This window comes from Pinus tabuliformis, chromosome 1_2 (assembly GCF_031772625.1).
Source record: "Pinus tabuliformis cultivar Carrire ecotype Pingquan chromosome 1_2, CPIR1, whole genome shotgun sequence".
Taxonomy (NCBI): Eukaryota; Viridiplantae; Streptophyta; class Pinopsida; order Pinales; family Pinaceae; genus Pinus; species Pinus tabuliformis.
In genome coordinates this window covers 747,137,102-747,281,280 of record NC_142298.1, presented here as the reverse complement: position 1 = coordinate 747,281,280, position 144,179 = coordinate 747,137,102, and the positions used below count along the sequence as shown (strand labels likewise).

General features: G+C 38.2%; 1 protein-coding gene and 1 pseudogene across 2 annotated transcripts in view; both read right to left on the bottom strand.

The window, feature by feature from the left end:
- Positions 1 to 9,772, bottom strand: part of LOC149207923 (putative boron transporter 2) — an 11,818-nt gene extending 2,046 nt beyond the window's left edge. The window contains exon 1 of one of the 2 annotated variants that reach the window (XR_016252052.1): positions 9,227 to 9,771. The gene's annotated coding sequence lies outside the window, so the exon portion shown is untranslated. Of the gene's footprint in view, positions 1 to 9,226 lie in introns of both variants that reach the window. The other variant, XM_089393964.1, reaches the window with a different exon arrangement.
- Positions 9,773 to 35,465: 25,693 nt separating this feature from the next.
- LOC149207922 (protein ASPARTIC PROTEASE IN GUARD CELL 2-like) lies at positions 35,466 to 130,712 on the bottom strand (annotated as a pseudogene).
- Between the last annotated feature and the right edge of the window lie 13,467 nt (positions 130,713 to 144,179).

Genomic DNA, 144,179 nt, shown 5'->3' with positions numbered 1-144,179 from the left:
GTAGCCAGTGACAGTTGAACCTAAACATGAACCCTGACAAAAATTACAACATGGTTCTAAATAATATATATTTACTGAGGTAATTTGCATACCAAAAATCCTAAGAGAAGTCATAATGGTATGAAGAAGGTTTTCTTAAGTTGAACTCATTTTTTTGGGCAAGTTGGGATGCAACGCTGTGACCAGAGACATTTATGCCTTCAGGATGAAATAGGGATGGAGACTTCAAGAATGTTCTCCAGCTTCTTCACAAAACAAATTGGCTGAGACTTTAAAGATTTCCCTAATGCAGACACCAAACTTCGAAACACAGACACTTCAGGGCCTGGAGGGGGAGGCAAAGCTACTCTCAAAGCAGGATCCATGATTGTGGCCAAGATGAATCTAGGGTTATCTCAAATGCACGCATGGGCTATAACAAATTTATATCTATACATCTACCGAAGATTACTTTTGCATTTTCAAGTTTTTGTAGCTTTGAGAATATATGGTAAGAGAATCCTATTTCTCTAACTCAAAATGCTTGTTTGCTGTATTTGGTGCATACATGTACAAATACCATAAATATCCATATTTGAGGAAAAAACAAATATGACCGAAATAAGAGTCTAGTCCAAAATTTATATTTGGAAAAACCAAATACAGCTGAATACGATAAAATACAACCAAATACAATACAGTCAATATATAACAAAAATAAGGTCCATGACATATTGACAGTATTATTCATATATATGGCCAGATATGACCATATCAGTACTTTGGCCATATTTCTGTATCTGAAGGCCAGCTACAGCTGTGTGTTGTAAGTGTGATTTGCTGAACATTTTTTTGCTTACCAAACTCAAAAGTAGACTCAAACCTAGGAAATGCAGAATCATATAGATTTTCTATAACTCAATTCTATCAATATAGTTCTTCAGAATAAGACAAATATTATTACCTACCAAGTCTTTGTAAGGTTGCTGAAAACTCCTGCAACCTAACCACCTGTTTATGTAGCAGAACCATTTTGAGGTACAAAACATCCTAGAAATGCCCCTGACAATTTTCTGAGGTGTTGCCAAAACAGAAATGTGCCAACTGCCAACATAACGTTGTTCTCTGCATTTCTTCAGAATCTTGTTTCATAAATTGCAGGTTTGAGGAACCCAAACCTTGTGGTACCCACTCAGAACAACAAAACTAAAAAAAAATAGCAGAATCTTTCTAAATGAAACATAAAAATTTGCAAAAAAGGAACAATATTCAACATATAAAAAGAGTGTTTCCATGTTTACACGTAACTGCTGCATTTGGATTTATGACCCAGGTAACCATATCCTTGCGTGTTTTGGAAACCATTTCAAAGTTTCGGGTAAATTCAAGGGAAATTCTACTGTAAGAGAGCCTCAGCCTCATAATTTGATAGTATAATGTAAGGCATAATTTTATGGGTAATTGACTCAGCTATGCAAATGTAGATTTACTAAAATCCTCTAAAATGATATTTATCCTTTAACATATTTTTTAAACAACATTGGCTAACATGTGTAATGAGTAGCATTATGGTGTTTTTATAGTGAAATGCAACTGGAGTTTCTTCAAGATATATTTGTTACTGTATCATCAGTTTAAAATAAAGTTTGCCTAACAATTCCATCATTACAAGTGGTCAAAAGCCTAAAACAACAAACAAATGCATATTAACTTCAAAAATTTAATTTCCATATGCAACAACAAGTGTCATACATTTCTCCCTGTTATTTTCTTTAATATTTAAGAAAATAAATATTATCATCCACACTGATAATTCTTATAATATGTTCTTTCGTATCTTGGTCAGACGCTCAAGGACAGGTCTAATATCTCACTAAGTATTTTATAATATTTTAAGTTCTGTAATATACCTGGTGGATTGGTAATGTGACACGCACTGCTTGTCTCCATTTCGAAGCTTAAGGATATGGTTGAGAGATAGAGGTTGTCCTTTCAACTTTTTCTGGAAGCAAAAGAACATGGATAGAGAACATGAACTAAATATGACATCAAAAAAGTGGAAAGAGGATAGAGTGCAAGAGATTAACTAGAGTTACAAAAGAAAGGATGAAGAGGAAAAGGGTAAATAGAAGAATCTACCATGGAATCAATCACTAAGAATGATCCAATACACTGTCTAACGATATTGCCTGGGCCCTGAAAAGTACCCATGCTTGAGAGGACCTAGCTAGATGATCCTGGGAGGCATCTGCCAAACATGAGCAGACCACCTCTGCACATTCAAGGGCAGTGAAGTCATGGCTTAAAGTGTGTGCATCATTGAACCTTTTGATGAAAGAAATTCGTAACCAAGCAAGCCACTAATTCTAACTTGTATAAGAAAGAATTTGCATTGAAATATTCTGGCAATTGGAGAGCAAAACCTTGGGATTGGCAGGGTATTGTTCAAAAACACCAATACAAATTGAGAGAAGCCTTACGGCAGTGTTTTCAGAGATGCCATTAACATCAACCGTAGGGATATTTAAAATTTCTGAGATGAGAAATCCACTGCTGCTAAATATCTTGGATCATTCCTCAAATGGTTCAACAATGTAGGCCACTTTGCTTGTTAAAAACATGTTGTCAGTGGTTTATCAAAGTCCAAATGACCGGGGTAAATGGCAAGATAATGTTAAATATGAAAAATCCATTGCATGCTCTGAAAAACATAGCAGAATAAGTGGAATCAGAGATTCAGCCATGGGTAAAATTAAGAGAAAAGCAAATTTTTGCAATGCTCGACATGGTCTAGTCAAATATTATGCATACTACGAGCAGCTCCAGTGTTGTATATAAAAACAGTCACCGTGGATAAACTTGGCAGCAAAATAAAGAAACATTCAATACAGTTGAGCATACTTTATATGAACCCTTAAAAATGTCATTCATGCCATTGCTCAGTTGGCTTGGCATCCTCTGTTTTATAAATCAAACAGTGTGAGCGGAACTATTTTGAGGAGTGTGGAAGGTTTAAGCATGTCTAGTTCCCATTTTGGGCAAAGTGGTGAACATTGAACCTTAGCAAATAACACAGATCCAGAATTGTAGATAAGGCAAGATAAATTTATTCCACAAGATTTCTTAGTAAGCATTTTTCACCAACCCATTATGTCATGACAACAACACTTTCACGGTTGACATTTGACATTTGATCACTCTGATGGGCTTTGTAAAAATTGCAAATACTTCTTCACATTAAACAAATTAATCCAAGCCACCGTTTGTGTCTGACTTTTCCTTTGAGAATATTCTTGTTTCCAAACTTAGAACATCCCCCAGATTGAGTTAGTTAGGTAGAGACTAATCCTAAACGAGATTTCTCTGCTATATCAACAATAGTCTTAGGGTTAGTGTAGGGATTTCCCCCCTTGGTACGGAATTTTCTTAGCCTAAAGAGCGGAGTGAGTTAATAAGTGATAGCTAGTGACCCACTTGATTGTGACCTCCAACTCCCCCTTTGAGTGAGGTTAGGGATTTTATTCTAGGAGAGTCTGAGAGAAAACACTTCCCACTCACCATGAAATGCAAATTGATGACCATGAATGGTCTTGATCTCCACATGATCAAGCACAACAAATTCATTGCTGCCATTTCCTTCTCCAATACAGATCAATCCTTCAAATCTCTGAAACAAGAAGAGTTTTGCTCATTGCCATTTGTGCACCCTTACTCCAGCAGAGTACGATAGATTCCAAATGATGCAGCTCATAACAATTTTGTGGGATCTATTAAAGCATGTATTCCTGAGGGTTAGAACCATTTTCTTCACGTTATGCTTTCCTGTCAAATTGAAAAACTCCTTCAGTTTTAACCAACATTGAGTTTAAATCCAAAATGACAATAGTCAATATTTGAATCTACACAACGTCTAAACATAAAGATTCAAGATCCCTCAGGTAACATGTGGACATGGAAATTTTAAGGATTAGCAGCATCTAAAGTTCACTCGTTCAATTACCTAGAGCCTTTGCATCTCCTCATCACAAGATTAAATAATGTTACAGACATTGATCAGAGCTGTTTTGCTTTCCAATGGAATATTTAAAAAATATAAAATTTTGATGCTGCCCAAAAAAATGATAAATAAAAGAATATGACCTTTTGACTGCTTGGACGCCTGCAACATTGTTGATGGACCAAATACAGGCATTTGAATGCATTTAACTACGTAAAATGTACTAACTTGGATGTGAGCTCTTTTGACTAACAATTAGTCAAAATCTGGTGTGATGATATTATTTCAGAATACTGTCCCTTAGAAACATCACAGAATCAGTTATAAGAGACTGCTTGAATATGCCTGTATATATGCTCTTTGTAAACAATTGAATAAAATGAGATAAAAACAAACTGCAAATGTCCATAGTAACATTTTCCAGAATTGGCTACACAAGGCAACTGAACGGTAAATTACTAATAAGTGGCAAAAATTTTGTCTTTGAAGAAGGCAATAAATATAGGAGCTCTTTGTTACCATAATGACATAGGGTGAACTTACAATGAATTACTGGAAAGAAAGTATCGATGAGAATACAATTTATCCTTTTAGAATCATTCCCCTTATGTACAGAACCAAAGAAATCAAATGATTTCCATACAACTTTTAGCTTGAGATGTTTTAGGAGTCAGACTTGTCTTAAAATACAATGATTACTCACAATGCACAAGGTTGGCGCATAGGTGTTAGCTGTCTGGTAGTTCCCGTTTAAGCATGTGTCGTCCTAGGAAAGGAGTGTGGAAGGTTTAAGCATGTCTAGTTCCCGTTTTGGGCAAAATGGTGAACATTGAACCTTAGCAAATAACACAGATCCAGAATTGTAGATAAGGCAAGATAATTTTATTCCACAAGATTTCTTAGTAAGCATTTTTCACCAACCCATTATGTCATGACAACAACACTTTCACGGTTGACATTTGACATTTGATCACTCTGATGGGCTTTGTAAAAATTGCAAATACTTCTTCACATTAAACAAATTAATCCAAGCCACCATTTGTGTCTGACTTTTCCTTTGAGAATTTTCTTGTTTCCAAACTTAGAACATCCCCCAGATTGAGTTAGTTAGGTAGAGACTAATCCTAAACCAGATTTCTCTGCTATATCAACAATAGTCTTAGGGTTAGTGTAGGGATTTCCCCCCTTGGTACGGAATTTTCTTAGCCTAAAGAGCGGAGTGAGTTAATAAGTGATAGCTAGTGACCCACTTGATTGTGTCCTCCAACTCCCCCTTTGAGTGAGGTTAGGGATTTTATTCTAGGAGGGTCTGAGAGAAAACACTTCCCACTCACCATGAAATGCAAATTGATGACCATGAATGGTCTTGATCTCCACATGATCAAACACAGCAAATTCATTGCTGTCATTTCCTTCTCCAATACAGATCAATCCTTCAAATCTCTGAAACAAGAAGAGTTTTGCTCATTGCCATTTGTGCATCCTTACTCCATCAGAGTTCGATAGATTCCAAATGATGCAGCTCATAACAATTTTGTGTGGGATCTATTAAAGCATGTCTTCCTGAGGGTTAGAACCATTTTCTTCAAGTTATGCTTTCCTGTCAAATTGAAAAACTCCTTCAGTTTTAACCAACATTGAGTTTAAATCCCAAATGACAATAGTCAATATTTGAATCTGCACAACGTCTAAACATAAAGATTCAAGATCCCTCAGGTAACATGTGGACATGGAAATTGTAAGGATTAGCAGCATCTAAAGTTCACTCGTTCAATTACCTAGAGCCTTTGCATCTCCACATCACAAGATTAAATAATGTTACAGACATTGATCAGAGTTGTTTTGCTTTCCAATGGAATATTTAAAAAATATAAAATTTTGATGCTGCCCAAAAAAATGATAAATAAAAGAACATGACCTTTTGACTGCTTGGACGCCTGCAACATTGTTGATGGACCAAATACAGGCATTTGAATGCATTTAACTATGTAAAATGTACTAACTTGGATGTGAGCTCTTTTGACTAGCAATTAGTCAAAATCTGGTGTGATGATATTATTTCAGAATACTGTCCCTTAGAAACATCACAGAATCAGTTATAAGAGACTGCTTGAATATGCCTGTATATATGCTCTTTGTAAACAATTGAATAAAATGAGATGAAAACAAACTGCAAATTTCCATAGTAACATTTTCCAGAATTGGCTACACAAGGCAACTGAATGGTAAATTACTAATAAGTGGCAGACATTTTGTCTTTGAAGAAAGCAATAAATATAGGAGCTCTTTGTTACCATAATGACATAGGGTGAACTTACAATGAATTACTGGAAAGAATGTATCGATGAGAATACAATTTATCCTTTTAGAATCATTCCCCTTATGTACAGAACCAAAGAAATCAAATGATTTCCATACAACTTTTAGCTTGAGATGTTTTAGGAGTCAGACTTGTCTTAAAATACAATGATTACTCACAATGCACAAGGTTGGCGCATAGGTGTTAGCTGTCTGGTAGTTCACGTTTAAGCATGTGTCATCCTAGGAAAGGAGTGTGGAAGGTTTAAGCATGTCTAGTTCCCGTTTTGGGCAAAATGGTGAACATTGAACCTTAGCAAATAACACAGATCCAGAATTGTAGATAAGGCAAGATAATTTTATTTTAAGTCTAAATAAAGCCTGACAGATAGGCAAACAGGACTAAGAAGTACAACCAGTGATGCCAATATGTAGGGGCACCCTATGCTACCCCAAAAGCATAAAACAAAATATAACAGGATCAAACAAGAGAACATGAACTAAATATGAGATCAAAAAAGTGGAAAGAGGATAGAGTGCAAGAGATTAACTAGAGTTACAAAAGACAGGATGAAGAGGAAAAGGGTAAAAAGAAGAATCTACCATGGAATCAATCACTAAGAATGATCCAATACACTGTCTAACGATATTGCCTGGGCCCTGAAAAGTAGCCATGCCTGAGAGGACCTAGCTAGATGATCCTGGGAGGCATCTGCCAAACATGAGCAGACCACCTTTGCACATTCAAGGGCAGTGAAGTCATGGCTTAAAGTGTGTGCATCATTGAACATTTTGATGAAAGAAATTCATAACCAAGCAAGCCACTAATTCTAACTTGTATAAGAAAGAATTTGCATTGAAATATTCTGGCAATTGGAGAGCGAAACCTTGGGATTGGCAGGGTATTGTTCAAAAACACCAATACAAATTGAGAGAAGCCTTACAACAGTGTTTTCAGAGATGCCATTAACATCAACCGTAGGGATATTTAAAATTTCTGAGGTGAGAAATCCACTGCTGCTAAATATCTTGGATCATTCCTCAAATGGTTCAACAATGTAGGCCACTTTGCTTGTTAAAAACGTGTTGTCAATGGTTTATCAAAGTCCAAATGACCGGGGTAAATGGCAAGATAATGTTAAATATGAAAAATCCATTGCATGCTCTGAAAAACATAGCAGAATAAGTGGAAGCAGAGATTCAGCCATGCGTAAAATTAAGAGAAAAGCAAATTTTTGCAATGCTCGACATGGTCTAGTCAAATATTATGCATACTACGAGCAACTCCAGTGTTGTATATAAAAACAGTCACCGTGGATAAACTTGGCAGCAAAATAAAGAAACATTTAATACAGTTGAGCATACTTTATATGAACCCTTAAAAATGTCATTCATGCCATTGCTCAGTTGGCTTGGCATTCTCTGTTTTATAAATCAAACAGTGTAAGCGAAACTATTTTGAGGAGTGTGGAAGGTTTAAGCATGTCTAGTTCCCGTTTTGGGAAAAATGGTGAACATTGAACCTTAGCAAATAACACAGATCCAGAATTGTAGATAAGGCAAGATAATTTTATTCCACAAGATTTCTTAGTAAGCATTTTTCACCAACCCATTATGTCATGACAACAACACTTTCACGGTTGACATTTGACATTTGATCACTCTGATGGGCTTTGTAAAAATTGCAAATACTTCTTCACATTAAACAAATTAATCCAAGCCACCGTTTGTGTCTGACTTTTCCTTTGATAATTTTCTTGTTTCCAAACTTAGAACATCCCCCAGATTGAGTTAGTTAGGTAGAGACTAATCCTAAACAAGATTTCTCTGCTATATCAACAATAGTCTTAGGGTTAGTGTAGGGACTTCCCCCCTTGGTACGGAATTTTCTTAGCCTAAAGAGCGGAGTGAGTTAATAAGTGATAGCTAGTGACCCACTTGATTGTGTCCTCCAACTCCCCCTTTGAGTGAGGTTAGGGATTTTATTCTAGGAGGGTCTGAGAGAAAACACTTCCCACTCACCATGAAATGCAAATTGATGACCATGAATGGTCTTGATCTCCACATGATCAAGCACAACAAATTCATTGCTGTCGTTTCCTTCTCCAATACAGATCAATCCTTCAAATCTCTGAAACAAGAAGAGTTTTGCTCATTGCCATTTGTGCACCCTTACTCCATCAGAGTTCGATAGATTCCAAATGATGCAGCTCATAACAATTTTGTGTGGGATCTATTAAAGCATGTCTTCCTGAGGGTTAGAACCATTTTCTTCACGTTATGCTTTCCTGTCAAATTGAAAAACTCCTTCAATTTTAACCAACATTGAGTTTAAATCCCAAATGACAATAGTCAATATTTGAATCTGCACAACGTCTAAACATAAAGATTCAAGATCCCTCAGGTAACATGTGGACATGGAAATTGTAAGGATTAGCAGCATCTAAATTTCACTCGTTCAATTACCTAGAGCCTTTGCATCTCCACATCGAAAGATTAAATAATGTTATAGACATTGATCAGAGCCGTTTTGCTTTACAATGGAATATTTAAAAAATATAAAATTTTGATGCTGCCCAAATAATTGATAAATAAAATAACATGACCTTTTGACTGCTTGGACGCCTGCAACATTGTTGATGGACCAAATACAGGCATTTGAATGCATTTAACTACGTAAAATGTACTACTTGGATGTGAGCTCTTTTGACTAGCAATTAGTCAAAATCTGGTGTGATGATATTATTTCAGAATACTGTCCCTTAGAAACATCACAGAATCAGTTATAAGAGACTGCTTGAACATGCCTGTATATATGCTCTTTGTAAACAATTGAATAAAATGAGATAAAAACAAACTGCAAATGTCCATAGTAACATTTTCCAGAATTGGCTACACAAGGCAACTGAATCGTAAATTACTAATAAGTGGAAGACATATGAAGCCACTTACCCTGATTCAAAAGCCGGCCACAGATGGGCAGGACCTGCATAAAGGGGCTAATTTCTCGCGCTCAGCCAACAATTCTGTCAAATACCGAGACTGTTGTTTTTGCTGCTGCAATGGCATGAGCCGTTCAAATCCAAGAAACCAAGGATACGAAAACAAGAGAAGAATAAGCTGATTGAAAATGCAAAAATATCGCACCGGCACCGAAACTGTTGCTGGTAACTAGAACAATTAGATCTGAGTGAAAAAACTTATTTCAAAACCATTTTTATACAGGGACCAGGGAGCCATATACACCATAAATCCGGAATTCATGCAAACAGCGGGCTGAATCCGTGAAAACAACATGCAAACAGCGGGCTGAATCTGTGAAAACAGGGAGCGCCCTCCATTTGAAAACAAATCAAATCTAACCTCCCAGGACCAAATCGACCCTCACAAATCACTCCCAAACCAGAAAACCCTACTCCCAAATCATAAAACCCAAACTGTAAATCAGAAATGGCGATTTTGCTATCCCAAACCGGGAGCAAATATCAAAATGGGGCGATTTTAAGAAAAATACCATTCGGTTAGTTTACCCGCCCTGGGCTAAAATTAAAAAATAAGTTAATTTTTAAATAAAATGAGGGCTAATTATATAAAAAAGTTTTTATTATTTTAATTAAAAATTCGCCCCATTAAAATATAAAAAGTCTTAAATTTCGCCTTTGGGCGATTATTCGCCCCTAAAATTAACCTTGCAAGCCACTTCCTAACTAGATCAAGATATTCCTGAATTACCTCTTATAAGGAACCAAAGATAACCTCACCTGCCTATAGAGTCTACCTATGCATGGTATCAATGAAAACATTGTCAAAAGCAACATCTACAACAACGTTGGTCAATCTCTTCTTCTAGTCAAGGGCATGCCCAAATTTTGAAAATTATCCAGAAAGTAAGGGCCCACCTCATCCAACCTCCTCCTCTTCTTCTACTCTCTTTGTTTAGGTTCAGAGTAATAGAAAAGGTCTTGGAAATTGATGGGTGGGTAAAAGTTATCAAACCATTTGGGTTCTTTCATTTTTAATTATTGCCTATAAGCATTGAGTCTAAATTGCAAAATCCATTCAAGTTCCTTCTTTTTAGCTGAAATTAACCTAAGATTTGAAGAGTTGTAAGGTTTAATGGATCTAAGTATATTCTACTTAAAATATAGTAACATGGTTTAAAATTGTAGGCATTGAGACCAGAATCTAAGGATGAAACAAAAAATATTTTATGTTCATGATTACAAGAAATTTTAATTTCATGTAGCAAAGTTTGAGGAAAGTCTAGTATTTGCATCCTACCAAAAAATTTGATTGCATCACTCGAGCCCTTTGAATTTGAGCATGGTAGAGTCCATTACATAAAAAATCAACCCCTATAAAAAAAGGTGAAAATAAAAAATAAAATTTCATGCATTTTGACCCTAGCAAAGTGAGGGAGGAGCGAACTGATCTGTACAATAAGGACATGCAAAATGCTTACTTGTGCATGTACATAATCATAATTATTAAACCATTTGTAGAATAAGGACATACAAAATTCTTACTTGTGCATTGTCTTTTGATGAATTGTTGGTCGCAAGCAAGATCTACATTACCATAATCATTGAACCCTCAACTCTGGGTGAAATTTATGCTTTGATCATATAAACCCTCGAAATTGTTTCCCCATAAGAACAAAAATCATCTTTAGTAAAAAGGAAGAACTATCCACATTCCAAATTCATTCCCATGTACAAATGGCCAAAATCTCCACGCCCAATGACCTTTCCCTTCCTCCTCCATCTAATTTTTGATGCTCTCCTAAGGTGTTTCCCATGAAAAATCCATCTAGGGTTCAAATACCATGAAATCCATAGACCACGTTCATGGTCTTCGTTCTTCTGGCTTTTCCATGTAGATATCAACAAGGCATAGAAAAATAGTGCTACAATGTGATGTTGCAATTTGTGAATATTTTATTTGAACCCAGGGCTAAAGTGAAAATGAAAAAGAAAAGAAATATTTATAATGGAAAAAATAAAAGAAATATTTATAAGATAAAATAAAATATATAAATTGCAATTAGGTTAAATGATTTATTTTTAATAAGAATTTGTTATTTTTGGGTAAGATGCTAAATTGAAAAGAAGAAGTAGAAGTTAAAATTGATATTGGGATGAGTGTAAACATTTAAATATGGTCTCAATTAATAATAAAAAGTTAAATTAATAAAAATAATAAAATTCAATTTGTTATATTTTGATTTTGTTATTAACTCGTGAATGAGATTTCACCCCCACTCCCACATTATGGTAGATATTATTAACTTGTAAAAAATAAGCTTTGGTCAATACCATGGATTATCAATACCACATGCCCAAAAAACATAAATTATTTCACAACCAAAATATTTTATAACAATATGACAAGATTGTTAACCATGGATATTAACTTGTAAATCGGATTTGTTACAATACCATGGGCCAATACCATGACTTATCACTACCACATGCCCAAAAACCCTAACTTATTTCATAGTAAAATTGTTTTATTTTAATTTAATTTTACAACATTTTTTTAATTGAATCTAAAAAGGAAAATGTTACAATTTGAGATATATCTAAACCCTCTATCCTCACGACTACTAAAGTATTCCCATAGAAATTAAATTAAGGTTTTAATAAAATTAAGCTAAGATGGATCTATGCCGGTTCTATATATATATATATATATATATATATATATATATATATATATAGAACCGGCATAGATCCATCTTAGCTAAGGATCCAAGGGATGAGAGCAAGAAAATTGACTAATTATAATAGATTAAATATAGTACATGATCTTTTAAAGTTTTTCATTGTTTTATTTTCTTTGACATGATTGATCCAAAATATAGGTTGAATATTTTACAACCAATTAAGTTTTTTTAATTTAGATAATTTCTTAAACACAATACAATGTGATGAAATTTAAGAGATAGTTGGGGAGGGAGTGAAGAAAGGGAGGGAGATATTGAAAAGGTTGGAGGGAAGAGAGAGAGAGAAAAACAGTGATGGGGGGGAGAGAGAGTGAGGTTGGAGAGAGGGAGTGAGAAGAAGGAAGAGAGGGGAGAGAGAGAGAGAGAGATGGAGTTGGAGTGGGAGAGAGAGGAAAGAATGAACAAAGACATAGAGAGATAGAGGTGGAGAGAGAGAGAGAGGAGAGAGAAGGGATAGGTGAAGAGAGAGTGAGGGAGAGAGGAGAGGAGGGAAGAGAAAGAAGAGGAGAGGATATAGAGAGGGAGAGAAGGGTAAGGGAGAGATATGGATAAATAGAGATGGAGAAGGATAGGGAGGGGGGAAGATAATGATAGAGTTGGATGGAAGAGAGAGAGAGAGAGAGGGAGAGTGTTTTGGGGGGGAGATAAGGGATAGAGAGGAAAGAAGATAGAGATGAGGAGAGAGAGATGGAATTGGAGGGGGCAGGAGAGGGAGGGAACAAGAAAAACATAGAGGGAGAAAGGTGGAGAGAGAGGGGGTGACAAGGGAGTCATGGAGAGAGAGTGAGGGAGAGAGGAGATCAGGAGGGAATAGAGAGAAGGATATAGATATAGAGGGAGAGAAGGGGAAGAGAGAGATAGACAGAAGGGGAAGAGAGGGAGAGAGAGAGTGTGTATGCTTTGGGTGTGAGATAGAGAGAGGGAGTAAAAAAGAGACACAAATAAAAATATAGATATTATATAGTATTATATAACCAACCTAGATGCATATTAACCCTATAACTATCAAGTGCCTAGAGGGATCCAATCTCTCAAGGTGCAAACATTTCCTCAAGTTTTGCACTAGAAAAAAAAGTTTGCACCTTGAGGGATTGGATCCCTCTCAACACTTGATAGATGCAGGGTAAAGATTAAAATTAAAATTTATTTTCAAATTGGAACTAGATCCAATTAGATTCAATGAATAGATTTCTTAAAAGTACATCAAACAATTTTTTTATTAGAAAATATATTTTTAAAATCAAAATTATTAGAGATAAATAATGCAAAGTTGGCTCACCTATATACAATGTGAAGATGAAGAAGTGTTTAAGGAAGGATAACCTTTCAACCAATCTTTAAAAGCCTTTCAATCCCCTATCACTTGTAAGTTTAGATTGCTTGACATAATTAAGATGACTAACATAAAAAATTGATCCATATTATTGTATTACTTGTTAGGTAGTTGTATTTTTGTTCTTAGACTAAATTAGTCATTTTTAGATGTATTACTTATTAGCTAGTCACATATTTTAACCCGCAGTTAAATTAGTGATTTATGTTAGTCATTTTTAGTTCGGTCACTTAAGATTGCTCATTTTTGGTAGTATTTCACTTGGAAAAGCTGTGGTGGCTAACTTTTTTAGTCACCTAGTCACTAATTTATCATTTTATACTAGTGCACCAAGTTTTGAAAAGGAGAATCCCAAGAAGGATTATCAAATCCATAAGGTTCCCTAATTCAGTTTCATAGGGAGAAACCATGTTTTGGTATTTATCTAACTTTTTCTACATCAAGAGACCCAAAATAGAGTTGTAGCTCAACCACTCTATTAAGAGATAGTCATAGCTCGATCCCATCGTCAAGAGAAAGAATAGTCACCATATATGGAAAAAAAAACTACCTATACACCAAACCCATAAAGTTTCCATCTTTTTTCTTCGTAGAGGACCTGTCATCAAACTAGGATCCCTATACATCAAAGATAAGAAAATATTTCTTTGTGGAGTTGTGCCTCCATCATAAGTTCAAGATATTTTGTGGAACCACCAATAGATTTTCTCACACATATGTTTTATTGTGGATCCATCACTGTAAATCTCATTTAGAGTCTTACATGGAGAAACCCTAATCATGCCAAGGTATCTTTATATTTCTCAAGGTCATCATCGTAAGTCAGATCCACTCGTGTTAAGGTTTTACAACCTCCACTAGGGTTTTAGTGAGTTGAAAATTAGGTAGAAGTCCCCTAATCCGCAATAAGGGATAGTTGTTACATAAGTCAGTCATAGCTTCCATCAACAATCACAACACAAAAAGTCCCATACCGGCTAGTACAAATTACACAATGTGGGAAATTAAGGTGCAAAGATTTTTGAAGAATTTACACTTTTGGGAAGTAGTTGTCACAAAATATGAAGAAATTGAAGTTGCAGAATTAGCAGCAATGACAAATATTTAAATAAATGCTTCAATAAAGAGGAAAAGAAAGTATTCATGAGCATTATGGAATTCTCACAATAGAGTTGCATACTCCATATTCCCTAAGATTGTAGCAACAATGAATGTGCATTAAACTTGGGAAATTTTGAAAAAAACATAACAAGGTACATACAAGGTCAATAATATAAAGCTTCAAATCCTCAAAAAAAGGTTTGAAACTTTGCAAATTAAAGATATTGAAACTGTAGATCAGTTTTTGACTCACCTCATTGAGGTAGTATATCAACTTTGAACTCATGGAGATTATGTCACCAATCAAAAGGTGCTTGAGAAAATTCCTAGAAGCACCCCTTTATTTGACATGCTTGTGATAGTCAAAGAAGAAAGTAAATATATATCCCAAATTCCAATTGAAGAATTAACAGGATCAATGTTAAATCATGAGTCAATAATTCAAGATAAAAATAATTCATTACAAAATTTCTTTCAAACTCAAATCATAATTACTAGAAGAAGAGAGACAAGTAATATAAATAGAGGTGGAAGGGGAAGAGGATATTCTAGCAACATAAACAATGCATCAAGTCAACCTGAATAGTCACATGATTAGGCTTGGAATTAAAGAGGAAGAGACAAAAACATCAAAGGAAGAGGAAGGATGGACACGTCAAATATACAATGGTATTGCAGAAGAAGTATGGCCATTTTGAAAGTAAATGTGGGAATTTACAAATTTTTACTCTCCACAACAAAATGGAGAAGAAAAAAGGAAAAAATAGATCATCATGAATATGGCAAGAATCATGTTAAAGGAAAATAATTTATGAATGGGTATTGGGTAGAAGTAGTAGCAACAAAGTGACTGAATTAATGAGAAATTCAATCTCAAAATAATAAATCTATCCAAAAAACCATAGAAACATGAAAAAACGGCCCAAAAACAAAAATTATTGATCCTAGATCAGTAGTAATATTTATTTTTCTTTCTTTTTTCGGGGTAAATTTTCAACATTTTTAAAAAAATGGAAATAAAAACAATTTATTTTTGTGCAAAAAACATGAAGAAACACCCTGAAAACGAAAAGTGTTGATGTTGGAACAACGTTTTTTTAGGGGGGGATAAATATTCAACATTTTTTTACCAATAATGTTAAAGATAATATATCATTATTTCGAAAAAAACTTAAAATTTCAACTATTTTCAGGCATGATGTTAAAGATAAAAAATCACGTCTCTGAAAATCCTTAAAATTCCAACAATTTTTAGCCATGGCATTAAAGATAAAGTATTATGAGTAAAAAACAACCTAAAATTTTAACTATTTTCAACCATAGAATTAATGATAAAATATCATGACTAAGAAAAACCTTAAAATTTTGACAAATTTTCAACCATGGAATTATATTCAAATATCTTGACTACAAAAAACCATCAAAATGAAGTATTCGCTTTTATTGGGTTATTTAAATTGCAACATCTTTTTAAACTATGGTATATCAAATGATAACAATAAATAATATCATGGCAATATCACCATATAATTTTAAAATTAAACATTTATTTCTAATATTTGTTTACTTTTAATCAAAATATCAATACTAGTAGAATGAATGAAACATAAATTATTTCATAAAGTTATTGTTGCATTGTAGATATTCTAAACAAATGAATTCTTCATAATTAAAACATATAATCGAACAAATATAGAAATGAATCATAATTTCATGTAAGATCATATGGAAGTTAAAATATTTATTTCAAGTTACCATACAAACATCATTTACATAAAATGTCTTAGACAATTATTCAAAAACACTCATAGGTTCTGGCACACCATCGTAATCTACAACATCTTTAGATCAATGACTAGATTTAGATGAAGATGACTCATATTATTCTCTTTCATCAAACAATGCCCCATATGAGTCAACATGCATGCCCACCATTTTAGATTTCAAAAGTCTTCTAGATCTATGAATGGGTTCAACACTATCTCATATTAACATTGTTTCTTATGGTAGCAACATATTCATAATCTCTATGGTCCTTAAGCGAGGAGTTCCTCTATTTGTTAAATTGAATTCATAAACAAATATTGTTGAAATGTGGCAACAAGAATATTCCAATTTTAATTTGTCCTTGAATTAAAATCGAGAATTAAAATTTGAATTTAGTCTCACAAGCTATTTGAAAAACAATTAATTAATTCATCTTGAGTTAATTAGTTGGAGAAATTCAAACATGAAGTCTTTGTGAAGTCATGCAACGGTTATCCTTTTGATTGAGGAAGTTATCCCTTAATTAAGGAGATAAGGATGAGTTGTAATTAGTTAGCTCAGTTAACTGAGTTAAGTCCAGTTAAATTAGTTCCAAACTGTTGGAGGAACTAATTGTGAGTTCAATCAGTTAATGCATGCATGCATGAAACTAGTGTACTCCAGATAACTGAATATTCTCTCATAAATAACTCATGCATGTTAGTTTAGACAAAGACCCAGTTGAGATTAAAGGCAGGGAGAGTGTACTATCAGTTGCAAGAACTTTCCTATAGGAAAATCTCTTGCATGCAGAAGGAATTCATTCCTTGAGATTTGCGCATTTTTACAGTGTGTTGGACCAGTGTGTGAGATCAGTGTCACACAAGGTTACAATAGGAACACCCAGGGAAAACTGCGCAAGGAAATAGGAGGCTTGGAGGGCAAAGGAAAGGCATATGAGTTGTCTATTCTGTCTATGAGTAGTAGTGAGGGATTGTACTAAGAACTGGATAGCTGTGAGAGCTAAAGATTTGTGTAATCCTGAGATATTTCCACTTGTATGCTAATACAGATAGTGGGGTTTTTAGCTAAGGCTTTCCCCAGAGTATTCTTTTGTGTTTCGTGTATATTCATTCTTCTTCTCTGTTATATGTGTTCTGTTTGATCTTGCTCAAATTGATTAAGCTTCTGCAAGTTTGATTGTAGAAGTAGATTAAGTATTTTCCTTTAGTATATTGCATTATCAAGTAATATACAGTGAGAATTTCTACAAGTATGCCAACATCCTCCAATTTTAAGAGGTTAGTGCGGTGACGAATATTTGTACCCTTTGTTTTTCTCTTTCTACCAAATTATTTATCAACTACCATATATGGCTTGTACACACCATTGAATGGGTGTGTATATGTGGCATACCAATGTACTTAATCTATTGTATGATCCAAAATCTTTTGCTTATAGACGTGTTAAAGAATTACATGCATAAATTGTAGCTTAATAGAGAAACTTAATGTGCACATCAGACAAGAGGATAAACACATAAAGCATGAAAGAAGACAACAAGACTTGATAACGGAGTTCGTCCGACTTGGACTACATCTCTGGGCCCTGCTCGATCAATGGGGAGGCCTTCATTCATTAAGTGGCATGAAAAAGAAGAGTACAAGCGTCAGTTACAAAAAGGAGTCTTATACCTCCATACTGAAAAATGGCTGAAAAATGCAGAACTCTGATGGAGAAATGGACAGCGCCATTGTGTTCATGGTGTTGAGAAGTGTTGAAACCATATAAAATTTTTCAAATTCTGACAAAGTGAAATTTCACCCCTCCTGCAAAATTTTGCCTCAAATCTCGTTCACTGCCTCCTTTCCCTGAGTGCACTGAAAACTGCGTTTTAAATTAAAAATTGCTAACGGATTTCTCAAGAATTTTGTTGCGGCGCGTTGGTTGAGGATTCGGTTAATAGGGAGGAGGTCGGGAGGTCAAACCCCGCCTCCTCCCTTTTTATACATTACAACGACAAAAAAAATTAATTCAAAATTTTCGGTTAGGTCGGGCGCGCCTTGGGTGGCCCGCCCACTACACCCTCCTCCGCCTTTGCATTTTGGTAATGGAATTTGCAATTTTGGGTTGGGTTGTTGGTTTTGGGTTGGGTCCGCGCACCAAGGGCTGACCCACCCACTCCGCTCCCATTAAAGTGTGGTTTCAACAGTTCGTGGGAGGGGTTGGGTGTCGTGGCCCGCCCCTCCACTAATTTTAATATATCATGTGGATAGAGTTGGGGTGGCGGGGTTCGTGGCCCGCCACCCCCCCCCCCCTTTTTATATTTTTTTTATTATATATAAAACAAATTGCATTTTTTTGGAAATTCAGTTTTGGACCGAAGGAGTCTTTTTAACTAGGCCATGATTTCGCCAGGAATCTGGCTGGATTCCATCTGCCGGAAAAGTGCAAATCATGTCCTCATTAAACCTACCGAGTCATCAAAAGTCAACCCAACTTTGACTGCCTCTATCTCCTTCATCCAGACTCAGATTGGAGTGTCATTCACACCATTGGAATCAGGGCGATGAGCACTTCGATCTGATGTCAAGTTAATCACCTTTCCACCACTTTGAATTTTGAGCTTTTTCCATGCCACTATGTCTAAAGATCCACCTGGATCAATCCTCCCCATTGAGGAGCTTTTGGACCGCCAAAAGCTTTATCAGTCAATTAGAAAGTGAGGGAATTGTTCCCTCACTCTTTCCTTCTCCAGCCATTTTTCCTTGCTAGGGTGCATCCCCTTGAAACCAACTCGAAGGTATTTCACATCTCCCCATCGTGACTTGGTTAAGAGGAACCTGAGTATATCCCTTTTTCTTTCATTCTAAGAGCCTGAACTGAGATCTTCCATCTGAGTGAGTTGCCATCAAGGACAACACCTGTGCCATAGTGCCAAACCTTTGTCATAATGCCAACAATCTCCCCCTTTGGACTTGATGGCAACCCCAAGTCACTCAACGTCATTCTCCCCCCTTGTCATCAAGGGCAAAGGGTTATGCTCTCCCTGAGTACATGCTGAAATCTCTGCTCTGCTGTGCTGTCCATTCTCCCCCTGACTGTAGACAAGGTTTGCAAGAAGATGTTATACAAGAAGAAACATGACTTTATACATCATAAATGACCTTCCTATCATCAAAGACTCATACATACATCCATCTCCCAACCAAGTGGGGATATACCAATATTGACTCATCCACCCAACTAAGTGGGGATGCACCAACAGTTTGCACATGATAAAACAAGAACATTACATCATCCATCCCAGGCATAGTAGGGAAACCAACATAGGCCATTACATGACCTTGATAATACAAGAGATACGTGACATAGAGACTAAATATCTTAGACAAGACTATGATAGTCATCAGCAACTAATCATCAAGAGCATCTGTCAATCATCATTCAGACCGGCAACCATGATCCCCCTCTGCACCTGTTCCACCTGAACAAAAACAGCTGTGAAATTGAACCAAGATCTTCTAAAATAATGCCAACAATGCATTATTAGAAGCATATGCTCCTCCTGAACTTGTGCCAGATGGTCTCTGTCATAACCATATCAGACTCTTTTCATCCTAAGTCTGGCCCCACTAATTTTCTTCAAACCAACATATACGCGACTGTACCCACAGAAACCGGCATATGTATGTGGATACGCTTCATTAAACTCGCGTACAACCATTGTTCTCTGAAACAGATAATTTTAACAACAAGATGATGCATCAACTACTCCCAGCTTTTATCTGAGGTATTCAAATGTCTCCCTAGACAGTGGTTTGGTGAATATATCAGCAACCTGTTCCTTGGAGGGAGCATACTACAATTTGACCTTTTGTTCAAGCACTTGTTCCCAGAGAAAATGATATTTGATAGGTATGTGCTTGGTCTTCGAATGCATGACTGGATTCTTTGAAATACTGATTGAACTTGTATTGTCACAAAAAATGGAGATAGGTGGAGTACAAGTGATTTGAATATTTTGCAATGTTTACATCATCTAAAGGAGTTGTGTGCAGCAAGATGCAGCAGCCACATATTCTGCTTCAACTGTAGATAATGCAATTGAGCTTTGTTTCTTGCTGAACAAAGATACTAATCTAAAACCCATAAAGAATGCACCACCACTAGTGCTTTTTCTGTCATCCATGCTTCCTGCCCAATCTGCATCTGTATATGCATGAAGTGTGAGATTTGTATCTCTAGGATACCATAAGCCATAATTTTGTGTTCCTTGAAGATATTTGAAAATCCTCTTAACTGCCTGAAGGTGTGCTTCCTTCGGATTTGCTTGGAATCTTCCAACTATTCCTACTGCATGCATGATGTTTGGTCGGGTACCTATTAGATAGAGTAGGCTACCAATCATGGATCTATAGGTTGGTTGATGCACTGTTGCCGATTCATCATTTGCGCTGAGGCTGTACCCTGTTACCATAGGGGTACATACTGGTTTCGAATCCTCCATCCCATATTTCTTCAAGATCTGCTTGAGGTACTTGTTTTGTGATAGAAAGATACCATCATTGTTTTGTTGGACTTGTAAACCAAGAAAATATGTGAGCTCACCAATTAAGGACATTTCAAATTCTTTCTGCATCACCAAACTGAAGTTTTGACTCATGGCTTTTTCATTGCTACCAAAGATGATATCATCAACATACACAACAAGTATTAGCAATTTATCATTATCAATTTTTATATATAGATTGCTATCTGTTGATCCTTTTGAAAAACCTTGTTGATGGAGGTATTTGTCCAACCGAAAATACCAAGCCCTTGGAGCCTGTTTAAGGCCATAGAGAGCCTTTTTGAGTCTGCATACAAGTTTTGGATCATTTCCAAGGATGAATCCATTTGGTTACTCAATGTACACTTCTTCTTCTAAGCCTCCATTTAGAAAAGCATATTTCAGATCCATTTGATATACTTTGAACTCCTGAAAGCTAGAAAGAGCAAGGAACATTCATATGGCATCAAGTCTAGCAACTGGTGCAAAAGTTTCTTCAAAGTCTATGCCTTCTTGTTGAGCATACCCTTTACAAACAAGTCTGGCCTTGTTTCTAATAACATCTCCATTCTCATTCAGCTTTTTTTTGAATATCCATTTTGTCCCTATGACATTCTTATCATTTGGTCTAGGAACCAACTCCCAAGTGTTATTCTTTTCAATCTGCTCAAGTTCTTCTTTCATGGCCTTGACCCAGCATTCATCTTTGCATGCTTCACTTACATTTCGTGGTTCAGTGGAGGAGAGCAATTCTAGATAGCTTGAAGCTTTTGAAATAGTTCTTCTTTTTTGTACACCTGCCTCTTTCTGCCCCAAAATTTGATTCTCTGGATGATTCTTCTGGACATACCTGGATGGAGTATTTTCTTCTACCCTTATCTGTTCTTCTGGTGCCTCATAGGTTTCTTCTTCATCATAAGTCTGATTTGATGTTGAAGGATAGTCCTCATCAACTTCGAAATCGTCGAATTTTACCTGCCTTGGATTGTTTCCTTCTTTATCAACCACTACATCAATACTTTCAACAATTTTTCCAAGTCTTTTATTGTAACACTTATATCCTTTGACTTGGGGAGAGTAACCAAGGAGAATGCCTTCATCTTCTCTAGGTTCAAACTTGCCAAGGTTTTCATCAGTCCTTTTGATGTAATATTTACGTCCAAAAATTTTGAAGTATTTTACCATAGGAGTCTTACCATACCAAAGTTCATGAGGAGTTTGAGTGTTGTTCACCTGGACATTTGTCTTGTTGAGAATAGTAACAGCGGCAAATGCAGCTTCATCCCAGAAGGTTGCAGGAGTTCCAGACTCATCAAGCATAGCACGAGCCATTTGTTGAACCGTTCTGTTCATCCTTTCTACTACTCCATTTTGCTAAGGAGTCCTTCTAGTAGAGCATTCCCTTCTTATTCCATGTTCTTCACAAAAATCGTAAAATTCATCCGAGGTAAATTCCCCTCCTTGATCAGACTTGAGGCATTTGATTCTGTGATCTGATTCATTTGCAACCAAGGCTTTGAATGCTTTGAACTTTTCGAAAGCTTCGTCTTTATGCTTCAGAAGTCCTATCCAACACATCCTAGAAAAGTCTTCAATGAACAATATGAAGTATTCTTCTCCTTGAGCTGACCTTTTCCTGGATGGACCACATACATCAGTATGGACAAGTTCAAGTGGATTACTAGCTGATCCTTCCTTCTCAGGGAAATTAGTTCTGGTTTTCTTACCAAACTGACATGATTTGCATATTGTATTGTCTGGAATTCTGATGTCTGGGAGATCACGAACCGCCTGATATTTGCATGCTTTCCTTATATGAGAGAAGCTTAGATGCCCCAATATTTTGTGCCATAGCCAGTGTTCATCATTCTTGCTTAGAAAGCATTGTTGTTGTCCTCCCTTGAGTATGTATAGATTATTTGGAGTTCTTATGTCTTTGATCACTGTTTCCCCTGTATCAAGCTCATGAATAATACATCCATTTATCGAAATATTACCTCATTTCCTTGATCACACATTTGACTGACACTCAATAGATTATGCTTTAAGCCATCAACATACATAACATTTCTAGCTTTGACCTTTTCTTTCAAAAGAACAGAACCTTTACCTTTTATGAGTGCAGGGGTTTCATTTCCAAATGAGACCTTCCTTTCCTTTTCTAAGGCACTATATGACTGAAGCTTTTCTTTATCACCTGTCATATGTTTCAAGCATCCACTGTCGATGTACCACTGATTTTCCTGTCCTTCTGCATATAAGGCTATACCACATTTTTCTAGTTGCGGTTCTTTCTTTCTCCAAGTTTTGGGACTCAATGAAGCTTGCTTCTTCTGAGTTGTTTGCCGAAAACCACTCCTACATTTGGAATCTTCATGACCGAAGTTGTTACAAATAGAACATTCTATTTCATTTTCAAGAGTAGAGAAGTTATTGTAGGTTCTTTTCATGATTCCAGTCACACTCCTTCGATTTTGTGTTTCTCTGGTCATGATGGTCTTGTAGGCAACACATTGAGCTGCTTTGTGTCCAAAGTTATGACAAGAGAAACATTGGCCATTGAAGAAATTCCTACGATTATCAAACCTACTGTCCAGGTGATTGTAGTTTCCATAGACATTCATTCTTGAGGCAAATTGAGAATGATTTACCTGTGGTTGGTTGTAGCTTCTTTTCATCCTTGAAGTAGATTGCCCCTGATTTACTTGCTGATCTCTGTTCATCCTTGAAGTAGATTGACCCTGATTTACCTGGCGATCTGCTTTATGCCTTTGTTGTCGATTGTCAACCTGTTCATTTCTCTGTGCTGCATCAAGATAACTTTTGGAGGTTGATGGCTTTTGTGTTTGAGATGCTTCTTTAGAATATCCAAGACCTATCTTGATTAGAGGAGAACGCTGCACTTTGATAATCTCATGTAAAGTTTCAGATCCTTTAGCAAATCTAAGATTAAGAGCTTTTGTTTTCTCAATATCTTTTCTAAGTCCCACAATTTCACATTCTAACTTTTCATTGTGTTTTTCCCTTTCGGCAAGTTGGAATGTTGGAGTATCTATGATCATACTCTTTTCTTCTAAACAGATTTTAAGTTTAGAAATTTCTTCATAGAGATCATCTTCATCTATAGCATCTAAGAAATCATCATCTTCAAAAGCCATCAAAAGTCTATAATCATTACATTGCTCATCTTCATCACTAATTGAAAATCCATCACTGTCTTCATGAGTGTAATAGCTCTTCTTACTTACATTATTTTTTTTGTTCCATCTAACTGGTTCCTTACCTTTGTCAAGCTTATCTTTATGAGGACACTTGGCTGCATAGTGACCGACTCTTCCACAAGAAAAGCATTTGAAAGGTAGCTTACCTCTGAATCTTCCAGAACCCCGTTGAAGGTTCTTGACAAAGTTAGATTTTTCCTCTCCTTCTAACATATGTCCTGACTCATTGTGATCTCCTTTTCCTAAAGCTTTGAATGCGGCTTCTCTCCTGTCTGATGGTCCCCCTTTTCTCATTTCAAAAGCAGTTAGGATTCCGTGCAGTTGTGACATGGTAATGCTCTGTAGATCCTACTTTTCTTCTATGGTAGAAACTTTTGATTCAAACTTAGAAGACAATGATCTTAGCACCTTTTCAACCAAAGTAACTTCTTTTATTTCTTCACCCAAGTTTTTCATACGATTAACAATCTCATCTATACGTAAGAAATAATTAGCCACACTTTCATCATTTTGCATTCTGAGATTTTCATATTGAATTCTGAGAGTTTGTATTTTTGCACGTTTTACCTGATCGTCTCCTTCATAACTCAGAACAACCTTTTCTAATAATTCTTTTGCAGTTTTGAGCTACATAACCTTGACAAATTCTGATTGAGATAAACTTCCTAATAGAGTATTGACAGCCTTTGCATTTGTTTCATACTACTTCTTACCAGCCGTATCTGTAGGAGTTGCTGATGGAAATGTGTATCCTACTTCCACGATATCCCAAATTTATGTACCAAGAAATTGAAGATAGGTTGTGATTCTTACCTTCCAATAGACGAAGTTACTCCCATCAATGATTGGTGGCTTGATAGATGCCTCTTTTTTGTAGTTGCTCATGATGATAGCTCTTCCTTCAAGCGATCAAGCTTCTTCTGAAGGACCTGCTCTGATACCAATTGTTGGAAATAATACTAAGAGGGGCGGTGAATCAGTATTATCAAGTCAATTATTTTCATTTCATAATCAGATTTGCATACGCTACTTCAATTAGTAAAAATGGCGTATATACGCAATTGCAGTTAAGGAAACTTGCGTATGACTTGCAGACTTATAATTTAATTTATTCTTCAGATGTTGATCATTAATTTGTGTGACAGAACCATATAAACAGTAACCAGGAACCGTAAAACATAATAGACAGTCACACACAAGAACACAAGATATAAGCTAGAAACCCAATATGGGTGAAAACCACCCGCTGCAATTCGTCCCTATCTTCTTTCAATAGGAACTTCTTTTTACAATGTTTCTGTACTGGTGCAGTCTTATACCAGTACGTAGGCTTCTACCTGCAGAAGGCTACAACCTTCTCTCGTTTTCCAACATCTCCTGGAAGGGAGCTACAACCCCCTTAGCTCTTGTACTAGCTGATGTACTAGTACGTAGGTGCTGACCTACAAAAGGCTACAACCTTCTCTTTTCTTCCAAGGACCACGTTTCATAAATTTTCAGACTGGATCCATCAATAACAATAATCAAACATCAAATACATCTGCATCAATCAATCTCCCTTGCTCCAATCAAAATGAATCAAACAATTACTTCTCTGAAAGCTGTAACCAGAATACAGTAACAGTAACCAGAAACCAATCCTGAACCTAGAACACTACAACAATAAATAGAAGTAGCTAAAACATATTTCATGAGACGTACGCTACTTCAATATGTAGAACCTGTGTGCATACGCTGTTGTATTAAGGCCAACCTATGTATATGCTATTTTGAATTACTGAACCAGCGTGTATATGCACCTTTACTTCGTTGAACCTGCGTGCATACGCTTCTGTATTAAGGCCAACCTGCGTATACACTATTTTGAATTACCGAACCAGCGTGTATATGCACCTTTGCTTCGCTGAACCTGCGTACAGATCTATAAAAGATAATCTTACCCTTTTCAGTTATTCAGACATTAGTAATACCCAGATCATCAGATTTATAGATCAAGTCATGCGCCAAGTATAACAGATCAAATCACACAAAGATACTTCTCTTCAAGCCTTAAGATCTTGACCCATCAATAGAACTTATCCTTCTTCTTGCGCTTAGGTTCCTCCTTGATTCAGATCCAACTATGCACCATAACCCAATGACCAGTATTCCAGATCTTGCTCTTCATAAGATATTCAATGCTTGAGTGAATGCATTTGCCTAATGATCTCCTTCCCCTTTTATAGTCTTAGGCCTTACTCAATACCATGGTCCAAAACCATAGAGAACCAATACCATGGACCCAATACCTGGGTTCAACACTTCGGACAAGATACCATGGTCCAAAACCATAGGTCCAAATACCATGGACCAAAAATAAGTTTTCCCACATGTACGCGCTTTTCCTTGCATGAAAGTGCGTGCATACATATACGCGCCTTTTGATTGTCGAAACCACGTGTATACTTGACTTGGTTAAGAGGAACCTATGTATATCTCTTTTTCTTTCATTCTGAGAGCCTAAACTGAGATCTTCCATATGAGTGAGTTGCCATCAAGGACAACACCTGTGCCATAGTGCCAAACCTGTGTCATAATGCCAACATACTATACTACACCCAAAAAGATGTGAACCTCAGTTACACTAGTAGGTTTAGGCCAATTTACAATTGCTTCAACTTTAGAAGGATCAATTTTTAGCTGACCATGAGCAACAATATAACCTAGGTAAACCAAAGAGGTTTTCCCAAACTCACACTTTGACAATTTTTCATAGAGTTTTTCATTTTTCAATACATCAAACACTTTCTTCACATGAATACATGCTCATTCTAACTTTTACTAAAGACAAGGATATCATCTAGACATACAAGAACAAATTCATCAATGAAAGGCCTAAAGAGATCATTCATGACCCTCACGAAAGTGGTTGGAGCATTGCAAAGTCCGAATGGCATCACCATCCATTCGAACAACCCCTATTTGGTCTTGAAGGCAGTTTTCCACACATCTTGCTCTGCAATTCGGACCTGGTGATAACCACTACGAAATCCAATTTGGTGAAATAGATATCATTCTTTAACTGATCTAATAAGTCATCAATGCGGGGAAGAGGGTAACGATTTTTCACCGTGATTTTGTTTAGTGCTCTATAATCCATGCACATCCTCCACGTGCCATCTTTCTTCGGCACTAAGACAATCAGTGAGCCGCATGGAGAAGTACTTGGTCTGATGACCCCTTGGTTCAATAGTTCCTACACCTACTTTTTGATCTCCTCCATCTCAATGGTCGACATCCTATACATGCCAATATTTGGTAAAGGAGCATCATGCTGCAAATGGATCTCATGGTGGATTTCCCTCTTTTGAGGTAATCCCTTTGGTTCTTGAAACATCTCATCATAGTTAGAAATTAATTCACATAATTCCTTTTTATGCACATGATCACAACCCTAGAAAGCATCAAATTTTTCTGCATCTTTTCCCCTTATAATCATAAGCATGCAACCCTTACTGGAATTCACCAACCTCTTCATTTGTCCTGCACTTACAAGGCGGGCATTGATTTTAGTTTGATGAGCCCTTACAATATATTCTACCCCATATTTTGTGATTTGGTATTTATTTTCATGACGGAAGAAGATTTCCTTTCTATCATATAGATATGGACTCCCTGACACGATGCCATAGATATCCAATGGTATTACATCAAGTTTTACCTCATCCACTAACTTAGAAGCGATCAAAAATTTAACCTTACACTACTTAGTTACATTCAGTTTTGCTTTATCATGTATCCATCTAAGTGGGTAAGGTTTTGGATGTGGTGCAGTTTCCAAGCCTAGCTTCTTTACCAAGGACTCTGAAATTAAGTTTGCTTGGGATCTGGTATCAAATAGAGTTTCCACCTTTGTATGATTTATGATAAATCTAATATGAAATAACTCAATTCTCTTTCGTTCATTAGGAAGAGACTCATTTATTGAACTAGTTCCTTCATGTGATCCAGAATTAACATGAGGTGTAAGCGTACCTTTTGTTCCTGCTGCTCTGATCAATGCTTCATCTTCCAAATCGGATCCAAAGTCTTGCTGCACAGTTGCCACTATCTTCTGTTTTCCTTTTCCTCCATACTTCTTTGGTCTCTTTTCCGGGTACTGTTTCCAACAATGATCGTCGTCATGACCTTCCTTTTTGCAGTGATTGCAATAAGGTATTTCTTCTTCATCTTTCTTGGTTGATGTCGTCCTCTTCTCCTTTCCTTTTCCTTTCACTTTGGGTTTTCCATTTGGAGGTTTTAAAGGTGGTTTCTTGAAATGATCATCTCTTTCATTTTTGCCCCATGTTCTCAAGATGAATTTCCTTCACACTGGCAGAGTCAATAGTAGTTGGTTCAAACAATAATAATGAATGTCTAAGGCAACTATGTAATGATCCAATATACTTAGTTACTACTTCAAGTGAGTCAAGTGCAATTCCCAAATTAAGTGCTTGTTTTCTAAATTCCTTTGTAAATATTTGAACATCCTGGCCTCTGCCTTGCCTTAAGTATTACCAATCCATTAAGGCTTTTTGTTTGTAACCCAAGGGATAGAATTGTTCCTTTAATGCAGAAATGAAATTAGGCCATGAGGAAAGAAGATTACCCACACTCTTGTTGCTTCACAATTTTCTCTCCCACCAAACGAGAGCGGTGCTACTCAACTGAGGAGAGGCCAGCTGAGTCTTTGCCTCGTCCTCATTGATCTGTTAAATCCTGCAGTAGATTTCAATCTGCCTAATCTAGTTATTAAAATTTTCTGCATTACTTTCACCATTAAACATGGGAAGATCACATTTTACATCTAATTTAAAGAAAGGTTTCTTAGATGCATCCCTTGAATTTCTATGATTATGGTGATGAGAGGAACAAGAACTTTCACTCGTGGAAGGAGAAGGAGGGGGTTCTTCTCCACCATTTCCATGCACTGAACCTTGCTCTTCTGGTTTTCTCTCTTCTGCTTTCTCTAGCCTTGAAAGCAAATGACCGACATTCTCTACCATTGAATAGGGGGTTTTGCAGAAATTACGCTCCTCTTCAAGATGAGCCTCTTCATCTTCCATGTTTCTCCTTCGATGTGCACACCCCGCTTCGGAATCGAAAGACTTTAGTTTCCCTTCACCTCTTCAAAGCTTGTTTCTTGTTAGCATACAAACATGCAATTCACATCTAAAAAAGACTTGTTTTGATACCACTTGATCCAAAATCTTTTCCTTATAGATGTGTTAAAGAATTACATGCATAAATTCTAGCTTAACAGAGAAAACTTAATGTGCACATGAGACAAGAGGAGAAACACATAAATCATGAAAGAAGACGACAAGACTTGATAACGGAGTTCGTCCGACTTGGACTACATCTCCGGGCCTTCCTCGATCAATGGGAAGGCCTCCATTCATTAAGTGGCATGAAAAAGAAGAGTACAAGCATCAATTACAAAAAGGAGTCTTATACCTCCATACTAAAAAATGGCTGAAAAATGTAGAACTCTGATGGAGAAATGGACAGCATCATTGCATTCGTGGCGTTGAGAAGTGCTGAAACCATATAAATTTGTCAAATTCTAACAAAGAGAAATTCCGCCCCTCCTGTAAAATTTTACCTCGAACCGCGTGCACTACCTCCTCTCCTGAGCGCACTGAAAACTGCGTTTTAAATAAAAAGTTGCTATAAGATTTCTCAAGAATTTTGTTGTGGCACGTTGGTTGAGGATCTGGTTGTTTGGGAGGAGGTCAGGAGGTCAAACCCCGCCTCCTCATTTTTTATACATTACAACAACAACAAAAATTTAATTTAAAATTTTCGGTTGGGTCGGGCCTGCCTTGGGTGGCCCGCCCACCATACCCTCCTCTGCCTCTACATTTTGGGAATGGCCGTTGCAATTGTGGGTTGGGTTGTTGGTTTTGGGTTGGGTCCGCACCCCAAGGGGCGGCCCACCCACTCCGCTCCCATTTAAGTGTGGTTTCAACAGTACGTGGGAGGGGACGGGGGTCGTGGCCCACCCCTCCACTAATTTTAATATATCATGTGGATAGAGTTGGGGTGGCAAGGTTTGTGGCCCAACCCCCCCCCCCCTTTTATTTTTATTCTTTTATTATATATAAAACAAATTGCATTTTTTTTAGAAATTCGGTTTTGGACCGAAGGAGTATTTTTAACTAGGCCACGATTTCGCCTGGAATCTGGACGAAGTTGGCTGGATTCCGTCTGCTGGAAAAGTGCAAATTGTGTCCTCGTTAAACCTGCCCAGTCATCAAAAGTCAACCCAACTTTGACTGCCTCTATCTCCTTCATCCGGACTCGGATTGGAGTGTTGTTCACACCGTTGGAATCAAGGTGATGAGCACTTTGATTTGATGTCAAGTTAATCGCCTTTCCACCACTTTGAATTTTGAGTTTTTTTCCATGCCATTGTGTCTGAAGATCCACCTGGATCATTGTAACATCTTCATTTTATTTAATGACCTTTATAACCTTGGAAACCCATAAGGGATAACCATGTGTATCTCTTTCTTTAACACTGTGATCATGCAACCCTCCATAACATCCTGCACAAAACCCCTATAAAGGTCTTCCATGGCTTCACATTGTGCACATTATCTTTTAGAACCAATATAAATATCTCTTTCCTTTACGTGTGAAGAATTAATAATACCTTGAGATTATTTTTGTTCAACAATGTTTCTTTCCCCATCTTCATTTGGTATATTTTGCGGTCAAATAATGTAGTCTTCAAAAGTTTATCTTCATTTTTTGATCTTGAAATGATATCACTTTGATGATTGAAAAAATACTCCCACCAAACTGAATCAGCAACATCAAAGTACTCATACGTATCGCTAATAGATTTTTTAATTTATTCAAAGAATTCAGAATAAGTTATATTTCTCTTATGCCTTCATGCATTATGGATTTCATCAACTGATTGTAATAACAATATATTTGATACAAATAATGGATGATATGGAATGACCTTCAAAAACGTTAAACCTGATGACGACCTCCATTTTGCGGTAGTTGAATACTTCTTGCCCCATATAAGTGTTTTTCCATGAATTCTTTACATACGAAATTGTTGTTGGAAACTAATGTAATTAAGTTGTTCAATGCATTTCTCTTCACCATGCAATCCCAGAATAAGCCTTTGCATTCCAATAGTTTCTTCCAACATGTGAAAATCAGGCTATGGAATGTATGATTTCTTATTACATTCAATTAATGATGGCAGGTTTCCATCATCATTCCTCATTGTTACTGAAAAAAACTGAACATCTAATCAATATGGTCATGGGAGTACACAACAAGAAGGAAACCAACCTTTACCTATTGAAAATTTCCCAATTCAACAAGCATGCTTAGATATTGAAATACAATTTGATTTTTGTTTTCACAACCAGTGTTGTCTAATTGTAGACAAAAAAGTTTAGGAAGATTAAAAACGCAATGAAAAATCACATCAAGAATTATGGTTATGGTAAGATTTGCATCATTATGAATATTTGGAGTTGTGAAGTAAACCCTTGGACACATTTTCCCATTAAATACCATACAACTAAGCAAGCGAAACTAGATAAAGTTTTCCTCCTATAAATTTTTTGATGTGTAGAAAAAATGTGGTAGACATTTTTTCTTCTGTTCAGTACCATCAATTATTAAACCTAAATATTTATTTCGATTATCATAACACTTCTTTCAATAAAGGAAAATTTTAGGGACTAATATTCACAGGTGGGTTAATTTTCCACGCTTTTCCCAAAAAAAGAAGCTAATCTCCATTTTTTCTAAAAAAGATGCCCAAATTCTATAGTATAAAATTATTTTACCTTTAAGATTTCCAAAACTATATAGCTACTATATATAAATCATTATAAATTTGGATATTTGTACAATGATATCACCAAATATTTTATAGTTTTTATATTAAGGACTAATAAGATTTGCCAAGGTTCCTTAGCTTTAACATAAATTTCTACCCTTAAAATTTTCCCTACTTTCAATGCTTTTACAATTGTTCCTTTCACTTCTTTGATGATTGTGATGCTCTTGAAGTGCTTTGACATTGGAATCTACACATAAAATAAAAGCAACCTATCAATAAACACATTTTCACAGTTGATAACTATCAATTTTAAAAAATAATGTTATGAATGTATACCTCTTTCTACCCCTTGAAATTTATCCCTTTTTGTTTAAGAGAAGCAAAACTACTTCAAACCCCCATCCTTGACTTCTTAGGAACATGAACATTGTTGAATTATTTCCTCCATATCCTTGTAAAATATGGATATATAATAAAATTACCATCTCCTTAAACACCTTCTGCATATTCTTTGTATAAGTTGTAGATTTCACATCTTGAGAAAATATCTAGAATATGTTTTGTGTCTTTATTTGGCATACACTCTCCATGTTTTGAAAAGAAGCATTGCATCCATGAAATTGTAGTATTTGATAATGGCCCAATCTCTTGTCAATGATGTACTTTTGAATAAAATGTGGGATTTTTTTCCAATCTTGTATGGATTCTTGATAGACGAAAATTGCCAATTAAATTAATCTTTTTGAAAGCCTTTCTACATAGCAATAAATTCCAATTATGATAATCATAATATGACAATGTAGATTTCATGCACCCCACCAAATATGATTTTTTCATGCTTTTATTCAATGACAAATATGTCTTTATTTTCTATAATGCATACTTGCAATATATATGTTTTAGGAAATCCTTTTGGAAATATTCGCTTGAAATCAGATCAGTGTTAAAACTTCTTGTTGTGAGATGCTATTTCCTATACCTTGTATAACAAGAATATATTGAATTGATATAAAGAGGTCTAGTCCTACTCCTCAATACAATATTTTCTTGCAACATCTCCATCATTTCATTTTCCTCTCTAAAATATTTTTCATCATAATTAGGAGGAATATTATCTTCACTATGATAACTTTGAACCATGGTCAGGAAATTCATCGCCATCCTTGTTTAGACAATATTCTTTACCATCCTCACTTACATGAAGTTACTCACTATCATCCACTGTTCTTTTGAAATCATTGCTTGGAGTAAATCCATCAAGAGGATATCCATCCTCATCACTAGTGCCTTTAAAATCCTCACCTAGATGAAATCCTTCACCATCCTCATATGTGCTTTTGGAATCCTCGCTTGAAGGAAATTATTCACCATATTCATTTGTGCTTTTGAAATCTTCACTCAGAGCAAATTATTCACCATCTTCATCTCTTCCATTGAAATCCTTACTCATAAGAAATCCTTCTCCATAATTATCTATGCTTTCGTAATCCTTTCTTTGAGGAAATCCATCATCGCCATTAATGATTTTGAAATCCTTGATTGGAGGAAATCCTTCACCATTCTCATTTCTTCCATTGAAATCCTCACTCAGAGGAAATACTTCACCATCATCATCAGTGCCTTTGTAATCCTCACTAGGAGGAAATTCAACATTGTTATTAGTTCTTTGAAACCCTCACTTGTGGGAAATTATTCACCATCCTTATTTCTTCCATTAAAGTCCTTGCACGGAGGAAAGCCTTCATCATCATTTTTTGTGCTTTTAAAATACTTGCTTGGAGGAAATTCATCATCATCTTTTGTGCCTTTGAAATCTTTTCTTGGAGGAAAATCTTCATCATCATCATCTTTTGAAATCATGGCTCAAAGGAAATACATCATTATTATTGGTGCCTTTGAAATCTTGATTCAGAGAAAATCCTTCACCATCCTTATTTCTTCCATTGAAATCCTTGCATGAAGGAAATCCTTCACCATCGTCATCTATGCTTGTATAAACTTTTTCAAAGGAAATTCGTCATCATCATTAGTGATTTTGAAATCCTCGCTCGAGGGAAATTATCCACCCTCCTTATTTATTCCATTAAAATCCTTGCTTGGAGGAAATTCATCATCATCGTTTGCATTTTTGAAATCCTTCCTTGGAGGAAATTCTTATCATCATCTTTGTTTTTGAAATCCTAAATTGGAGGAAATTCATCACCATAATGAGCGTGCGTGAAATCTTGTCTCCGAGAAAATGTGTTATCCTCATTTGTGCCACTAAATTATCATTTGGAGGAAATTCTTCATCCTCCCCTTCATCATTCATGCCTTCATAATCCTTAGGATTAGGAATTTCTTGATTAATATGGTCAATATCATTACATATACTTTCATCAAACTCCGCACTAAGTGAAATATTTGACTCTCTATTCATAGTGAAAGTGTTATTGTCATATTCATCAAAATGAATAGAGTTGTTGCGTGAACAAGACATTAACTAGATAATTAAGTTAATTTTTATAATTTATATTTTATTTTATCTCACTATTGGAAAAAGTAAAAATAAGCCTACAATATTAACTATATATTAATTTTTATTAATTTAAATTTAATTCTACATTAAAAAAAATTATAGTCCCACTATCTTATCTTTATAATAACTTTCAATTTTTGTAATCGTGGTCTTTTGAAGCATTAATTAAAAAGCTTGGGGTGATCTACACTAAAGACATTCAAGAGGAGACTTTTGCATTTGAGAAGTTAGTTTTATTTCTATTTTTACCATTTAAAAAAAATGGATAAAATATGATGTTTCATTGTATTTATGATGATTTTGTTTTATACTATTTTTCCCTTTTTTAAGTTTTTTTTAAACATCATATTTTAGGGGGACTTAACAAAAAAAAATCACATTTTTAATATATTTTTTTATAGGAGAAGAATACAAAAAAAACCATATTTATAGTATCTTGAGGGGAACAAATTATATTTTTTAGGGTTCTGTAAAACCATTTTTTTTAGTTTTATATTTTGGTTAAAATATTTTTTTTTGTATTTTTTTCTTATTATTTTGAAAAAAATTCTACTAAAGATGGAAATTTCAAAAATAGAAGAAAAACAAATGATTAATTTTTAATTGTATTTAAAAAATAAAAAAACAAAAATAAAAAAAAAAATCAAAATATAAATATATATATATATATATATATATATATATATATATATATAATTAAAAAAATAACATTTCATGACATCTTAAATTGTCGTCCGTATTGATCTTCCCAACCAGACAAGAAAGTTCAACGTTTTGAAACTGCTTCTATTAATATGACAAGAGCTTCTATTTTTTGAAACAGACTGGCACCTTAAAATCAATAGAGGCAATTGGCTTTGCAAGCTAATAATCACATTCCTGCCCGAACGAATGAAAACTTGCAGACTGAATTTGGACTGTAACATCGTTTTACGATAAATTACGGACGAGACAAATCTAAATTAATGTAACGCATGCGTTTGCGGACTTATAAATATGCACGCTATTCTTTATTACGAAATTTTATTTACTAGGGTGTTAGAGAGGCATTATCAACACTGGTGGGGAGCGAAACCGATGAGAGAGTTGGCGGAATCGAAGGAAATCTTATTTAATAGTATGTTGCAGACTGAGCAGGGTGTTAGAGGGCCATTATCAACACTGGTGGGGAGCGAAACCAATGAGAGAGTTGGTGGAATCGAAGGAAACATGAACGCCTTGCTGCTGAATATTCCCCGTGATAGAGAGATCTGAGGTGGCTGCTGCAAAGACAAAGCAAAATGTTCCCATTAGATCCACAGGTATCATAAAGATTTTAGCCGGAAAAATTAAGGTTGCCCCATTGGAAAAATGGAACCCCACGGTTGGAACCTTCACGTATTCCCGGCCCAACATGTCACGCCCCTACACCTGCGGTAGTCTTTCAACCGCTTATAGCGAGGTGCGGCACCACCGAACACTTTCTTTTCACCAATACTTATGTTCATGGACTACGCCTAACATTCTACTTATCCTACTTAGTTTGTGTTTCGCAACCAAGTATTATTAGTGTGTTCCTTTATACCAATGAATACTCATACACATTCATTATCAACAGCATTATATAAGAGAAATGCACAACAATATAAAGGGAGGGGCAACTCCCTGCAATCCCTGCAATATGAGTCTGCCTGATATCAATATCTTATACAATCTTCACTTTTACAATGTACAAGTTAAATCTTGGGAAACCCCAAATTTACACTTAGCCAAATTTTCACAACTTCGGCAAACTCGGTTGCCCAGCTCGTCGGCACCTCCGCACGGTCGCCGCACGACTCACCAACCCTTCATTCACCTTGTCGCACAACCATGTTTTTGCCCAACTTGGGAAGGCCTCCAAGTCGCCACACATGGACGCCTCTACCTGAGACACACCTCCGTTCACAATCTCAACACTTCACCAAGTCACCGTGCACACTTGCACGCCGGGCGGGCGCTCAACCAAGTCGCCAAGACACCTGTGCCAAGTCATCGCACAAAATTGTCGGGTGCCACACACCCATGCACACCCTCACCCAACTGTCGGGCGCTCCTGTCCGCACCTTCACCCACGGCCGCGCTTCACCATGCACACCTGCCCAAGAATGGGCGCATACTAAATCTGCGCCTTCCCTTAGACTTGCGCACTAGAACTGCGCACTACCTTGTTGAGCGAATGTGTTTGAGCGAATGAGGTGATGTCAAATGAGAGCAAACGCTCCACAATATATATCCAAGCGTAGGGCGAAGTCTGGCTGCCCAGCCGACTCGCCCAACGCCCCAAACACCATCGCAAAGTCTTCAAACGCATCGTCGGCTCCCTCACCAATGTAGGTCGGCCTCCATACATGTTAACACATGCTCCATGCCATATAAACATAGCTCGCCCTCTCACATATGCGCATAACACATTGCACACTTCAAAAGAGCTCGCACTTCTAACCAAAACGCGCGCCCGAGGGATGAACCGCTCGTCGCACGAACCAGGAGAACGCAGGTCGTTACATCCTCCTCCACCTGAAATCGTTGTCATCCTCGACAACATACCATCCTGGTAGCCATCCACCAAGATCAACAACAACCATGATGTCAACTCCTCCACATACTGCAAACATCTCTGCAACATATGTAGAACCACCATCTCCATCATGTCTCATCCCGGCAACCATATGTCACCAAGATCACCATACCAAGGTATACACCTCATCGGTATGCTATACATCGGAAATCATCTCAATCCATGACCATCGATCACCCTGTCACAATCTCCACATGCTGCTCTCCATCGTGGAAGGCTGGCCCCTCCATCTCAAGCTACATGCTTCCTGCAACACCTCGTGTCGACCTCATCATGTGTCGTCCTCATGTGAACTGCTGCCATGATACTCCAACACAATGCTAACACATCTCTATACATGCCGGCCCCCATGTCTGAACTAGTCGGGTGATCAGTCCAACTGTCACGCTCAAACCATGAGAATGCACATCCTCATGCCACCATCAGTCGTTTCTCTGAACATCCCGTCACATCCTCAACTCGATCAAGAATCCATCTCCATACAAGTATAAGCCATGCTCAGGTCCATGAAGTAGTCCTCATCTCATCTGCAACATGATGTCCATGATGTCTGGTACTAATGTGCTGCATGAAATCAGCCACATCTATCCCAACATCATCATCCAGATGTGTACCTCTTCAATATGAAGAGACCATCTCATCAAACTCCGACTCTCGATGTGCCACATCTAGGTCCATGAAGCAACCTCCATCATATCTGCAATGTGCCATCCCTCAAGTCTGCCATAGAAACAAGTATACACCTGTCTCATCTATCCATGTGCTGTCCATGATCATAGATCAATCAGCTCCCATGTGTCCAAAGTAGTTGAGTCTCGGCTCAACCCATGCCCAAGTGTAGTCACCAAGGCATCATCATCGTTGTAACTCCATCACTCCAAAGTGTCTCATATCGATCCTCCACATCAAGTCACTCTTTCAAGCCATTCCCATACATGTACTTGAAAGTATGCACCCCATTCTGCATCAAAGTCTTTGACCTCAGCTCCTCAATGCATCAGATCCTCTAAGTCCACCATGTATGAAGTTCCTAAAAGTCACAACCTCATGTCATCATGAGCTCCATGAGTCATCTCCAACCAATACTCTAGCAAGCATGCAAGTCTCGGCCCAAAGGTCTCTGCAAGATGCCTCAACTCTCCATGTAGTAGGAATGCTCCATAGTCTGCTCACAACTCCATCCAAGTCCATGGCCTTGTTGTACATAAGTGCACAACCTCTCCATCAGCTCATAAATAATAAGTCTCCATGTCACATAAGTAAATCCACCTGCACAACATCCCTGCCTTGGCACTCCTCATTGGATTCTCATAAGTGACACCTCTATAAGTGCTCCTACACAATGTCCCTGTATAAGACTGCCATGCTCCATGTTTCCAACCTGATCTCCATGACTAAGCTGCCCATGTAGTCCAACCAAGTATACCCATAACAACAATCGGTCATCCTCATCCAAGTCTGCAATCTTCAGTCTAGTGAACTCGATCACACAACCATATCATCATCATCACATCACCAGTCCCTTACATCATGGCTCCCCCACTAAGGTTCCACCAAGACTTCTTTTCTTGGTCTCGGCCATGAGAAGTCCACTCAAGTATCATCATACCTCAAATGTGTGCCCTTCAATCTGTTCATGAGTCATGCCGGGCACTTAGCCAATTCTCCATGTGGCTAAAGCATGACCCAATCCTTCGTAACGATCATCATGTTGCTCCCTTGTCACGAGCCTTTGTACCTTGTACTATAAGGTCACAAACAACCCCAACAAGTCCTGCAACAATCAACAATCCTTGCTTCTCCATACAAGGTCTCATCATAGACATCCATGGTAAGAGGCTCCCTTGCATTGGCAAACTGACTTTGCTCTTCCTTGCATACGACCCATCTACCAAATGCTCAAATGAAACACAAGTATCAATAGTACTTACATCATCATCATGAGGCTCTTCCATATGAGTCTCCTCATCCATACATGTCTGCAAACTGCACGATCCTGGTCCAACTTGAGTGATTTCAAGTTCATCCTCCATCATGGTCATGTCTGCAACATCTTCAACTATCACGGCTTCCTCTTCCTTGTTAGTACAATCTACAACTTCATCTTGCTCCATTGTCCAACCAAGTTGAAGAAGTTTGTCTTCAACATTCTTTTCCAAGACTTCAAGCTTATCTCGAATCCGGAGATTCTCTTCTTTCATCCACTTCAACCTATATAAGGTAAGCAAGAGCTTCCCTTCGCATTCTTCCAAACCTGCCATGTCTTGTCGTTCAGCTTGGCCCAAGCACTAAGCTTCACCTCTGCTAAACCTCTTTTACCATTCACCAGCTTCAACAAGTTTCCTGCAACCATGAACCAGCACTTGTTCCACCTGTATGTGAAATCAGCTTCTTTCACCTGCAAGTACCTGCTTCCACTTTCACTTCGTCACGAGCAACCTTGCTCACCAGCTCCAACCAATCTCTGATACCACCTGTCACGCCCCTACACCTGCGGTAGTCTTTCAACCGCTTATAGTGAGGTGCGGCACCACCGAACACTTTCTTTTCACCAACACTTATGTTCGTGGACTACACCTAACATTCTACTTATCCTACTTAGTTTGTGTTTCGCAACCAAGTATTATTAGTGTGTTCCTTTATACCAATGAATACCCATACACATTCATTATCAACACCGTTATACAAGAGAAATGCACAACAGTATAAAGGGAGGGGAAACTCCCTGCAATATGAGTCTACCCGATATCAATATATTATACAATCTTCACTTTTACAATGTACAAGTTAAATCTTTGGAAACCCCAAATTTACACTTAGCCAAATTTTCACAACTTCGGCAAACTCGGTTTCCTAGCTCGTCAGCACCTCCACACGGTTGTCGCACGACTCACCAACCCTTCGTTCACCTTGTCGCACGACCATGTTGTTTGCCCAACTTGGGCACGCCTCCAAGTCGCCACACACGGGCGCCTCTACCCGAGACACACCTCCGTTCACAATCTCAACACTTCACCAAGTCACCGTGCACACTTACACACCGGGCGGGCGCTCACCCGAGTCGCCAAGACACCCGCGCCAAGTCGTCGCACAAAACCGTCGGGCGCCACACACCCGTGCACGCCCTCACCCAACCGCCGGGCACTCCTGCCCACACCTTCACCCACAACCGCGCTTCACCGTGCACACTTGCCCAAGAATGGGCGCATACTAAATCTGCGCCTTCCCTTAGACTTGCGCACTACCTTGTTGAGCGAATGAGGTGATGTCAAATGAGAGCAAACGCTCCACAATATATATCCAAGCGTAGGGCGAAGTCTGGTTGCCCAGCCGACTCGCCCAACGCCCCAAACACCATCGCAAAGTCTTCAAACGCATCGTCGGCTCCCTCACCAATGTAAGTCGGCCTCCATACATGTTAACACATGCTCCATGCCATATAAACATAGCTTGCCCTCTCACATGTGCGCATAACACATTGCACACTTCAAAAGAGCTCGCACTTCTAACCAAAATGCGTGCCTGAGGGATGAACCGCTCGTCGCACGAACCGGGAGAACGCAGGTCATTACACGACAGGTCGTAGCAGGTGTCGAAAATGGAGACGCCCTCGGCTCTCGGAAGTTTTCGAGTGCCTGCGACGAAGGCGTCCCTTGCGGCGTAGTAGGCGGCTGTCAGAAGGCGCATGACAGCGGTGCTGGAGTCGATGATGAACCCTCTGCGATCCAATGTTTCGTCGATGCGGAAGACATCGGATAGAACAGAGTCGAGGAGCACGCCACCGACACTAATCGCAATGAGGGAGACATAGTAGAAAGTTCGAAGAGAGGGATTCATCTGTAGGGGGGTAAAAATAGACTTGACCGGAATGGATTTCGGGTCGAATTCGAGAGTACTGGAGGATTCTGACGGCCGGTCGACAAGGCAATAGGAGAAGGTGCGTCCCGTCGCCAGGGGACGGAGAGCGGCCCAGCTCCTAGGCCGAGCAACCCGGTGGCCCCAGTGAAGAGACCAACGTTGTCGTGGTCGCAGCCGATGGTGACACTGCGGACAGACGTGGCGCCGAATGTCAACATCTCGGTGCTACATTGAATAATACAATTTTATTGGGCGAAGGCCGTAATCACTTCACAAGTCGAGACAAATATTTCTGTCTCGCATTAGGTAGTGGTTTGAGAAAGCGTAATAGGTTGGGCTAAAAAATATTTGGTGAGAGATGCATATTTTCCTATACCTTCCCTCGTATGGTTAATTCACTCAGATTCTTAATCAGATGCCTTGCATACTCAATTCTCAATGAGTTGCCATGCATTTGCACGCGTTGAATAACGTACATCACTTACTAATAATTTATATAATAAATTATAGAAAAAAGTAACTTGCCTCAATTACTAATCTTTTACATATCTAATTGGATTAACAAAATTCGAGAAGTTTATGAGTTTTTGTTTGAGTTTTATATCAACTTAGAATATTATTATTTTTATTATATGAAATCACTAATAAATAAATGATTTTTTAATTTATTAATAATTTGAATTTAAAATAAAAATTACTTAACAATAGAGAATAACAATAAAAGTAATAAATCCCAATGGGGTGATCACGCAGATGTACACATGTCTCATGCAAGGCCATTGAGGCATGCTCCTCCTTCACGCAGCTATTAACTCCCCCTCATGTATCATCTCTACATTCATTCCCTTTGTGTGATAATATCCCTTACACAATTTGTGGTTAAATTCAGAGTCGGCTAACGGTCCGCTTCAATTTGGCTGGGCAATGAATTTGGGTTCGAAGGAGAGTGAAAGTGTCGGGGTTTAGGTCTATGACGCTTTACTTGGGTTTCGACCTTGGTTGAGGAGTGTAGACGACAACTGCAATTTTTGTGTGTGGGTTGGGTCCTGTCTTCTTGTCTTCCATTGGGATCCAGGCACCCGACAGTCACGGTTTGGTATAGTTTCCACGCCTTCATAGGCTATATTCCCTCTTCGCACCTGCGGCAACTTTTGGTTCCACCCCAGTCCACGAGGGCTCTTTCTAGTCTTCATAGGTGTGTGGGTATTATTCATGTCTCTCGTAAATTGTGCTATTGGCTTGGGTCTCCTCTCTGGTCTGAAGGTAACAATATTCTACTCTTCTATAATTGGGGTCGCATACTCTGTTTGCATCAAGCTTCGATGTTGTAGATGGGAGTTGCTCTGCTTTGCTCTCTTGTCTAGGTAAACTCTTGCCCATCCGACCCGTCTGGTTTTGGTGTCGGTTTGGTGGTTCATATTCGTTCAGGGCAATAGTTTTGTGGTATTAGGCATTGTTGTGTTTTTTGCAAGGTTAAATAAAGGACTCTCTACGAACTTGCCCTATAGCTGGTCATCAACCTTTGTCAATTTCAGCATGCCCCACCAACAGGGTTGTCCTCACTAATGGAGGGGGTTGCATGCCCAAGTTGGGCGTCCCAAGCTAGGTCACAATTCGTCCTCGACCAACTAGGCCAAACGGAAGCCAGAGGACGTTGAGGCTATCTCTCCAGTTAGCTCGCAAAGTAGCCTTGTGGCCCCTGCTTCCATGGAATCCATCGTAGAGCCGCTGCGACACATTCAACTTGACATTGACATCCTCAGGGACAACAAGTATGAATATCGTAATGATATAATGTCTTATCTTACCGATATCCAGTTGATCTGAAAATGGAATGTACTTGTTTAAGGGTGCAAGGTATCCATTTCCCATAATTGCAAATGTGAGTTATACACTCCAAGTGACCTCTGAAAATGTGAAAACTTCTTATTTCTTATACAGAGATAGACTGTAGGGGCATTCACCAGACATGTCACCTCTAAAAAGAGGATGAGTTGCAGAGGCTACCTGGCCCTCTACAGGCTCTGCCTAAAGAAATAACGAAGTAAACACTTAGAAGTCTTTGACATACACATACTTGAAGTTTGATGTCTTGCGGAATAAGACAGATAACTTTCTGCAGCTGAATAGGTGATTATGTGTGTATGAAAGTTATGTATATTTGTTGATTAACACTTTATATCAGTTTTGTTTAGCACATCATCTTCAGCAAATAAAGACATCAAAATGATAAAGCAGTTCACCCCCTCTGGGCTACATCTGCTGGACCAAACCTCTCAACCTAGGCTTGTCCTCTTGTATTAAAAATGCTACAAAGGCTAATACAAGAATATGAGTGTCTCGAAAGACAGATCTAACTGTAAATACAGAATCAGAAGATAGGAATTAGCTAAACATGCTCTTTCCCAAACACTAAATAGTGAAATTGTACCTCATACAGTACTTTCCCGAATTGGCACTGGTGGCCCTTTAAACTTGCATGGAGAATTTCGAGGTGAAGATGACCTCAATTGGTTCTAAAACCTTTTCCATTAGACTCAGAAGGTCGAAAATAGCAGACATAAGCTTTTGAATCACCAAAAATGGATGAACACAGCCCCCGAACAGCTCAAGCACTGAAATGGCCCTGTTGGCCCTGAAAGCTTCCCTGAAGCTAAACAGTGAGAAGATTGCCTCAAAAGGAAAAACGAGCTGTAGAAATGGAATCAGAATGCTGAAAAACTTCAGGAATGACCTTCGTTCCACATTCACAGGCTGCACAATTCCCAATGCAGCTCCCAAACTGATTTGGCCTTGGTGGCTCCTGGAACTTCCACGAAGCAAAATCACCTGCAAATGAACTCAGATGGCTGTGAAACCTGTGCTAATGGCTTCAGAAGATCGAAGTTACCCAAAATCAAAAGAAAATTCATCCAAAAAAGACTTTCCTAGCCAAATTTATGGCTCATTAAAGTTTCTCCAGTCTGCCCTAGAAAAACTCCAGATAAAACTGGCTAACTGCCAGATAACCCCAACAAATCGGCAATTCTGCCATTTATGTAGCGCTCCGCCAGACAGACCGCCGGTTAACGAATTGTTTTAATGGCACATGTGAACGCATTTATCAACGGGCAGTTTACCTTGGATGGCGCGCCTGGACGGTTAGTGGACGGGCGATGAACTATGTGTTAACTCCCGCATTTGGTGGTAATGTGAACACGTATATATTATAACAGTTGAACGGTTTAATACCCGACGGTTTAGGGTGGAGCGCCATGGTCCTGGCGGATGGGCATATGGTAAAACAAATCTAAACTTCATATAAATTTTTCCCCGCCCATATAACAAGACCTATAGTTGTGGCTCAACGGTTAAGCACTTAGGTGTTAGACGGGACGTCCCGGGATCAAACCTTGCTGCCACCAAAAGTTTTGATATACGCCATCCGAACTTGCTGATGTCACCCTGGGCCACGTGGCGGCCTCCGAACTTGCCACGTGGCAGCTTGCCATTTGCTACCCGAAAAAGAATATTCCGTGGAATATTCTATTTTAAATTTTTTTGAAAAAATTCAAAATTTCAATGTTATTGGGCAATTCTTCTTTTTGGCATAACTTTCTCATACGACGACCATTTTTCGAACCGTTCACGGTGCCAGAATCAGGAAGACGAGATCTATCCGTTTGTTTAGGTTCAAACTAGTTTTGAGCACTTTCATTTTTTACCATTTTACGACACTTGGTCCTGAGCTCCTGATCACACCTCCCAAATGAGAGGGCTTTTGGTCCCCAAAAGCTTACTAAATCTCTGAACTGAACTGTACAACACTTGAGGAACATAAATATCCTCTTCTGTTCAACCAAAAGAGCATACTGATGCCAAAATGTCCTGTCTTGCCAACTGTCGTCATGGCAATTTTTCACTGCAGTTAGCCAAGTACTTGTCGAATCCTGACCAAGCTTGTTCGCCAAACAAACTAAAAATTTGCGGAAACCAGCAATGATACTTGCTGATATATTAGCTGAAATCTTCTTCTGAACATGTGGGCTTGCCAACTGTCACGATGCCCATCCATGGCACCTCCGCTCCAGAAGAAGAGTTGCCTCCCAAATGACAAGGCTTTTACAAAGATGAAACACTTCATCATTTCTCCTCTTTACAATCTTGGAGATCAAATTAACTTTTTCCAAGTCAATATTACATTACATGCATGGTTAAAAACAAAGTAATCAACCCTTCAAGTTAATCACACATACATGTTTAAAATACAAGGAAATCATCATGATCCCTGTGCTCATGCATATCATTCTCATGCATGCAGTTTATCCTTCAACTTTCTCTTAAGTACAATATCCTCGATCACATGTACATGTACTTTCAAAGCTGAAATGAATATAACTTTCGCTGCGATAGAGTGAGTCTCATACTCAGCTTTTCCATCCTGCAACTTGCATTCCCTTAACAAAGAAATGCATTCAATCAAAAGACATGCAACTTTAATTGGATAAGAATGCTAACATTTCTTACCAATCCATTTCAAAGGCGCTTCCTTTAACTGCACATCGATATCAACAAGTGTATCATCCTGACACATATCAGTGATGGAAACTTCCTTCCCATTCTTGCCATACTCTTTCTCCAATTTCTTCAATTTTCGTGGACGCATTGTTGGATTCAGAGTCCAACACCTTTCAAGAGTTATGTCCTTGCTTATGGCAATAAGTGCAACACATGTTCATCTTCTTGACAGCATGATTTGCATTGTTCAATGGAACTTTGGCTTCTTGCCTCCTTTCCTTCAAAAGTTTCTTGTATGTTACCATTCTTTTCCAACATCTAGAAACACTATGGTTAACCAAACCAAAAAAAGAACATGCAATTCTTTTCCAATGCTTATGTGGAAATTTTCCATGCTTTACATGATCAAAGGAAATATGATTGAAATCAGATTTATACCTTTTTCTTTCACCTTCATTACCTTCATGAGGAGGTGAATCAAATGAAGAAGAAGCTCCTTTTGGAACACCATCAATCCCTTCAATGGTTTTAGAGATTTCACAATTCTCTTGTTCAAGTGCATTCTTATGCACACCTTCTTCTTGCAAGGTATGTTTCAAACTATTGCATTCATCAAGGATACAACCTTTACAACCTTGAGATAGAGAACTTGAAATGAAACTCCTTCTAGGAACTATTTCAATTGCCTTCATGGCTGCTTTGAAACTTTCTCCATAAGATTGTCCATAGCCAAGACCCAAATACTTAGGCCTTACCTCAACCATTATTGGCTCAACTATACCCTGTGCATGTTTGCCCAATCCTTTTCCTTCATATCCCATTTTGGACATCAACTTGGACCCTATGCCTTTGGTATGTTTCTCAAAAGAACCAACATAAACATTCTTATAAGAATTTGAAGACAAACTAGAATTGTTTACCTCTTCTTCAAGCTGATTCTTGGCTAAGGCTTCTTTGGCAATAAGGAGTTGTGTCTCCAACTCATGCATCCTTTCCAGATTCATGTTTGCAATATGAAGTTGTTCTTCCATTTCCTGCAATTGGTCAAAAAGCAATTGCTTCTCTTCCCTCATGGAATTCAACTGCTCTTGAAGTCTAGAGCTCTTTCTTTCATCCTCATACATTTCTCTCACCATATTCATCATGATGAAAAATTCTTGCTTCAAGCCTTCATCAAAAAATCTTGTGAAGGAGGACGATTTTGAGAACTCACTTATGGAAGTTGTCATTATAAAAATGAACAAAAGAGCTTCAGCAACTCAAACAACAAGTAGTTTGCAGAATAATAAAGCAGTCAATCTTCAACACTGCTTAAGACACCTTTCAAGCTACACAATCAAGCTAGTGATGTCAATCAAGCAAACCTAGTGCTCTGATACCATCTTGATCTGAAAATGGAATGTACTTGTTTAAGGGTGCAAGGTATCCATTTCCCATAATTGCAAATGTGAGTTATACACTCCAAGTGACCTCTGAAAAATGTAAAAGTTATGGCTCATTAAAGTTTCTCTAGTCTGCCCTAGAAAAACTCCAGATAAAACTGGCTAACTGCCAGATAACCCTGACAAATCGACAATTCCACCATTTTTGTAGCGCTTCGCCAAATCCTCCGCCAGAGAGACCGCCAGTTAACGAATTGTTTTAATGGCACATGTGAATGCATTTATCAATGGGCAGTTTACCTTGGATGGTGCACCTGGAAGGTTAGTGGACGGGTGGTGAACTATGTGTTAACTCCCGCATTTGGTAGCAATGTGAACACGTATATATTATAACAGTTGAACGGTTTAATACCCGGCGGTTTAAGGTGGAGCGCCATGGTCCCGGCGGATGGGCATATGGTATGGGGACTAGCCCCTTTCGGGCCTAGCCTAAAACAAATTTAAACTTCATATAAATTTTTCCCCGCCCATATAACAAGACCTGTAGTTGTGGCTCAACGGTTAAGCACTTGGGTGTTAGACGGGACGTCCCGGGATCAAACCTCGCTGCCACCAAAAGTTTTGATATACGCCATCTGAACTTGCTGATGTCACCCTAGGCCACGTGGCGGCCTCCGGGCTTGCCACGTGGCAGCTTTCCATTCGCTACCCGAAAAAGAATATTCCGTGGAATATTCTATTTTAAATTTTTTTGAAAAAATTCAAAATTTCAATGTTATTGGGCAATTCTTATTTTTGGCATAACTTTCTCATACGATGATGTTTTCCAAACCATTCATGGTGCCAGAATCAAGAAGACGAGCTCTATCCAGTCATTCAGGTTCAATCTCGTTCTAAGAACTTTCATTTTTTACCATTTTACGACACTTGGTCCTAAGCTCCTGATCACTAGTATAGCCAAAATGCAATTCTAGAGCATTTGGATAACCTCCGGTGTAGTCATCGTCGCACAAATGACCACCTTTGTAGCTTTCAAGCATAGGTGGAACACATTGACTTCCATATTCATGATCGTGCTGGTTACTTTGTAGCTCCCCCTGTAATGCCCCCCCATCCCCCTCCTTGATATGTTGCTGTCAGTTCAGGTCTCTTTTTGTGTTACTCCTAGTTTGCTAAGGCCACTACGCCCTCTAGAAAAAATGTATGCAAACTGTCTTCCTTGGTATTCTCCAATCCCCATTCTCAAAAAGTCTGGTCGGAATGAAAGAGCGGAGATTGCTGAGATCATTTTTATATGCTATGCTATTTTGAAAATCTAATGAAAGCCATTTTGAACGACAAAAAAAAACAATTAAAATGATAAGCCCCAAGGGATAGCTCAATTAGTCAAGTTCTCATTACTAAGTACCTTTCCAATTGGCAGGTCATGGGGTCAATCTCCATGATGCCCTTGGGGTTAGGCCCCACCAAATAAATCGGCGAGTAGCGAATAAATCTCTTTAGGTGGATCAGATGCCAGATTATTACCCGTGGATGTGAACAACAGTTAAAAAAACAATAAAAATGATAAAGATAAAATTGATTCACAAATCAACATAATATTGTTTCATCTTTTTATACTTAGAATTATTGAATTTCACCCTTTTTATGCTCAAAAATATCAATTTTAGATATTAAAGAGAAAGTTTTTAAAATTTAAATAAACCTTATTACGAAAAGAATAATATGATAATAAATACTAATTGTAATTTTAATATTAAAAAGAATGCCATCTTTTTCCCAACCCCTCTATATATTTATATAAATATAATATAATAATATTCAAAAAATTACAAAAATTATTAAAATTTTCAAAAAAAAATTAAAGATTTTAATTAATTTTACAAAATTGTTGAATTAATATGTTATAAATTTTTACTTTTCCACTTTTAGAGTTATTGGATGTTAGAGATAGAAAGGAAAATTTAGTTTATTTTTTAAATTTTAGGGAAAATGTTATCCATAAAGGAAATTTCCCAAAGTATGGGAAATGAATACTAATTATAGTATACTTGTTAGAAAGAGGGGCATTTTTTTCTTATTTTTCCAATATTTATGCCAATAAAGTATAACAAATTTTAGATGTAAACACATATAATACACTAGAATTCATCGTTGTCTTTCCGTTTTTATAATGGATGATATTATTTTCTTTATAAAAATTATTGAATTTTTTCATAAGAAATTTGGAAATTTCATTATTATTATTATTAACTAAACTAAATACCAATTATGATACTTAGATTTATGGAAAAAATTATTTTCCAATTAGCTATAATTGTTTTCTCACAAATACTTATATATTGGTTTCAATTGTTATTTAAATTAGAATCATAATGTTACAAAGAGAACAGTAGATGGTTAGAAAACTTATTATATATTGGTTTCAATTGTTATTTAAACTAGAATCATAATGTTACAAAGAGAATAGTAGATGGTTAGAAAACTTATTAGGCTCTCTAAAGTAAATATAAAAATAATCAACTAGCTAAGATATGAAAATATTATTTAATACATATTTATCATAATTATTTTCATAGTTGTCAAGTTTGGAGTTGTAATATTTTTTATGAGATAAAATAAGTTTAAGTAGATTAACAAATATTTCAAAACCTGTTATTTTAAATTAAAATTTAATGCTTCATTCCACATTCTTAAGGTGAGCTTAATGGTTAAGAGCATGTACTTCCTTCTAAGATGTCAAAAGTTCAAAACCAGAGGAGGTAGAGTGTGCATTGTTACCTAAACTTAGGTATTCCTTCATAAAAATAATCATTTACTCAAAAGTAGATGCACTTTCATAATGTGTAAAATCATAATTAAATATTTAAATTATAATATAAAATTCTCTAATTCAAAAAAGATAGGGTGGATAGTAGTTCTTTTAGAATGACCCACCATATATTTAAAAGTAGGTGAATTAGAGATATTGAGGTTTTTCTTAACTATTGAAAAAAAAAACAAAAAACAAAAAATTAATATTTATAATATTAAATATCCAATTAATATGATGTATAAATATTATACAAATTGCATAAATATTAATTAAATAGTCATGGCTATTCTTTGAACATCATAATTATGAATTAAATAGTCATAACTATTTTTTAACCATTATAAAATTTTCAAAATAAAACAGGTTTAACCCTTAATGAATTTATTTGTGATAAAAAAAGGTTGATGATAAAAATTATTTCCCTTTAACTTTTGATTCCTTTACTAATATAAAACATAGCTTTACTTGATTTTATAAATTATTTGGTTTTTAAAAAATTCTTACTTATAAAAATCTAATTGACTACAGTGATGTTGAAGACCTTGCTTTTGGAAAAAATATCATTCTTTGATGTAATCATAATGAAAGAATTTATGACTCATATAAATATTAATAATTGTGGTACCTTCTTTTTCTTTATTCATTCCGTTTGCGTAATAAATGCTCCTATCTATAAACTCATTTCAAAGTGTTTTAACATTGTAAGGAGTATAGGAGGTGGAGTGAAACATTCTAAATTGTGTTGATAAGCTTAGGAAATGGTTTGGGTTGGGAGTAGCCATAGTGAGATATCATTAGTTTGGGAATCAATCTCCAAACGTGGGACCATTTTGGACCCTGTAAAAGCTCTCTCACTACAAGGGAGCTTCCACATGTCACATATTCCCAAGTATGCAAGGATAGAATCTAACAATGTTTTCTTACTTTTGACATCAAAAGGACAACTAAAACCATGGATAATATACAACTCAATTATTTTGGTATGTTTGATGATCCATGTTATGTGAGTGACCTTTGTCACGTGAGGTGTTCTATGCTAAGAGGTGATTTATAGATAAGATTTTATTCTCATTCAATTTTTAGGCCTCCAGTTTGACTATAGGGATACATAAAAGTTTGTTACACATTTTTTATATTGCGCATCCACATTTTATTTTTCATTTTCATATTACTACTTTTTTTCAATTTAGTTTATTATGTATTTATGCTATGATGCAAATTGATTTTGTTATTTTATATGTGATAAAAGATACATAAATAAATATAGATAATTATTATATTGATTTGTCAAAATTGAACTTGTGTAGGGAGGATAATTATTGTTCCTCCCAATAAACAAAGTTATTATTGGACTTGTTTTAATTGAATTATTCAAATCACATGTTATATTTAAGGATTCTATATGTCTATTATTCCTTTCTTGCAAAAAGATCTAGATGTCAACTTGGGTATTTTCGATAGTGTGTATCCACATATAATGTTAAAAAATATTGTTATGATGATTAACTTTATTTTTCATTTTCATAAATTTAATTTTTTTCAATTTAGTTTATTGTCTATTTCTATTATGTTCTAAACATATTTGGTTACTACAAGTGTGATAAAAGATACATAAAAGATATATATAGATATATATAAAGATATATATATATATATATATATATATATATATATATATATATATATATATATATATATATATATATATATATATATATATATATATATATATATATATATATATATATATATATATATATATATGATTATTATTTTCATTTGTCAAAATTGAACTTGTCAAGAGAGGATAACAATCATTCATCCCAACAAACATAGTTATATTGAACTTGCTTTATTTGAAATGTTGGAATCATATGTTATATTTATGGATTTTACATTTCTTATTTTCATTTATTTTGAAAAATATAGATATTGGCTTCAAATATCTTGGCTTTTTTCATTAGCGTAATGGGTTCATGGTTGTAGGTTAGTTGTGGATTCTCAATAAGGTTGAGGTGAGAATTTTGTTGAGCCTTAGTAGACTCCTTTCCATTGATGGGAGCGTGGTTCTACATAAATTGGACCTTGGGAGCATTTTATCTTTTTGACCTCTATCATGTAAAATCTAATAAATATTTTTTCCAAGGTCAGGCTCACATAATATGGGGATTAATTTTGTTAAGTCGAGCCAGTTGGATACTCCAAAATTGTAGGGGGTTGGGGTATAAAAAATATCTTTATTTTTGGGAAGATGGTAGCTAGAAGTTTGTGGAGGCTCACTCATAATGAGGCCCCATCAAGAAAAGTGATGTAACTCAAGTGCTTACAAAATCGATCAATCAAATATCGATAGAGGTGTTCTAGGAATCCCTCAAAAGGTTCTATCATGTTGAAGGATTTGGCGGAATCGTTTCCTCTTGTTCATGACTAGGTGTTTTGGATTATTGGTAATGGTCAAATAGGTAAGATAAAGGAGGATCCATGGATAGTTGTTAAGGGAAATTTCAGGCTCTTTGGGGTTTTGATCTAATCACCAAATTAAGGTAGGATTCATTGTTTAGAATATGCTAAAGTCTAGTACCGTCATGTGACTGGTCATCCAGGTTGGAAGTTGGTGGAGAACCTTGGCTTGATGGGAAGAGAGTATGAAAACCCCTGTAGCTAACCCTATGAAAATATCATTATGAATTCTAATTCACGTAAATTATGTGGAATTGTAAAACATTGACTGGCTGAGAAGTGGGCACAGATTCAGAGGACTGAGGAGGAGGATATTTATTGTAAATCCAAACCTTACATTTATTTCATCACCTAAATCTTTATTGGTTTAATGAAACTATTATGCAATCATTGAAAGGAGGAGTGGGTCTCCTGAGTGTAGGAAGAGTCAACATACTTACTATCGTGAATCTTACTAAGAAGGTCAACATGCAAGAAAAAAATTGGGCAAGAAAACCTTGGTATGGAGACAAGAGTGGACTGATTGTTGATAATTATCATTAGGAGTTGATCATTGGAAGTCAAGAATTTGAGGATGGGGGCGAGTTATTGGATGGATGCTCATTTATTGAGAGAGAGTTCCCCATAATAATAGGAAGAACACAGAGTGACTTTGGTAGCTGGTGCGCTTACCTGGAAGACTCAGACTCCCTAAGAACCTATGTTCTACACTCGAGAAATAAATTCCCTGAGTTTACAAAGTCCTATGTTGTACCTATGTATGTCCTTATGTGTTTTTTTACTAAGGCCAATGTAGGTTCTTGTGTGATGTGTGTCACAAATATTTCAGTGGATTTGTAACACTTAGGTGCTTGTTGAGTTGATAAACCCATGAGGGCTCAATAGATCACCTGAAAAATGGTTTTCCTTAGCGTTGATAAACCAATGGGAAATGTTTTGGTTGAGAAACAACTGGCTAGGTTGAGGCACTCTGGCACTAGTTGGGGCTAATAAACATCGGGTGTAGTCTTGGGGCTAATAGTGCTTGGGTTAGAACCCACTGATAAACGACCTAGATGAGTATGCTCTTTAGTCATACCATAACTAATCCAATTGATAAACCTCCCATTATGCTTATGTCGCTCATCTCCAAATCTGAACTAAGACTCTTTGTGCCTTTCTTGAGACCTATTAGTTGTTGTGTGATTGGTTGAGGTCATTATGGTGTTTTAGTTGGGAGCTATAGAGAGATATCACATTAGAAATTGACCCTTGCGAGGTATCAATAGTTGATAACTCCTGAAAAATTTACCTCCTCAGACTCTGAATCCATCTAGAGGGTGGTCAACTGTAAGAAAGATTGAAGTGAAATTAGTCTGTGGTTGGGTGGAGAGTTGAAGTCTCACTCTTATTTACCAGTCATTTGAAGATAATAAGATAATTTTCTTACTTGTGTACTTGGTTCATTAAAAAGATGAGTATTGTTGTTATGTCATGTGTGTGTGTGTGTGTGCGTGCGTGTGTGTTTGTGTGTGTAATGCTAATAGAGGACTATGTTATTCTTGTCTCTCTATGGTCAGAGGTTTTATATGTATAAATCTCATGATTAAGAGGGGGCTTGGAGGAATTTTTGATAGTTATTAAATTCATGAAGAACACAACTATTATTTTAATCATGTATGACTGCATAATGTTGTTAACTAATTTGTTACAATGTATGAATTCGATTAGTTGGAGAACTATAAATATTTCAACTCTCAACATTTTTGAGACCGTGAATGTCTTTTCTTAGTAAGACTGAGTATAATGCATCACATGGTATATTAGTCAAATCTCATCAATAGGGATCCATTCAATGAGAAAGTAAATTCAACGTTTGGTTGAGAGGGTTGGTTGTTACACTGCCATATGTTCATGGAAGGAGGCTAGGCACAAGTTGACATTGGAGAAAGCTAACGTAGATTCACTTTATGTCTGCTAAATGGAACTCGAATTTTATGGAAAGTTTAGGTTCAAGTTGAGTTGATGAGTGTAACAACCCCGGGTTAAGAGTTCATGTAATAAAGTTAATAAAGGAAAAAATAACACCAAGGTCATGGGACATGTATTCCAACCTGAATGTTAGGTAAAACATAGTGATGGGGTATCATTGGTGATTAATTAATGGCTAAGGAAATTGGCAAAAAGGCAAAGTGGTATTAATTGGAATTTATTATGAAAATAATGGAAAATAGGATAAAAGGAAGGTGAAAGGTCACAAAATTGCATGTGAGGGAAATTTAAGGAAAAATAGAGGAAATTGAAGAAAAGAGAGGCCTCAATGATAAAAATGCTTCTGAGGATCAGTTCATAACTTTTGTTGGTTTATCTTTTGTCAATTTAGTTTTGCAGCTCTCTCTCTCTCTATTCTCTCATACTCTCATACTCTTGCACACTTAGAGTTTTCTTGGAGCATTTTGGCATACTTTGGATTTGAAGAAAGAAGGAAAAGAAAAGCAAGAAAGCGCAAGAGAACAGGTGGATCAACAACTACAACTAGATTTATTTGCAGGTAATAGGTTGCATGTGTAGTTTCCTTGCTAATTTATGGATGCATGGTATATGCATGTGATTATTTGGTTATGATCCATCATAGGCATATAGGATTGCCTCGATTGACAATGATTTTAGCTTACCTTGTCATTTCCTGGATAGCCATGGTGTTGTGGATTTTTCCACTTGACTGTTTTCTTGTTCGTGCTCATAATTCCTTATGGTTGTGGGTTGGAACAAATGATCTAGAGCCCTAAAAAAAACTTGGGTTGAGTTACTAATCTTGGAGCCTCGGTTTGACAAATGCTCTGGAGCCTTTCGTGGGTTGATTCACTAGCACTGGATCTGGGTTGGAAAAAAAATTTGGAGCCCTAAAAGGATGTGGGTTTAGTTACTAGTTCCTGGAGCCTTGGACAACTTAGGTACAGAACGATCTGGTTGGTGTTGGTGATGTCTGACCGTGAGGTGGAATCACTAGTTAAGAGTTGAGCTGGTTTGGCCTCTGGAATCCATGGTTTTGTTCTACTTGGCTTATTCCATGAGATACCACATTCATGTTTGGAATATGATGTGAGGGTGATTAGTTGAAAGAGATATTTGGTTAAGCCCAATCTATGTTTGGGTGGAACATGGAAGTCCCTGGCTTGGTTGGTTTTGCATATGTTAATAAGATATATTTTCCTATTGTATTTTATGAGTACTTGTACTTGAGATTATGTGGGTTTTATGGTTGTTCTATGATGGTTTATATGTTTTTCATTTTTTGGTGAATATGATGGTTATATGATATATATTATCTATGGATTTTGATATATTCTGATTAATTGATAAATGGTTAATGAATGCATGAGATAACATATGTTATTACAACTATTATGAGAGGACATTAGACCTTATTGGTGATCCTCAGATAAGTTTCAGACCCCTATGTTTAGATATGCTTTCATGACCTATAGATTACATGTTTGCTACATGTTTGGCAAAATGATTATCATGGTTAGGCTTGGATAAGTCAAGTCTCTAATCAAGTTTTGTATGAATGGATTTTTCTTGATGTCAGTTATCATTCTATAACGTCTCATTGATTTCTTAGAGGTGGTTTGGAGCCTGACCTAGAATTTAGGCTCAAAATCTGGGATCACACCCTCTGAATTAGAGAAATTGGGTTGCAACAAAATGGATGCAGTGTTGCGCATGCGGTTGGAGGCTTCCAACTGCATGGATGCCTTGTTGTGGACGCATTATGGGCCTGAGGCTAAGAAAAATAGGTATAGCTCAAGGTTTGGCCACCTGGGGTGGTTTTTTAGCCTCTGAGTGATCTGTAGCCCTTGTAGGATGTGGTGAGTTGTAAGTTTGTTGTCAATAGTTGGCCCCACTTCCTTAATTGGATCTAGGAGGTTGGGTCAGGTCATAGTAGCTCTTCTTCTCATCTTTACCCCAACAAGCCGGTGAATTTGGGTAATGTGGGAGGGGTGATTACAGGTTGGTATGAGAGCATGTTCTGTTCTCTTTGGGTGATATCTAATACCAACTGATTGGTACCAGAACTCCCAGGTTCAAGCACTTGGACTAGATGGATGGAATGCGTTTTTCATGCATGCATGTCCATTTTCTATGTGTTCATTATGCATGCGTTGTGATAGTCATTGTATTTGTTGTAGTAATGTCGTCTTGTAGAAGTTGATGATGTTGATGTTGAGATGATTGATATGTTTATTTTATTATATATATATGTGTCATGCTAATCTGAATTAACTGTGGAGATGAGATAACCTCCCTTGAACTTCACTGAGGTATGTTTGATCATGTCTATATTTGGTTATCTGAAATGGTATGTTTGTAAGAAGTAGAGGATCAAAGATGACAATAAAAATGGTGGACTATAGTTCACATGACTCTCCCTATAGATCAGATGAAGAACATGGTGATGAGTTCTCCCTTGACATACCATACACATTGAGAATTTTGAAAGCAGAGATCAAAAATTGTAAGTCAGAAAATGACAGAACCATTCATTCATAGAAAATACTTACTCGGCCACAGGGGAAGCAAGTAGAGGTTAATACAATCATCCTTCAAATTCTATCAAATTTGCAGAGACATGGACCACTTAGGATCAGTCATGGACAATGGGGTATATGGCAATAGGTCCCAATCAGTATACATGTTTGATAGGGATGATACAGTTAGAGATGGTAGGTTCTTGGACACACCTGACAGGAGGGGTAATGATCGTGGATTTATTCTAGTTGTAGTTTAGAGAGACAACATCATCATCATTGTCACCATATGTATAGGAGGAGTGAGAAACAGTGCTTGCCGTAGGATTTAAAGAAAGAAAAGCCTTCTACATTTGATGGATAAATGAAGAAGTAAAAGGATGGAGAAGCTTAGTTTCTTAGGATGAATAATTTTTTCAAATTGCATGTTTACTCAGAGAATATGAAAGCTGAGATAGCTACTTTTAGCCTTAAAGGAAAAGAAAACATCTCGTGGGAAGATGTAAAGAATGTCATAGGAATTTGGGAAGAGGAGTTGACTTGGAGTGAGTTCAGGAGACTTTTAGGAAGAAGTATCTATTTGAGATATATTATGATGACAGGGAAAATGAATTCTAAGAGTTGAATATGGGATCTATGACCAATGAGGAATATACTAGTAGATTCTTAGATTTGTTGAGATATGTGCCTTGTCTTAAGGAGGAGAAAGAAAAGATTCAGAGAATCATCAGTGGGTTATCAGTATCATTCAAATAAAAAATTGAGTTTGATGAGCCTAAATCATTGTAGGAATCCATCAAAAAGTTAAAGCACTGTTAGGAACAATTGAAGCACAAGACTGAGTCTAAGCATGATTACAAAGCTAATGAGAAGAATAAAGGGGAGTGGGATAAGAAAATAGTTCATCAATGGGTAAGATCTTATGCATTTGAGATGAACGGTATGTCTACATCAACGCATATAAATGTGCTTCCGTTGATATAATACATTACGTTTGGGTTTGAATTGGTTGTACATTCATAGGACTAAGGTAGATTTATATGATAAGGATATTGAGTGTTTGGATAATGATGGAGAGAAGAGAATCTTACAGGGTAAGAATAAGCCTACATCAGTGAGGATGGTTAAAGCTATGCAAGCGAAGTGTAGTAGTAGTAAATGATGTCTATTGTTTGCAGTTCATATTTCCAATGACAAAAGTAAGGATGTTGAGGATGCGAAAGTCTTGAAGAGGTATCCGATTTTGTGGCAGTTTTAGGATGTATTTCTAGCAGATATTTCAGAGTTACCGCCTCACAGGGAAATGGAATTTTCTATTGAGTTGATGCTAGGAGCAACACCAACATAGAAGGAACCTTACAGGATGAGCACGTTGGAGTCAGTGGAACTAAAGTTACAGTTGAAAGAGATGCTTGAAAATGGATACATAAGGCCAAGTGTGTCACCTTGGGGTGCACCTGTGTTGTTTGTGAAGAACAAGGATGGTACTCTTAGGTTATGCATTGATTACAGGCAATTGAATAAGGTGATTATTAATATTAGGTACCCTTTGACATGAATTAATGACGTGTTTGACTAGTTGAAGGGAGCAACAGTGTTCTCAAAGATCGACTTGAGATCAGGATATCATCAGGTATGCATCAAAGAACATGACATCTATAAGACTTATTTCTGGACCAGGTATGGGCATTATGAGTTTATTATGGTTCCTTTTGGTTTTACTAATGATCCATATACTTTCATGTGTTTTATGAATAGTGTGTTGCATTCTTATCTAGACAAGTTTTTGATTGTATTCATTGATGACATATTTATATATTCTAAGAATGTGAAGAACATGTCGAACACTTAGAAATAGTATTGATATTACTAAGAGAGAATTAGTTGTATTCCAAGCTTCATAAATGTAGTTTCTTTTAGATAAAGGTACATTACTCGAGACATGTTGTTTCCAAGGAAGGCATAACAGTGGATCTGGAAAAGATCATAGCTATCATGGAATGGGCAGCTCTTAGAAATGTGGATGAGGTCAGATCATTCATGGGATTAACAAGTTACTACAAGAGGTTCATTAGGAACTTCTCATGGATTTCCTATCATATTACATCCTTGCAAAGAATGGGAAGGAAATTTGAACATCTAGAGGAATGTGTAGCGAGTTTTGAGAAGTTAAAGCAGTTGCTTACAAATTCTCCAGTCTTGAATATTGCAAATCTAGACAAAGAGTTTGTGGTATGTATAGGTGCTTGCAAGAGAGGACTTGCTAGCTTTTTGATGCAGGAAGGGAAGGTAGTATGCTACATGTCAAAGAAACTAAAAGAGCACGACCAAAACTATTTGACGCATGATCTTGAGTTGGCAATGATCACCCATACATTAAATATGTGGAGGCAATATATTCTTGACAGGAGGTTCATTTTGATGGGTGATCATAGTGGGCTGAGATACTTGTTTTACCAACCTAATATGAATTCCATGGAGGCTATATGGTTGATCAGTGAGTTTGACTTTGAGATTAGGTACATTAATGGAAAATAGAATAGGGTTGCAGATTCTCTTGGCAGGAGAGTGTAGGCAAATCACATTGCAACCATGAGTTCATATGGGATAGATTTACAGGACCAGATCTTGCAGGGAGGACAATGAGATGACAGGTACCATTAGCTTAGGCACGAGTTAGAGCAGCATGGTATAGGTGAAAAAGATGTGGAATATCATCTCATGTCAGATGGTTTGTTTAGATTGAGGGACAAGATCTATGTGCCAGACAACAATAAGCTCAAGAATCCTATCTTGTGAGAATTTCATGTCAATCTATATTCAGGTCATTCGGGATATCAAAAGACATTGACAATGGCTAAGAGGTTATACCATTAGCCAAACTTGAAGAAAGAGGTGGCATATTTTGTCGCTAGGTGCTTGGATTCTCAATAGGTAAAATCGAAGTGTAATCATCTAGGTGGTGTATTGCAGTGGATTCTGATTCCAGACTGGAAATGGGATGTCATTTCCATGGATTTCATTACAGGTTTTCCAAGGACATCTATAAAGCATGATTCTATTATGGTTGTGGTTGAAAAGTTGAAAAAGGTAGCTCCCTTCATTCCAGTGAAGTCTACGAATTTATCTAGTGAGGTATCTTAGGTTTTCATTAGGGATATAGTGAGATTACATGGTATTCCTACGAATATTGTGTTAGACAAAGATGCCAAGTTCATTTCCAGGTTTTGGAAGGAGTTGTTTGTAGGCTTGGGTATAGAGTTGACCTTTAGTACAACTTATCATCTGCAGATGGATGGACAGACAAATACAGTCAATAGGATTTTGGAGGACATGCTGAGGATGTATGATATGCACCAATAGAGGAGGTGGGAGGAGTACCTTCCACTAGTTGAGTTTTCTTATAATAATGGGTAATGGAGTCACTGAGGATGAGTCTGTTTGAGGCACTTTATGGGTGGAGTTGTAATACTCATATCAACTGGAGTGATCCAGTGAATAGGCTATTGATTAGACCAAACATGTTGGCATAAATGGAACATGAAATGCAAGTTATCAAGAAGAATATAAAGGCAACACGTGATAAGAAGAAGAGTTATGCAGAACAACACAAGGAATTTAAGGAGTTTTAGGTTGGGGAACATGTGTACTTGCGTATCAATCCCAAGAAGAGATCCTTGAGGATTGGTTCATGTGCCAAGTTGGCACCTCAGTATTGCAGGCCTTTTAAGATCCTTGAGAGGATTGGACTAGTGGCCTACAGACTTGCACTGCCTCTGACAGTGAAATTATATGATGTTTTCCATGTGTCATTTCTTAAGAAGTATGTGAAAGATGTTGATAATGTGATTGATTGGTTTGTATTGCAGGTGGAGCCAGAAGGAGAATTCTAGCCATAACCTCAATGAATTTTGTAGCGAAAGATGCCTATGCTCTGGAATCGATAAATCAAGCAAGTTAAAGTGCAGTGGAAGCACTTTGGGCCTAATGAATCTACATGGGATATGGCTGATCAAATGCAGGCTATGTATGCTTCATTGTTCGTTGGTTGAGGAAAAGTAGTTTTCGTGTATATATATATATATATATATATATATATATATATATATATATATATATATATATATATATATATATATATATATATATATATATATATATATATATATATATATATATATATATATATATATATATATATATATATATATATATATATATATATATATATATCTGTGTGTGTGTGTGTGTGTGTGTGTGTGGTTGTTATTGTAAATACCACAATGAGTTGTGTTATAAAGCTCCAATAAGTGGTACGATTGTTATGTTGTCATGTTATTATGTCAGTTATTATTTTCAGCAGGATGTTCATTGTAAATATTGTATCTAGCTGTGTTGTAAAGCTCCATGGGAAGTATGTTTTTGTTTCAGCAGTCGTGTTGGTCGTAGGTGTCATTGAGCACCGAGGACCGTGTTCCCCTAGGGTGGAGGGGTTTGTAAGAACCCAGGGTTAAAATTTCATGTAATAGAGTTAACAAAGGAAGAAATAAGACTAAGGTCATGGGACATGTATTCCAAGTTGGATGTTGGGCAAAACATAATGATGGGGTATCATTGGCAATTAATTAATGTCTAAGGAAATTGGCAAAGGCATTGGAAAAAGGAAAAGTGGCATTAGTTAACATTTATTTATCAAAATAATGGAAAATAGGAGAAAAGGAAGGTGAAAGGTCACATAATTTCACGTGAGAAAAATTGAAGGAAAAATAGTGGAAGTTGAAGAAAACAGAAACCTCAATAATAAAATGGCTTATGAGGATCAGTTCACAGGTTTTGGTGGTTTAGATTTTTCCGATTTAGTTTTGGAGCTCTCTATATATTCTCTCATTCTCTCATAATATTGAACACTTAGAGTTTTCTTGGAGAATTTTGGCATACTTTGGATTTGAAGAAATAAAGAAAAGCGAGAAAGTGTAAGGGAACAGGTGGATCAGTAACTACAACTTGATTGTTTTGCATGTAACAAGTTGCATCTATGATTTCCTTGCTGATTTATAGATGCATGGTATATGAATGTGATTGTTTGGTTATGATCTATCATTGGCATAGAGGATTTCTTGGATTGACAATAGTTTTAGCCTTGCCTTGCCATTTCCTAGATAGTCGTGGTGTTGTGGGTTTCTACACTTGATTGTTTTCTAGTTGGTGTTCATAATTCCTTATGGTTATGGGTTGGAACAAATGCTCTAGAGCCTTGGGACAATCTGAGTTGAGTTACTAGTTCTGGAGCCTAGGTTGGACAGACGATCTAGAGCCCTGGAAGGTTGTGGGTTGAGCTACTAGTTCCTGGAACTCTAGACAACTTGGGTAGAGTTAGATGTGGTTGGTGTTGGTGATGTCCACTAGTGAGGTGGAATCACTACTTGAGGGTTAAGGTGGCTTGGCTTCTGGAAGTATCGGTTTGGTTCTACTTGGTTTATTCTATGAGATCTAACATTCATGCTTAGAATATAGCGTCGGGGTGATTGGATGAAAGAGATATTTGGTTCAGCCCAATCTATGGTTAGGTGGTACGTGGAAGTCTCTAACTTGGTTGGATTTTACATATGTTAATAAGATATCTTTTTGTATTGTATTTTATGAGTACTTTTACTTTAGATTATGTGACTTTGATGGTTGTTCTATCCTGGTTTATATGTTTTTCACTTTCGGGTTAATATGTTGTTTATATGATGTATATTGTTTATGGATCTTGATATATTTTGATTAGTTGATGAATGGTTAATGAATGCACGAGCTAAAAAATGTTATTTCAGCTATTATGAGATCGATTAGACCTTCTTGGTGATTCTCAGATAAGTTTCAGAACCCTATATTCGTATATGCATTCATGACCTGTAGATTACATGTTCGTTATATGTTTGACAAAAGGACTATAATGGTTAGCCCTGGATAGGTCAAGTCTTTGATCAATTTTTGTGTGAATGGATTTTTCTTCATGTCAATTATCATTTTGGAAAGTCTCACTGAGTTCTGGGAAGAGGTCTGGAGGTTGGCCTGGAATTTAGGCTCAAAATCTAGGACCGCACCCTATGAATTGGAGAAATTGGGTTGCAACCAGATGGATGAAGTGTTGTGCATGTGGTTGGAGGCTCCCTACCACATCGATTCCTTGTTGTGGGTGTGGTTATGGGCCTAGAGTTGAGAAAAAGAGGTATAGCTTAGGGTTTGGCCACCTGGGGTGGTCGTTCAACCTCTGAGTGACTTGTAGCCCCTGTAGGATGTGGTTAGTTGTTATTTTTTCATCAGTAGTTAGCCCCACTTCCTTAATTGGATCTAGGAGGTTAGGTTAGGTCATAGTAGCTCTTCCTCTCATCTTTACCCCGATAGGTCAGTGAATTTTGGTAAATGCGGGAGGGGTGGTTACAATGACTCACCCCTTGTTCATCATCAGGAAGTTGTTATATTTCCATGATGAGTGCTCAATTTCCAGCATGGGACGCATTATGGGTAGACCCAAATTTTTGGAGCAGCCAATTCATGCGAGGTTACCAACCGATGATATTGTGGCTTTTTTGTTACTTACGTGTATAAAGATGTCTACGTAGGGTAGAAGTGCCTGAAGAGCGTGGGAAATCTTCAGTATTGTTATCCTAGATCGACATTATGAGGGTTTTATTCAATTATATGCATTAATATTACTGATTGTCGGCCTAGACGAAGGTTTCGACTCATTGTCAGCATTAATTTTTCATCGACCCAAGCCTAGACAAAGGTTTCGACTCATTGTCAGCATTAAGTTTTCATCGACCCAAATTAGGGGCTTGAGTAGTCATGTCAAGTCAACTACTTGTGTTAGGTTAGCTAGTCATGGTAAGTTAACTAGTTGGGTTACTTCAACTGATCATGTCTAGTCATGGTAATTCAATTGGTTGGGACAATTCAACTGATCCTATATGGTCATAGTAAGTCAACTGGGTGGGTCATTTTAATTGATCATATATAGTTGTGCAAAGTTGGTTGTTTGTGGTAATTACGATGGTCGTGTTTGGTTTAGTAGTTAGGTGATTTCGAAAAGCACTTGGCTAGTTGAGTATGGTGGTGTAATCCAAAGTTAATTCCACAAGCTTTGAAGAAGTAGGAATTTTATTACCCCATTTCCATTATGAGACCATGGATTTCAGGTTAGGATAAAGTAACACCTCCCATTCAGCCTAGAAGGAACTAGGGGGTGGGAGGAGGTGTTAGAAAGAAGAAGAGGAATGAAGACAATATGTAGGCAAGCTAGATTTAAAATTTATTAACTTAAAGGAAAATGAGGTTGATATTATTTGTGGGTCTAGCTTGGTGCAAATCACAATTCTTTGATTATGTGTAGTAGTAGTGAAGCTCTCTTTGGAAGTTTCATTCCCCATTGAAATGTAACATATGTTTATGGATTTCTTTGAACAACAATTTTCTAGTCTAGTACAATGGTGTAAAGAGGGGATGGGTTGATCCTAGTTATCACGCGTTGTGTAAGTCCCATGAGAATTCCTCCTCTCATATATTTACTTCATTTCCTTACACTATTAAGTTGTTTCTTTGCAAGAGTTAAAGAAAAATTCCTTTCACTCTTAGTGAGTGTATGTGGGAATGCATTTTAAATAAGGTTGTTTCTCTAGTTGAAGATTCCTAGGTGTTTTTTTCTATTCTTCATTTGACAGGATAAGAACTCTAGCATTTTTTGTAAGCTTTGAAATTCCCTTAGAAGCTACAACAACTTCAATTATTATATTAGCTATGAACATATGGCTGAGGCCAAAAGTAATATGCAATGTTTCCCTATCATAACAGTTTAGGTGGAGGAATTCCCTAGGAAATGTTTGATGGTCCAAGCCAGGGCCATCCTCTAAATTGTGGTGTAAGAGTGGTCCTATTTCTCTCTCAATCTCACTATTTTCATGCAATATATTCTTTGAGTAAGGGATCTAACAATAAGGTTAAATTTATTGTTCTTTGGACTTTTCTTGAGCTTGCACATGATACAGGCAACAAAATGCTTCAAGTTCATGGTGAATTTTAACTTATTATTTAATAGGCTTATAAGATAATTTCGATGGGAAATTTGCTTCTTCTCTCTCCATTACAGATCATACCATGACCTTTCATGTCTTTTTATTACCTTTCTTTTAAGCATATATACAAGGAATTAAACTTGAAGGATGATGACCTTTCTAAAGAATCTTTTTGAATTCCTTAGGCTCCTTTGGGATGATAGAATTAATCAATGGAGAAGTCCATAAGTTTATGAATCTCAAGTTATGGTAATTTCTTTTTATTTATTTTTTGTAATAGTTTTCATGTCAAAGTTTGATTTGAAACTGATTGATGAAATTTTCCTCCATAATTAGGGTGATGATATTATAAGTGGCATTATTTTATTGTATGGTTAGCTTGTAGTATTTTTCCAAGGGCCTATGGGATATTTTTAGGACTAATAACAATAGATTATTATTATTATCTAATTTTAAGGTCACGGCCAAGATAGACACCAAATTGGTCTATGAGACCCCTTTGTTTGTGGGACAAGGGACCCACCTCTGCACAACGTTTTGACTACTAAGTCTACGAAGGCACATACTCTAGCCCCCTTTGGTTTTGAACCTATGCCATCTTAGGAGGAAACACATGCTCTTAACCATTAGGCCCACTCAAGCTTTATATATAATTAGGTGAAAGTTTAAGGCTTAATTGGTCCCTTTTATACTATAACCTATATATTCATCTTTTGAATATAATTATTTTTTTCCATGGAAAAAAATAATTTAAAAAGTATTCACAAATTAATTGTTATTAATGTATAATTCATTAAATCAACTTTTTAACATATTCAATGAATTATTTTCATAAAGTTAAGCAATAGCTAACACTAATAAATCTTTATTCGGCTCTGGTCTGCTGCTTTCGCGCCTGCGGCGGCAGGGCTTGCCTCGGTTGAGGCTTCCGGACCGCCCTCCTAACACCTTCGCTTGGTGCCTCATCTCTTCGTCGTGCGGCAAAGTTCTGTGCCGGGAGTTGTTGCGTTTGGTGGGGTTTTGCTGTTTCGGTTCCGGTAGTCGGTGGAGCGGTTTCGACTTCGGCCTCTGCTCCCTTCTCTCCGGCGGTTCTCTTCCCTTGCGACGTGCTTTCCTCTGCGCGGCTCTGATACATCATCTTTCGTCTGCCGTCCCCGGGTTGGTGTGCCTGCTCTGCTTATTTCATAGGCAGAGTTCCGTCGCATTGTGCTCTGTCTTGGGCGGCGGCGGAGTGCGTCCATTCTCCTCTGGTTTTCGGCGGACTTCGGCTCAACCCCGGATACTCTGTTTTGGCGGTCCTTCCTTGTTAAGTGCTGAGCCGTGGTGAGTGGGCCGGGCTTTATTAGGCCTCATGGGGGCGAGGTGGCTGCCCTAGCCGCCTCTGCCCCCGGACCCGAAACGCCTCTGCTCTGGTTGAGCCCTGATGGGTTCCCTTGCTGAGGTGTGGTTTTCTTTTTTTGGTTTTTTGCTGGCTTACCTCGGCAGTTATTGGATGCGTTGAGGGATCTGTGGTGCGGAGTCTGTCTCTGCACCGATTCGTGCCGTCTCTTCAATGGCTGTTCCTGGTTGGTTTTTATGGCTTCTTTGGATATATGGGCGGTATCTTCCTCTGGCTTCTTCGTTTCACAGAAGGAGAGTTGAGGGGGTGAGGGGTGTGGCTACCTTGGCTGCTCCTTTCCATTTCGTGCCTCTCCTCCTTGTCTTGGCGGCCATTCCGAACTTTCTGCACTTTCCCCAGGAGCTTTTGTTATTTTTCTGTTTATTTTAGCTTGAGATGGGTAGGGGTATCCTCCTGTTGGGGTTTACAGATCCATTCTTATTGCTGCCCTGCTTGAGGGCTTTTCTGCATTACTTCTCTTGAAGTATTGTTTTGTAAGTGGTTTATCCACACTACAGCATATGCGTTTCAGCATCTACAGCATGTAATTTTCTGAAATTAATGGAAATTACGAATTCTCTTCTTCGGAAAAAAACTTTTTAACATATTCAAATGAATCAAGAAAAATTAATAATATAGGAAAAAATCCCTCACATTTTCATTGATAAATTATTATTAAAAAAATTAAGTACAATAATAAATTAAATATATTGATAAAAAATGTAACGATGATGACAATAACAATGATTAATGTTTACTAAAATTGAATATGATTTATCATAAAAGATTACTTGAAATTCTTTAGAATTTTATTTCTATACTTGAAAATTATTAAAAACAACATTCCAAAATCACCTAAAATTTGTTGAGTTCACTGATAAAAAAAATTAGTAATATAACATATATTTTAAAATTTAGAATTAATGTAAATAAAAATTAAACCATTTGAAAGAATATGCCATTCATTTTTTACATTTTATTCCAAAATATTATAAAACCATTATAATAAAACAAAATACCAATAGTAATAGATTTTAAATAAAATATTGCAAAACAAACTTTTAAATGAAACGCTATAAAGTAGCTATGCTTTAATATGATCATAATAATTAACATCACGATCAATTGAAGGGAAAAACAATTCTTAATTTTAAAAGTACATTTAAAAATTACAGCTTGATTTTATATAGCGTTAGTGCATTTTCTTCATTTTTATATTCATGCCAGTGGAAATGTCACAATTTATTGAGTTGCTTCCCTGATGTAGACCGACAATTTTTCCTCGTCATTTTGTAGCACTTTCCGTGGATCGTTTTATATTGAAATTAATTAAATTAAAATTTTAATTTTTAAAAATATTTAATTTTAATTTTTCGTAAAGATTTAAACCTTTCCCGTGCATTTATATATCTATTTGGTAAAGAACATATGAATTATTATTAATAGCAAGTGACTTCATGAATAGAGACAATGATTGTATAACATGAGTTGTCATGGGACATGTAATAAAGATTTTGATTGGAAAATAAAAATTTTCTCATTAATATTTATATTTTTAGAAATATATTTAAATATATTTTTACTTAAAAAAATCATATTAAACTAACTAAATTGTTAATTTTTAGTCGTATTGGAACTTTCCTTTTTACTAATAGAAACTTATATATATCAAAGTTGGTGGTGCATGTTTGCATTTTCTTTTTGTTTCCCAACACAATCTCAATTGAGCTTTCCTTTTTACTAATAAAAGTTTATATATATCAAAGTTGGTGGTGCATGCTTGCATTTTCTTTTTGGTTCCCAATATAATCTCAATTGAACTTTCTTTTTTACTAATAAAAGTTTATATATATCAAAGTTGGTGGTGCATGCTTGCATTTTCTTTTTGGTTCCCAACACAATCTCCATCTCCCTATTGTAGTTTATAGTTTGTTTATTTATTTATGTTGTGGATGATTTTCGTTTTTCTTATCTTATAGTTTGTTTATTTCTTTATGTTGTGGATGATTTTTGTTTTTCTTATCTCTGTTCATTGTGGATGATTTGTGGTTTATATTTATTTGCTAATTTTTTTCTTAATGTTGTTTATTTTTATAAGGATTTTGTGGTTTTTACTTTATTTAGTTTTTATTTTGTCATAATTTTTTTCTCTATATCTTGTATGCTTTTTCATTTGTACTTGATTGACATAGATTCTGTTTAGCGTCTCTTAGTATGGTTTGTCTCTCTATATTGTGGACGCTTTGTAATTTATACTTGTTTAACCTAACTTCTCTTTCTCTTTGTGATCTACAGATATTTGTGGTGCTTTTGCACTATTACTCAATCTCTATTTGCTTCCCTCGAGACTACTTCCATGTTTTAGTTGTCCATGTTTGGTTTCTCCTTGTTTGGCATAGAATCACTTATTAATTTTGTTGTGTACCCCTCTCCTTGTTTCGAGGCTCAACATTGTCTACTTAGTACGCTCACTCCATAAACTACTATAATTCATTTTCTATGGAAGGAAGAAGAGGAAGATTGTTTTATCATTATAATTGTAAAATAAAATATGAATATTAGATGAGCGCATAAAAAATACCATATAGTATATTTTGTAGGAAAAAAATTAAAGAAAATGACAGAGTTGAAAAAAAGGATGCATTTTGTATAGGTTTTATGTGTCCTAACAATATCATGTCCCCATTTTGATCCAATAATTAATTGTAAATTATTATGTTTAACATCGTCTTATTTCAACATGAATATTTCATTGCATGTGAAGTTGATCTGGACAAGTCAAAACATTGTATGTATCTAAATTTTCAGTTAATGAAAAATTTAAACAATTCACTGAGGCATAAACATTTATAGGGGCCATGTTACCTTATTGGAGAATAATGAGGGAGGAAATAATCGGGTCCTACATGTCTGTTAGATCCCAAGCCACCTTTCTAGATCAATTTTGTGAATTTCCCTTTATTTTTCTTTTATCAACAATCTAAGCCAATCATTCAATGGGTGTAGGGAGGTTGGTGGAGGTTGTCACCTCCAAAAATTATGAAAACATTGGCTGGTAGTTGAGAGATTCCTCTCAGTAAAAAATCTAATGAATGGGTTTACTATATTCCAAAGAGAATTTGGAAGACCAAACTTCAAGGGAGAAGGAAAATTGTAATTTGGTTGGGTTGCATGTCAAAATAGTGAGGGCGAGTAGGGTTTCCATGTTGGAAAGGATCCAAATGGTGAGCAATTTGAATAATGATGGAACCTAGTGAACGACCCTTGGTTTTCTACCTTAATCCATGTGGGAAAATTCTCTTAAAGATATTGAGTGTTAGCAATTATCGAAGCTTTCGTAAGCCTGAATAATAAGGAAAGTGAAGAGGACCTTGCAATTTTTAAGTTTATGTGGTTCAAGTTGTTTATTGATGAAATAATATCCACAAATGTGAGTATCTTCATGGATGTTTCGGAGCCACCAACCAAGTCCATTTTTAATACATGAGAAAAAATGAAGATTAGGAGTGGAATGAATAGTTAACTAGCTATTGAATAGTGTCGTCTGAAACCCTATAGCTAGTTAGAGATAAAATGTAGTTGATTTAAAATGATTTTAGAGTTTATGTTGCACATTAATGCATTTGGGAATGAAACACTTTTTATTATAGGATTTTAAGAAGTAAAGATCTGTAACTCTTCTTCTCATTTTAATTCTCATATTTTCAAGTAAATGAACTTCCCAGATTTGTGGGGAAGTTCTTCTACATGAAAATATGAGAATTAAAACTAGAAGAAGAGTTGCATGAGATCTCAAATTCTTGAAAGCAAGTAGGGACAAGCATGTCATTGCAAAATGCGATATCGTGTAACATAAACCTAAAATCATTCTAACTCAAATACATGTTGTCTCTACTCAACAATAAGGTTTCAAACTATGATATTCTTAGTGGCTAGTTAAATATTTATGCTACCCCTTCTCTTTATTATTTTTCATGTTTAACAATGAAATTGGTTGGTGGCTATAAAACGTCTATGGAAATACTCACATGTATGGACCTTCCTTCCTTAGTAAATAAATTCAACCAGACAAACTTAAAAATTGCAATCGCAGCTCGATATGCAAGGGGCATTCATTGGGAAGTTCATTTACTTGAAAATGTGAGAATTAAAATTAGAATAAGAGTTGAGGATCTTGAATTATTAAAATCCTATAGGGACAAGTGTGTCATTCTCAAATGCTTTAATTTTCAACATAAACTCCAAAAATTTTCTAATTCAACTACATTCTCTCTCTAGTCAGGTATAATGTTTCAGACTACACTATTTTTTGTGGCTAGTTAACTATCCATTATTTCCTTGATCTTTATTCTTTCTCATGTCTTCACAATAGACTAGGATTTTGGATCTGAAACGTTAAAAAAAAATACTCACATCCATGGATCTTCCTTCCTCAATAAAAACTTCCAACCACAAAAACTTAAAAGTTGTAATCACAACCTGATATGGAAGGTGCATTCATAGGGAAGTTCATTTACTTGAAAGCACGAGAATTAATATTAGAAGAAGAGTTGTGGATATTTACTTATTAAAATCCTATAGTGACAAGTGTGTCATTTCCAAATGCATTAGTGTGAAACATAAACTTTGAAATCATTCAAACCCAACAACATTCTATCTGTAGTCAACCATAAGGTTTTCAAACTACACTATTCTTGGTGGTTAGTTAACTATTTATTCCACCCATGCTCTTCAATCTTTCTCATGTCTTCACAGTGGAAGTAGTTGGTGGCTCTGAAACATCAATGAAAATACTCACATCTATGGATATTGCTTCCTCAAAAAACAACTCCAACCATAAAAAATTAAAAACTGCAACTATAGCTTGACATGGAATGGGAATTCATACGAAATCTTATTTATTTGAAATATAAGCACTGAAATTAGAAGAAGAGTTGTGGATCTTGATGTCTTGAAATCATATAGGGACATATGTGTCATTCTCAAATGTGTTAGTGTGTAGCATAAAATCTAAAATCATTCCAACTTAGCTACATTGGCCTTTTCATATCAGGATGTGATTGTAGTTATTAAGTTTTTGTTTTTAGAGTTGTTTATTGAGGAAGGGAGATCCACATATGTGAGTATTATCACCAACTTTTCAGAGCCACCAACCAGGAATATTGTCAAGATATGAGAAAGAATGAATAGTAGGGGTGGAATAAATAGTTAACTAGCCACCAAGAACAGCGCAGTCTGAAACCCTATAGATGACTAGAGACAAAATATAGTTGAGTTAGAATGGTTTTAAAGTTCATGCTACATAATAAAAAAATTAGGAATGACATGCTTGTCCCTGTACGATTTGAAAAAGTCAAGATCTATAGCTCTTATTCTAATTTTAATTCATATATTTTGAAGTAAATGAAATTTCCCAAAAATTCCATTTTCATAGAGGGCTATGATCACAATGTTTAAATTTATATGGTTGGATTTGTTTATTGAGGAAGGAAGATCCATAGATGTGAGTATTTTCATTATTTTTTTAGAGCCACCAATTAGGTCTATTATCAAGACAGGACAAAGAATGAAGAGAAGGGGTGGAATAAATAGATAACTAGCCCCGAGCAATAGCACAATCTGAAACCCTATAGTTGACTAGAGATAGAATTTAGCTAAGCTATAAAGTTTTCAAAATTTATGTGGCATGATAAATATTTTGGGAATGACACTCTTGTCCCTGCAAGATTTCAAGGATTCCAGATCCGCAACTCTTATGCTAATAGTAATTTTCATATTTTCATGTAAACAAGAATCCCCATGAATTCCACTTCCATATCGGGCTATGATTGTAGTTTTTAAGTTTCCTTGGATGGAGTTATTTTCATATTTTATGGTATTTGCTGGTGTTATGGTCCTATAAATATAGTGATCAAGGTATGATTATCTAGCTATTTATCCCAATGGGATGTTGTAACTTATTTTTTCACTTTAAGTTGTTTTTAGCTTTTGAAAAGAAAAGATAAGAAAAATAGAAAAAGAAAAGGAAAGAAAAAATATAAATAGAAAAATTATGAAAATAGAAAAAGAAAGAAAAATGGAGAATAAATAAAAGGGGAATGAAAAAAATATGTGAAAAATAAATAAAAATAAAATTCCCCAAAGGGGCGCGCTAATTAAAATGTCACCTTAATTTTTTTATTATGGTTAATGCTGATTAATTAGCAATAGGCTTTGTTAAAACAGATGTAATGTTTTCTCACTTTTGATAAAGCGTTCGTAAGTTTGAAAGGTTGAGACTGTCGTTGCCTGGATCAATGGCAGAAGACGATGTTTGCGCCCCCCCCCCCCCCCCCCACCCGGAAGTTTTCGGGACTTAATGGGGGGGGTCCAAAATATGGTTTATAAAAACTTGTTGAATGTTGCATGGTGGCTCCAAAATGATTTCAAGGACCTCCCCCCATTTACCACTTACTTCTTGCACCCCCCCAAAAACCACCACCTACTCTCGCTCCATCCACGACACGCCATCCGTCATCCATTCAGTCATCGAAATCACCTTACCATCCACGTCACAGTACCATTGGTTATAAAATTATCCTTCCAAAATAGTCATATGGAAGTTGGCCATTAATAACTCCCACCAACATATAATGGCCATTAATAACTCCTGCCAACGTATAATTCCTTTAATATGGCACTCTAAAATGGTAATGTTTCTGTTAATCACCCTCGCCCCTCTTTCTTTAAAAATCCCGTATCACCCTGCATTATTTCATTTTTCTATTTGTTTGGTCTATGTAGATTAAGGCCCAAAGGTTTTCAAGTGCACCATCCCTCTCTAAAGTAGCATTCCCCTCCTATAACTGATCAATTGTAGTATGGTAATATATTTTCCTAAGCCTCTATTACAAAAGATGTCTTCTCATAAAGGAAAGGTGAAAATGGTTGTTGAGAATCTTGTTTTGCCTCCTGTTCATGACTTAGATGAATTCCCTTTACATTACACGCAATATAAAATAGCATAAACCCAATGTGAGTTCGACTTGTATGAGCTCCATTACTACCTCAATTTATTTTTCCCCAGACTCATGTTTTCCAGGAATTTGTTACATGGTGTCATCTTATGTATCTCCCTAGTCAGCAAGTTCTAAATCTTATTCTCAATTGCACTAGAAGCCATCTACCAAGCTCTTCAGATTAATCCTCAAGCTCCCTTACATCCATTTTCCACTGATTCACTCATGGAAATATACCAGAAGCTTACTTTCTCTCAACGAGCCCATATTTTTAAGTCTTTTCTACTTGAAAATTCTGAATTGCTTAGACATAATCCCCAACATTCTGCTTCTATTTTCCCTGAAATGTCAAGGAAAGTTATTTCTAAGGTTAATTTACTATTACGTTATCCCACAGATAAATGGGTAGATGAAGTAGTGTTAGGATTTTTGTTAGTGTTTTCAATTGATCAGAAGCCATAAGTCATTTTTAACTACAATCAATACCTATCAAATGTTATTCATGATTAGTTTTTGAAGTTTACTGTTGAAGATGAATTCAAACACCAGTCAATCCTAGTATATTTGATGTTGTTCTATCAAGAATGAAGGTTCAAATTTCAGTTGCAGAAGGTGGATGAACATGGACTACCACTCTCAATTATTCACTAAACTTCCTTAGTCAGAAAAAATACAAAAGAATATTCATTTAGTAATTTTTTAGATCAGTTTTTGCATGTATCCTTGTGTCTTCTTAGTAGTAATGTTATACCAAGGATTTCACCATAAATAAAAAGAGTTTTGCATCTTACAGAACAAGCCAAGGTTGGAGAGTGGTATCTTTACCATAATTATACAAAAATTCGAATTTATGGATGTGAACCCCCTCCCTACAAGTTGCCAATTTTTGTACCAATTAGAATTTTTGCTTTGGGGTATATCAAGCAAATTTTAAATATGGATGACCTACATTTTGTGTCAAGAAAGCAGAAAGCACAGTTTAAATTGAAGGCACATATTGGTCCTTACATCCTCAACACCGAAGTAGCAACAAAGGAAGCAGATGAGGTACTAAAGAAGAGGAATTTCAAGTCGAGTTTCACATGGTCTTATGATCCAATAGGGATAATTTCAAAATTGAGAGTTGAGCAGAAGACGACACCATATGCACATACACCTAGACCAGAAATAGAGAAGTATGCCAATCAAGAGTAGTGGACAGAGAATACACTGCAAGAGGCTAAAGAGAAAATTTTCAGTTAGACATCTCTAAAACTCCTATTTCAAAGGACAAAGAAGCTAAGAGATAAAGGGAAAGCATGTCTCGTACAAATTTAGGTTCTCAAGCTACAGACTTTCGGGTTTTCAAGAGGTGAAAGAAGACAGATCCAAGGAAAATACTAAGATTGATACTAAAAATTATGCTTAGACATATACTCAGGAGGAATCATTAGAAGAAAAGGACTCACAAGAGCAAACTACAGTTGTTTTAAAAGCTATTCATACCACTTCCTTCTCACAAATTGAACAGAGAACAAAGTCACCTATATCTTCTACATCCTAGATTGCAACACAACAAAACATTTTTGCCAGATATAGAGAGATTAAGAAGAAGAATGAAGCATTGAAGGCTACAACATACTCATAATTTTGGAAGCAGACTTCTACTACTCAGCATAGATTGTTGTCTGCCCTTGAAACAAGGAAGGGACGGTTCCAATTAGCCTTCTTAGAACCTACAGTTCCAGTCCCTAAAGGTGCAGAAGACTACAAAGCCTCTGTCTTTTATTTTGATACCAAGAAGATTCATGCAATCGACTAGATTGATTTGCATAAACAGGTTGGAGAAATGATATACTCAACATTAACAAGTTCAGCCATGGCAGCCTCCAAGCTGCAGGCCTCTCTAAACAACATGCATTCACAGCTAAAGATAGAGCAAATGTCATCCTTGGCCAAAGACACCAGAACCAAAGCTCTTGAAGATTTGGTAATTAAACTAGGATATGATCCTAGTGACATCAAAGCAGCTGAGGAGATGATAAAAAATAAGAATGCTTATATTCAAGCACTGAGAAAGAAGCTCAAAATTCCAACCACAGAGCACCCATAGACGAAATAAATCACTCAGCTAGAGGTAGAGAAAGAAAATTTGTTCAAGTTGATAGTTGAAAAAAACATTCAAATTCAGAAAATGGAGACAGAAATAGAGGCAATTTTGAAAGAAAAGGAATTTTTGGCAACTACACCTACATTAGCATAGTAGACGGTACAGTAAAAACAACAACGACCTCAATAGAAAGGGAAGAAGCATCCACTACAGATTCTTCTGATAAGTTAATATAGGATTTGGGAGACTTATCATTAACCAACCAAGAAAATGAAATATTATTAGCATCATTGATAAGAATGGAGGAAAATAAGATCATAGCTGACAATGCATATTTAGCAGAAGTACATAAAAATTTCAAGCTAACTCAACAGATTGCAGAGTATGAAAACCATTATTTAACAACACAAATGTTGAGAGAGGTCAAGCAAAGCATATGGCATAAAATTAATGCAAATATTACAGAATTGTGGTCATCATTTCATATTATATTTGAGCAGGAGGAACTAGTACATAATTTCAAAGCGAGTTGAACAACCAAGGAATGAAATTGAACATAGGCTAGTAGAAACACATAGAATTATCAAGATGTTGAACTCCAAGACCAAAGATGAGCTCGAAGAACTCCAAATACAAGATAGAACATGAGCAACCATGGAAATGGAAAGAGTTCTAAGAAAGAACAACCTCATGATACAACTTGAAAACAAATGCAAAGAGTTAGAACTACAAGTGAAAAGATTCAACATAAAGTTTAATTTATTACAGGAGAAAGGGCTTCCATCTTTGAGAACTTCTAATGGAAAATTGATTCCATTAGAGAACTATCAAGACCAGCTGTGTAATATAGTTGCAGATACATCCAAATTCACTAAAGTGAGAGGAACAATAAGTGGAGAATACTTCATGGAAGGCCTAAAATATGACCTCTACATTCAGCATGAAGTCCATCATTTGTTTCTCAATAAACCAACTTTTCAAACATATACAGAAGTAGATGAAACATTTCAAAGTATGGTAAATTTGTCTATTCCCAGTGAAGAACGATGGGATAAATTGTTGGAGCTTGTTGAGTGAAATCAAATAGAAATCCTACAGACTGGGAGTGGTCAAACAGAAGAAGTAGAAATGTAGCTACATTCAACAACAAAACTCCTCAATGTGTGAACATAACATCCGAATTAGTCCAACATTTATATAATTTAGTTCTATTTTTGAAATATCTACATTTTCTGGTAAATATTATTTTGTAAATAATTTTATTTGAAGTTGAATTTAGTTCAAGATAGAATCTATAAGTATTTTGTAAAAATATTTAGAAAGTGTTGGATTATGTAAAAGAGAATATCATTCTTTGATTGTAAGTTGTGAACTTTATTTTGAAGTAATCAATTCATAAATACAGAGGCAGTATTGTTTTAGGATTCTTGTGTCAAATAGATGGTGGTGTTTTCCTCTCTCTTAATGTGTTTTTATTTCTAAGTTTTCACATGGATGTTCTTTCCTGATTGTTACAAAAAGATTATGAGTTGAATTTACTTGCAGTACTCTACTCTGGCTTGTTTAAATAATCTTAATTTTTTCCTTCTGAGATTAAATATAAAATTCATTTAATTATGCTTTATATTTAATTATTTCTTATCTTATATTTATTTTATTCATACCACACATAATTCATGAGATTCAAGAGTTTTCCTACCTCGCCCTGTTTAGCTACTCTATTTATTTGTGATTGATTACTAAAATTTTTTATGACTCCATGCCCATTTGAAAAAACATATCTTGACCTTTCATATCTAGCCTAAGATCTAAACAATAAAATAAAAATAATATAGAGAGATCCCTCTCTAAAGTTGGAAGGGCTAGATCCCACCTTTAAAAGTGGTTTCTGGTTACCTCTGTAGTTTTCTTTTCAACCTAGAAAAACTAAGGAGTGCTAACAACAGGGAAGTTTGTTTACTTGAAAACTTGAGATTTAAAATTAGAAGAAGAGCTATGGATCTTGATTTCATGACAATTATCATTCCCAAGGGTGTTAGTGTTGGCTTGATGGGGCTTGACCCAGGTTTAGCTTTAACTGCACCAACCAATAAAACCATAACTTGCTAGCCCTTTCGGAAACAACCCACATAGCGTAGGTTGTAGTCTCACTCTAAGAAGTATTGGGGGATTCTAGAACTAGGTTTGTGCATCCAGAGACTTGTGTGATAGGTTCCTGAAGTTCTACAGCTCAGATCTGCCTTCACGTAGTTTTATCCCTTCCGAATAGACAACTACTACAAATCTAACTAAATGACGTCCAGATCTTCGCAAAGGTACTTAGTTGTACTTATTATGCATAAATATTATAGATCTACTAGGTTCATGCAGTAAATAAGCATTCATTCATATAAAACACATTATAGAGCGAATGTATATAAACTTAGCAGAAGTAAATAAAAGGACAAAGATGCATCATTTTCACCCCAAAACAGTCTTTATTAAGTGTAAAAGTTTAGATAAATACTCTTTATCCCTGTGCACGCATCTGTAGGGGTCTGTGCACTCAGCTTGCGGACTTACCAAGGTCTCCACGCACTCCTACTAGCTTCATGCTCCGCTTCCATATTTTGTGGAGACTTTATATTTGCTAAAAAAGATGATACAAAATTGACTCAAAACTTAACAAAATTGACCCCAGGTACCCCATCCCAACAGGCCCCCAACACAAATTGGGTGACTCGCCCTTGAGTCACTTGGTGCTTCTATCTTGTTGCGGAGGTCATTGAAATCCATCTTCAACACAACTATGTCAGCAGAACCTTACATCGCGGCCTGTTGCACTTCCTCTACCAGCTTTGTTGTAGTTGACCCCTCCATCGCAAGGCGCATCGTCCTTTGAGTCTGCTAGAGTGTCTTCAATTTTTCTTGGACTAATAGAGTAAGATGACTTGCTTCCTTTGTCCGTGGTTGTATTCTGGCCTTTAAGACAACCTCTTTCCTTTGCATCTCCTCAATCTGATTTGAAGTTGTTTTTCCTGAGTTCATCAAACTGTTGTTGCAACTCACTAATATTTGTTCTAAGTTTCTGCAGGTTTGGGTCCTCCTGCAGATTCGTCCGTAGTTCCATTACTTGCTCAAATATTAGTGTGCAGCCTGTGACGACTACATCTTAAGTGGTCATACTTTCTCTGATAGCTGCTCCACATTATTCCCTGACTTCTAGCGGATTTGTTGGCTGTAATTTAAACTTGAGATCTAAGATATTCATTTGGAACTCAAATGTTACTTGGCTGACCTCATCCTTTAATTCTCTAATTGCTGCAGCCAACTTCCGAATTTTTGCTGCTGCTGCAGCATCATCTAGAATGTGAAGTTATGGTAGTGTCTGACATGCTTGCATAATTGCTACCTCTAAGCTCTGGCTTTGTGTAGCCAATATTCCTTTCCCTTCAGCGTATGAGCCTTTTCTGCAAAAATATGATCATTATTCATCTTGACTTTTTTGACAACTGATAATGCATGTTGCTCCCTGATCCCAAGCTTGTCTTATACCCCTTGATGAAGGGCATGGAGGGACTGAATAGGTAGTGTGGCTAAATTGACACCCACATGTTTTATCTCTCCGAGCTGGGAGTTTGCTTCATCTGCTCCTACGCGCAATGAACCATTTGGTAAAGGAATAACTCTGAGGTCCAGGGTTTTGTCTGTGTTCAGCATCGACGTGCTCGCTTGCTGCAGGCTCGCTTGAATCCCGCTTGCCTGTCTCACGCTTGCCTGAATTCAACCTATTTGAATTTGTAACTCATCCAGATCCTTCTGCACACTCCCCAGTGTTTGCATGTATTGTTGATCGAACTGTGTCCACAACTCCATTGTTATGTCACGGATCTTGTCTCTGATCTAACCCAAGCCCCCCTTAATGAGGGCCATTGGATCTGCATGTGCATGCTTGTCTGATTTCTTCTTCTTCCTGGGTCCATAAGTCGTCTCCTTAGTCCTCTTCTACAATTTAAAGGGAGTTCTCTGCTCCTCGCCACCATCTCCTTCCTCCTCAGACCCTTCCTTGTCCGCAGTATGTTGAGAAGAAGACTCCTCAACTTCTAGTGTGGCCTCCTTTGTGGCATGTTCCTTGTTTGTGGCTACCTTATTAGCAACTTCCTTCTTTTCTCGTGCTGCTTTTTATTAGGTTTCGGCTTGCTCAGCCTCTTTTTTTTGTGTTGTTTTCTCTCGAGTAGCAGCCTACGCAACTTCCTTTTTCTTCTACACTATTGTGGCCTGCGCAAAGGAACTTTTCCCGGCCGTGCTGGTTCCTATGTCGAGATCTGATGGCTATCGCCAGTCACTTGGCCATTTTCCCACAACTTCCTGTACATATGCGTCTATGACTAGGTATGGCAACTTGTACCATACTTTCTTATGATCGTGCCTTGCGCGGATGGATATGTTATGAAAATCCTCTTTAAACTCCTCGTAGGCCTCCAATTTCCTAAATAATGTTCATGACAGCCTTGGCCTTTGGCTAATCACAGTGCGAAGGTCCATCTCGACCAGCACCCATAATAATTTTGTCTCCATGACCCTCTCTGGGTCCTTCATTGCCCATAGCGAAATGAACTTCGCGAACTTTGGTAAAGCATCGTCTTGTGGAGGGAACTAGTTGTCCTCTAGGAGCTTCCACGCAATGAGGGCAATCAATAACAATAGTCAAGGATAATGGAATGCCTTGTCATCATCCTGTGCTTCATGAAAATTCAACATAAACTCTTTGTAGAGATATTGCACCCAGTTGTATTGCACCCCCTTCGCAGATTGTGCAGCCAAGGAAATGACTAGCGCTGACACCTCATCCGAGCGACACTTTCTCATAATCTTACAAGACAATATTTGGGTGAAAAACTGCACCACCATGTCAGTGATCGAACATATAGAGTATCCATTGGACTTCTTCACTAAGCCATACTCACACTTCATTTTGTCTGTGATTTGTTTCTTTTTACTCTTGCCTCCAAACTCCTTGGTGGGATCCACCCCTTGGTAGGGAAACCTAGTGATACGGTGGATCAACATATCTGTGATGGGGATGGGCTCTCCCAACCAAAGAAACCCATCATGAACTAGCGTAAGGAATTGGCATACACACACAATGTTAATAGTGGTTTGGCTAAAGTTTGGTACCCACAACATATTCAGCAACTTGACTTTTCCAACCCCCGTGACCCACTTCATAGTCTCCAGTCGCATGACTTCGGCCTCCTCATAGTATATCTTTACCAAATATTTGTTTGTCGCCACATGTGGGAATTTCTCATGGTCAACTAGATCCCAATCCTCCATTTCGAGTGTGGGAATGCACCCTAACAGCGTGCTTTCAAATGGCACTTTCTTCAGTCATAGTGGTGTAGAGACCATAGAATTGATAGAATCAGGATCTTTAAGGACCTTTGCTTTGCCCTCCCATGGGGGGGATAAATTTCGAGAGCCTAGTGATACGATTTCCCTCCTCAGCATCCAACTCTTCAACTCCATCATGAAGCTCCTCTATGTTAAGATCCAAGGGTTCATATGGTTGTTTCGACTTGTCCATCTTCCCTTTGTGCCGAACCTCTGTAGAGTTCTTCTTTGGTGATTGCCTCACCGGTATAGCCTGTAGTTTATTTTTTTTCTCCTTAGCAACAGATGGTTTAGGCCTAGGCGACCTCGACGCCGTAGGGATATGTGGTGTAGCTTCCATTTCCAACAGAATTTCAGGGGTTGTGGGGTCAGAGACAGTGGCTTCAGAGACAATGACTTCTTCGAGATCAGTGATTTTCTCAAGGAAGATCTAACGACTCCACTCAGGCAAGTTCGCGAAATTCGCTGCGATAGAAGTTCCTCCAAATCATTCTTAGACATACAGAGAGGACAACAAATTTTCTGAAAGCATTTTTTTTTACTGTAGCCCAGCATGCCTGATATGTAGGGAATTTCAAATTCAAATCCGACCGTTCCCTCTAATTTCTACTCATAAATGCATCTTTAGCGGTAGATTGTCAAAGATTTGCACCATAAATGTAGCCTACTCACTCCTCCTAATGGGATTTTCGCCATCCAATCATCTACATTGCATCCAGTGGTCAATTTTAGACTCATCTTCATGGCACCGTCCTCCATGGTGCAATGCTCTTGGCGCAACACCTCCTGGCGCACTTCTGGCTCCCCTCACACATCCACATTATTTCATTTTTTTCAGTCTTCGCAATGTAGTTTATAGTCCCATACTCCCTCACAGCTACCTGGAGTTCTAAGATTGTCCTACTATCATGTAGCCATTATGTAGGGGAAAGATCCCCTTGATATAACTTTATTAGAATCCCATTGACGCTTTCGAGAAATATTTTCCTATTCAACTTTGCGAGCTAAACTGTGCCACCATATGTAATTTCCTTGACTACATAGGGCCCCAACCAGTGCATTTGAAACTTCCCAGGGAACTTTGTGAACTTGCTATCATATAGTAGCACTAAATCATTTACCTTTGAAGGTGCATAGCTTAATATGTCGATCACGTCAGGCCTTCCCGTGATCCTTCTGCACTTGCTGGTGAAATCTGACTAAAAATAGGTTTTCTTCTAATTCCATCAACTGCATGAGACGTTCCTCCATAGTTTCACTGTCTTCCATATCAGTTAATGTTGAAATTTGTAATCTCGACATGATATACTCCATAGGCATCACAACCTCTATCCCATAGACCAATCTGAATGGGGTTTGTCGAGTCAACTTCTTAAACATCATCCTATATGCCCATAGGACCGTTGGTATGTGCACATCCCAGTTGTTTCTCTGCACGTTGTAGAACTTCGTCAATGAATTCTCCAATATTTTATTGAATACCTAAACTGTACCATTTTCCTGAGGATGATAGGGCGTACCCTTTTGATGATAAACATGAAATTCTTTGAGCATCGTGACAATATTTCATTAAGAAAGTGTGTACCCCTGTCACTCATCAGTATCTTAGGACACCCAAACCTTGTCAAGACATACTCAAATAAGAACTTCGTGGCTGTAGCAGCACTATAGTCCTTCACCCATTGTGCTTCTGCCCACCTCGTCAAGTATTCAATCGCAGTAATAATATACTGCGTGCCAGTATTTTTCCCTGGTGGTTGTATTGGGCCCACAAAGTCAATAGCCCATTTGTCAAACACCTGTAATGAAATCTAAGGATTCAAGGGAAATTCATCCCTTCGCGATGGCTTTCTCATCCTCTGACATGCATCACATGCCTTGTAATATGCCTTAGAATAGTTATGTAGTGTTGGCTACCATAATCCTGCGCGTAGAATCTTTTGTGCGGTCACTCTACCTACATAGTGTCCTCCCGCCACTCCTCCATGTGCTTCGGTGAGGATACTAGATCTTTCAAACTCCTTAACGTAGCGGCGCAGTATTTCATTAGTACCCATCTTATACAAGTGTCCCGCAATCATAGAAACATCGGTAGCGCAGACCACCAATTCCTTCTTCTGCTGAGTAGAATATCCTTCCAGGGTTGTTATAGTGATCATTTGCAACCTGTACAGCAAAGAGTTGTGCATCCGACGACCCTTCTTCCAAACTAGTTGGTTCTTTGCCTATCTCAATTTGGGATAAATGATATGGTCCCAGTTTCAACTGTCCAGGCTTTACAATCACTTCAAAATCATATTCTTGAAACAACAATAACCATCTACATATCTTCCCCCCCAACATAGACTTGTTGACTAGGTACTTGAGAGTGGAGTGATCTGTATACATTTTGAAATGTGCACCGAACAAATAATGTCGAAACTTCTACAGCGCGTAGACCATTGCGAATCCTTCATGCTCTGTAGTTGAATAATTCTTCTCATCCTTTGACATTTTATGGCTCACAAAGGCTATAGGGTGATCTATCTCGCCTTCCCCTAGCTAGGTCAATACCACACCCAACACAATACATGAGGCATCCACATGAACATGAAATTATTTCTTCCAGTTGGGAAGCACCAAAATAGGCGCAGTCATCATATTTTCCTTTAACACATCTAGACTATGCTGACACTCTTCGTCCCTTTAAAATTGTCTTCTTAATGCAACTACAAAATCATTCCAAGAGGAAATAATCTTACCACTTTTCTTGAGATCCTCTTGAGTTTTGGCCTCCCACCAAATGAGTGCGGCACTTTCCAACCTTAGAGAAGCAAGACAAATTGTAGTGGAATCATCATCAATTGTTTAATCCTATAATAGACTTCAAGCTGACGAATGCAATTATCCAATTTCTCAGCATCTACTTCCCCATTGTACATAGGCAATTCAAATTTTACATCAAGCTTTAACAAAAGAGTTTTACCATGTCCCTTTAGATTTCTTGGAGGAGTATGTGAATGGGTTGAAGTAGTAGAAGATGACGGTGAAGATGGTGGTGAAGAAAAAGGTGGAGGTGGAGGTTTGTTACCATTTCCTCCGTTACCTTTTGGAGGGTTTGAGATCTCTCCTTGCAACTTGTATTCCTCTCTTCATATAGAACTTTCACCATTTCAAACATTTCAAAGAAAGCTTTTTTGAAAGTTTTCTCATCCTCAAACATCCCTTCATGACCTTCTTCATGTGCCATGATTGGTGAATCTTGAGATATGTGTGGCTTCCTTGAACCCACTTGAGGATTTAGCTCTACAAGCACTTGTCTTTTTAGCTTCAATGTTGTAAGCATTAGAAAACACTTGCAAAGAAAATCAAACCTTCAAAATAACCTTGAGCTCTGATACCAAACTTATTTGTTTTACAAAATTGAAGGTTTATTGAAAATTTGCAAGTAAATTTTATCTCTTTTAGGCAATGGATTAATTTGCAAAAGTACATAAATTAATTGTTTTTAAACTTAGTTTTCAGCATAAAGACAACGACAAATATACCATACATGAAAACACAAGATAAAAAAATGATAAAGGAGTTCACCCCTCCTGGGCTACATTTCTTGGTCCAGCTTCTAATGTTGATCCTCTTTCATTAAGTTCTAAAATATGTGATTTCTATAGAAAATACTGTAGATTCACAAGCTCATGCAATGTACTAAAGAAAAAAACAAGAATCTACTTCCACTTTCAACCAGCGAAATAAAATAGGTCTATGAAAACAATATGAACAAGAATAAGATAAATCAATGGCACATAACACAATAAGTTTTCTTGTGGAAAGCCACTACTCAAAACACCGCTATCTATATTGTATATATAAGAAATATGAGTGAAGATACAAAGCTTGTTCTCACTAGAACAATTCCGCACAAGTATGCTCAGTTCTCTTAAATCATAAGCTAGCTCAAGCCAAATCCTTAGCCTATTCAGCTGCTCTCCAAGCCCCTAATCTATTGTGTAATTCCTAGCATGAATAGCCTATATTTAAACCAAATTCATGCTTCCAAAATTGTGCAATCCAAACATAGGATCAATCTCTGATGCATGCATGATATTTACACTAGTAAATAATACAACTGATAGTACATTGTCCCTGCACTCTAGTCTCAACTGGGTTTTTCTCATAATCGACATGCATGAGTTTCTGATGAGGGAATATTTAGTTAACTAGAGCGACTCTTTTGGATGCACTAGTGCACCAACTGACTACTAACTCTCTATTCCACAAATAGTTTGGAACTAATGAACTAATTTAATTGAACATCACTCAGTAAAATGAGTGATCTAATTACAACTCACAAGTAAACTCATCCTGGACCCCTAAAACTTAGGGAGAATGTATACATGACTATAGAAAGACTTCCAACTGAAATTCTTAAGATAATTAAGTTAATTAAACTTAATTAACTATTTACAAGTTGCTATGAGAATAGAATTCGATTTTACTTCTCAGTTTAATTCAAGGACAAATTAAACTAGAATTTCTTGTTGCCATTGATCAACACTCCCTTTCAAAAAGAAAGGGATTATCAACTACCCCAATCTTGTCTCTATGAAACTCGAATTTACATCTTGACAATTCTTTTGTCAAAATGTCAACATCTTTCTCCTTCGTGGGATTGTACTCTAACAACATGATCCACCTCAATACACAATCTTTGAGATGATGATATCAGATATCAATGTGCTTGGACCTATCATGAAAAACTGGATTTTTAGAGAGTTTGATACAACCCTGATTATCACAATAAATCACAGTTGGATCCATCTACTAAATAAACAAACCAACCAGGATCTTCCTCATCTAGATGGCCTCACATGTTGCCTGAATCGCAACCATGTACTTTGCCTCTGCCGAACTAAGTGCAACTAATCTTTGCTTCCTATTGTGCCAAGAAATTGTCACTGACCCAATACTAAAGATCCCTCCTAATATGCTCTTCTGGTCAGATGGACTCCCGACCCAATCTGCATCGGTGAAGCCTTGAAGCTTCACTCCCTCTGTCCGTCTGTACCATAATCCATACTGCGAAGTGCCCCTGAGGTATCTCAACACATGCTTTATCACTTTCCAATACATCTTTGTAGGCCTAACCATCACTTCACTAAGCTGGTTAACTGCATAGCACATATCTGTTCGTGTGCTCACGAAGTAAGTGAGTGAACCCACAAGCTGCCTGCACTACTTCCCTTGAAGTATCATCCTCCTTCCTCCAGTTACCTGATAGAGGAGTCTCCATGGGTTTGTTGCTCTCCATGTGAAATCTCCTGAGTATCTTGTTTGCATACTTGCCCTGAGACAAAAACAACTCCCCATTTCCCTGCCATACCTCCATGCCAAGAAAGTAATGCATAAGCCCCATGTCCTTCATCTCAAACTCTCCAGAAAGGTCCTCCTTGAAAGACTTGATCAATTGATCATCACCTGTCAGTATGAGATCATCAACATAAAGTACAATGATCATCAGTTTACCTTCCACCACTATGTGGTATAGGTTCGCATCTGCTTCTCTCTTCGTGAAGCCCAAATCAGTGAAGTAGCTATCTATCCTGGTGTACCAAGCACGGGGTGCTTGCTTTAGCCCATACAATGCTCTCTTGAGCCGGAACACATGCGACTCACGGTCAAAGGTCTCAAAAGCTTCAGGCTGCTCTATGTACACCTCTTCCTCAATCATGCCATTAAAGAAGGTTGTATTGACATCCATATGATGTATCTTCCAACCCATATGTGTTAATAGTGCCAATATAGATCTGATTGAAGAGTACCTTGCAACAGGAGCAAAGGTCTCATCATAGTCAATCCCCTCTACCTGTGAAAAGCCATGGACCACAAATCTAGCCTTATTCTTCTCCACACTACCATTTGCAACTTCCTTTACCTTTTAAAGCCAACAAGATCTCACCATTGTCTTGTACTCCGGTCTCGCAACCCCATCCCAAACACTGTTACGAACTATGGAGTCATACTCCTCCACCATAACAGCAACCCAAACTGGCTGCTGCACTGCTTTCTTAAAGGAAGATGGCTCTATTACAACACATTCGCCCATAAGAACCATGCATCTAGTGTACCTCTCAAGTGACCTAGATACATTTTCCCGTGCATCATCCAACAATATGTCAGCCTCTCTGGTGTGATTTCTTCCTTCTCTGGAAGACTCTGCTTGAGTGGATGTCTCCACTCCTGGATCCTTTGCATGTGGCTGCTCCACATCAATTTGAGGCTCCTCAACCTTAGGAGCTAAAAACTCCTCATCCACATGTAGCTCAAGATCCCTCTTAAGGAAAACTCACATGGCCTTCTCCTCATCGAATTTTACAACTCTATGAACCACTGTCATCCTTTTGGTCAACAAGTACACTTGATAGTTGTGAGGTGTATCAGTGTACCCCACAAATATCCCCAACTCTATTGTCATATCAAGCTTCTTTCGGGCATCTTTGGTCACATGGAAATATAGCGATGACCCAAAAATACTAAAGTGACCAACATCTAGCCTCTTGCCAGAATAAGCCTCCTCTGGTGTGTTCATCTCAAGTATTCGATGTAGGCAATGGTTCTTAACATAAACTGTTGTGTTGCATGCCTCAACCCACAAGTGTAGTGGTAGGCCCTGATCATGCAACATCGCCCTCACTACTCCTACCATCCTTCTATTCTTCCTCTCGGCCACCCCATTCTGCTGAGGGTTATGAGGTGTCGTCAACTCCCATTTAATCCCTTCCGTTGCATGGAAGTTCTTAAACTCATTTGAGACAAACTCACCACCGTTATCACTTCATAGAGCTTTAACCTTCTTGCTTGACTCTTTCTCCACCAATGCTTAAACTCATAAAACTTTGTGAAAGTTTGATCCTGACTATGTATGAAAAATATCTAGCATTTTCGAGAAAATTCATCAACAAATATAACATAATACCTATGTTTAGCCATGGATGCTGTCGAGAATGGTCCACACACATCTGAATGGAATTTCTCTAGAATAGCCTTTGCTCGACTCTCCCTATCATGAAAGGAATGCTTGGTGTATTTTTCCCAAAGTACACCCCTTGCATGTATCAACTTTCTCAAGCATACCTTTGGGAAGACCGATAGAGATCTACTGCAATATATTCAAAGCCCCATGATGCAAGTGGCCCAATCGCCTGTGCCAAAAATCGCCAACGTCTTGGCTTTGCACCCTTTCTACTTTTGTGCTCAAAGCAACACACTCCTCTACCTCCAACTTATAGAGATTCTTCACTCGAATCCCTATCTTCTTTACTTGACCCGTGGCTATTTGTTGAAGGAATGCCTTTCCTTTTGAGAAGATCACATCATAGCCTCTATCCTCAAGCATGGAAACAAATACCAAGTTCTTCTTCAACCCGAGCACATACATAACATTCTTCAAGGTGAGTGGAGCCCCATGCTCCCTCTGAAAAGTAATCATGCCCAATATAGTAACACTATACTTCTCGTTGTCACCCATCTCGATATGCATATGGAGATATTTCTCCTCCAGGTCATTAAATAACTCCTTTTTGCCAGTCATATGGAATGAAGCTCCACTGTCTAAGTACCATACACTTCCCGTCATTGATGTCACCATGCATGCAATGAGGGAAAAGTCCAACTCAAATTGAGAGGCCAAAGCCTCACCCTCTGCTCCTCCTGAGGACTTCTTCTTGGACTTCTTGAGTGGAAAATTTGTAGCAAACCAGCCCAGCTCATGATAATGAAAGCACTTAACTTTCCTCATGTCGTTCTTCTTACCTCCATGATAAGAATCTGATTTGGAATGGGAATATTTCCCTTTCCCCTTCTTTGCCTTAATCACTAAGGCATAGTTCTCTTCATCATCAGTCTTTGATGAAGAGTGTTACGATCCAGACCTAGCCCCCTTATTTATGTAATAGGGTCGAGTCATAGTTATAGTTAGTTAAAGAGTCAATACAGCCTGTATTAATAATTGTAAGTGGTTGACCCGCATTTAAAGAAAGGGACCACAGTTAGTTGCAAACGGGCCATGGTATTAGATAGATGGTATTAAGAGAACCATGGTAATGACCCATGGTATTTCATGTATGAATCCTATATAAAGGATAGAGACTCCCCATTGAGGAGCGTCGTGTCTTATTTTGTAATCGAGCCTTGCTCTATTGGAGGTTTCCCCCTTGAAGAGGCAAGTGAACATTGCTTTCATCTCTAAATAATAAAATACATGTTGTTGTTTCTCATTTTGTTCTATGTTATGGGTTGTGTTTCTTCATATATTTGGTATTCTGGCATCTTCTTGCAGGTCAAGAGCATAACAAGTGGTATCAGAGTGCTTTCCAGGGCCGGTGGTATCTCCATTTTTAGCAGATTTGTTTTTTTTGTTAGAGACGTGTTTCGGTGTCTTTAAACCACGGGATCTGTTGTTGAGCACATAAACCTACGAATTTGGGGAGGCATGCATGTAGGAAATACAAGAAGTGGTCATGCTTGTTGGACTCCCTTGTAACCCCTGTGGGTACCCCTTCGAGTAGTAGCGCATTAGACAGAACCATGCAGACCGTCTTCCACATACCCCCTAGGTATATAGGAAGCCCCCTAGGCTCACCTGAAACCTTGCCGTAGATAAACCATCGGTCGTCTTGCTACTACAATACACCAAGAATAACACACGGGGAGATTACTTGCACGTATGATAGGGTAGTCGGGTAGTACGGCTAAGGGTACGGTTGATCCTCCTTAGTTAGTGCACTAAAATATTGGGCCAAGTATTACTGTTGGACCCTTATGTATATTGCAATTTGTAGCACCTGACACTCCTTGAGACCATAGTTCCCTTGTCTCTCTAAAGATCGCCCATTATCTTCTTTGCCAGATCAAATCTAACAGTTGGGGTTCTGTCACCATTGTAACAATCAGATCCACCAGTTTAGGGTCTACCACCACAGTACCATTCAGATCTAACAACTAGGGTTCTATTGTTGCCGCAGTCCAACTCACATTCAAATGTTGAGGGTTTCGTAGACAAATCTGACCATTTGTGCAGGGAAGCTACCTGGGGCGATTCTCGCAGGACATTGGGCAAGATTAACTTTTTTGGAAATTGGTCACTGTAGTATTGATAAGCGGGGAGTAAAACTCCTTTCGGAGTAAAAAAAAAAAAAAAAAAGTCAAAGGCCCTCCCGAGATGCTTATAAGAGACTTATCCCATAAGAATCAGGACAAAGAGCTGAGCGCGGTGGTACCATTCACTTGTCAGCGTTAGTTTTCGGGCAGTCCCAAATTTTTTCAAAGTGATGACAAGTGACCAAGATTTGTGTATGGTAGAAACCAGATCTCAAGTCATGGCCAACAAGAAGATCAAGCACCTTGAACACAAGTTGGATACATTCCAGAGCCTAATAGACAAGATGCAGCAATTCATGGACCAATTAAAACCGAGCGGGTCAGGGTTGCATCGAGAGGCACATGGTAGTGATGAAGACCTAGAAGGAGAATCTAGCCATCATATTCACTTCCATGGAAATCACCAGCATTCCCACCCTCGACCACCCAAGCTAGACATGTACAAATTTGATGGCTCTAATCTGGCAATATGGGTAGCACAAATGGAAAAATATTTCACTCTGTATCACATTGTAGATAATGAAACTAAACTACATGTGGGAGGCCTTTACTTGGACCAAGAAAGATGGAAATGTTGGCAATGGAATCAGAAATGCTATCTAAGGACAATTACTTGGCAGGTGTTCGCAAAATCCATCTGTGGCCACTTTGACTGTGAATCTAATTTTTTGGGTCGTCTTACTAAGCTAAGACAGACAGGCACAGTAAACAACTATATTACAACCTTTGAGACATTGGCCTTCCGCATAGTAGGTCTGGGAGATGAATTCTACTTGGAATGTTTTATAAGTGGTCTCAAAGAAGCCATCCAAGCCCACATACGGATGCACCACCCAGCCACATGGATGGAAGCTTGCACAAAGGCTATCAAAGTGGAACGTGCTTTAGCGACCTAGTCGCCTCATCCAAATGTCATAGCCAAGGGACGCCCCACCCAGGATCAGGGTACTACCCAAACACTTAAGGTTCAAAAGGTGTCCCCCACAAAAATGGCTGAAAGAAGAAAGAAAGGATTGTGTTACTACTGTGATGACAAATACTCCCCGGGGCATAAATGCAAGGAAACCAAATTCTTTCAAATTGATGCTACTGATCACAGTTCATCTGAGGAAGCCCCACCCTTTGAGGGACCAGAGGAGGAAGATGAGGACAACCAATAGGACAATGAGCTCCCAGCCACACCAGAAGAACCTATTATCTCGCTCCATGCTTTGGCAGGCATTTCTTCTCCCCAAACTCTCAAAATAATAGGTTTTATTAAACATCGCCCAATAGTAGTATTGATTGATAGTGTGAGCACACATAACTTTATCCATAAGAGAGTCACAGAAGCTATTCATTGTTTTGTCAGAGCAGTCTCTAATTTCCAGGTCTAGATTGCTGATGGGGGGACAATGAAATGTGAAGGCCGCTGTGAAAATATCAAACTTCAGATGGGAGATTACCACCTAAAGACCCACATGTTTTCCATCAACATGGGTGGTTGTGACATTGTCTTGGGTGTTGAATGGCTTCACACACTAGGCCCAATCAAAATGTATTTCCAGGATTTATATATGAGCTTTAAGAAGAATGACCACACACATACCCTCCGCGGACTCCAGGCAGGTACTCCTTCTATCATCAGCTCGCATCGAATGTAAAAGTTGTTAAAAATGGGCCACCATGGAGTTATTGCCCAATTTAATGCCATCTAGGCCATCGAGCCCACTACTCTTCATATTCATCCTAAGATGCAACAGGTCTTAAACAGCCACCTGTAGGTCTTTGACAAACCTCACGAGCTTCCACCCTCTAGAGGGGAACATGATCATAGCATCACTTTGGTCCCAGGGGCACAACCACCGAATGTGTGCCCATATAGATACCCTTTCTCCCAAAAGAATGAAATTGAAAAAATCATCAAGCAACTCCTGGAAGCCAGTGTCATTCGTCCTAGCATGAGTCCTTATTCATCACCTGTGGTCATGGTGCTCAAGAAAGATGGGGAATGGTGCATGTGTCCAGACTTTCGGGCCCTCAACAAGCTCACAGTTAAAGATAAGTTTCCTATCCTGGTTGTTGATGATTTGCTGGATGAACTAAATGGTGCTTAATTCTTTACTAAGCTAGATCTTCGCTCGAGCTGTCACCAAATACGCAAGAAAGAAGTAGACATTCCTAAGACTGCTTTCCGAACTCATGAAGGCCATTATGAGTTCGTGGTCATGCCATTTCGTCTCTGTAATGCCCCATCCACTTTTAGAGCCTCATGAATCACTTACTCAAACCATATCTCAGAAAATTTGTCATCGTTTTCTTTGATGACATTCTCATCTACAACCTCACCTAGGAAAAACATCTTCAGCATGTAGACCTGCTCTTGCAACTGCTTCGAAAGCATAAATTATTTTTCAAATTGTCCAAGTTCTCTTTTGACATGGAATAAGTTGAGTATTTGGGCCACATTGTGGGGTGTGAAGGTGTCAGGGTGGATCCCAAAAAGATCAAGGCAATGCAGGATTGGCCCCAACCAAAGACCTTGAAGAGTTTGAGAGGATTCTTGGGTCTCATTGGCTACTATAGCAAATTTGTCCGCAATTATGGTCACATTGCTAGACCCCTCACTCACCTTCTCAAGAGAAATTCATTCCTTTGGACTGATGAAGCACAACAGGCGTTTATGGCTCTCAAAGAGGATATGTGTTCCACTCCTATATTGGCACTACCCGACTTCACCAAATCTTTTGTGATTGAATGTGATGCTTCAGGTACGGGTATTGGGGTTGTCTTAATGTAGGAAAGTCGACCCTTGGCCTTCACCAGCCAACAACTAAGTCAGAAACATCTGGGACAATATACTTATGAGAAGGAGATGATGGCCATCTTACATGCAGTGGATACCTAGCGCCCATACTTATTGGGGTGGTGTTTCCATATCCGCACAGACCATCAAAGCCTCAAATATTTTTTGGAGCAATGACTGTCCTCGCCACAGCAAAATAAATGGCTAGCCAAAATGTTGGGATATGATTATGAGATAATTTACAAGAAAGGGCGAGAAAATGTTGTAGCAGATGCTTTATCACGCCAATTTAAGGAGAACTGCACCCTGTTAGCAATCTCTCTTCCCATTCCAGATTGGATTGAAGAAGCCCGCAAGGAATGGTTTTCACATCCTTCGCTCTCCCAACTCATTAATAACTTGTGGCAGATCCTAATTCCATAGTGGGCTACTCTTGGAAGGATGAGATTCTTCGCTACAAGGATAGAGTAGTGATATCACCAACATCCACCTTAAAATTGCGCATTTTGGCAAAGTTGCACTCATCTCCCACTATAGGTCATGCAGGCTTTCAGAAGACTTATGCTCGCACTCATCACTCCTTCTTTTTGACATGCATGAAAACTAACATTCTTACTTTTGTAGTTGAATGTGATGTGTGTCAGCGCCAAAAAGGAGAAACAGTCAAGTCCCCAAGCACTTTACAACCATTGCTCATCCCTGCCTCAATCTAGACAGATGTTTCTATGGATTTCATTACTGGTCTTCCGAAGTTACGTAACAAGTCAGTGATCCAGGTGGATCTTCAGACACCATGGCATGGAAATGCTCAAAAATCAAAGTGATCAAAATGACTCTGAACCAAGACCAGATTGAAGATCTCATCTTCCTGATCGTGGAGGGGTGAACGGTTCGTCAATCTGAGTCTGGATGATGAAGTTATCACGAAATGAAGGTCAGCTTGTTCCTTAAGAAAATGAGGCGTTTTCTCATAAAAATGGGTTTTTTGGCCTTAAAGGCAAATCGAAATCGGCATAGTCCAAAGGGGGGACTTAAGGCGGGCCTTTAGGACCCCTGATCAGTGATCTTCGATATCAGAGTCGGGGGCATGGTAGATGCGATGTCAACGCTTTACAGTTATGTGATTGGCAATGAACAAGACTTTAGACCCTGTGATTAGCGATCGTTGATATCGGCGATCGGCGTTGGCACATGCCCATGTATTGGCGAAGGACCCAGACCATAGCGATAGCGATATAGTGATGCAATCTCAGCCGTTGGATCCAAAAATCAATCAACGACCAGGATCTAATCGGCGACATCGACGATCGTCGATCGATGCCTTGCGATCCTGACTTGCAATATATCCCGGACCCGATAAATTTATAAGTCCAATTTTATAAATTTTGAGATCCAAACTGTCGGATTTTTCAATGATTTTCAGTGTTTTTCCGAGTTTTTGTCATATTGTTGTAAAACGATAAAAGGCCTATTGTTAACGGTTGTTGCACCTGTCGATTTTTCTATACAAACGGCTTCTATTACAAGAAACAGACCTCCAATTTTTACGAACTGCCATGTCCCAAAAACGTGTTATAAAACATGATGGTATAACAGAGAGGAGAGGGGGCATGCCAGAGGAGGAGAGCCTATGCTAGAGAGCCCAAAAGCCTGTTAATGGTGCCCAGAGCATGGATGCAGGGAGCTGGGGAAGGAGAAAGACTGTGTAAACAATGGACAAGAGCAATATGACGGCAAGCCCGAGAGCATGTGTGCCCGAGAGAGCTTGGAGCTAGTGCAGCGCTTGAACCCCAGAAAGCCACAGAGCTGATTAATCTATAGCGCAGATAGCCATAGAGGCACAATGCTTGAAATTCAGGCAGATCCAGAGCCGCAGCGACATAGCCAGAACGCTATGAAGCCAGATAGTTGAGAGTTACAAAGCCAAGAGTTCAGAGTAGTTCTTCTCTTATAATCGATTCTTCTTCTCATGATCGATTCATCTGTTGATTAATGCTTCTTTTGATGGATTCTTCTTTGACTGCTAATTCTTCTTGCATATTGATGATGTGAGATCAGTGTTTCAGCAAGCTTCAGCACTTTGACAGTTGCTTGAGAGCAGTGCTTCTTCATATGGCCATTCATAGTGAGGCCATGACAGATCGGTAGCGGACTGTACTTGCACAATGATGATGTGAACAGATGCTCACTATGGATCGTTTTATCCACTTATTCATATCTTTAGATGGCCCATGGTGGTGAGACGTATATGATTTATTCATATATTTCTTCTTTTACATTATGTTATAGATCCTTGATTGATTGATGCATGAGGATCTTCTTTATTTCTTGTTGTCATGATTCCTTGCTTCATGTTATGCAGAATATTTCATATGATGTACTTGCTATCATAACTATTCATGTTATGCTTTTGAGATCCCTTGTTGTATGTTTTTGGGATACTCTTTTTGTCGTCATGCATGTGTTTTGCTCTGACATCCCTTTTGTGCCTTGTTGGTGGGATGCGCACCATGCATGTTTTTGTGTCATACTGATAGGAGTTTTGATTGAGAGTTCTAGTTGTGGAGTATCTCTTAGAGCCACTCCTACATGAGGGCCTTCTTCCTTGTATGATCGAGACAGAAAACTCTTGTGTACATCACTTTTATTGACAGCACCTAATGCAACGACCTACACCACCTTGATTAGGGCCCTGAGACATAGTACCTCTTGGACGAACTCCGTTAACAATGGCTTTTGTTTTCATGTGCTGATGATTATTATGTTCCTCTTCATTTTCCGCATGCAGATGTATTCCTTAATGTTTTTAAAAAAATTCAATTTTAACACATCACGAAAGTAAAAGGTCTTGGTAAGGTCCTTCTTCACACCCGGACCTGGATCAAGTGGTATCGGAGCAGGTCTTAACGTTGATGTGAATTGCAGCATGAACAATGGAACGTGCAATGATAGAGGATGAAAGAGCGATGTGCGAGACCATGCTCGGCATCTCCAAGAAAGTGGAAATTGTGTATGAAACTCTACAGAAAGAAACAAAGGAAAAGGAGCGATTGCAGCTTCAGTTGCAAGCCACAAAAGAGGCCATGAAAGAACTAAAGAAAAACAAACATAATCTTCAAACAGAGAATGATGAATTGAAGATGCGTCTACATGAAGAGAAGGAGAAGAAGTAGAATTTGCTACTAAAGCTGCAAACAAAGGATGAGGCCTTGCAAAAGCTGCAGTGAGACCCATGTGAGGTAAAAATTAGTTCTCCATCTTCATGTATGTTTCCTGATGATGATTTCGCTATGTTTGAAAATCATACCACAGGAATTGGCTCCAAACTACTAAAGAGAATGGGATATGAAGGAAAAGTCTTGGTGTTAATGGCCAAGGCATTGCCAATCCCATCCAAGTAGAGGAATTACCCCATCAGGCAAGACTTGGGTATGTCAGGCAAGAAGTTGGGAATGCGATCCACCAACAACAAATGATGAGCATCCCTCATCAGTTCTTTCCAAATCAAAATAGAAGGTAAAATATGTTGATTTCCTTTCGATTTCATCTTCTCATAGTATGATGTCTGTTGGATATTTGGAGATCCCCATTACAGGGACAAACATGAGGCTCCTTACAAAGACAAGGCACGAGGAGAAAGAACTTGGTGCCACAAACCAAGGCATAACTCAACCTTTGGAGGTTGTGCATGAACATCGATTTGCAAGATTGAGATACACTAAAGGAGAGTGCTCAAAGGTGTTAGATTCGTCCGAGACATCGTCAAGGAAAGAGAATGATGGGAAAACATCCCCATCATCCCATGGCAGTTTCAATTGCAGGGAGAGAGCGAAGGCAAGCTCTCATCGCCATGCTGACATCAACAACAGCAAAGGAAGGTATAATCACTTTCAATCTTCGAATGTTCATTTTGATTATGATCATGTTGTTAATAATGAACGAAGACAAAGGCATCGAAAAACATGCACTTTCTGTGGTTTACCTAACCATACCTTTTCTAAGTGTTGGAAAAGGATGGCACCACTCATGAGGCGTGAAAAACCCTCTCGACAGCATGAAAAGAAACAGGTTAAGCAGGTATGGAGGAAGAAAACATACTATAGTCATTGCGACAGAAATGGCCATCAGAGAGCCACTTGATGGAAGCTCCATCCAGAGCGGCGCCTTAAAGACAAAACGTTGGTGCATGAACCAGGTAATGCAGTTGTTCGACAAGAAAACCACCTCAAGGAGGTGACCCATTCACAAAGATAAGTGAGAAATGGTTTCTAGGTCATTCTTTTGTAAATCATTTGTTGCATTTTAAAATGTAAACGTGATGATGTGTTTCCATCACGTAGTTAGCAACAATGATGTATGTTCATGTTTTGAGTCGTATTTGAGTTTCATGTTAAAATTCTGAAAGTGATGTTCTGTTTCCGTCACGTGGTGAAACAATAGTGTTTGGCCTTATGTATGTAAATCATGAGTTGTAGTGATGATGTGTTTTCCATCACTTTTTGAAGCAACCATGATAGGTTGGCCTTGTTGTCATGTCTGGAGTATTACGTCCATCTTATTGTAAACTTGACCACTGAGTGTGAGTTATAAACTCGTGGCAAGTATGGGACGTTTGGGTCTTTAGTTTGGTCATGATATTCAAAGCATGTGATTTGAAAATAATGTACTACAGGTTGCAGAAATAGCAGGTGATGGTTCGTTGCTTAAGGCTTCAAAGAACAAAGGTGAAGGAGATGGAGGTGAGACCTTTAAGGACATTTGTGATGTAGACAGGGTATAGAGAAAGATGCAGATTACTTTTTATGTTTTTGGAGGACCAAAAGCTCCTCAGTGGGGAGGATTGATCCAGGTGGATCTTCAGACACCATGGCATGGAAATGCTCAAAAATCAAAGTGATCAGAATGACTTCCAACCAGAACTAGATCGAAGAGCTCATCTTCCTGATCATGGAGGCATGAATGGTTCATCAATCCAAGTCTAGATGATGAAGTTATCGTGAAATGAAGGTCAGCTTGTTCCTTAAGAAAATGAGGTGTTTTCTCATAAAAATGGGTTTTTGGGCCTTAAAGGCAAATCGCAATCGGCATAGTCCAAAGGGCAGACTTAAGGTGGGCCTTTAGGACCCCGTTCAGCGATCTCCGATATCGGAGTCAATAATGAACGAAGACAAAGGCATCGAAAAATATGTTGACACCTAATCCTCACGATTGGGTGAATTCATGTAAATAATTAATCAGGAATGTGGACAGTCATCAGAAGATGAACTGAACTGTCACATCCTTTTGTATATAACAATAACATGCCTAATGGAATAAGATGAATTAGTTTTACTGCCTATTGGAGAGTTACTGCCTGGCATGACATGGTATCAGAGCCAGTTCTCAAAATAAGTTGTAACTCCCTTCATTTTTGCTACTGTGGACTGTACGCTGGTCTGAGCACTGTCCACTAAGCGTTGTCCTCTGTCGTTCTGACCTGAGCACTATCCTCAACGCCTCTGTCCTCTGCATTGTGATTCATTTCCTCAACGCCTGACCGCTCCTCCTTGTTGCTTGGTTAACGCTTGAATTGAAGACTGTTTCATATACGTTTGTTGCTGCCTGGTTCGAATGCTGCCTGAATGATATACGTTTGCTGCTTTTCGGTGAACTGTTATACTATCCTCCACCTATTGTGAGCGTGATTTTAAATGCTGCCTGAAAGCATGATGAGCCCAGCAGCGGAAGCGTGGTTTTGAGCGTGATTTTAAATGCTGTGTGAAAGCGTGATGAGCCCAAGCGTGATGAGCCCAGCAGTGGAAGCATGGTTGTGAGCATGATTTTAAATGCTACTGTTTATTTCAAATACGTTTTGAATGATGCCATTTCAAATAAGTTCGAATGCGGATGTTTGAAATAAGTTCAAATGTTGTTGTTGTATTTAAACGTTGGCCCATTCATATATTTAAACGCTGACTATTCATGTATTTAAACACTGGCCTGTTCATATATTTAAACGCTGACTGTTCGTGTATTTAAACGCTGGCCTATTCATTATTGCTATTTTCTTCAATAGCCCGAGACTCTATTCTTGATACATGATGGAAGCAAAATGAAGGGACCGATCCCTCGTCTTGGCATTTTCTGTGTATGTTCATGTTGTATGTCAGTGTTAGTATTGTGTTAATGAGTGGCCTAATATACTTTCAATAGTTGAAAGCCATACATTTGAACGATGACAAAAAAAAAATTGTAGCAGAATATTTGGTGGAGGCAGAACGTCCATGATGCGTTGAGCCCTTTTAAAAGAGGCCGTATACTGAGTATACATTGAATGTTTTCATTGGTAGCCGTGTACATTTTCTCTCTTTGTATTGAAGTTGTGATGGCAGTGATTCAATGGGTACATGAAAATCTTATGTTAGAAGTTTTAATGGACGATAATACCCTTTGAGAATGCCCTTTTGAGTACATTTTTATTGTATATTGGCAGAAGTATTCTTTTCTATCAGCAAAAGTTTTTTTACAGAATGCATTCAATCATATCCATGGTAGGAATAGTTCTCACTAGCAAGGAGAACTATCCTGAATGGTCCCGGATGATAAAACACACCCTCATCTTCAATGAGTTGTGGAAAGGAGTGTGTGTCGGAGAAGGAGACAATGACCCAGTACAGCCTACCTCAGACAAAGAGCTCGTCATTTGGGAAAACAAGAACAGCAAAGCCTATGCATTAATCGCAGCATCTGTAAATGAAGAGGTGAGTCGCCATATTTCGTCATATTCAACTGCCTTTGAAGCTCTACAAAAACTGAAAGAACTCTATGACTCACATTCTGCACTTGAAGTTGTCCAACTCATGATTAAACTCTTCACTCTTGAACTACAAAATAATGATCCTCTTGCTCTTGCATCTGAAGTAAAGTCTATAATGCATGATATCAAATCTACTAAGTTTGAGCTGGATATCCCTCTTATTGCTTTTCTCAAGGAACTTTATCCTACTTACTCCAATTATCTTGAGTCTTTGCAAGCAAATGGAAATCTCAAAGATATAACCTTTGACTCTCTTGTGAAAAAGTTTGCTGAAAGAGAGAAAGCTTTTGGAAAGAAGACAACCCCTGAGTCTTCTGAAGAGACTGTGTGCCTTGCTCATAAAGAAAAGCATCCTGCTCAAGATTCTACAAGAGGAAGATGTGGACGAAGAGGAAGAGGAAGATATTTCAGAGGCAGGGAGGGCAGACATTCTCAAGGAGAAAAGGCAGATCTGCATTGCATTCACTGCAAAAGAAATGGATCACATGATGCCTCTACATGCAAGCTACCATGGGACAAAATTGAGCAGAAAAGAAACCAACAGAAAGGTAAAATTGATGATGTAGACAAAGGTAAAGCACCTGAATCCGCTCACTATGTTGAGGCACAATGTAACATTGGAGTAAATGAAGATTTGTTTAATGCTTCACTTGCTTCATGGAAAAATGATTGGTTGCTTGATTCAGGAGCAACCTGTCACATGACTCATAGAAAAGATTTTTTTGAAGATTTTACTGACAATGTTGATGGAGCAGTATACTTTGCAGATCAATCAAAAATCAAGCCATCAGGGCTTGGCACAATCAGGCTTAAACTGCCTGGTCTTCCAGACTTTCTTCTGGATCATGTTCTATATCTCCCACAGCTTAAGAGAAACTTGTTGTCCTTGGTCCACATCCGCCAGCAAGGTCACTCCATTCATATGTTTGATGGCAAGCTTGAGGTAAGAAAAGCATCTGACCACTCACTTGTCATGAGGGGAATAGAAGAAGAAAAGCTTCTCAAACTACAAGGAACCTCTACTCATGAACAACATTTCTCATATATTTCTCATCTTGAAGAAGGTACACTTCCATCAAGTTTATTATGGCATGCTAGATTTGGACATTTAAACTATGACAGTCTCCGCTTATTGAAGAAAAATGGTGTTGCTGGTTTGCCTACAATTCCTAGGAAACTTAAGCAATGTGATGCTTGCATTCTAGGAAAGCATAGCAAACAGTTTTTTCATGATTCACATTCAAGAGCACATAGGAAACTTGAACTCATTCATTTAGATTTATGTGGTCCAATGCTTGTTCCTTCTGCAAATGGAAATAAATATATCATGACGTTTATTGATGACTACACCAGAATTTGCTGGGTTTATTTACTGAAGAACAAATCTGATGCTTTTCAAACATTCAAGAATTTTCATAAATGGATTGAATATGATGCACAATCTCATATTGGGTCTATTCGCACTGATAATGGAAAAGAATACACATCAAATGAATTTGAAAACTATCTTCGCCAACATGGGATCAAACATCAAACCACTGTGCCTTATAATCCCCAACAGAATGGTGTAGCTGAAAGAATGAATAGAACAATCTTGAATATGGTACGATCCATGCTTTTCTTCAAAAATGTAAAGATAATGTTTTGGGCTGATGCTGTTCTATGTGCTGCATATATAAAGAATAGATGTCCATCTAATGCTATAAGAAACAAGACTCCTTATGAATTGTGGTATGGACATGTTCCTTCGGTAAAACATCCTAGGGTCTTTGGTTCCGCCTGTTATGCTTTGATACCAAAGGTACATAGAAACAAACTTGGTGCTAGAAGTCGTAAGTGTATCTTCCTGGGGTATTCAAACACCTCCAAGGCATACCGCCTCTATGATGAAGTAAATAAAAAGTTTGTTGTATCGAGAGATGTAATTTTTCTTGAATCATCCAAATCTGACAATGTTGTTGAGCGGCAACTTGAACCCTTGGATAGATTCGCAAAAACAAAATCATTTCAAGAATTTGATAATCAGATTCCACATCTTGAAGGGGGGATTCCTATTCTAGATCAACATGTGTAATCTTCTTCTGAAGAACACTCTCCCCCAAATGAAACTCCAACAACCGATGATGCTTTAAGTGATGTAATTGATATAATTGGGAGACTCAATCTTGATTCAGTCCCAACTCAATAAACAGAGCAGCCTGGACCATCTCAGAAAGGTCCCCCAAAGTGGCTGACAAAGACACTTGAAAGTGTTCATCCTGATGAAATTGGAAAAACAGGAACCAGAAATTCAAACCGACAAAATGGAGGTGATGTAGATGACTTTAATTCACCTGTTGATATGGATGTTTCTTATGATTGTGAATTGAACTTGTCTACAGATATTGAACTCGTTCAAAGAAGTTGCTTCTCATGATGAATGGAAAGAAGCGATGCAAAAGGAGTATGATGCCCTCATAAAGAACGACACTTGGAAGCTGGTTGACCCTCCATTTGGAACCAAACCAATTGGCTGCAAGTGGGTCTACAAGAACAAGTACAAAGCTGATGGCTCACTTGACAAGCACAAAGCTAGGCTTGTGGCAAAAGGTTTTGCAGAGAAGGAAGGGGTCGATTATGAGGAAACTTTTGCCCCCACAGCAAAATGGGCCACCATCCGGACACTCTTTGCACTAGCAGCTCAGAACAGTTGGAAAGTCCATCAAATGGATGTAAAAACTGCCTTCTTGAATGGAGATCTAAAAGAGAATGTTTTTATGTCCCAGCCTGAAGGATTTGCTGTGAAAGGACATGAACATAAAGTATGCAAACTTGTGAAGTCCTTATATGGCCTCAAACAAGCACCGCGAACCTGGTATGAAAAACTAACTGAGCATCTTCTGAAACTCAATTTCAAACATTTTGATCTTGATGATGCAACTCTATTTGTCAAGAAATTTGGCAAAATAGTTGTATATCTTGTGGTATATGTAGATGATCTTTTGATGACAGGGAACAATGAAAGCTACATTGCATCCATAAAGAAGGAATTGGGGAAAAGTTTTGAAATGACTGATTTGGGTCATGTTCATTACTATCTTGGCATTGAAGTAACCCAACATCCAAAGTCCATATTTCTTTCTCAAAAGAAATACATTGGAGATCTGTTGAACAGGTTTGGTATGACAGAGTGCAATCCCCTTACTACTCCAATGGAACAAAACTTAAAGCTCACATCTATTGAAGGAAAAGAATTTGAGGATGCAACAAAGTATAGACAGCTTGTAGGAAGTCTCAACTACCTAACTACCACCAGACCAGACATTTGATTTGTTGTTGGAATCCTCTCCAGGTTTATGCAAAAGCCCTGTGAGGAACATTGGTTTGCTGCAAAAAGAGTTCTAAAGTACTTGAAGGGAACTCAAGACTTTGGAATCAAGTACACACAGGTGGATGACTTCAGTTTGATCGGATACTCTGATTTAGACTTCGATGGAGACAAAGAAACTGGGGTATCTACTTTAGGATATGCTATGAGTCTTGGATCAGGAGCTGTCTCCTGGAGATCATGCAAACAATCAGTTCCAGCAGTTTCCACAACAGAAGCAGAATACGTGGCAGTAGCTGAAGCAACAAAACAAATTGTGTGGCTCAGGAAAATTCTTGAAGATTTGCAGGTAAAACAAGTACAATCAACTCCACTCATGATTGAAAACACCTCTGCAATAAAGTTGGCCAAGAACCCAAAATTCCATGATCGAACAAAGCACATTAATACTAAATATCATCTGATCCGACATCATGTTGAGGCCAAAACAATCCATCTCCGTCATTGTTCCACAAATGAGCAAATTGCAGACATATTCACCAAAGCTCTTGGAAGGGAAAAGCTTGAAAGATTCAAAATGATGCTTGGACTCACCAACATCCCTTCAGATTAAGGGGGGGAATGTTGAAACCTAATCCTCACAATTGGGTGAATTCATGTAAATAATTAATTAGGAATGTGGACAGTCATCAGAAGATGAATTGAACTGTCACATCCTTTTGTATATAACAATAACATGCCTAATGGAATAAGATGAATCAGTTTTACTGCCTATTGGAGAGTTACTACCTGGCGTGACAGGAGGCATGGTAGATGTGATGTCGGTGCTTTACAATTATGCGATCGGCGATGAACGGGACTTTAAATGCTGCGATTAGTGACCAGTGATATCAGCGATTGGAGCGATCGGCGTCGGCACATGCCCATGTATCGATGAAGGACTCAGGTCGTAGCAATAGCGATATAGTGATGCAATCTCAGCGGTCGGATCTGGAAACCAATAAATGGCCAGGATCAAATCGGCGACGTCGGCAATCGGCGCCTTGTGATCCTGACTTGCGATATATCCTAGACCCGATAAATTTATAAGTCCATTTTTATAAATTTTGAAATCCGAACTATCGGATTTTTCAATGATTTTCAATGTTTTTTCATGTTTTTGTCATATTGTTGTAAAGTGATAAAAGGCCTATTTTTAATGGTTGTTGTACCTGCCAATTTTTCTATACAAACGGCTTCTATTACAAGCAACAGACCTCCAATTTTTATGAACTGCCAGGTCCCAAAAATGTGTTATAAAACACGATGGTATAACAGAGAGGAGAGGGGGTGTGCCAGAGGAGGAGATCCTGTGCTAGAGAGCCCAAAAGCCTGTTAATGGTTCCGAGAGCATGGATGTAGGGAGCCGGGGAAGGCGAAAGACTGTGTAAACAATGGATGAGAGCAATATGATGGCAAGCCCAAGAGCCTACGTGCCAGAGAGAGCTTGAAGCTAGCGCAGCGCTTGAACCCTAGAAAGCCACAAAGCCAATTAATATATAGCGCAGATAGCCATAAGAGGTAGGGCGCTTGAAATTAAGACAGATCCAGAGCCACAGCAACATAGCCAGAATGCTATGAAGCCAGATAGCCGAGAGTCCAGAGCAGTTCTTCTCTTATGATCGATTCTTCTTCTCATGATCGATTCATCTGTTGATTAATGCTTCTTTTGATGGATTCTTCTTTGACTGCTTATTCTTCTTGCATATTGATGCTATGAGATCAGTGTTTTAGGAAGCTTCAACACTTTGACAGTTGCTTCAGAGCAATGCTTCTTCATATGGCCATTCATAGTGAGGCCATGACAAATCGGTGGTAGACTGTGCCTGCGCAATGACGACGTGAACAGATGTTCACTGTGGATCGTTTTATCCACTTCTTCTTATCTTCAAATGGCCCGTGGTGGTGAGAGGTATATGATTTATTCATATATTTCTTCTTTTACATTATGTTACAGATCCTTGATTGATTGATGCAGGATCTTCTTTATTTCTTGTTGTCATGATTCCTTGCTCCATGTTACGCGGAATCTTTCATATGATGTACTTTCTATCATAACTCTTCATGTTATGCTTTGGATATCCCTTGTTGTATGTTTTTGGGATACTCTTGTTGTCGTCATGCATATGTTTTGCTTTGACATCCCTTTTGTGCCTTGTTGGCGGGATGCGCACCATGCATGTTTTTGTCTCATACTAATAGGAGTTTTGATTGAGAGTTCTAGTTGTTGAATATCTCTTAGAGCCACTCCTACGTGAGGGCCTTCTTCCTTGTATGATCGAGACAACAAACTCTTGTGTACACCACTTTTATTGACAGCACCTAATGCAGCGGCCTGCACCACCTTGATTGGGGCCCGGAGACGTAGTCCCTCCTGAACGAACTCTGTTAACAATGGCTTTTGTTTTCATGTGCTAATGATTATTATGTTCCTCTTCGTTTTCTGCATGCAGATGTATTCCTTAATGTTTTTAAAAAAATGAAATTTTAACACATCACGAAAGTAAAAGGTCTTGGTAAGGTCCTTCTTCACTCCTGGACCTGGATCAGTCAATCATTATGGTGGTTGTGGACAAAATTTCTAAGTATGCTCATTTTTGTGCCCTACCCCACCCATTTACCCCCACTTTGGTGGCTCAATCTTTCATGACCGGATCTTCAAACTGCATGGCATGCCCACTTCCATTGTGTTTGATTGTGACCCGCTCTTCACTAGTAACTTTTGGCAGGAAATTTTCAAGCTACGAGGCACCCAAATCCAACTAAGTACTTCCTATCATCCTCAAACTGATGGTCAAACTGAAGTAGTCAACAAATGTCTGGAGACCTACGTCAGGTGCTTCACTTTCAGAAAAGCAACATCAATGGGTACAATGGTTACCTCTAGCTGAATGGTGGTATAATACTAATTATCATGTTGCCACCAAGATGACTCCATATGAAGCAGTTTATGGTCAACTCCCCCCTTCACCTACTTCTTATATCCCTGTATGCTCTAAGGTGCAAGCAGTGGATCAACTCCTACAGAACCATGCAACCATGCTAGCTCGTCTCAAAGATAATCTCCATCAAGCTTAGAATTGCATGAAGCAATAGGCAGACCAACATCATTCAAAGCTCACATTTCAAGAAGGGGATTAGGTATTCTTGAGGCTGCAACCATACAAGCAAACATCACTCAAAGACAACGGCCGTCACAACTCTCCAAAATTCTACAAACCTTATCAAATACTTCAACACAATGGATAAGTAGCCTATAAGCTAGCCTTGCCACCCACTGCAAAAATCCATCTTGTCTTCTGTGTATCATGCCTCAAGAAAGTGGTGGGGAACAATTACAGAATTCAAACCAGTCTACCTGAATTGGATGAAGAAGGTTCAAGCTGGCTCCAACCTGAACAGGTCCTTAACATGCAAGAACAACATCTATGTCGTTGCATGATCAAGGAAGTCCTCGTCAAATGGAAAGAAACCTCTCGAGAAGATGTGTCCTGAGAACCAGCCACTATTCTGCAGCAGTTTCCATAGCTTCATCCTTGAGGACAAGGTTGTTTTTATGGGGGAGGGCATGCTAGGGTCCAACCCTAACCCCCTTATTTATGTAATAGGGTCAATTCATAGTTATATTTAGTTAAAGAGTCAATCAACCCCGTATTAATAATTGTAAGTGGTTGACCCTCATTTAAAGAAAGGGACCATAGTTAGTTGCAAACGGGCCATGGTATTAGATAGATAGTATTAAGAGAACCATGGTAATGACCCATGGTATTGCATGTATGAATCCTACATAAAGGATAGAGACTCCCCATTGAGGAGCGTCGTGTCTTATTTTGTAATCGAGCTCTGCTATATTTGAGGTTTCCCCCTCGAAGAGGCAAGTGAACATTGCTTTCATCTCTGAATAATAAAATACAATAGCATAACAAAGAGCCATCCCTCGTGTTCCTCCTGATCTCCTCCTGCATCAAATATGACCATAGTCGTTCCCAATATGGCAACTTCTCCTGACCATTGACAAAGTCTTGATAACAATGCCAACTCTTTGGGAGTCGTAGAAGAGAAAGACTCACCATATCATCCTCGGTAACCGTGATTCCAATACTTCCAATTCCATCATGATATTGAGTGAACTTGGTCAAGTATTTTGGAATAATCTTTCCTTTCTCGATTTTGATTTTTTTCGAAGTTTGTCCTTCAGTGCCAATTTCCTTTTGTCGTTGTTGTTCTGATACAAGTCTATCAATGCTTTCTACATAGCATACAAAGTTTCCTCACCATGGAGACTTGAGACAATGTCGTCTCGAACACCCTCAAGGATTATATGCCTCGCCTTTGCCACGCACTACTTCCATTCGGCCAGATTCTGTGCATTTGATGTTGCTAGCATAGGAATGTCTTGATCAACGAAATACTTAAAGCCATTATCCTCTACCACAACCTCCATTATGTCCCTCCAGACTATAAAATTTGAGTTTCCTTCCAAGGCATACTCAAGCTGCAAACCGTAGAATGCCATATGTCGATCCTGAAGTATGTATTGCAAATTCGAATTTCACCTATAACCAAAAACTCAAAACTTTGAAATCTCCTCTATTATGTTTTTCTCAGCTCTGATACCATGTAGAAAATCTTGTAGATTCACAAGCTCATGTAATGTACTAAAGAAAAAGATAAGAATCTACTTCTACTTTCAACCAGCGGAAGTCAATAGATCTATGAAAACAATATGAACAAGAAGAAATAAATCAATGGCACATAACACAATAAGTTTTCCTGGGGAAATCCACTTCTCAAAACCCCACTATATGTATTGCATATATCAGAAATATGAGTGAAGATACAAAGCTTGTTCTCACTATAACAATTTCGCACAAGTATGCTCAACTCTCTCAACTCATAAGCTAGCTCAAGCCAAATCCTTAGCCTATTCAGTAGCTCTCCAAGCCCCTAATCTATTGTGTAATTACTAGGATGAATAACTCGTATTTAAAGGGAATTCATGCTTTCAAAACTATGCAATCCAAACATAGGATCAATATTTGATGTATGCATGATATTTACACTGTAGTAAATAATACAATTGATAGTACATTGCCCCTGCACTCTAGTCTCAACTGGGTCTTTCTCAGAATCAACATGCATGCATTTCTGATGAGGGAATCTTCAACTAACTAGAGTGACACTTGTGGATGCACTAGTGCACCAACTGACTGTTAACTCTCTATTACTTCCACAAATAGTTTGGAACTAATTTAACTGAACATAACTCAGTAAAATGAGTGATCTAATTACAACTCAAAATTAAACTTATCCTAGACCCCTAAAACTTAGGGAGAACATATACATGACTACAAAAAGACTTCCAACTCGAAGTTCCTAAGATAATTAAGTTAATTAAACATAATTAACTATTTACAAGTTGTTATGCGAACAAAATTTGATTTTAATTCTCAGTTTAATTCAAGGAAAAATTAAACTAGAATTTCTTGTTGCCATTTCTCAACAATTTCATAGATTTACAATGCTCAGAATGTAAAAATAATGTCCCAAATGGTTCCAGAACAGTAAAAAACCCAAAGTTGGGCACTTATTGGACTCAATTTGGTCAAAAACTAAGAAATTTATGCTCTAGAGAAGTTTTGTTCTTGACTTCCCTACAAACTGGAATTTCCTGCTAACTTGTAGGAATTTATAGGGTAAGTTCCTCATATAGAACACCAAAGGACACCGCTCACAAAAATATCACAAATCAATACACCACTATTCTTGACGTGGTTAAAACCCTCAAAGAGGAAAAGAGTACACATCTTGAGCCAACACGACCACTTTATGAAATTTATTAATAAAAGAAAGAAAATTTACATAAGCTTCTCTCATGAATGATCACCCTACAAATGACCCTCCATGCTCTTTAAATTGAGATGGTGAACCAATCAGGTGTTAAGCCACAGATCAAGTGTCGGTAATACCAAGGAGAGAATGAACCATCGAATCACTTCATGTCTAGAACATATCGTGAACGTCGGATTGTAAGTTACAAATGTACATAGTAAAGAAACACACTTTACCTAACTCTACACTAGACCAAGTTAGACATAACTATTTCCTATGTGTCGGAATATCCTAACATCCCCCCCTTAATAACAAATTGGGATAGGATTGAAGGATGTACAAATATGACACAATAGGAGAAGGAAGGAGGCATTAGAGCCTATCCCCCCTTAGTGACAACTTCCTGAACTCCAACCATAAATCGAAGTTTAGTAAACTTCGCCTTTGTGAGAGCCTTTGTAAACATGGTTGCAACTTGATCATTGGTGAAAAAATATTGCACTTCAAGAACATGGTCACGAATGAGCTTTCTGATGAGGTGCATGTGTAGTTCAATGTGTTTGTTGGATTGGATCTTTGCATAGTTGAATGGAAATTTGATTATCACACCAAAGTGTAGTCGGATGTTGCTGCTAAAAGCCAAACTCTAACAGGATCTTACAAAGCCACAAGGCTTCCTTACTAGCTTCTATGGCACCATGATACTCTACTTCTGCTGAAGAAAGAGAAATAGCACTTTGTTTCTTGCAAGCCCATGTAATAGGTCTAGAACCAAGAGTGAAGACATAACCTGCAGTAGACTTCCGATCATCAAGGTCACCAGCCCAATCGAAATCAGTGAAATCAACCAATAGAGGAGATGCTTTTGCACTGTAATGAATCCCAAACTAAACTGTACCTTGAACATAACGAAGTATTCTCTTAGCAAATTTCCAATGACTTTCATGTGGGTTTTTCATAAACTAAGCAATAAGACCAACAACAAAGGAAAAGTCAAGACGAGTAAGAGTCAGATACAAAATTTTTCCTACAAGTTGATGGTATAAGGTAGCATCAACTTCAAGGGAAGTATAAGTGAATGGAATTTTGGCTCGAGACTGAAAGGGAGAAGGGGCTGGCTTACAGTCTTCCATGTGAAAATGGCATAGAAGATCATATGCATACTTAGACTGGGAAAGGGAAATACCTTCCTTGGTTTGCAAGACTTGAAGACCAAGAAACTAATGCAAGTGTCCTAAGTCTATCATTTCAAACTTCTTTTTAAGGCTGGACTTCACATGGTTTATAAGGTTAGGATCATTACCAATAAGGATAAGATCATCAACATAAAGAACATGAATGATAAGATACTTACCCACTTTCTTGGTGTAGACAGTATTGTCAGAATGACACCTAGAAAAGCCAGTATCTAGAAGAAAGTTATCCATTTTGGCATACCAAGCATGAGGGGCTTACTTGAGACCATAAAGGGATTTCTTAAGCTGACATACAAGGCTGGAGTTTGTTTGTATAAATCCGAGAGGCTGTTCCATATAGATTTCTTCATGCAAGTCCCCATACAAGAAGGCGGATTTAACATCCATCTGACAGAATTCCCATTTGAAAGTGGCAACAAGGGAAAGAACAAGGCAGATAGAGTTCATTTTGGCAATAGGGGAGAAGGTTTCAGTATAGTCAATGCCTTCAACTTGTGAAAACCCTTGGCAACAAGAGAGCTTTATGTTTATCAACTTTTCCATCTGGTCCAAACTTGGTTCTGTAAATCCATTTGCATCTAACAAATCTTCATCCCTTTGGAAGAGGAACAAGATCCCATGTATCATTTTCCAATAATGAATGATATTCTTCATTCATATTTGTGTCCCAATTTGGATGGCCTGAAGCTTCTACAAAGGTGTCAGGATCACAATTCGTTGAAGCTTAAGCCAGTAAAGAAGATGATCTATCAAACTGAGAACATATACGTCGCTGATCTGTAGGATCACCTGCAAGAGCACCTGCAGCATCCTGAGTAGCACAAACCCATTTTGGAAGCTGAGGAGCTGAAGGAGGATCCTGAGAAGGTGGGGGAGGATTTTCATCCTCGCAGTCATCATCTGAAGAATAAATATTTTCAGAAGTAGAAGGGATAGAGGGAGGTGGCACATCTACCGAACTAGGCTCGTAGGCCGATATATTTTTAACAAACTTTACATCTCTTCTAATGATAACATTTTTGGACTTAGGTGAAAAATGTCTATATCCTTTGACATCTTCAGAATATCCAACAAAAATACATTTTTCACTATTAGGTTCTAAGACTTTGTGTTTCTCATCGGGAATATGGGCCCATGCTTCACTTCCAAAAACACAAAAGTGACTTACATCTGGTTTAATTGAGCTCCATGCTTCTTCTGGAGTGATATTCATTAAAATCTTAGTAGGAGTTCGATTTACTATGTAATTTGCACAGTTAATTGCTTTTGCCCAAAAATTAAGACTAATTCCTTTATATTGAAGCATATAATTATCCATTTCCTTTAAGGTGTGATTCTTCCTTTCAGCTACACCATTTTGTTGTGGATTATATGGAGCATTATGTTGCATTTGAATTCGATGCTCAGTGCAAAAGTTGATGAATTTGTTGTTAACATATTCTTCGCCATTATCAGATCTTAGCTTAAGAATTTGATGTCCAGATTGTTTCTCAACAAAGGCCTTAAAGGCCAAGAACATGTTAAAGACTTCATTCCTGAGTTTTAAGAAGTATACCCAAGTGCGTCTGGAGAAATCATCAATGAAAGTTAAGAAATACTTGTAGCGAGAAAATGAAACAACTGGAAGTGGACCACATAAATCACTATGCACAAGCTGTAAAGGGCCTAAGGCATTCCAAGAGGCACGTTTTTCAAAATTGTCCCAATGATGTTTTCTGAGTACATATCCAGAACAAACACCATCTCTGCAAGATACCATAGGAAGACCCATCACCATATTTTCTTTACATAGATTTTGAAGGGAGCGATAGTTTAAGTGACCAAATCACTCATGACAAAGTTTTCTCACTTCATCATTATCAGCAACAAATATCGAGGGAAGTGTTGACGACCCAAAGCTATTAAACTTATACGACCTTGTAGAATCATCAGCAATGCCAGTAGCTAAAATCTGTCTAGGATATCTTAGGTCCTTAATTACAACATCATGATGTGAAAATTCAACGATTTTACCTGCACCTGAATGATTTATCTGATATATAGATAGAAGGTTGCAGGATAAGGTTGGAACACATAATACATCATTAAATTGACCATTTTCTAGATGAATAGTTCCAGTCCCTACAACACTAAGAGATCTATCATCACCAACATATATATTTTTGGTGTTACAATCATTTAAAGAAGAAAACATGGCCTTGTTTTTGCCATGTGATAAGAAGAATCAATGAGCCACTCATGAGAACAAGAAGAAGAAGATCTACACATTTAGTGCATAACGAGACTGAGATGCTTGACAACCACATGAAGAAAGTGTTATTCCTGAAGATGAAGTTGAAGTTGAAGAGTGCTCCAAATGGATGTTATGTTTCTTCATTGCTGCTTCCAAGGCTTCCATCTTCTTAAAGCATTTGGATTCTAAGTGGCCATATCGATTACAAAAGTTGCAATGTCTATTAGTATTCTTCCCTTTGTTTTTATTTGCCTTATCATTTTGTTGAATTGATTTTTCATTTTGAGACTAAAATTGCTTAGGACCCTTGTTTGGTTTAGGACCATTCTTTTTAGGATACTGATTCTCAGGATTCTTTGAATTTGGTTGTTGTTGGGAAGCTAAAGTTTTGTTAGAAGAGTTTCCAAGATTAAGAAGACCAAGATGTAAGAGTTTTTCTTGTTCTCTTATTAAAGAATCACAAAAGGCATCAAAAAAAGGGGACTTGTAGTATTGTATTGGGAATTAAAGGCTTCTCTAGTAGAATGGAAGGTGGAAACAAACACAGAGTAGGCTAGTCCCAACTTAGTAAGAATGAAATAGATAAGACTATCATCTTCTTTCTTAACCTTAACATCTTCCAAGAGAAGTCTAAGGTTCTTGAACTTGGACAAAAAATCTTTAATGGAAGAAAAATTATTGGGTTCCAACGTAAGGAACTCATTTTTGAGTTGGTGGGCTCTAATTTCATTTTTAATTCCAAAAACTTTAGTGAGTTGTTTCATTGCTTCATTAGGGGTATCAAATTCTGCGATATGGAATCTAAGGTCTGGAGAAATATACATCCCTATCAACCCACGTGCTTGATCTTGCTATTTTTCCATTTGGCTGCCTTATCTTCCTCTTTGGGTTTAGTTTCCTGGCCTGAGGCTATTCTGTAAAGGTCTTTACTTCTAAGTAAATCCACAATGTAGGACCACCATTGGAAGTAGTTGATGCTGTCAAGAATAACTTGGCATGGACTTTCCATTTTAATAGAAACTGAAGATGTAGATGTTGAAACTAAGTGTCCCATTGGAAAGATATCGAAAAATTAGGCCGATTAAAAAAACGGCTCTAAAAATGGCTTCCGGATGAAGAAGTTATGGTTTTTTGAAGAAAAATTGTTGAAGATGCTAACAAAGTGCGTGAATGTGCAGAAGGGAATGATAATGTTATATTTAAAAAAAAAAAAAAAAATCTCCCCACTTTCCAAACTTAGTCTAATTAGCTCACTTTAAAAAAAAAAATTATGTGACCCACTTTTATAAATAAGTGAAAGCCACTTTTACAATGGTACTCTATGAGCTACCCACTAAATTGTAACTCAAATAAAAGATAAAGAGACTTTAGAATTATAAGTTACTAACTTTTTATGATGGACGAGAACATTTTTACATAAAGTAAATTTAAAACATAAGTTACATGTGCTTTTTGAAAAAGTAACTCAACAAAAAGAAAGACTTGAACTTAAGACCTCTATTCTCATAAAGTAACTTTGGACCAAGTGAGCTAATTTAAAAGGTTAGTCATTTTTGGAAAAGAGGAAGGGTTTTTTTTTCTTTTTTTTTCTAGTCACTGAAGCTTTGGGGTGCATGTTTACTTGAAAAAGCCCTTTTTGCCTACAAAACAAAAAACCACACAACCCAACGCAGACATGCAAAAAAAACCAAACCTTATGGCTTGAAGTTAGCTTTTGTCGAAAACTAAATATTTTCCTCAATGTTTCTAGTTTTCTGAGATCACACTAAGGCACGACGGAAAAGAGCATACACATGAGAAAAACACTTCCTTTCTGTTTCTGATTTGCCCAGATCGCACAGAGTCGTAGGGCAAAGATCATACGCATAAATGAAAGTTATAGATCCAGTTATAAAAAAAAAGAAATAAATAAACTGAATTAAACAGGGAAATAAATAACTAAAACTACAAATAAAGACTGTATACCTCTAGATCTTAAAAATGACGTAGCTAGGGCTACCGGTAACCTTTTCACGTGAAACGAAATGGGTTCCTCACTAGAACATATGCTCCTAACACAATAGAGTAGTACACTTGGCTTGAAAGTAGTAAGAAACAATAGATCTAGGAAACGACAGTCGGAAGCAGTTGTACCGGCTTCTGATTTGGACCACCAGTGGATGCGGCACTCAAATAGCTCCGATACCATGTAGGAATTTACAGGGTAAGTTCCTCAGATAGAACACCAAAGGACGCCGCTCACAAACATATCACAAATCAATACACCAGTATTCTTGACGTGGTTAAAACCCTCAAAGAGGGAAATAGTCCACGCCTTGAGCCAACACGACCACTTTATGAAATTTATTAATAAAAGAAAGAAAATTTACATAAGTTTCTCTCATGAACGATCACCCTACAAATGACCCTCCATGCTCTTTAAATAGAGATGATGAACCAATCGGGTGTTAAGCCACAGATCAAGTGTCGGTAATACCAAGGAGAAAATGAACCATCGGATCACTTCATGTCTAGAACATATCATGACCGTCGGATTGTCAGTTACAAATGTACATAGTAAAGAAACACACTTTACCTAAATCTACACTAGACCAAGTTATACTTAACTATTTCCTTTGTGTCAAAATATCCTAACATAATTGTTCTAGGAATTTCGCCTTTCAAGGAACCACCAAGCGACATTTTCCCCTGGAGCTGACCAGATTCGCGTTATTTTGGGTGCAAATTGTTGATTGTTTTAAAAGCCCAATGAACCCTATGGCGGAAATTTTTGGCCACATGGGTCATACGATCGAGGTTGGGGCTAATGCCCGCCGCATCGACATAACCCCCGACAGGGGCGGGCGGTTAGCCCCATATATCTTTATCTGCAAGCATTCTTTTCTAATATTCCTACATTTGGATTTATATTATTGCTTTGCAAACCTTTTCTTAACAAAATAATATTCTTGTCATGTTTTATTTAATAAATAATTTTAATCTTTGAAATTCTTCATTTAATTTTCAGTTGTCTAACTCATTTTTTAAAATTAAATAAATTAATCATGGATCCTATTTATCTAATTTTCAGTTTATTTTATTTTATTTTATTTCTTTATATTTTTTTATTGTTACAAATATTTTTTTGTAACGTGAACATGCTTTTTATATATTTTGAAATTTGCTAGCAACTTTTAAGTAGGTTCATTATTTTAATGGAGATTTTGTTTATAGTTTTTTATTGTTACAAATATTTTTTTGTAACATGAACATGTTTTTTATATATTTTGAAATTTGTTGGCAACTTTTAAGTAGGTTTATTATTTGAATGGAGATTTTGTTTATAGTTTTTTTATTGTTACAATTTTTTTTTTTGTCATATGAACATGCTTTTTATAGATTTTGAAATATGCTAGAAACTTTTAAGTAGGTTCTTTATTTGAATGGAGATTTTGTTTTTATTAGTATTTGCTAGAATTTATGAACTTTCTTGATTTGCATCCAAATTTTCTATATATTTTCCTTTCTTAAGCATTTTTTGTGTTCTCTTTTCATGTATGGACTATTTAATTTAATTTAATTTGCAAGCAATTTTTAATTTTCTTTATATGTAAAATAATTTTCTCATTGTTAAAGTGTTTCTATGCAAAACATTTCTTGTTTGTAGTTTGCAACTTATGGTAACTTTTATATGGATGATATATCTAGCGAAACAGGTTTCCTTAGACCTTATGTGCTTGCCACTCTAGAATGGGTGTTGGAAAAATACACTATCGAGACTAGAATGGACACAACATCTATTGTGGAAAATTGGAAAATGATAGAAATTCTGCTAGAGTAATTAGATCAAGAGAAGGAATCAAAAAAAAATTACTAAAGTTGTTTCAAAAGGAAGGAATTATTTCCTTTGTGTACCATGCATAAAAATAGAGCCAAGATGGCCAAAGTAGGTGTCATCCCTCATTTGATTGAGATTCTACCTAGTGTGGACACAAACATGGTACAACAATCTTTGGTGGTTTTGGAGGCACTATCCGTCATTTCAGAAGGCTAGTCTTCCATTTTTGGCCATGCCCTAACCATACCCATTGTTGCTAGAAGTTTGTTAGTTGTGTCTCATATTGCAATGGATTATGCAGTTGGGATTATATTTGAAATCTGCTTCAATTCTGCAGATGAAGAACTGCTAAGAAAAGTTTTGAAGATGGGCACCCTTGAGAGACTTATTTTTCTATTGTAGATAGAGTGCTCACCAAGGACTAAGAAAAAAGCTAACAAGCTCATTGGGATCGTTTCTTGCCCCACACTAGAATAGTTCTTGCCATGATTTTAGCTACTATAGGCTTGATAAAAGATATATAAATAAATATTATTTTCATTTATCAACATTCTTGTGTAAATAAAATAACAATTATTCCTTCCAAACACTATAGTTATAATTGGACTTTATTTTATTTAAATTATTCAAATCACATAATATATTTAAGGATTTTAAATGTATATTATTCAAAGATTTTAGATATCTATTTTTATTTTCATGTTGAAAGATCTAAATCTAGACTTCAAATATCTTGGTTTTTCTCTTAATCCTAATGCCTTCAGAGTTGTACGTTGGTTGTCGATTATCAATAAGGTTAACGTGTGGGTTAGTAGAATCATTTCCATCTATTGAGAGTGGTTATACATGAATTGGAACTCAAAAGAATTTCAATCTTTTGGACCTCTGAGTGGAAAACGCTGAGATCTGCATATAAAAAGAAATACCAGATGTTTCCCACGCCAACGATGGGTAAGATCGAATTATCAATAACTGATTTAAATATTATATTTTTCCACGATAGAAAGAAGTGATTTAAATATAGATATAGATTTAACACCTTCAGAAATAACATTTGATGACATCTTAAATATTGATCTTCTTAACCAGACAAGAAAGTTCAACGTTTTGAAACTGCTTTTGCTAATATGACAAGAGCTTCTATTTTTTGAAACACACTGGCACCTTAAAATCAATTGAAGCAATTGGCTTTGCAAGCTAATAATCACATTCCTACCCTATAGACAGGATTTGGACTGTAACATCGTTTTACGATAAATTAATGTAAGGCATGCGTTTGCGGAGATATAAATATGCACGTTATTCTAATTATGAAATTTTATTTAATAGTATGTTGCATACTAAGCAGGGTGTTAGAGAGCCATTATCAACCCTGGTGGGGAGCGAAACCAACGAGAGAGTTGGTGGAATCGAAGGAAACACGAATGCCCTGTTGTTGAATATTCCCCATGATGGAGAGATCTGAGGTGGCCGGCGCAAAGGCAAAGCAAAAATGTGCCCGTTAGATCCACGGGTATCATAAAGTTTTTAGAATTAAGGTTGCCCCATTGGAAAAATGGAACCCCACGGTTGGAACCATCACGTATGCCTAGTCCGACATGTAAGGACCTGTCGTCCGGGTCACCTGCATCGTGTGAAGGACGGGCGAGGAGCTCGTGCGAAATGCGAAGAGAAAGCCTTGGACGAGTTTATATATGTGATGGGTGAGCATTGAGGGGGCGATCCCATGAGTTGGGCAGGCCGACCCACCTCTTGGGCGAGACATCACAAGTAAACGAGTCATCTGGGCGGATGAAACGAAGGTCGGCCTGGTGGCATGACCTGCCAGCCAACCGTATGTATAAGCCCGCATGAGTTCGATTAGAGGAGTTCTGCGGTGCGTGGATAAGCCCGCACGATGGGCAGAACGCAGGTGAAAAACTCGTGCAGGAAACTCGGGTGAGAAACTCGGGCGAGAAAACTCGTGCAGGAAAATTGTGCAGGAAACTCGGGCGAGGTCGTTGGGCAGAAAACTTGGGTGAGGTCGTCAGGCAGAAAACTCGGGTGAGGTAGTTCAGGCGAATCGGGCTAGGTCGTTAGACGACCTAGGCGAAGTTGTTCGAGCGACCCGTGTGAGGTCTTCGGGCGACCCGGGTGAAGTTGTTCGGGCGAGCCAGGTGAGGTCGTCGGGCGATCCAGGTGAGTTCGTCGGGCAAGCCGGGTGAAGTCGTTCGGGCGACCCGAGTGAGGTCGTCGGGCGACCTGGGTGATGTCGTGTGGCGACTCGGGTGAAGTCGTTCGGGTGAATGAGTTTAGGTGAACGGGTCGACATGTAGACGGGCGGCTGGGCACGACGTGCCGAAACAAAGAATCGTGCAGACGGTGGTGGGCTCCAATATTGCAACAATAATGCTGCAACTCCTGGGACTCCCTTCTTTACTCTTATCAACCCGGTAGTTCGTAACAAACTTGGAAGCGACGGCGCTGTATGCACAAGTACTAGCTCTTGCTGCGGCTGTCACTTGGTCAACTGGCACAAGTCCGCTAGGAGCTTAAGCCAACTTCTATGAGCTCTTAGAAGAATCTTTTTAACTGATGGATGAAAGCTAACTCAAAGAAGGCTAATCTACTTGCAGAAAGAAACTGGAAAGCTGAAAGGAAATGCAAACCCTAGCAAACCCTAATTTTACTAGCTAGCCCTACTGATGCAAGAAAGAGGATGCAAGCTACCGAAAGAGATGCCATTGACTTCTAGGAAGGTAAAATGCATGTGTCTAAGCTACTTCTATAGTGACATCTGAAAAAAAACATCTTTTTGTATTTTTGAATAAGTTGTCAGAATTATCATGCATGCGATTTAACTGTGTTTGACTGTGCAGAGGTGGATTGGCAAGAGGAAATGCTTGGAGGAGGTCGGGAAGGTTCAAAGAGGGCCTAAGGGGTCCCTAACACCCTTCCAAAGAGTTCCATAGAGTTTGGTTGTCAAGAAACCTCATTCGTGAGCTTCTATAGGAAGTCTGCAGGGGTTCTACAGGATGTTCTGGAATTCCTACAGGGTGTCTGTAATTTTCTACAGGATGTTGAGAAATGGGATTTTGGAGGATGGATGGAGGAGGAAAGGTGAAGGAGTGAGTGTGGAGGTAGGATAAGGGTGTGAGAAGGTCTAGGACTTGGTGGATGGAGCTGAGTAGAGACGAAGATAGCTAGATTTGTTCAAGGAGGAGTGAAGCAATGTTGCACAAAAATTAGGGTTATGTGAGCAAATGTGGCAATGTGAGGCAAAAATCCACGTTAGGGGATGGAGCAGATGGGATTGATGGAGTATGGGCAGATAGAGAAGTGGTATGGGTGCTCCGTAAGTTGTTTCTCCAACTGAACCAACGAAGACTTGGAAAATCAGAGACCTAGTTACGTTAACCTAATCTGATCTAGCTAACAGTAAAAATAATGAACAGAAGTTTATTTGCAATGAAACCATGTATACTAACTATGCAGTGAAGCAATCAAGAATCTGAACATGTAACCAACTTCTGCAAATAAAAATTGAACACTAATGATTGCATGGCGAAGCAAAGACAGTGTTTTTGTTGGCAGCAAGGTATCCTTTGTCCCAGCTCATGATCCCACTGAGGGAGAGGTGAGATCAGAGGTCCTTGATGGCCTTTTTCTGGGTATCTTTCTTGTTAATAACCTATCAGCTCAATCTGAACATAAAATGCCTTTCTAATCATCAACAATGACCTAGATATTCAACAAGATTTTAATCTACTTAACAGAAATTATTTTGCAGAGACATAAGAAGCAAATAACAGTACATAAAGGAAGCCTTGGCACTTGGGTTGGGCCCAACCCCAAGAGCTACAGGTTCCTAAAGAAAACTCAGAACTGATGCCAAGTAAAGCTACTCTTCATTACTCAAAAATAATCATCACAAGAAAGTTATACAATAGTAGCTACAAAAAACGAGCTGAGACAATGATAGCACTATAGTGCAAAACCCAATAGTTCCAAAAGTAAACTACGAAGGCTGAGGCATTCCTATTTATGCACTACGAGGGTCCTAGAAGCCCTCCTTAACTCAAGGGACTCGGCTGTTCAAACTGCCAGTAAACAGTCACTCTTCACAAAGCTGCTCGGTTGCCTTTAGGATTCGTTTTGGTGGCCTGCTGATCTCTGAGTTGAGGGTGGAAATTTCGAGGAAGGGCCATTTAATGCAAGAAACAACCTCCCTACGAATCCTCACCCTTGCTCCCTCATGCTTGGCTGTCACCTGGCTCATAATTGCTTGGCTTTTCTCCAAAATTTGTCCAAAAAACCTGAAATAACCACGTATTAGCCTCCATGGTAAAGTGACCACCCTTATTCGTTCAAATAACATGAACATACTCAAAAAACATGCATAATCTATGAAAAATGGTGGATTGATCAAGAACAATTAGGCAAAATGAGCCCAAAAGTTACGTAATTCGGGGCTCATTAGACGGGCAACCCAGGTAGGGTGTGCCGTGCACGATGAAACGGTGGAAACGGTGAAGTGTTGGAGTTGTGAACGGAGGTGTGAATCATGCGGAGGCACCCATGTGTGGCGACTTGGTTACGACGAGGTGCGCCCAAGTTGGGCAGACGACACAATTGTGCGACGAGGTGAACGAAGGGTTGGTGAGTCGTGCAGCGACCGTGCGGAGGCGCCGACGAGCTGGGCAACTGAGTTTACTAAAGTTGGAAATTTGGCTAAGTGTAAATTTGGGGTTTCCCAAGATTTAACTTGTACTTATAAAAGAAGTTTATATATATATATATATATATATATATATATATATTGATTCGAGCAAACTCATATTGCAGGGAGTTGCCCCTCCCTTTATACCGTTGTGCAGTTGTATATGTGTTAATTGATGTTGATGATGAATATGTATGGGTTTTCATCTGTATAAAGAATAAAGATAATACTTGGTAACGAAAAATAAACTAAGTATGGAATGTTAGGCGTAGTCCATGAACATAAGTATTGGTGAAAAGAAAATGTTCGGTGGTGGCGCACCTCGCCATAGTGCGGCTGGAAGATTACCACCAGTGTAGGGGCGTGACAAGTGGTATCAGAGTTGGTCTAGGTTTTGCAGGAAACTTAGTGGAGTGTAAAGGGGATTTGCGAAAGAAGCTGATCCCACTGTCACTTCGTGACAGGTGGTATCAGAGCTAATTCAGGTGGAATGCAGGTGAAGGAAGTTGATCTCACTAACAGGTGGAATCAGGAGTTGGTTCAGTTTTCCAAGGGGAACCTGGTGAATGGTGAAGAGTCAAGAAGGATGTATATCTTGCAGGAAATGGGTTTTGCAACCTTCAAGGCATTTGAAGGAATTCTACTTGAAAAATCAAGTAAGGCTGAACAAAGTTTTGCAGAATGGGGCAAAGGCTTGTTCAAAGCAAAGGATGCTCTTCGTGCTTTGGTCAAGGAAGGGATTTCTGACGGGAATAGGGACGAAGCCTATCAACTTGCGAAGGAAGTGGACTTGTTTGATGCAAAACTCAAAGGATTGAAGATAAGGCAGAACTTGATTCGAAAAAAGTGGAAATGGCTAACTCTTGAGAAGAATCATTCCATAGCTTTGACTCATAAGGAGAATGCTGCAAAATGCGATGATAAGAAAGGAGAAGCCGTGATAATTGAGGATGTTGCATATGTGACAACGATGGAGGATGAACTTGAGGATGATCAAGTTGGACCAGGATCATGCAGTTTGCAGACATGGATGAATGAGGATACTCACATGGAGGAGCTTCATGATGATGATGATGTAAGTATTATTAATACTTGTGTTTCACTTGAGCATTTGGTAGATGAACCGTATGTAGGGAAGAGCAAAATCAATTTGTTGATGCTAGGGAGGATCTTACCATGGATGTCTATGATGAGACCTTGTATGGAGAAGAAAGGATTGTTGACTATTGCAGGACATGTTGGGGTTGTTTGCGACCTTATGGTAGAAGGTACAAGGGCCCGTGACAAGAGAGGAACATGATGATTATTGCAGAGGAATGGGTCATGCTTTAGCCACATGGAGAATTGGCTAAGTGCCTGGCATGACTCACGGACAGATTGGAGGAGGGCACACACTTGGATATGATGATACTTGGGTGGACTTCTCATGGACGAGACTAAGAGCAAGTCCTGGTGGAACCTTTAGTGGGGAGCTATGGTGGAGAGACTCATGTGATGATGATATGGTTGGGTGACCGAGTTCACTAGACAGAAGATTGCAGACTTGGATGGGGATGACCGATTGTTGTGATGGGTGTACTTGGTTGGATTACATGGGCAACTTAGTCCTAGACATCAAGTTGGAGACATGGAGCATGGAAGTCTTATGCAGGGACATTGTGTAGGAGCACTTGTAAAGGTGTCACTTATGGGCATCCAATGAGGAGTGCCAAGGCAGGGATGTTGTGCATGTGGATTTGTTGGTGTGACATGGAGATGTTTTATTTATGAGCCGATGGAGAGGTTGTGCACTCTTGTACAACAAGGCCATGGACTTGGATGGAGTTATGAGTAGACTATGGAGCATTCTCACTACATGGAGAGCTGAGGCATCTTGTAGAGACTTTTGGGCCGATACTTGTATGCTTGCTAGAGTGTTGGTTGGAGATGAATCATGGAGCTCATGATGACATGAGGTTGTGACTTTTAGGGACTTCGTATATGGTGGACTTGGAGGATCTGATGCATTGAGGCACTGAGGTCAGAGACTAATGCAGAATGGGATGCATACTTTTGAGTACATGTATGGGTGTGGCTTGGAAGAGTGACTTGATGTGGAGGATCGATATGAGACACTTTGGAGTGATGGAGTTACGACGATGATGATGCCTTGGTGGCAACACTTGGGCATGAGTTGAGCCGAGACTTGATCACTTTAACACATGGGAGCTGATTGATCTATGATCATGGGCAGCACATGGATAGATGAGACAAGTGTATACTTGTTTCTATGGCAGACTTGAGGGATGGCACATTACAGATGTGATGGGGGTTGCTTCATGGCCCTGGATGTGGCACATCGAGAGACAGGATTTTGATGAGATGATCTCTTCACTTTAAGGAGATGGATGTTTTGCAGACAGATGATGTTGGGATAGACGCTGCTGATTTCATGCAGCACATTGACACCAAACATCATGGATATCATGTTGCAGATGAGATGGAGACTACTTCATGGACCTGAGCATGGATTACACTTATATGGAGATGGATTCTTGATCGAGTTGAGGATGTGACGGGATGTTCTGAGAAACGACTGATGATGGCATGAGGATGTGCATTCTCATGGTTTGGGCGTGACGATTGGATTAGCTACCCAACTAGTTCAAACATGGGGGCTATAGCATGTACAAAGATGTGTTAACATTTGTTGGAGTATCATGGCAGCAGTTGACACGATGACGATACATGATGAGGTCGACATGATATGTTGCAGGAAGCATGTAGCTTGAGATGGAGGGGCCAGCCTTCCACGATGGGGAGCAGCATGTGGAGATTGTGACAGGGTGTTTGATGATCATGGATTGAGATGATTTTCCGATGTATGACATACTGATGGGGTGTATGCATTGGTATGGATATCTTGGTGACAGATGGTTACCGAGATGAGATATTGTCGAGGAAGACAATGACTTCAAGTGGGGGAGGATGTAAGGACCTGCAGTCTTGGTCACCTTCACCATGTGAAGGACGGGTGAGGAGCTCGTGCGAAATGTGAAGAGAAAGCCTTGGACGAGTTTATATATGCGATGCACAAGCATTGAGGGTGTGGTTCCACGAGTTGGGAGGGTCGACCCACCTCTTGGGCGAGACATCACAAGTAAACGAGTCCACTGGGTGGATGAAACGAAGGTCGGCCGGGTGGCATGACCTGCCAGCGAACCGTATGTATAAGCCCACATGAGTTCGATCAGAGAAGTTCTGCGATGCGTGGATAAGCCTGCATGACGGGCAGAACTCAGGTGAAAAACTTGTGCAGGAAAACTCGAGTGAGAAACTCGGGCGAGAAAACTCGTGCAGGAAACTCGGGCGAGGTTGTCAAGCAAAAAACTCGAGCGAGGTCATCGGGAAGAAAACTCGGGTGAGGTCATTTGGGTGAACCGGGCGAGGTCGTCGGGCGACCCGGGCGAAGTCGTTCGGGCAACCCAGGTGAGGTCGTCGGGCGACCCGGGTGAAGTCGTTCGAGCGACCTGGGTGAGGTCGTTGGGCGAGCCGGGTGAAGTCGTTCAAGTGAGCTAGGTGAGGTTGTTAGGCAACCCAGGTGAAGTCGTGTGGCGACTCAGGTGAAGTATTTCGAGTGAACAAGTTTGGGTGAAAGGGTGAACGGGTGGATGTGCCGACGGGTGGTTGGGTAAGGGCGCATCGTGCACGTCGAAACAAAAAATCGTGTGGATGGGTGACCCGGGTAGGGTGCGTTGTGCACGACAAAATGGTGGAAACGATGAAGTGTTGGAGTTGTGAACAGAGGTGTGACTCATGCAGAGGCGCCCATGTGTGGCGACTTGGTTATGGCAAGGCACGCCCAAGTTGGGAAAATGACACGATCGTGCGACGAGGTGAATGAAGGGTTGGTGAGTCATGTGGCGACCATGCAGAAACGCCGACAAGCTGGCAACCAAGTTTGCCAAAGTTGGAAATTTAGCTAAGTGTAAATTTGGGGTTTCCCAAGATTTAACTTGTACTTATAATAGAAGATTATATATATATATATTGATTCGAGCAGACTCATATTGCAGGGAGTTGCCCCTCCCTTTATACGGTTGTGCAGTTGTATATGTGTTAATTATTGTTGATAATGAATATGTATGGGTTTTCATCTGTATAAAGGATAAAGATAATACTTGGTAATGAAAAATAAACTAATAATCTAAGTATGGAATGTTAGGCGTAGTCCATGAACATAAGTATTGGTGAAAAAAAAGTGTTCGATGGTGCCGCACCTCACTATAGTGCGGTTGGAAGATTACCACCAGTGTAGGGGCGTGACATGACAAGTCATAGCAGGTGTCGAAAATGGAGATGCCCTCGGCTCTCGGAAGCTGTCAGGTGCCCGCGACAAAGACGTCCCTCATGGCGTCATAGGCAGCTATTGGAAGGCGCGTGATGGCAGTGCCGGAGTCAATGATGAACCCTTCGCGACCCAATGTTTCGTCGATGGAGAAGACGTTGGGTGGAACGGAGTCGAGGAACGCGCCACCGACATTGATCATGATGAGGAAGACAGTAGAAAGTTGGAAGAACGAGATTCGTCTGTAGGGGGGTAAAAATAGACTCGACCGGAACAGATTCCGAGCCGAATTCGAGAGTACTGGAGGATTCTGATGGCCGGTCGACAAGGCAGTAGGAGAAGGTGTGTAAGGACTTGCGGTCCAAGGCATGACCGCCACGCGATGTGCGAAGGTTTGGCTAAGGTGAAAGAGCGCATGAGTTGGTAAAATGACCGAGCAAGACTCATGAGTGCGTGTGAAAATGAGGAGAGCGGTCACTCATTTATAAAGGATGAGTGAGGGCATTCATTCTTGGCAAAGCCGACAATGAAGATTGTAATTCGAGCAAAGGTTGGGAGAGGCTGACCTATCGAATAGGTAGCAAAGGCGTTAGTTGGAGAAGAAACATAGGTCGGCCAAGGAGTGCCATGACTCCTCAACGAAGCATATATATTATATGCGATGTTGGTTGGAGAAGTGCGAGTAGGAGGTGAAGCCGCAGCAAAAGGAGGCGCAGCTCTATGCGCCCATCCTTGGGCAAGGCCACACGAAGATAATGCACAGGTCTCGGTTCTTGGGTGAGGGCGCGGGTGAAGGCGCCCGTCGTTCGGACAAAAGGCGTGGGTGGAGACTCGGGTGGGTCGCCCGCCTGCCGTGCAAAGGAAAACGCGGAGGAGTCTTCGGGTGACTTGGGTGAGTTGCCCGCCCGCCGTGCGAAGTGTGTAAGGGTGACTTGGGTGAGGTCGCCCGCCCGTCGAAACGAAGTTCGGTTGAGGAGCGGTTGGCAGCTCGTGTGAGGGCATGCCTGCCCAGCTCGAGCAAGGAACTTTGGTTGGCACACGAAGGTGTGGCCTTTGTAAAATTGGCTAAGTATGAAACTTGGTGTTTCCAAGTATACTTGTAAAGCTTTGTAAACATTGTAAAGTTGTATAATATATTGTATTCGGACAGACTCATTGTTCAGGGAGTTGCCCCTCCCTTTATACTGTGCAATTGTGTTCGTCATATATAATTGCTGATGATAATGAATGTGTAAGGGTGTTCATTGGTATAAAGGAATAATAATAATACTTGGTTGAGAAACACAAACTAAGTAGGACAAGTGGTTAGGTGTAGTCCATGAACATAAGTATTGGTGAAAAGAAAGTGTTCGGTGGTGCCACACCTTGCCAAGTGCGGTGGAAAGACTACTGCAGGCCTGGGGGTGTGATAGGTGGTATCAGAGCAAGGTTGCTCGTGACGAAGTGTAGAGGGTATTGAAGCTAATTCAGGGTTGAAGAAGCTTGACAGTTGATGACAGTGGAAGCAGGTACTTCAGGTGAAGGAAGTTGGTTTCACATACAAGTGGAACAAGGGCTGGTTCATTATTATAGGGAACTTGGGGAAGCTTGTGAATGGTGAAGAGTCAAGAAGGATGTCTATCTTGCAGGAAATGGGTTTTGTAACCTTCAAGGAATTTGAAGGAAGTCTACTTGAAGAATCAAGTAAGGTTGAACAAAGATTTGGAGAATGGGGCAAAGGCTTGTTCAAAGCAAAGGATGCTGTTCGTGCTTTGGTCAAGGAAGGGATTTCTGACGGGAATAGGGACGAAGCATATCGACTTGCAAAGAAACTGGACTTGTTTGATGCAGAACTCAAGGAATTGGAGATAAGGAAAAACTTGATTCGAGAGAAGTGGAAATGGCTAACCCTTGAGAAGAAGCATTCCATAGCTTTGACTCATAAGGAAAAAGCTACAAAATGTGATGATAAGAAAGAAGAAGCCGTGATGTTTGAGGATGTTGCAGATATGACCATGATGGAGGATGAACTTGAGATTGATCAAGTTGGACCAGGATCGTGCAATTTGCATACATGGATGGATGAGAATACTCACATGGAGGAGCCTCATGATGATGATGTAAGTACTATTGATACTTGTGTTTCATTTGAGCTTTTGGGAGATGAACCATATGCAGGGAAGGGCAAAGCCAGTTTGCCGATGCTAGGGAGCATCTTACCATGGATATCTATGATGAGACATTGTATGGAGAAGCAAGGATTATTGACTGTTGCAGGACTTGTTGAGGTTGTTTGTGACCTTGTGGTAGAAGGTACAAAGGCCCGTGACAAGGGAGGAACATGATGATCATTGCGAAGGATTGGGTTATGCTTTAGCCACATGGAGAATTGGCTAAGTGCCCAGCATGACTCATGGACAGATTGAGAGGGCACACACTTGAGATACTTGGGTGGACTTCTCATGGCCGAGACCAAGAGATAGTCTTGGTGGAACCTTTAGTGGGGGAGCTATGATGGAGAGACTCATGTGATGATGATATGGTTGGGTGACTGAGTTCACTAGACTGAAGATTGCGGACTTGGATGGGGATGAATGATTGTTGTGATGGGTCTACTTGATTGGACTACATGGGAAACTTAGTCATGGACATTAGGTTGGAGACATGGAGCATGGCAGTCTTATGCAAGGACATGATGCAGGAGCACTTGTAGAAATGTCACTTATGGGCATCCAGTGAGGAGTGCCGAGGGAGGGATGTTATGCAGGTGGATTTGTTGATGTGACATGGAGATGTTTTGCTTATGCGCTGATGGAGAGGTTGTGCACTCTTGTACAACAAGGCCATGGACTTGGATGGAGTTGTTAGCAGACTATGGAGCATTCCTACTACATGGAGAGCTGAGGCATCTTACAGAGACCTTTGGGCCGAGACTTGTATGCTTGCTAAAGTATTGGTTGGAGATGACACATGGAGCTCATGATAACATGAGATTGTTGTGACTTTTGGAGACTTCATATATGGTGGACTTGGAGAATCTGATGCATTGAAGAGCTGAGGTCAGAGACTTTGATGCAGGATGGGACGCATACTTCCGAGTACATGTATGGGTGTGGCTTGGAAGAGTGACTTGATGTAAAAGATCGATATGAGACACTTTGGGGTGGTGGAGTTACAACGATGATGATGCCTTGGTAGCAACACTTGGGCATGGGTTGAGCCGAGACTTAACCACCTTTGACACATGGGAGCTGATTGATCTATGATCATGAGCAACACATGGGAGATGAGAGAGGTGTATACTTGTTTCTATGGCAGGCTTGAGGGATGACACATAACAGAGATGATGGAGGTTGCTTCATGGACCTGGATGTGGCACATCGAGAGTCGGAGTTTGAGCAGATGATCTCTTCACTTTGAGGAGATGGATGTTTTGCAGATGGATGATGTTGGGATAGGTGTAGCTAATTTCATGCAGCACATTGACATCAAACATCATGGACAGCATGTTGCAGATGAGATGAGGAGTACTTCATGGACCTGAGCATGGCTTACACTTATATGGAGATGGATTCTTGATCGAGTTGAGGATGTGACAAGATGTTCTAAGAAACAACTGATGGTGGCATGAGGATGTTCACTGTTATGGTTTGAGCGTGATAGTTGCACTGATCACCCAACTAGTTGAAACATGGGGACGCATAGTGTACAGAGATGTGTTATCATTATGTTGGAGTATCATGGCAGCAATTCACACGAGGACGACACATGATGAGGTCGACATGAGATGTTACAGGAAGCATGTAGCTTGAGATGGAAGGGCGAGCCTTCCATGATGGGGAGCAGCGTGTGGAGATTGTGACAGGGTGGTTGATGATCATGGATTGAGATGATTTCCGATATATGACATACCGATGGGGTGTATGCCTTGGTATGGTGATCTTGGTGACAGATGGTTGCCGGGATGAGATATTGTCGAGGATGACAATGATTTCAAGTGGGGGAGGATGTAAGGACCTGCGGTCCAAGACACAACCGCCACGTGATGTGCGAAGGTTTGGCTAAGGCGAAAGAGCGCACGAGTTGGTAAAATGACCGAGCAAGACTCATGAGCGCGTGCGAAAATGAGGAGAGCGGTCATTCATTTATAAAGGATGAGCAAGGGCGTTCATTCTTGGCAAAGCCGATGATGAAGAATGTAATTCGAGCGAAGGTTGGGAGAGGCCGACCTATTGAACAGGCAGCAAAGGCGTTGGTTGGAGAAGAAACACAGGTCAGCCAAGGAGTGGCACGACCGCTCAACCAAGCATATATATTATATGCGATGTTGGTTCATTTGACACCAACGAATTCAAACATCATGACTCGAGCAAGGAGAAGTGCGAGTAGGAGGTGAAGCCGCAACAAAAAAGAGGCGCAACTCTATGCGCCCATCCTTGGGCAAGGCCACACGAAGATAACGCACAGGTCTCGATTGTTGGGTGAGGGCACGAGTGAAGGCGCCCGTCGTTCGGACAAAAGGCGCGGGTGAAGGCGCCCTCTTTTGGACAAAAGGCGCGGGTGGAGACTCGAGTGGGTCGCGTGCTCGCCGTGCAAAGGAAAACACAAAGGAATCTTCAGGTGACTTGGGTGAGTCGCCCGCCCGCCGTGCGAAGTGTGAAAGGGTGACTTGGGTGAGGTCGCCTGCCCATCGAAACGAAGTTCGGTTGAGGAGTGGTTGGCAACTCGTGTGAGGGCGCACTCGCCCAGCTCGGGCAAGGAACTTTGGTTGGCACACGAAGGTGTGGCCTTTGTAAAATTGGCTAAGTATGAAACTTGGTGTTTCCAAGTATACTTGTAAAGCTTTGTAAACATTGTAAAGTTGTATAATATATTGTATTCGGGCAGACTCATTGTTTAGGGAGTTGCCCCTCCCTTTACACTCTGAAATTGTGTTCTTCATGTATAATTGTTGATGATAATGAATGTGTATGGGTGTTCATTGGTATAAAAGAATAATAATAATACTTAATTGAGAAACACAAACTAAGTAGGACAAGTGGTTAGGCATAGTCCATGAACATAAGTGTTGGTGAAAAGAAAGTGTTCGGTGGTGCCGCACCTCGCCAAGTGCGGTTGAAAAACTACCGCAGGCCTGGGGGCATGACAAGACCCGTCCGGGTCTGAGTGCCAAGCTGCCCATAGAAGGAGAGCAGCTCGGCTCCTAGCCCGAGCAACCAGGCGGCCCAGTGAAGAGACCGACGTTGTCGTGGCCGCAGCCAATGGCGACATTACGGACAGATGTGGCGCCGAATGTCAACATCTCGGTGGCGAAGCTCCCGATGGTCGATGGTGTAAGAGCAGTCGCCGTAGGAGACCTTGTATTTGCAGCCGCCACCGTGGCAATTGTAGGCACCAAGTTGGCTACAGACGGCGGAGTCACAACCGACGGTGGAGAAGGAAGCGGAGAAAGCAGGGTTGAATATGGGATCCACCTGCGAGTAGCACTGGCTGCACGGTTCGCACTGAGTAAAGTATTCGCCACTCACCTGCGTCAACCCCGACATGACCTCGCTCCCTAACTCGGCAGTGATCTCAGCCACGTTCTCATAGCTCCCCGCCGGGTTCTTCTTTCAATCTGAGTTTCCTCTCTATCCATTGCTCAAGCGCACGGACCCGTCTGGCGTCCCGCCTCGCCTCCAACCAACGCTCGTAGGACGTCGTAGCGTTGGCGGCGTCCTTGACCAAAAGACTATCCCTGTGCATCACTTGCACGCTCCAGGCTGTCCTCCTCGGCTTCGTCTCTCTTTTTTCATATTCAACTCCGCCCGGCTTGGGCGCCATCTTGGTCTTAATGAGCCAAGCTGCGACATCCAGAGAATGATACTCCGGCAACTTGGGGGCAGAAATCAATCTCGACTCTGCAGATTGGAGGAACAAAAGCAAGTGTATACACAACAGGAACAAATACACTTGCTTTGTGTGCGCGATAATGTAAGAATGGAAAGCTGTAAGGGTGAAGCCAACTGAGCGTGAGGGAGCGTGTTAGATCTGTGATCAGAGGGAGTGTGTCACGAATTACGAGAATGCGGTGATCAGAGACCCGAGATATGAGGAATTACATTAGAAACACTTCAATTACAGTTCCTTTCTTCACCCTCCCACTCCTTGGCCTGGAATTAATGGTTGATCATCCCTTGAATTTATCGTTGTCACCTACTGAATTCGTTTCCTTACCTTCCACTTTCCGAACCCAGCCATTCCTTTGTCGTTTCTTTTGCAAATTATCATTATGAGTCTATGTCATTGCCACCCCATGTTTGTAGCGAACACATTCACCTAACATATGGAGAAAAGAAGGTTTTAACGACTAAGTTAATTGGGAAAAATAAATAAGAGAGAATTAAATGGTCAGATGGGACAAATAATAACTATTGCTCAACTCAATGTCATATATGGAATGTTCAATGTGTTTCACAGCGGTGCTACATTCAATAATACAATTTTATTGGGCGAAGGCCGTAATCACTTCACAAGTCGAGACAAATATTTCTGTTCTCGCATTAAGTAGTGGTTTGAAAAAACGTAATAGGTTGTGCTAAAAAATATTTGGTGAGAGATACATATTTTTCTATAGCGACGCCAACCAAACGATGTGGCTTCCCTCGTCTGGTTAATTCAGACACACTCTTAATCAGGTGCTTTGCATACTCAATTCTCAATGAGTTGCCATGCATTTGCTAATAATTTATATAATAAATTATAGAAAAAATAACGTGCATCGCTTACTAATCTTTTACGTATCTAATTGGATTAACAAAATTCGAGAAGTTTATGAGTTTTTGTTTAAGTTTTTAGATTGGCTTAAAATATTATTATTTTTTTTTTTTTTTTTTCCGAAGGTGGCAAAACCTATCAAACTCAGGTGTCAAACCAACAGTGAGGACAACCATCTCTGGCTGCTATCCGCGAATGTCGATTTGACTCATCACCGTTATCAAGGAAAACCACGCCACCTGTAATAACCCGCTGTGGTCCGTAAGGAAGCAGGCTTTCACTCCTGCCAGATGCCTCTGGGTCTTGGGCCGTTAACCTGTTTCCTTACGTCCGAGGAAGACGAGCTCTTAGCCAAACAGAAGCAGTTTTACGCATACTCCAGGCCGAATTATTATTTTTATTATATGAAATCACTAATATGAATTTTTTTTTACTTTATTAATAATTGTAATTTAAAATAAAATTTATTTGCCAATAATAATAAAAATAATAAGTTTCAGGGGATAGTTTAATTGGTCTATGCCTTTAGGATTAAAAATGATGAGATAAGTCGGCGAGTAGGTTAGGGTCGACCAAATAAATCGGATAAACCTGCGGGTAACTACAGGTAGGTCTGCCCCTGATTATTACGTACAAAAGGGAACCACGATTGAAAGCAAAACAATAAAAATGATAAAGATAAGATTGATACAAACATCTTTTTATACTTTGAATTATTGAATTTCACTTTTTTATGCTTTCGAATATTGAGTTTTATATAATAAAGGGAATGTTTTTAAAATTGAGATAAAAATTATTAGGAAAAAATAATATGAGAAATGAATACTAATTGGACTTTTAATATTAAAAAAAATATCATATTTTTTCCACTTTTTATATATTTATATAAATAAAATATAATAATATTTAGAAAAAAGAATTATACATTAATATGAATATGATAGGATTCATTATTGATATTATTTTCATTATATATATATTTTTAAATTTTTATAAAAAGATTTAATTATTATTTTTTACTAATTGTTGAATCAATATATTATAAATTTTCACTTTTCCACTTTTAGAGTTATTGGATGTTAGAGATAGAAAGGAAAATTTAGTTTAGTTTTTAAATTTTAGAGAAAATGTTATCGATAAAAGGAAATTTAGCAAAGTATGGAAAATGAATACTAATTATAGTATATGTGTGATGAGTGACATATTTCACTTATTTTTTCAATATTTATGCAAATAAAGTATACCAAATTTTAGATATAAACACATACATTGAGATGAATACAATAAAATTCATGGTCTTTATTTTTTAATAATGGATGATATCATTTTCTTTACAAAAATTATTGAAGTTTTTCCTAGGATATTTAAAGATTTCATTACCAATATTATTAATTAAACTAAATAAAAATTATGATATTTAGATTTTTTTTTGGAAAAAAATTATCCTCCAATTAGCTATGATGATAATGCCCTTGTATAGATGTTGTCTCGCAAGTATTTATATATTGGTTTCAATGGTTATTTAAACTAGAATCATAATGTTACAAAGAGAATAGTAGATAGTTAAAAAAAATCATTAGGCTCTCCAAAGTAAACATAAAAACAATCAACTATTTAATATATGGAAAAATTTACTCAATACATATTTATCATAGTTATTTTCATGGTTGTCAAGCTTGGAGTTGTAATTTTTTTTATGAGATTAAAACAAGATTAGTAAATTGAAAAATATCTCCAACTCTATCATTTTAAATTAAAATTTAATGTGATATACCTCATTTCTTTACTTAAAAGTAGATGCACTTTCATAAAGTGTAAAACCATAATTAAATGTTTAAATTATAATATAAAATCCGCTAATTCAACCAAGATAGGGTGGATAGTAGTTTTTTCATAATGACTTACCATATATTTAAAAGTATGTTATTTAGAGATAATGAGGTTTTTCTTAACTATTGAAAGATTAAAAAAACCAAAATTTTTATATTTACAATATTAAATCTCCAATTAATATGATGTGGAAATGCTATACAAATTGCATAAATATTAATTGAATATTCATGACTATTTTTTGAACATCATAATTTTTTCAAAATAAAACTTTTTTAACCTCAAAATACTTTTGAGGTTAATGAATTTATTTGTGATAATAAAAGGTTGATGATGAAAATCATTTCCCTTTAACTTTTGATTCCTCCAATAACTTTACTCGATTTTATAAATTATTTGGTTTTAAAAAATTTGTTACTTATAAAAATCTAATTGACTTCACCGAGGTTGAAGACCTTGTCCCTGGAAAAAATATCATTGATGTAATCATAATGAAAGAATCAGTGACTTATATGAATATTAATAGTTGTGGTACTTTCATTTTCTCTATTAAATCCATAGTTGCGTAATAACCACTCCTATCCATAAACTCATTTCGAAGTTCTCTATCATTGTAAAGAGTATAAGAGGTGAAGTGGAACATCCTAAATTGTGGTGATAAACATAGGAAATGGTTTGGGAGTAGCCATAGTGAGAAATCATTAGTTTTGGAATCAATCCCCAAAAGTGTGAGCTTTCACATGCCACATATTCCCAAGTATGCAGGGATATAATCTAACAATTGTTTCTTACTTTTGACATCAAAAGGACAACTAAAACTGTGGAGAATATACAACTAAATTATTTTGGTATGCTTGATGATCCATGTTATGTGAGTGACCTATTAGCGTGAGGTGTGAGGTGTTCTATGCTGAGAGGTGATTTATAGGCATCTAGTTTGACTAGAGGGATACATAAAAGTTTGTTACGTATTTTTGATAGTGTGCATCCACATTTAGTGTTAAAAAATATTATTATGATGGTTAATTTTATTTTTCATTTTCATATATTTTATTTTTCAATTTAGTTTATTATGTATTTTTATTATGTTGTAAATGTATTTGGCTATTGTATATGTGATAAAAATACATAAATAAATATAGATCATTATTATTTTTATTTGTAAAAATTCAACTTGTGCAGGGAGGATAATTATCATTCCTCCCTATAAACATAGTTATAATTGAACTTATTTTAATTGAATTATTCAAATCACATGTTAGATTTAAGGATTCTACATGTCTTTTATTCCTTTCCTGTGAAAAGATCTAGATGTCAGCTTGGGTATTTTCGATAGTGCGCATCCACATATAATGTTAAAAAATATTGTTATGATGATCAACTTTATTTTTCATTTTCATAAATTTAAATTTTTTTAATTTAGTTTATTGTCTATTTCTATTATGTTGTAAACACATTTGGTTACTATAAGTGCGATAAAAGATACATAAATAAATATATATGATTATTATTTTCATTTGTCAAAATTGAACTTGTGAAGGGAGGATAACAATCATTCCTCCCAACAAACATATTTATATTGGACTTGTTTTATTTGAAATGTTCAAATCATATGTTATATTCATGGATTTTACATGTTTTATTTTCATTTCTTCTAATTGGTTTTTTTCATTAGCTTAATGGGATCATAGTTGTAGGTTAGTTGTGGATTCTCAATAAGGTTGAGGTGAAAATTGTGTTGAGGGGTTAGTAGACTGCTTTACATTGATGGGAGGGTGGTTCTACATAAATTGGACCATGAGAGATTTTTTATCTTTTGGACCTCCATTGTCTCAAATATAATAAGTATTTTGTTCGAGGTCACGCTCACATAATATGGGGATTAATTTTGTTAAGTAGATTCAGTTGGATACTCCAAAATTTCACGGGGATTGGGGTATAAAAAATATCTTTATTTTTGTGAATATGTTAGCTAGAAGTTTGTGGAGGCTCACTCATAATGAAGCCCCATCAAGAAAAGTGATGAAACCCAAGTGTTCACAAAATCGGTCAATCAAATATTGGTAGAGGTGTTCTAGGAATCCCTCAAAAGGTTCTATCATGTTGAAGGATTTGGCCAAATATTTTCCTATTGTTCATGAATAGGTGTTTTGAAGTATTGATAATGGAAAAATAGTTAATATCAAGTAGAATCTTAGATAGGAGTTAAGGAAAATTCCAGTCTCTTTGGGGTTTTGATCTAATCTCTAAATGAAGGTAGGATTCATTGTTTAGAATATGCTAAAGTCTAGTACCGTCATGTGAGTGGTCATGCAAGTTGGAAGTTGGTGGAGATCTTTGGCTTGATGGGAAGAGAATGTGACAATCCCTATAGCTAACCCTATGGTAAATATCATTATGAATTGTAATTCACATAAATTATGTAGAATTATAACACATTTACAGGCTGAGAAGTGGACATAGATTCAGAGGACTGAGGAGGAGGATATTTCTTATAAACCCAAATCTTACATTTATTTCATCACCTAAATATTTGTTGGTTTAATGAAATTATTATGAAATCATTGAAAGGAGGGGATGGGCCTCCTGAGCGGAGGAAGAGTCAACATACTTACTCTCCTAAATCTTGCTAATAGGGTCAACATGCAAGAAAACGTTTGGGCAAGAAAATCTTGGTGTGGAGATAAAAGGGGATAATTTGTTGATCATTATCATCATGAGTTTATCATCGGAGGCCGAGCATTTGAGGATGGGGGCGAGTTATTGGATGGATGATCATGTATTGAGAGAGAGTGCCCCAAAATAGTACGAAGAAAACAAAGTGACTCTGGTAGCCGGTGTGGCTACCTAGAAGACTTAGACTCCCTGAGAACCTGTGTTCTACACTCACGAAATAAATTCCCTGAGTTTACAAAGGCCTATGTTGTAGTTGTGTATGTCATTATTTGTTTTTTTACTACTACTAGTGTAGGTGCTTGTGTCATGTGTGTCACAAAGAGTTCAATGGATCAGTGATTCTTAGGTTCTTGTTGAGTAGGTAAGCCCATGAAGGATCACTAATAGACCACCTGAATAATGGTTTTCCTTGGGGATGATAAATCACTGGGAAATTATTTGGTTGAGAAACAACTGGCTAGGTTGAGGCACTTTGGCACTAGTTGGGGCTAATAAACACCAGGTGTATCCTTGGGGTTGATAGTTCCTAGGTTACAACCCATTGATAAAATACCTAGATGAGTATGATCTTTAGTCATACCATAGCTAATCCAATTGATAAACCTCCCATTGTGGTTATGTCACCCATCTCCAAATCTAAAATAAGATGCTTTCTGTCTTTCTTGATACCTATTAGTTGTTGTGTGATTGGTTGAGGTCACTATGGCGTTTTATTGGGGAGTTGTAGAGAGATATCACATGATAAATAGACCTTTGCCATGTATGAATAGTTGAGAACTCTTGAAAATTTACTTCCTCAGACTTTGAATCCAACTCGAGGGTGGTCGTCTGTAAGAAACATTGTAGTGCAATTAGTCTATGGTTGGGTGGAGAGTTGAAGTCCCACTCTTATTTACCATTCATTTGAAGATAATAAGATAAGTTGTTTACTTGTGTACTTGGTGCATTGAAAAGATGAGTATTATTGTTATGCCATGTGTGTGTGTGTGTAGCAAGAGGACTATATTATTCTTGTCTATCTATGGTCAGATGCTTTATGTATATGTATAACTCTCATGATTAAGAGGGGGCTGGGAGGCATTTTTGTTAGTTATTACATTCATTAAGAATAAATCTATTATTTTAATCCTGTCTGAGTGCATAATGTTGTTGACTAATCTATTACAATGTGTGAATTCAATTAGTTGGAGAGCTATAAATATTTCAACTCTCGGCATTTTTGAGACTGTGAGTGTCTTTTTTGAGTAGGACTGAGTATAATGCATCACATGGTATATTAGTCAAATCTCATCAATAAGGATCCATTCAATGAGAAAGTGAAGTCAACGTTTGGTTGAGGGGTTGGTTGTTACACTGCCAGATGTTCATGGAAAGAGGCTAGGCACAAGTTGACATTGGGAAGAGCTAACGTAGTTTCACTTTAATTCTACTAAATGGAAGTCAAATTTTTTGGTCAATTGAGGTTGAAGTTGAGTCAATGAGTGTAACAACCTGAGATTAAAATTTCATGTAATAAAGTTAATAAATGAAAAAATAATACCAAGGTCATGGGACAAGTATTCCAAGATGAATGTTGGGTAAAACATAGTGATGGGATATCACTAGTGATTAATTAATGGCTAAGGAAATTGGCAAAAGGCAAAGTGGAATTAATTGGCATTTATTATGAAAATAATGTAAAATATAAGAAAAGGAAGGTGAAAGGTCATATAATTGCGTGTGAGCGAAATTTAAGGAGAAGTTGAAGAAATTGAAGAAAATAGAGACCTCAATGATAAAAAGACTTTTGAGGATTAGTTTGCAACTTTTGTTTATTTAGCTTTTGTCAGTTCAGTTTTGGAGCTCTCTCTCTATTCCCCATTCTCTCATACTCTTGCATACTTATACTATTTTTTGGTTATAAGAATCCCTTTTTAGAACTAAATTAAGCGCAATAACATCATTAACTATAATTGGTTTCTAATTTTATTTTATGTACTATAAAGACTTAGATGCATTTTAATATAATATTATTAAAATTTTAAAAAACCATGTAAAAATATATAAAGATTGATGTTCTATGAAACTAGGCCTTTTGTTTTAATTTATCTTATTTTGGAGCCTTTTAGGTTATATATAACTATCTTTTCATATAGCTTATAAGTAGCTACAACAATTTCTTGGGTTATTTTCACATAGCTTATAAGCTGCTCTAACAATTTTTTGGGTTATTTTCTTTCTGTTTATAGGTTTTGTCTTGGCATTTTATATTAAGCTTATTAATAATTAGAAATTTTTTTGTCTTGGATTAATTTTCTTTTGTCTACATAAAATAAAATAGGTAAGAAATTTTAACAATATAGTTAGAAAATAAAATTTATATAATTAAAAAGAAGTTAATTAGGTTATCAAAATATTATGATTATTTTATAAATATAATTTGTTAATTGTGTTTTATTTGGATGTTAAAAAGAGTTATTGTGATTTTTTTATCTAATTTTCATTTTGTTGATATATTGATATATTTCATATTAAATTCTCAATGTGTCAAATTTAAAATTTTAACCTAAATAAAAAGAATAACAACATTTCTCTCAAATAATCGAACTATATATCATTAACAAATTAATTTATGTGAAAAGTCGGACTGGAAGAGGATTTTTTGGGGAGTAGGAGGAAAAACACGCAAGACTAGTGTTTGAAGCAGAGTTTCGGAGTTGGGTACCATGGAGGGATGAGAAGGGGGGAGTTCTACTCCCTCCTACAGTTATGTAGTCACTAATCATTTCAAGAAGCCCATGGAAGTGGAAACTGGGGGTAAAGAAAAAGGAAAACAGGAAAAAAACAGAGCACAGAAGATGGCAGAAACACGAGAGGAATTCAGAAGAGATAAATGTACAGAAGAAAACAGTTAGAAGTCTGACCCCAGAATTTGGACAGGACCATGTAAACCCAGGGCTTCCATCACACCCAGAGTGGTGTTAAGTGACCCAGCGCTACAGGCGCACAGGGAGCACATGGCGAGTTATGCAGTGATTTGTAAATTCATGGGGTTATGGCCAACGGAGAAGGCCCTACACGCTTAGATGAAGAACCATTGGAAACCTAAGGGAGATATAGATCTACACCTTGGATCCAAGGGTTTCTTCACAGTTGTGTTTACAAACCTAGAGGATAAGGACAGGATATTTGAAGGAGGACCCTACTTCTATGCATCTTTTATATGCGACCTTGGGTGATGAACTTTGTCCCGGAGCGAGAAACATTTACTTTGGTGCCGGTTTGGATAAGACTCTATTCCCTACCTCTAGATTATTGGCTATCGGAATCACTAAAAGCCATAGGTAATAAACTAGGGCATTTTATAAAAGTATCAGAGACCACACTGTGCAAAAAATATACCTCCTTTGCTAGAATATGCATGGAAATGGATATTTCTAGGGCCTTGCCAGATGAAATAATTCTAGAAGTTTATGATGAAGATTGGGTGCAAGTGGTGGACTACGAGCATATACCCTTCAGATGCCGTAAATGCCATGAACATGGGCACCTCTTCAGAGACTGCCCTTTGAATAAAATGGAGAGCAGTTTCAAAGCAACCTCAGGTAAAGAGACTGAAAGCTTTACCAAAGTGGGTGGCAAAGGAAAAGGAGGAAGAAAGAGCCAAAAAAAAATCTATGAGGAAAAGCAGCCTAGTCACAATAGGTTCAAGATATTAGAAGAGGAAGAAGAGGATGAAAGAGTGAAGCAAGTTTTGAAGGACACTCCAGAAGAGAAGGAAAAGGATGATAGCATGGAGGATAGACCTGACAAAAGCCAACAAACAAAGGATCAACCCAGCATGATGGAATTTGATAGGGACCAAGAGATGACCTCAAGCGAAGTGGGAACGGAGGAGCATGAGCTGCAGGACATACTGGAGAGGGAACATCTCGATCTAGAAAATTTCCTGGAGGAAGGAACAACCAAAGGAGTGGACTCGTTACCTCAAGAGGAATTTAATAGAGTACAAAAGCTCTTCCTCTGGAGAACACAGACAATGGGTTCTAGAGTAAAAAGAAACCATGATAGTCAAGATGACAGAGGAGTCAAAACCATGGAGACAATAGAGGGACAAGCTCACAAGAACCCAGGAAGAAAAAGACAAAATGAGCTACTAATTGAATGTGGAAAACTCATGATCAACTCAGGTAAGATGAAAGACCTAACCAGTTACTCATTTACAAATCTTTCTTAATGAAGCTTACAACATGGAATATTAGGGGTCTAGGAAGTAAAAGGAAGCAACAAAATCTCAGCAATAGAATGAAGGAAGAAAAACCAGATTTGGTTTTTATCCAAAAAACAAAATGTTCTGTAGATAAAATAAGAGAGATACACAGCAAGTGGCTTATTAAGTATGAATATCTAGAAGTTAAAGCAGACAATGCAGTAGGGGGAATTCTTACACTGTGGAACCCTCAAAAACTTGGAATCTTAGACGCTGAATCATCCAGGAACTACCTATCAGTGGTCATCCAACCTTTGGGGGACAAAGAAGTGTATCTGATCACAAATTTCTATGGTCCACAAAAGCTTGAAGATAAATTCAGGCTTCTCACCTCTCTGGAGGAGCTAAAAGAAAGACATCCAGGAATACCATGGATTCTAGGAGGGGATTTTAATATGATCAAATCTCTCTCAGAAAAAAAAGGTGGAACTAGATCTCTAGGCAGAGATTCCATAGCTTTTCAAAACTTCATTACTAACATGAGGCTAGTAGATACAAATACCTACAATGGTATCTTCACCTGGAATAATAAAAGGGGAGGGGCTGCTCAAGTGGCCTCTAAACTAAATAGATTCATTATCTCTGAGGACCTTTTCCTCTCAAACCTTGACTTGTCAGCTAGGATCCTCCCTTTTGGAGGCTCAGATCATTGGCCCATTCAATTAGAAGCATCCTTTATAGGCACACTAAGAAATAGACCCTTCAGGTTTGAAAACATTTGGCTTACCCATCCTGACTTCCACAACAATATTGAAAAATGGTGGACAGAAGATTTGAATGTTCAGGGTACTAAAATGTTCCTTTTACAACAGAGGCTGAAACACATCAAACGTAGGCTTAAAGATTGGAATAAGAATGAGTTTGGCAATATCTTCGAAGCCAAAAAAGTAGTTGAAGGAAAGCTACAGGAAATTAACCAGGAACTCATCTCAAAGGGATTCACTGAGGAGGGTAAGAAACAAGCTGACTCGCTTCAACAGGACTGGGAAGGCTTATGTAAGCAAGAGGAAATCTTCTGGAAATAGAAATTGAGAGTTCAATGGTTAAAGGAAGGAGACAGGAATACAAGGTTTTTTCACAAGTCCACTATGGATCATCGATCTCATAACAAGATTTTAAAATTGAAAGATATGCAAGGAAATCAGCTCAATACCCACAAAGAAATAGAAGTTGATCTGGTTCAACATTTCCAAGTCATAGCAGAGGAGCCTCTCATTGACAGATCACAATTCATTAATGACTTCACTAAGCACATTCCCAAGCTAGTGACAAGAGAGGATAATTATAATCTTAACAGGCCAGTGAATGAATAGGAGGTAAACGAAGTCATCAAAGAGATGCAAAATGGAAAAGCTCCAGGCCCAGATGGTTTCAATGTTGACTTCTTCAAAGCTTGCTGGAACATAGTCAAATATGATATTTTGGAGGTGGTGGAGGACTCAAGGAAAAACAAAACTGTTTTGAAGGCACTCAACACCTCTTTCATATCCTTGATTCCAAAGCAGGAAAATGCAATGACACCTAACAGATTTAGACCCATAGCATTATGCAATGTGGTGTACAAAATCATTTCTAAAATAATTGCAAACAGGCTCAAACCCCTTCTTCCAACTCTTGTGTCTGAGGACCAAACCGGATATGTGGAAGGTAGACAAATTCTAAACAATATCATTCAAGCTCATGAAGTGGTCCACTCACTGAAGAGTAATAAGCAGACAGGTATGATCATACAACTTGATCTAGAAAAGGCTTATGACAAGCTTAGTTGGGCATACATCAGGGAAGTTCTAAAGGCATTTGGCTTTGACCATATCTGGATAAAATGGGTAATGGCCCTTGTTACAACCTCAAGCTTTTCAATACTGCTGAATGGCTCACCATCTAAAATCTTTAAGACTTCAAGAGGACTCAGACAAGGAGATCCACTCTCACCCTTCCTCTTTATTCTCATGATGGAAGGGCTTGGCAATGCTATCAAAGCTACCAAAGTAGAGGGCAAGATTCAGGGTCTTAAACTCACCCGGAATGGGGACGCTTTGACTCATCAACAATTTGTGGATGACACCATGCTGTAGGGTATACCTTCTGTCAAAGAAGCTCATGCCTTCAAACAAATTCTGAAAGACTTTGCTATGGCTGCGAGTACTGAGGTAAGCCTTACCAAATCTAAGATTTTCTTTTTTAATACTGATATTGCTATTCAGAGGAACCTCACAAGAATTCTAGGCTTTCAAAGAGAAATGCTACCCTCCAAATACTTGGAAGTTCCTCTAACAGACAAACCTTTAAGCAAGACAGTTTGGGAACTTGCTATTAATAGACTACAGGACAGAATACGGAAATGGACAATCAGGTCGTTGAATCTGGCAGGAAGACTAGTGCTCACCAATGCCATCCTACAAACGGTTCCCATTTACATGTTTTCAACACTTCCAGCTCCTAAAGGAGTTATGCAACACATCAGAAATATTCAAAGAGATTTTCTTTGGAGCAAAGGGGAAGAAAAAAATAAATGGGCTTTGGTAGCCTGGGAAAAGATCTGTAAACCTAAGACACATGGTGGCTTGGGACTGGATGACCCTGAAACCCTAAACAAAGTTTTGGGGGAAAAACTTTGGTGGAGATGGTTAAAGGAGTCGGATGCACCTTGGGCCAAGGTATGGAAGCAGAAATATGCAAACAATTGGCATGAAAGGGAGCACATCAGAATGTCTAGAATCATCAAAGGCTCCCACATCTGGAACAAAGCTTTGGAGAATAGAGATATTGTTCAAAAACACAGTTTCTGGGAAATCAGAGATGGAAGCTCTGCGTGGTTTTGGGAAGATAATTAGCAATAGGAACCAAAACTGTTGAGAGAAGATTTTGACAATCTTAAGAAGGACACTGATGACAAAGTGTAAGGACCTGCGGTCCTTGGCATGACCGCCCGAAGTGTGACTGCGGATAGACAAGGTGCGCGCGTGGTTGAAAGATGAACGAACAATGTGCGAAGCTGCAGTTTGAACGATATGCGAGTTCCTTGACTGTGCGATGATACAATGCGCATAAGGGAAGGGAGTTGGACGTGTTTATATGCGTGGTGGCATATGTTTTAACTTATGGAAGCCGACCCTTGCTTGGAGAAACCAACGATGTGTTTATGATGAAGTAGGGGTGTGCGAAGTATGTTGGGCAAGTCGGCTGGGTAGCCAGACTTCGCCCCAACTTGTGTATATATTGCAAATGTGATGGAGGCATTTGGACAATCAACCAACACATGAACATATTCGCTAAAGGGAGTTGAGCGCAGATCTAAGTGCGCAAATTCAAGGAGGCAAGACGCAGTTTACACATGCGCCCATTCTTGGGCTAGTCGCACGGAAGAAGGCATTGAACTTGGTTGTGGGTGAAGGTGCGCCCGGTGGTTGGGTGAGGCGTGCACGGTGGATGTGTGGTGCCCGGTTTGTGCGAAGGCTTGGCGTGGGTGTCTTGGTGACTCGGGTGAGCGCCCGCCCATCGTGCAAGTGTGCACGAAGACTTGTTGGTGTGTTGGGTTGTGAACGGAAGTGTGTCTCGGTTGGAGGCGCCCGTGTGTGGCGACTTGGAGGCGCGCCCAAGTTGGGCAAACAACACGATCGTGCGATGAGGTGAACGAAGGGTTGGTGAGCCGTGCAGCGACCGTGTGGAGGTGCTGACGAGCTGGGTAACCGAGTTTCCCAAAATTGTGAAAATTGACTAAGTGTAAATTTGGGGTTTCCCAAGATTTAACTTGTACATTGTAAAAGTGAAGATTGTATAATATATTGATTCAGGCAGACTCATATTGCAGGGAGTTGCCCCTCCCTTTATACTGTTGTGCATTTCTCTTGTATAATGTTGTTGATAATGAATGTGTATGGGTATTCATTGGTATAAAGGAACACATTAATAATACTTGGTTGCGAAACACAAACTAAGTAGGATAAGTGGAATGTTAGGCGTAGTCCATGAACACAAGTATTGGTGAAAAGAAAGTGTTCGGTGGTGCCGCACCTCGCTATAAGCGGTTGAAAGACTATTTCAGGTGTAGGGGCGTGAAAATTGGTATCAGAGCTGGTACGTGACGAAGTGCAGGTGTGGATGCACTTGACAGTTGATGACAGTGGAAGCAGGTACTTGCAGGTGAAGGAAGCTAGTTTCACATACAAGTGGAACAAGGGCCGGTTCATGGTTGC